Raw genomic sequence first — 144,179 nt, forward strand, 5'->3', positions numbered from 1 at the left:
AGTCACTGTCCTGTAAAAGCCACATGAAAAACTGGAAATAAAGTATGGCTCTGTTGCCAAAAATCATGGAGATCTCCTGGAGAGAAATGAGCGATCATCACTGTTGTGTTGAGCTGATACAGAGCCCAAGGACTATGAAGGAATGCCTGTTTCTAAGGCAGATGCTCTCCTGGGCAGCTCTGGCTAAAAAGGACCAAAGCAATTGCACTTTACCAGAAGAGTTGAGGAGACAAAAAAGTGCTGGGCTGAGAGGGTGGATATGAGAAAAAGGTTCCTCACCCAGAGGGTGAGCACTGGAACAGCCTCTGTAAGGAAGTGGTCACAGCACTCAGCCTGCCAGAGCTCAAGAGCAGTTTGGACAAGGCTCTCAGGCACATGATGTGATCCTTGGGGCTGTGCTGTGCAGGACCTGGAGCTGGACTTCAGTGTTTGTTGTGGATCTTTTCCAACTCAAGGTATATTCTCTGATTCTATGATGGAGAATTACTGCCTTTTTGGAGAGGTTTGTTTTTCACACCCCACGAAGATAACCTGGATTTGCTACCTGGCTGGCTGCTCTGTGGCTTTTTGCTTCAGGGAAATATTGGATGTGGATTGAAAACGCAGATGTAACTAGAGAGTCCAGCCTCTATAGAGCCAAGTGCTTACATATCCAGACATTTTGCTGTCATTTTTTCATATTATTATTATTATTGTTGTTGTTGTTATTATTATGCAATCAGTAAAGCACTTTGCATGGAGGTGTGGAAGTGTGGGAGCTTCCTGGCTCACCCCATGGTGGCAGGGCTGACACAGTTGTTTTTTGACACAGTTGTTTCCCTCCGAGGCTCTGGGAGGAGGGGCATTGAGGGAGGGCTCTTTGCTGGGAAGTGCTCCCTGCTGAAAGGGCCGTTGCCATTTCTGCTGGGCAGAGCACATGGAAGAGCTGTGAAACGTCAGTCAGACTTTATCTGACCTTTTATTTGTCTGACCTGCCCTCCCTTGAAGACCAAACACAAAATGTCACGGAGTTCCCTTCTATCAAGCCTGCAGGCGAGGGCTTATCTGAGCCACACGTGTCTGTGTGTCTTGAGCTGAGCAGCCAAGTTTCCATCAGGGCTCTCCAAGCGCTCCACCTCCCTCCATCCCCACGCTGTGTCTCCAGCCAGATTACAACGCATGCAGATCCAAAAGTGGCACTTGCCTGAAGCAATAAATAAACTATTTCCACACTACCTGGCTTGTTAGCAGCAAGGCTTGCTCAGCTCTGCTCCCATGGACTGCCTTGTTTCAACTTCCAAATCCCAGGATGAGCACATTGAAAGGATCCCCTAGCTTGCTGCATGTGGAAATTGTATTACCAGCAACTACACTGCCCAGCACAGAGCAATTAAAAGACCAGGTTAAATAACAACCAGCCTTGGAATCCAAGCCTGGAGCATGTGCTGAATAAATTTGTGCTTGTGCTCTACATGGCTGGTCAGGAGCTGTGGCCCCTTCCTGCCCTTTGGCTGTGGTTGGGACTGGGGGACTGCAGCTCTTCCTGTCCCAGGAGGACACAGACACGAGTCCAAGTCACAACTTCACAGTTCTTTGTTACTCTGCAGATAATCTCCCTGATACACAGGCGTATGACATTTGTTTGCAAATTTGTTTCAACTTGCATCCAAATATTTTATATGAACCAGTCACTGCCTAATAAGAGAATTTAAAAATGGAAAAAGCATGAAATGAAAGATGTGGGAGCTTATCCCATGAGCACCTTCACTTACCAAAATAATTAAAGATCACAACTACCTTTTATATTAATTTATTAGAAAAAAAGATACAGTTTAATGTACAAATATATACACCAAACATTACAATGAAACATGAGGAAGGTGAGCCCCTTCCCTCTAGCAATGACTTGTCCCTTCGTAACAGAGATGACTGTTTAATGCTTCCCCACAGATTTACAAATACAAAAAAAGTATAATGCTTCATTTGCACAAGAAAAAGTTTATTTTTAGTTTGAAAACAAAAAATATCCTGGCTTTGACATGGCAAATGTCTGCTATTTTGGTGGCTTTCATTTTTTTTAAACCTGAGCAAGTTTTGCAGAACGGGGGGACAAAGGGAAGGCATTGCCCTGTACTTCGTTCTCATCACAGCATCTGATGGTCTTTGAATTACTGAACTTCTGAATTACTGCAAGTGAATGCAACTCCAAAATCTACATCGAGGATGTAGTTAGTGACAATGAAGAAAGCAGGTGCTACCACTGGCAAAGTGAGCTGGCTGAAAACACCTTGCTCCAGTTACATGGCTGCTGGCATTTCTCAGGTTAAGTGTTCATTTCTGCCAGTAAGGAAATTAATGCTACCTCCTGTCATAAAGGAATTAGAAATGTGACATTTATATGGGAAATGTCCAAAAAGCAAATGAGTTGTGGACCTGCTATGCCTTGGTCAAATGTGCAGTCATTGAAGGAGAGAGTAAGGCCATATTAAACACCTCAGCGGGGGGAACCCAACAATAACCACAGGACTCAAACCATTGAGCTTGGTTGTTTTCCATGTAATTCTGCAACCAAGCTTCATCCAGCAACTCCACAAGGTGACATTTCCAATTAAACCAAAACAGTTCTGCTCATTTAGTGCTCTGCCTATTTTTAATGAGAGGCCCCAGCAGTGCTGGAGAAGGCACTACAATACCTGGGTGGGCAGTGCCAATTCCCTCAGCAGAGTTTGCTAAGGGACCACTGGCCACTCTGTGCTCATTCAGGTGCAGAGCATCTCTCTGCATCAGCTCTCACCACACTTTTGGAAAAAATACACACAAGTAACAGACCCGTGGCAAAAAGAGAACATCATCAGGAGTGTGCCTGGCTGGCCCCAGGGCCAGCACTAACCAAGGGCTCTGGCCTGGGCTATATTTTCAGTCATGACACTGTCAAAAGCTGACTCGGTTTTCATGTTTTCTTTCCTTCTTGGCCAAGGGATTAGGATTTAAGAACAGCCTTAACTGAACAGCAACTCCTTTTTGCTCTGTAACACTCCTCCACTGCCAGCAGTTTGCTCTATGGGCACTGGCCCACAGGTTTGTCAGTCGTGGCTGCTGCAGCTCCCCTCACACCCAAATCCTTAGTGGTGAGGTGGCCACAGCAGATTTGACTTTGCCATTCTCCCACCATCCTGCTCCTCTTTACCCTCTTCAAAGTATTGAGGAATTTGACCAAAAAAAAAAAAGGAAAAAAAGTCTTTGAGAAGGACTGCTCTGCTTTTAAATTTTTCCCCAGTATTTTTTAATTGCTCCTGTTTCATGTGTTGTACCTGCAAAGAAGGTCATGGGCCCTGCAGCAGCTGGTAAAAATGGACATCACATGAAAAATCAGAATAAACCCTCAAACTTAGCTCTAAGTTAAAAGTTAGAAACCGGTGAGCAGCATTTGATCAAGATAAGAGTGTTGTGAGGGCAAGCAGGGGACACAGGAAGTTGAAAGGGGCCATTCTCCTCTAAGGACAGTCCCTGCCAAGCTATATGCTTATGTCCTTTTAGGGGAGTAGAAATCCAGATACAGCTCTTTCTTCTCTAAACTTCTGAATGATCTGTTAGCCAGGTTTGTTGAAGTTTAAATATTTTTACAATAAACTAGAATAACAAGTGAGTCAGTTGTCTCCAATAACTTGGTGTTTTTCCACTTCAGAAGATTTTCTGACAGCATGAAAGGAAACACTCCAGTCAAACACGAGCTGATCTGTATGAGATTCTGATCTGCATTAGAGGCTGCTCCATCACTCCACAACCTGGGATCTGCAGTAGCAGAACATAACTTCACTCACTCCTTGTGGAGGTTGTCTGTCTGTAATTTAAAATGCCTTTTAGCTCATCTTTTAACCCTTTCAGTGACACGTGCTACCTGCACACTTTGAAAGAAAGGCAATTCTTTTGAACAGAAAGGCAAAGGTCTCAGTACCCGTGGCCCTCCCCTGCTTCCCTCTCTCTGACACCTCTGTGCAGGTGCAGATCTCCACTGCCTCTCCCCTGTCACAATACCACTCCCAGGGCACGGGTGCTCCCAGCTCTGCTAAGTCAGTTAGAGAAGAAAACAGCTGCGTTTAACAAACTAAATTTCACACCAGACAGACAAGATGCATGTGGAAAAGTAGGAATTACTTTCAAAATTTTTATGAACATCAACTTTAATTTGAGAGCTTTGGTGAGGGGGGAGGAGTGGGGCAGGAGGGAACAGCAGGTCAGCTACCTGCAGGACTCACCCCAATTTCCAAGCAGCTCTGGTCCAGGACACTTCACACTGCAGGCCTGGGTGCCCCGTTTGCCCCAGGCAGTGAAGGCGCTGGTGAACCTTGTTCTTGCAGGGTAACCCAGTGAGATCCTGGTCACCACAGATCCCCAGGGGCTGGGCTAAAGAAGCAGTGAGACCTGCAAGCCCTTCAGCTCTCTTGAGGTAGGAGGAAAACTGTGTTTCTGTTAGCTATGCTGCCTATGCCATGGGATGAGCGATGGCCTCCCAGAGTGCCTGAATGATTGGAGCACACAGGGGGTAAGGAACAAGCTGAGTAGGAGCCTTGACATGCCAGTGGTTTCTGAAATGGCATTTCTATGACCTCTGTTTGGAGATTAGAATTTTTAGGATGTCAGGTTACAGCAATGAATTGAGTGGTAACAACAGGCACATGAAGGGAGGCCAGGGAATTGGCACTGTCAGAGAAGAAATCTTTTGTAAGGGTCCTGTCTGTCTGTCCCTGTTGATAGGATCAGACCTCTTATGGCTACTGGGACTCACCTACAGGAGCAAAGCCTGTGAGACCAAACCCAGTGTGGGTCACTCAGCACCACTGCCCACTTCCATGAGTCAAGTGGCTGTGTGCCACTGTAAAATAAAGACCACAGCCAAGTGTTTAAAGTTAAATATCTTATAAACTACACACACATGTCATCCTGAGATAGTGCCTGTAACAAGTCCCAAGGTAGATAAACTTCCTGAGCCCAGAGGTCCTCATGCTGTGTGAGCACATTGTTGTCCTGTTTTGGCAGGTTCCTGGCCTCCCAGAGCACACTGCACTTCCTAATGCTCTTTTTTATTTTGGGGTGGGTCTAGTGAAACAATCAGATTGACGACTGCTACCAGCATTCCAATGGCATTCCTTCTGCTGTTCAGATGAAAGCAGTCTTGATCCTTTGCCAGTTCTCTCAAGGCTTGCAGAAACAGGCTCACAGCTTCCCTTTCTATTTTTTGGCCAGCCAAGAGCTGTGTGGCTGCAGCCTCCTACAAGAAGAGCAGCTGTGCTGTGCTGAAGACACTTCCCAAGACAGGGGAGGAAACATCAGTAGGAATCAGACAGAAAAGTGACAGGTATGAGCCACAATGGAGGGAAGAAGCTGAGTACAAGGACCACCATCCAGAGGGTCACAGACCATGCATTTCAGTCGCATGGGCACGTAGTTCTGCTTTGAGTTCTGACAGCTTCAGCTCACAGCCAGACCTTTTAAACCCAGGGGAAAAATATTTTTCAAAATTCTCTTTGCTTAAGCACTATATATTTAAAAAGTTATTATTATTGTTTCAGTATTTTAGCCCTTAGTTGATTAGTCACCAAAACCTGTCAGGTGCCTGTTGCCACAAAAGCACTCCGAGCACCTGCAGCATTTGTAGGAATATCAAAAAATAGCTTTAGCAACTAGGAATTAAGCAACAGAGGGAGAAGGCAGGACGAACTAGATTAATACAACTTGTAGTGGATTTGTTAACGTTAAGTGTATGACTCGTTGCAGAATCATGCCAGGAAATGGTACCATGGAGCACACTGGCAAGGGCAGTAAAAGGCTAATGCATTACTTGAGTCATCAGTGAACCACTCACTCAACTCAGCATACTTCTTCCAGCTGAAATCAAAGGTTTCCAGTAAAAATGCCTCTAGAGATTGTAAGCATCTTACAACTCTCTCTTCCTTTGAGCTCTCCTCTGATAGCTGCTTCATTAACATTGTGGTTCCAGTGCAAAAAAAAAACCCTCCAGATCCCAAATCTTCTTCCTTTATACTTTTGATTGTCGTTCATCTGTCCATTCCTGCTTAGTGTTCTGTAAAGCTTGAGTCTTCTGTTCATCTACCTGGACATAGTCCACTCTCTGTTCCTCAGACAGAAAAGGTTTCTATGGGACAGAGAGGAAAAAAAAACAATGTTTTAATTTTCAGGTTGAAAAGGGGTGCTAGTAAAACTTAGCTTGATTTTCTGTTTTCCCTTTCCCTCATTCCTTACTGCTTCCCTTCACCTTGAAGCTCACAGTGACATCAGCTGACAAAAGCATTGCTTTACAGCCTGCTTTAGCTACAATTATCCATCTGTCACCCTGTCACTCAGCCCAGCAAGTGAGGGAAACATGCTGTACTGGCTATTTCCATGCAGATAATCATTCTCTCCTCATCTGAGTGATGCTGCTGCAGGGATAACCTAACTGATTTTAGATACAGGGAGGGTTTAAATAAGAAAGCTTAAGAGTCTTGAGTCTTTTTCATCTGGGAGTATGGGGAAAATGATACACAGGACATAAAATGATCCAAACTGACAACTCTTCATTGCTTTGCAGTCATACCTACCCACCACTTGGGCAGCTTAGAAGTTCTTTGGAACAAGGAATGCATTTTCTCAGCATTACAAAAGAAATTGAAATGGTTTTGGTGATGCAAGAATAAAGATACACATTTTGCCAGATTATAAGAGATGGTACAGTTTTACCCCATGGATTTATCACAGGCTGCAAACTTGTTACTACAAAGAGATTTTTGGGAAAACTAGCAGGAAAGGCTTTGTGGAGACTTGATGACAATGAAGGAGCATGCAGCCATCCTGCAAGCATGAACCTGCTGGCCCACAAGCCCTCATGGCTGCACTTCCCAGAGCAGTCTCATACCCTGGGCTGAGCTCATGTTAGCAGCATCCCTGTGAGCCACACTAAGGACACCTCAGCACCCTCACCATGCTTTTGTCACGTTAATCTTGGGCCTGACACAAACACAGTCAGCTGGAAACAGGACTGGCTTCATCATGGCACTCAGGGCACCTAGCAGAATGCAACCCTGCGTCTGGATTTCTTCCCAGCAGACAAAAAGGCAGGAGGCTGTGGGGTTTTTCTGATGACTCCTACCTTCTGCACAGGGGATGGGGAAGCAGAGTTAAAATCCAGTGCTAAGTAATCAAGGTTAGATTTCCTTGTCCATGGAAAAGCACCACTGTATGGAGAGGTGGCCTGTCTGTGTTCCTGTCAGGAAAGAAGAAAAACATTTAATGCTCTAAAAACATGATCCTAGAAGGAAACAGGATCACAACTGGGAGATTCACCTGGCAGAATGTGAATGAGAACAGTCAGGGCCCTCTGTCTAAGCCAGGGGTGCATTTGGTTACTAACCACAGCATAGCACTGATAATTGTGGGATAAAGAAATTGTGAGAACATTTTTCTTCTGATAATTCTGGCAAAAAAGTCAAAACAGGCTGATTTACACTCAAGTTTATCAAGAAGGACTTGTGCCCAGCTTCTCGATCCAAGCTCTCAGAATGCTCAGATTTGCAGGGGTGCCCACTTGAACATCATCATTCAATGAATTTGAAGAAATGGTGAAAATTCAGTTAAAATCCAGAAACTGACAATTATTCTCCTAAAATCACAAATAACCACAAACATATGTCAGGTTTTTCTAGACTAGAAAAACCAAATAGGGAACGGTTACAACTGGAAGTGCCCTCTTGAGCAGATTTCAGTCTGGTAGAGATGTGGGTTAAAATTTGAAACTATGATTTATGGAGACTGTTGTCAGTTTTGCAATATATTTTTATAGCTATTGGTATTGGGCTTTGGCTATGAAGCAGATCTGTAGACATTGGTTCAGATGAATGGATTTGAGATCCATTTCCACCTAAAATTCAAAGTAAAACAAGATTCTGATCTTTTGCAAGATATGGCTAAAGACTAAATGAAAAAAAGGAAGCCACAAAGCCAGATGTTCTTCTTTCATGGGATGGGAAGTGGGGTTAGTGCCACCAGCCAAAGCAGAAGCAATGAGACTTTAATGGGAGTTCTGTTTCTGCACAATATTTGGTGTGTTTCTTTAGGAAGTGCACTAACGGCTTTCTGTTATTTCCTAGGAGATTTTGCAAGGCACACTTTAAAAAGGTGAAAAGATTTAATTTTCTTTTGTCTTAATGAGTTCTCATGTAAATATGGCTGATCCCTGTGATCTCTTGGAACTGTTCAGCAACATTCGTGGGCGAACAGCTGAGTTCTGCAGAGCAGGAAAAGGGCTTCCCTTATCTCTCTGTAAATTGGTCCCAGTGTCTTGGGTTTAAAACCATTTCATCATTTGAAAAAAAAAAGAAACAGACCAGAAGGCAAAGGACAAACCTCCTCAACGTTTTTTTCTTAGAAAACAAACTTCTGCATTCTCCATCAATGTGACAGAGCAGAATAAAGCAAAGGATGGCTGTGTGAAAATGACATTACCATATGAATGTAACTTTCTTCCTCTTCTCCGGAAACTGAATTGGCAAATATTCTTGCTGAATTAATACTGTCTCTTTCTGGTGAGATAAAGCTCATTCGATTGCTATGAAGAAAAACACAGGAGAGGTTAAGGAAGCATCTTACAGATGCACTGAAATGAAGCCAAAGCCTGACACAGTCCATATGGTGAATAAACTCACACTAAGGCTGCAGCCTTTGTGGAGAGGATGTCCAAAGCCACTCCTTAGTTCTAGAAATAGTGTACTATATTGCTGACTGATTTTGTTGATTTTTTTCCTCTGGGATTTATGAAAGTTTGCTATCTGGTACAACAAACCATAAAACATTGAAGCAATTCTCTACCAAGGGGCACAGAGCTATCATTCATTTGGGTAATGATGGGGGCAGCTACTTGGCTGTGCAGGTATCCACATTTTGGAGACTGATGTGAATTAATCAGCTGCTGGAGGTCCATGCAAAGGAACTCGGTCTGGCTTTGCACAGTGTCAACACCTGCCACCCGTGCTGTGGAGATGGCTGTGACTCAGCTCTTGCACAAGGCAGTCTCTCCCATGAACACAACTCTCAGAGGTGCATGGTGAATAAATTACCACAGGCAAGCACAATGGGCTTTGTTAATAGGAAATTAGATGGCCTCTCTGTGCATGAACAGCATAATTCCTTTTGCTGTATTAGTTTTGGGCATAACTTCTTTTTTATTTTTGTTAGTGTAAAACATGCAAACTCACTCTAAGCTCATTATCCTTCAGGACTCTGCACTGTGTCAGCACTGATTAACCTCAGTGCTCTGGCAGGGGTGCTGGGGAGGCAGGGTATTGGCTTTCCCTAACAGGCAGTGCCAAGGGGCTTAACCAGCCTTGGGCTGGATGTGAGAGAGGGCTCTGCAACTGAGAAACTGCTCATCTTGTGTCTCTTTTGCCCTTCATGTGACAACCTGAAATGGGGGAGTGGAAATGCCCTGTCTGGCACTCATGCCAGCAAAACCCCACATTTTCTGGAGTGCCCAGGGTGTGCAGAGGAGGTTGGTGGGAATTTCTGGCTTTTACATACACACACTTCAGTACAGCTGCTTTTTTTTTTTATGCCAAGACACCCCAGCCAGCAGGCTAAAGGCCTCTCCTGCTCACAAGTTCCCTGAAGATGAGTCTTCTGCTGCCCTTGGAGCCCAACAGTATCATCTGTTCATACTACCTGGGCTTTGGGATCAAAAGCATTTGTTTTACCAATAACTAATTTCTAGTGACAAAAGGTCATGCCAAAAGTTCAAGTCTGGACTGCTGTGTGGCAGTGCAGAATTCTACACCCAGTCTACATTTCAGGGAGCTCTTCATCTGATCTGGTTCTACTTTGCCATAATAATTTTAAGAAGCAAAAATGGCTCTATCATAGTTTAGGTATGCCAAGCTTTTAGACATCATAGCAGCCACACCAGAGTGCAGACCAGCTCCAGGTTAAAAGGAACCTTCAAATCACAACACTGAATTCTCTGGAGCTGCCCATTGTGAAAGGGAGCCCTGCTTTTCAGAGCAAAAGCCTGGGGGATACTGAAGGAACCTTGGGGAACTTCTCTTTGTTGACTTTGCCAGGAATCTTTCTTGTGGGATGGGATAAGTTATTTTTAACTCTATTCCATGCTGATGCTCAGAAGATTGGAATGGCAGGTTTCTTGTTGACTTACTAAGGCACAGTCCACATCCTGGTCACGGCAGCATGCTCCCGGATCGTGGAGAGGTTCCTCAAGTCCAGAGGAGGTGGTCGTGCTGTAAGAAAGAAGAAAATAACTGTGTTTTCAATGAAAAGTACAGACTGTTTAGAAAAATGCAGTTTTGTATTAACAGAAAGAAACTAACAGAGTATTTCACAGAACATAACCAAGAAGGAAATCAGTAACAAATGACCTCTTCGGTCAGTGCTGGAAAGCAAAGTCCTCCAATCCCCCTAAAATAAATATAGTGGGCATAAAGAGACCAAATGCCACACAAGATACATACACTTGCCCCAAATATGCTCTGTATACGCTGCCTTGGAGAGGCTGGTTCAGCCTACAGGTGAGAACAGGTTTTGGATTGTGTTCTAAACAAAAAGGGTCCTATCCATGGGGATCAGGGCCATCCCTGTCACCATTCAATGTACATGTGCCCACCATTCTCAAGGCCCTTTAAGGAAGGATATGAATTTGCTTTTCTTCATGGTAATTGTCTAAATGTCCATCCCCACTTTATAGTACCACTGCCTGAACCAATTTCTGAGTAACCCTGTAGTTCTGCAACCCCAAGAGCTTTATTGTAGGCTAGGTTTAGGCAATTTCTCCACTTCAAAGCTGAATTTTACCCAGCATATTCTCTAAAAGTGCAACCCAGATTTTGGACATGCCATGAAAACCAGGAGTGGAAAATTACCATCAGCAAAAGCATCTGCGGAAAATTCCTCATTAAACTAAGACAGCTGTGCCTGCCCAAGAGAGGTTTAACCACAGCCAACACACCAAGGTTGAGTACTTGAGTGCTTGGATGTCCCATTCCTGGCAGGTCAGAGAGCTGGTGAGACAGGAGTGCATGTTCCTCAGAGTGGTAGGATTCAGCCTGCTGTCTCTCCCAGGCTAGGTCCTCTTGGCTGTTTGCAGTCACAGTGAGAGCCAGGCACTGTTCTTACACAGCCCCCTGGGCTGGGACTGCAGAAGCAGCCGTGGAAGCTCTTCCTCACTCAAAAACCACCCTGCAAGCACATCCCAGGCTACAGTGCTCTAAGTCACCCGTGCAGCATTTCAACCCATCCTCTAGAGGGAGAATTGCTTTCAGACATGCCAAGGACACTATCCAAGGAGGTCACCCATGTCCCCACCAGCGGGACCCCCAGGCTCTGCACTTCAGGTCAGGGCTTACACTTCCTCCGAGGCTTGAGGTCCCGGTTCACCGGAGGGGGCTCCACGTCGGAGGGGAGCTCAGGCAAGGGGCTGGTGAGTTTTTCAGTGCTGACCACGGGGAAGGTGAAGGTGGCAGAGCCGGGGCTCATGGGGATGTAGCCGTCGGGGGAGCAGTCGGAGGCGGGCGCGGAGGGCGAGGCGCTGGGGCGCATGGGCACGTAGCTGTCCTCGGAGCTGTCCGCCGAGCACAGCGGCGAGAAGCGGCACGGCTGCGGGGACACACAGAAAGGGCTCCATTAGTGCACAGCCTGCCCCCACCTCCCAGCCGGGAGCTGCTGGGAACACAGGACACAGCAGGGACACACAGAAAGGGCTCCATTAATGCACAGCCAGCCCCCACCTCCCAGCCTGAGCTGAGCCCAGCACTGCTCTGATGGGACAAGACACAAACGTGTGCGTTCAGGTGAACCCTCCAGAGCTCTGGAGCAGTCCACGCTGAGCTTCACGAGTCACTGCTGGAAACAAGAACCAAACTGACTGGGGAGCTCATTGGTTAAATCATCCAACTTCAGCGAGGCTGCACTTGCCTCTCACAGCAGCAGTTCTATTCTGACCTATAGAATGAGGTCAGAATTACTGCTGTGAGAGGCAAGATCCTGAATATAAAAAAAAGTCTGAAAGGAGAACACCTGATGAACAAGACTTTGGCAAATGTGGAACTTGAGAGAGCAAACCCAGACCTACAACACACTTCTGATCACTGAGAATTAGCATTAGGAAATCACTTTGTGCAGGTTAGTGCTGGCTGACTGGTGAGAGGGAGCGATTACAATCCTTGCAAGCTTTCAAAAAGTAGAAAAATAAAAGTTGCCCAGCACCAGCAAAAGAGCTGCCACAGAAGACAACATCCAGCCCCAGGCTGAAGACTGGCTATGCGAGATGTGAGATGGGGCTGCTTAGAACTGTCTCTGTCACAGGCTGAGGCAGGAAGCTGTGGACTGATAGAGCCTTCAATCCCAGGCACTGTGAGAGCAGACCTTTTCCAATGTCCTAAAGAAGAGATATCCCTCAGGACCACAGAGTGATAGGCTTCTTTAGACCCCCTTTTCAAGGAATAAGCCATTTGCCCTGGTGCTCCTGGTCAACAGTTTAATTCTTGAGGCTACTGGGAACCCTTGTCATAACAGACCCAGCTTCATCTGCTTTAAAGTCGGGGCGCTCAGGGTTGAGGCGTCTCCCTCCCTCTTCTCTCAAAGGCCGACTGAAGCCACAAGCAGCCAGCACTGAAGTTGCCCAAAGCTAGGCACTTTTTCCATTTTTTTAAGTTCTTCTGCTGAACAGATGAGAGGAATGATTGAGTATCAGGATGTGAAATGATTCAGTGGGAAGTTTCTGTTTTAAAATTGTGCAAACAGAGTACTTACCAAATTCAAGCTAAGCCTCTTATCTCGACTTCTTAGGGAACTGCCTTCCATGTCTGCTGTGAGGAAAAAAAAAGTGATTAAAAATGGGATAAGGCAGTGCAACCTTACAGAGATAATTCTGGAGAAAAACATATGGCTCTAAAATAATTGGAGTTTTATAAAGATTCCATAACTCCTAAATGAGGAAATACAATGACACTTAAGACCAGATCCAACTCAGCAGCATTTCAAGAGTGATTACATCTATTTTAAGTATGAAACCAAGGAACCTGTTCATGTATAATCCAGCTGCAACTTATGCCTCCTGTATCACAAACAGTTGGGGAAAAAGGCTGGTGTGGGAGCAAGCAAGCAAGAATTTAAATGCAGCTCCTGCTCTATTTGTTCTCTGTTTTCCCATCTGTCAAACTGGGGAAATTATATGAAAAGGGGTTATTATAGATATTATTTCTTGGATATTTATTTCAGAGCCTTTTAAGGTGCCAGGGAAGCAATTGTTATTGTACAGAATGTGGTGTGTGGGGGAACTTAATGGTAGGAGAAAAAATCTTTGTTTTTTCATCCAGAAGGGCTGATGTGGTGCAAGGGGCTCAAGGTGATGGGGAATGAACAGCCAGATCATGGTGACAATCACCAGTCTCCTTGTGCAGGTGGGCCTTGGTCTTGGTCAGTTTTATTTTCCAAACAAAAGCCAAAAAAACCTAAAATCTAGCATTCAGCACATAGAAATTCAGCTGTGGGAGATGCTTACAACCACCATCCTTTTCTGAAAAGGGATTTTCTGTGCAGAAAATGGCTTTTCTGTGGGAATGCCTCAAATCCCTGCAACCATGTTAATCCATTCCCTGCTCTTATGGTAGAAATGTCAGTACTGCAACTGGGGGAATTTTTGTGGTACCAGCCAAAAGGGCTAAACAAGAACAAAGCAATTCTGTTAGTGCAGCTACATCTTCAGACAGACACAGTCACTGTCCTGGGACAGCTACATTTATTTATTTTGGCAAAAAGACATTGAGGCACAAGGCTGTGGCAGGTGCCAGGATACAGGTGCCTCACAGCTCATCCTCCTTTCATGGCACTTCCACTAGCTCATGCTGCTTTCTCCCTGGGCTAATTACATCTGTGCACCTTTTGCAGGTTAGCAGGGCAAAAAATTAAGTTAATAACTTGAGTGCACTCACTGGGGAAGCTGGTGAGGAGCTGCTGCTTTCTCCCTCTATTTTTCTGATCTTTCTTGTTAAACACATTTTAATTCAGAGTTTAACCTTCAAAACGGTTTCAGCTACACTTAGGGTAAGAAAAGGTGGCAGCACTTATTAATTCATTGCTGCCCCCATCAGGCAGAGACAACCCTGCAGCACAGCAGCACAACATGACATTTGGCCACTTAATCCTCTTAGAGACATTTTGGTGTAAATTGGGTTGGAGGATCATGAACCAGCTGTGTTGGAGCAGCACCTCTCAGGGAGCAACCAAATGTAGCTGATAATTAAGAATAGCAATTCCACTGATGGGTGTTTCTCCAGAAACCTTCCAAGAATTGTCTGTACACAGACTGAGCAGATATCTCCTTGCTTTAGTTTCTCAGCTTTAAGAGCAAGATCTAACAGCCCCACACATTGTCTGGTCATTCAAACTGCAGGAGTCTAAAGGATGCTTGCCTTTAAAAACCTACACTTCTTTCCTCATCAAAAATGAAGGTTTTCACATCACTACAATATACTTGATAATTTCCAGCCAGGTATTCCAGCTGCCTCCCTCTGTTCTGTGGCTCCATGTAATTAAGTTTTCTCATACTGCATATGCTGGTTTATGACACCATGATGTTCTGGCTTTTGACTGTTGTTCCTGTTTGTGATAAAGGTATTTCAGGAGCAAGTGGAAAAGCCAGCTCAGCTCAGAGTGGAATTTGCAGCCTTGCCTTGCTCTGTAGCAGCAGGTTTTCAGACTGCCCTGACCCAAGTGCAAGGACAGAGTGGGATTTGTTCAAGGACACGCAGAGTCTCTGGTTCAGCCAGGATTATATCCCATCCCCAGTGTCTCCCTGACTTCCTGGTCTTTAGTCTAAGCTGTGAAAAGACACACAGCTCTCACAGAACAGACTGGGTGTAGCAAAGCAGCACAGCTCTAGAGGCATTTCCCATATGCAAACCCACATTTTGACCTGTATTAACAGAGTCTGGCATTGCCCAACTCAGTGGCTGACTTCTCATTTTGGTTTTTCTACTGCTTTCTCTTCTGAGGAGGAAAGGGGAAAATTAGCAAGGCATGAGGCACCCTGAAGGGATCAGAGCCAAACTGCTGCCCATCTGCACACATACTGAGAGGCTTCTACGCAGCAGGAGCAAACCTAAGGGACTGAATCCTGCTTGCTAATTCATTTGAAAGAACACTTGGTGTTACATTGGGTGGTGTAAGATTTCACAGAGGGGAGGACAGCGAGGCACAACAGGAAGTCAAAACCACTCTGTGCAAGTGGGCAGCTCCATCACACTGGTGCTGCTTTGCTGGCTCTTGGAAGTGCACTCACCTTTCCAGTTCCTCATGTTGTCCAAGCTGGACAAGGAGATCCTTCTGGGCACCAGAGCGACCTGGCCCCGGCAGATCCCTGCGTGGCCGTTCTGCAGGGCCCCCAGCTCCTCTCCCCTCCGGTCTGAGAAGTGCGTGGGCTTGGGCGGCCGCGGCGGCGGCGTGTTGGACAGCACGTCCAGCTGCGTCACCCCGAAGGGCAGCGCCTTCTGGCTCTTGTCAGCCTGAAACTCAGGGCTCAGCGGCGTCCCCAGCAGCGGGGAAGAGGAGGAAAAGTCACTGCATGGGCCACTAATGTCTGTGTTCCTGGACACCATGCTGGGATTTGCCACTGGGGCTCCGACCTGCTGCACGGCGCTGGCTGGCTGTACAAGGTACAGGGAGGGCTGGGATTGCAAGGAGTCAACAAAAACATCGTCTGATGATGTTTGCTCCAGAGATCTGTCTGAATTTGACCAGCTGTCACACCTGCAAGGAGACAGAGGTCAGGACCTGACTTTCCTTTTCTCCTGGCTGTAAGAATACAGCAAACACAACACCCAACCACCCAGTTTGGGACAAGATCTGTCCCTCTCCTCTGAGCTGGACTGGAGGCTGGGGCACCTTGGGCAACAGCAGGTGTCTGGGGGGAGGCTGCATGTCAGATCCTCAGCCACCCACCTTGGAAAGGGACAAGACCAATGTATGATGCTCAACCACTAATCTGTGCTATGAAAAGCACCCTGTAAATTGGATTAGGCTGGTGGTCCCCTGTTGTGTTTGGGAGCCAGCTCTGAGTGGCAGGGCTCCCTGGGGCTGTGTTTCATGCCTGGACAGACAGAGGGGGGCTCCAGCCTGACACATGTGGCAGAGCCCAGACTCACCTGTTGTGGCTGAGCTTGCCCGACTCGCAGTTGGACAGGAAGAGGTAGTCAGGGAGGAAGACGGAGCCCGACTCGCTGGGGGTCTCCTCAGCAGCAGCGTCAGCAGCAGCAGCGGGCTCCACTGAGAAGGAGGGGTCGGCGATGCGGGACGCGTGGGTGGAGGCGGCCGGCGAGGGCTGTGGGGACGAGGTCGTGTGAGACAGGCTCTCCACAGAACCTGCAATGGACATGGATGGGCCGGCTGAGGCACAGCTCTGACTGTCCTGGCTTCCACCACCCTGCTTTTGCACCAGGGATGTTTTATGCCAGAGCAGCAGAGAGGCAAGGCAAACACTGGTTCTGGGTAGAGGGGAGCCTGATTTGGCTCCTCCTGCCCCAGGCTATCAAAGTCCTGCAGGCTGCTTGGTCTGAGGTCCCTCTCTCCCCTCCTGCAGCCAGCAATGAAGAACAGACTCTGCTGAAGAAAGAGCTGAGGCACAGCAGCCTGTTTTATCAAGTATTTTTTTAGTATCTAATGCAAATAATTAATTATCCATCTCCAACCCTTCAACTTAATGGTGACAAGGAAAGGGATTGGTTTCTTGCCACTTTCTAGATCTCAGTAGACAGAGCTGAGCTTTCCAGCTCATGCAGTAGCCATACAAACTCTGAACTTGTCTGCAAGCTTTTTGTGCCTCTCTCAGCTGGCCACCAAACCACAAGAGCAGTGCTGTGGCTGTAACTGCCCAGCTGGAGGCTTCTTGGCTCTGCTGGGAAAAGTGACACTACGTTTCTGGAGGTCACAAAGCATGGGAGCCTGAGCTCAGTGCCACCTTCTCTGGGCATAACACTCCAGTGTCCCCAGCACAGAGTGGGATAGCAGTGGGACAGGAGGGGGTCTGGGCTGCAGGCAGTGGGGCTGGCCCAGAGCTGGCTGCCTGTGGCTGAAACACTCATCTGGCCTGAGCACTGCCTGGCAGCAGAGAAGTCTGGTTCTGTTCCTCTCCCAACCTCTGTCCCTGCAATGGCTGAGCCACAGACTCAAAATAAACAAAGCTTTTGGGGCATTCCAACTCAAAAAATCAAGTGCAATCCAGACCTCCCACAAGGGGCAGCTGTGGAGTAGGAAGGGTGTCTTTACAGAGCAGCTGCTCCTGGCAGCAAGCTCAAACAGTGGCACCAAGAGCACAAGTCCTCAGTCAGGGAATATGATTTCTCTAATGAAGTTTCAGGTGGCTGCATGGCAGTTCCTTGGCCAGAGCTGTGTGGGGATGGGGCAGTGCTCACTGGGTCCCTGGCACCTGCAGGGCTTGGCAGTGGATGCCCATCTCTCTGGCTCACACACTGCCTGAGGCAAAGCTGCCAAACCCTTCTCCAAAATGAAAAACCCCACAGCAGAAACAAACACAAGAAACCAGGAACTGCTGATAAAACCACACTGAGAATTAACGTGCCTTCAACGTGCAGCAAGATGGCAGATTTCTGTAATGCTGATATCCAGAACTTGGTGGAAATGCTGGGAACCAGCCCCTGACCAGCCGCATGTGTCCTGGCCCCAGATCCTGCACTCTGTGATGAGGTCCTGAGACCTTCCAGCAGGTCCAATCTAGTCCCAGCCTCAACAGAGGCACAAGCCTTGGCACTGCACCAGGCTGCTGTAGTCACTTCTCAGCCTGGGAGGTGCTGGGTACACATGCAAGCAGACCAGGGGGATGGAGAGGACTGCCAAGGCTTGGGTGGTTAGACAGCACATGACTAAACACAAACTGAACCCTCTGAGGCACATGGTGCAACTCTTGGGGCCATCCTGTACAGGGCCAGGAGTTTGGCTTGGTGATCCTTGCAGGTCCCTTCCAACTGAGGATAGTCCATGATTCCAGTGATGCAGGATCCCACACCAACCACAGCAGGCTTCACCCCTCATCTTCCTGATAGCAGAAGAAGAATAAAACAGCTGATCTTCCCTCCCTGCACTATCCTACATCTCATCCCTTTCAACTTGGGAGGGAGCTGCCTCTTTCCTTCCCATCTCCCACTATGGACTCTCTGCTGCTTCCTCCAGTTAGCTTCAGAGATCTGGGCAGTGGTGGGCCTCAGGTCAGCAAAGCATGTAAGAACATGCTTAAATTCAAATGTAAGCAAAGGATTTGCTTTAATTTTGAGCAGGTGCTTATAGCAGCAGGGTTTCATCAGTGATCATCTGGCTTTTACAGGGTTTCACATTTGCAAAGCAGAGCTGAGGGCTGCAGCCTTCCCATCTGAAAAATAACTTTTGTTCATAGTGCTGGCTCAGACAGTAACTCTGCTTTTCAATCTAGGACTCAGAGCTGTCTTGCAAGCTGACAATGATCAAACACACACTGGGCTAACTCCCATGGGATCTCAGAAAAGCATGTTCACTTCACCATCTGACTACATTTAAAAAACTCCAACAAACCAACAACTAAAACTGCCACAACGCATAAGAAAGAAATTAATGACATTCTGAGTTATTAACACAGAGAACGAACAGGCCTGAACTCCATCTGGTACTCACAGGGTTTAGCCATGGATTATCCCATCAGGAAAGGCTGTGAGCTGCAGACCACATGGCAACGGTTGTGAGCAGGAGGGAGGGGTGGGGACAGCACAGACCTGCCCTTTCCTGACCTTCACGGGCTCAGGGACCTGCAGCCAGCTCCTCACAGACTGTTCCTGTCCCTGCCAGCTCTGCTGGTAACGGAATCGTGTGCTTTAAAACTACCACGACAGCAGCTGGGCAGAATAAATTATGCATGGCTACTTTCAACAGTGAGAAGGCAGAGAATAGGTTTGGTGCCTGCCATCCCTTTTGCCAGAGACAGCAAGCTCCAGCTGACAAAATAACTGCTTTGGTGGCTACTAACACCAAACATTTCTGCCCTGCAATTATGGAGGAAGACACCACAGAGGCTGCACAGCATCTTCCACAGTGACTTCTCCCATCAATGAAGGGCCATTGCTTGGAGAAACAGAGGGCTTTTCCCTTCTGCTATGGACCCCACCCCCCTCCCCAAGAATTGCTATGGTGCAACAGCCATGCAGGGACACGGTGGAATAGGGGTGTTCCTCTCACATCAGCCACCCCCAAGGCTGCACTGACACCAAGGTAGAAATCATAACAGTAAGGCTTCCTAATGAAACTGCTTAAACAACCTTCCCACTTGTTTCTCCAGTGAAAAGTTGGCACATTGGATTGGGTCAATTAGTCACAGCTTCAGCTTGCACATGGGATAAACTGTGCCCCTGGTGTCCCACAGCCGCTTCATTTCACCCCTCCCCTGCCCCAGACACTCGGGCCAAGCATCCTCCCAGTCCCCTGCCTGGCCATGGATCCCGTGGGGCTGGGGAATGATGGCTCTATTGGGAGGTTTCACCAAAGATGGAAGCAGGATTTTGCTGAGATAGGGTAGGAAAACCAGGAGCAAGGCCTCTTCCTCTCTCCTCCAGCTGACTCCCCAAAGGTGCCAGCTCCCTGTCATTTCCAGCACAGCCAGCAGCACTTTCTGGTGGCAGCAGTGTGTGAGTGCTGCTGGCAAGTCCTTCCTGACAGCCACCCTCCCAGGTGCTTCCTGACATCTGCCTGGAGCTGCCATGTCATCTCTGCCTCCCAGCTGTCCCCTCTCTTGTTGACTACAGAGCTGTGCTCACAGGAGCTTTTGTAACTTCACTCTGCATCTGGCTGCCAACACCTCTGGGCTGGGGGCCTGGCTGTCCATCTTTTGCTGCTGGAAGGGACTAACTGAGAACAACAGGACAGCCCTTAAAGCTGAGTCACTGCATAAACCTGTGGCTACACTTTGGGCATTAAGCAGAGAGAGCAGCAGATTGTGTTTTGGCCTCAGTCACAGCAAATTTTCAGCGATGCACAGATTAAGAGTGATATGACTCATAGCAGGGACTAGTATTTTTTAAAGCAGTAGCATTTAAGTTTAAAAAATCATGTGGCATTTAATAGGACTTTTCTTATGTTAATTTTAAAGGGTAATTTGTTTAAACCTACAGGCTTTTGGAGAACTTAGGAGATCCTGAAAAGCTGAAGCAATTAGCAACTGTTTGAAATGTGATGTGCAATTTTTGGAGCTGTGCAGATTTAAATCAGAGGATCTGGATGTGCTTGGCAGCCTGACCTGGATACACCCCAGACCTGAGCTCACTGGCAGGATAAATAGAAGCTCTTAGGAGCTATTTGGCATTAGAGACACAGTAAGTGCATGTCTGGGGGCTTAGCTCACACCATCCTTGATGAGGGCTGCAAGTTCAAGTGCCAGACTTTGTACTGAATCAAGGCAAATGCTCAGCAGTGCTAAACTTCTTGGGGGGTAATATCTGCCTTGGAAAGCTGGAGTGTCAGCTTTCCCAACTGCTGCTGCAAGAGCTGTCATTTCTCATCCATCAGTGCCCACACTGGCAATCTTTGCTCAGAGAGAAACACCAATGTGCAACACTCTGAGTGTTGTCCATGTGTAAGTCTTACAAGCAATAGTGCACTGCACCAGCAAAACAGAGAAGGCATTTCCCAGTGTAAATGCATCTGTCTGGGACAGCCACTGTCTCAGCTCCTCTGCCACAGATCACATCCCCCATGAACATCCTCACAAAGAGCCCAAGAGAAGGCTGCCTACACATTTAGAGACAAAAATTATTTTTCTCTTTTGCATAGAAGGGTTTACCTTAATTTCAGAGTAATTGGTAAAATTGTATCTCAAACCTGCACCAGAAATAACAATCCAAGAGCAACAACTGAGGTTTACTGAGGTAGTTACTGAATATCTCTAATTCCATCCAGCCTCCAAAGGGCAGTAAAATCCGATCCCTACCAGAGCTACTTTGAAATTTGTATTCATGGGCAGCTTGTACTGACACATAATCTGTCAGCAAGTTTTCATGGTGGTTTCTGAAGTGAATGGGAAAAGAACAGACATCACATTTGTAACAGGACCACTGCAGTGTTCTTGCCACTCCTATTTCCCTGAGAAGACACTACTCAAAAGGCAGCTAAGCAATGCCAGGAACCATGATAAATTAAAATAAAACTTTTCCCATAGCCTTTTGTTTCTTATCAAGTTGCTTGGTAATGGTGTGGCCATGCAGCACTTGCAGGCACCAGCAGCACTCTGAGTGCAGCAGCACAAAGATCATGGAAGGATAAACTGCCTGGCCACACATGATACCCCCAAACACATTACTGCCCTAGGGCTCCTGGCCCTCCATGGCCCCCTCTTCTACTCCTGCATTGCCTTTTATCACCGTTGAAGGCTTCATTCTGACTCACTTCCTCTGCAACTCTCAAATTGCTGCTCTATCTGCCCCTTGGAATTGTCAAGGGAAAAACAGATTGCTGTTATCTGAGCCTGATTGTCTCATTTAAAAGGTAAGTTAATGATGGTACAGGTTCCCACTTTAATTACTGGCTACATCCATCTTGGAGTGGTTAATTCTTGGCAGCTTTTCAAGAAATTCACTCTGCTGAGTATATACAGGTGTAGGGCCTGGCAAAAGAGCTGCCTTGATTCTTCATTGGCAGGACCATCTCTTAAGTCTATACACACACTTCTAACACTCCTATCCTCTGCCTTTTCTTTGTTTTCTCTTATTAACAGACTAAGGCAGCTTAGTATTTCTGTCATTGATTTATGTGCAGGCATATACACCCAAGTCTGTGCACATTCCACACCCAGCAAAGCCTGAGAAAATGGAAGTTGTGCAGGATGCTTTCCTGAAACAGGTGTCTTACATTATGCCTAACTAAATAAATACAGGACACGTAACGAAATAAATGGCCCCAGAAGATAACACTCAGGCAGCTTTTCACATAAACAGCACCTTTTCTTATATTAAGGAAGAATTACTTCATCAAAGTGAGGCCAGGCAGCCAGTGAGTATTTCCACCCAGCAGCAGTGAGAACTTTGAGATCAGGGTTAAGCAGCATCTCAGTCTGTGTGGGGCTACAGGAACCAGTCCTCTTGCACCAGCCCAGCCTAGCCTGACAGCAAGGTCCATGCCTGTCACCCCTGGGCATTGTCCCAGGCCTCCAAGATGAGCGTGACCCTACCTGTGCCATCTGCCAGATGTCCGAAGTTACAGATCTGGCTGATGTTGCGCACCCAGATCTGCATCTCCTCCTCAGTCTTGGCTACCAGGTAGAAGGTGCGGTAGGTGGTCCTCACGATGAAGACAAAGTTGTTCTGGAATTCCTTCCTGATGAAGTTGGGCCCCGAGTGCTTGAGCACTTGGCACTCGTTGAGGTCGATGGTGCGGATGGGCTTTCTGGAGTGGCTGTTCCTGTAGTACTCCAGCACGTCGGGGTTCCCGCTCATGCGGCCCCTGCGCAGCACGAACCAGCGCTTCCGCCAGGCCTGCAGGGGCACAAACAGCGTCAGTGCCAAACACCACTGCAGCAGCCACCCCACACAGCGACCTGCAGGGCTTCACAAGAGCCCTCAGCTCAGGGAACCAGGCACCAACCCAGCGCTGCCAAGCCCGTCACTAAACCATGCTCCTGAACACCACAGCTGCATGCGCTTTCCAGAATTCCAGGGATGGTGACTCCACCAATTCCCTGGGCAGCCTGTTCCAATGCTTAACCACCTTTTCAGTGAAGAAATTTTTCCTAATGTTCAACTAAACCTCCCCTGAAACAACCTGAGGCTGTTTTGTCTTGTCCTGCTCCTCATTACCTGGCCACAACCTTCTTTCAGGTAGTTCTAGAGCAATAAGGTCCTCCATCAGGCCTCTCTTCTCCAGGCCCAACAACCTGAGTTCCTTTAGCTGCTCCTCACAGGACTTGGGCTCCATGCTTACTTTCTTTCAGGCTTTATAGTTGTTTTGATAAGCTGGCCAAATTATGATTTTTATTTGATGCACTTGCTATCAGCTTGCATTGGAGATTGGAAAACAGGCAGAGGGTTGTCCCTGGAAGATCAAGATGAATATTTTCCCTTCTCCTCACCCCGCCAACACGATGCAATCAAGTGATCCAATACATCACCATCTCATCCATAGAAGAGAGAACACAATTTTTTTTTTGTAAAACGAAAATACCAAGAACTGCACACACCTGGAAACAAGTGCCTTTTGCCCAGCAATGCCCAGAGCTCCAGATACCCTGTGCAGCTTCCCTCCTATGGTTCTCAGTGCTATTACAAAGCTGTTTATGAGCTGCCAATTACTTCTGAAAGCTCAGAACAAACCCCTGAGTGAGTTGTAGTGCTAAAACCAGAAAACTTCATCTTACAAAAGGTCAATTATTTACACAGGCACTGTCAAGCTGAAGGAAACCTGGCAAGCAATGATGCCAGATTCTTCTAACCCTTGTGACTGAATGTATGGGTCACACACAGGCTTAAATGAAGTCCTGCAGCATCACTCTATAAAGCTACATGCCTGTTTCTAGCAAATTAATATACTTTCCTCCTTTTCCATCCAGCAGCTGCTTTTGTTCATCAACAGTGTAAGCACCTCTGTGTTGATTACAGCTGTCACCAGCACCTACTCTGGGCTAGAAGAAATCAATCCTGATCTCTGTCCTACAGGGAAAAGCCAAAATAAGACATCAGGACATTCACCCTTGCCAAACTCCATAAAAACTGCTGGATGTGTCATGCCCAAACCAGCCAGGCCAGGGAGTAGCCAAAGCTAAGGCTGCAGCTGCCTCAGCTCTGATGGAAACCTGGGGAAGGTGCAGGGACTGCCAGGGACCTCCAACAACTGCACAGACACTGGCTGCTCCACCTGCCTTCACTGGAGTTAAAAGTTCATTGAAAGGAACATCTGAACAACCACTACCACAACCTCCCTACCTGAAACTTAACCAAGAACCCTGAGAAAGGACTTTGTCACAATGATGTAAATCTGGCTGGTAGCTTGGGTTTGAGTTAAAAATCACACTCATTTTGCAAAGAGTGGATCTGTCAGGTTAAAGACAAGAAACCATTCAATTTTAAGACAAAATGCCTGAGTTCAGGCTGTTTGCAGTAAGATGTAAGAGTCCTTACTGGCCCAGTTTAAGATAATCTAGGCACTACAGATTTTGCTGATGCTGAGGTCCCATAGGCATGGTGATAGTAAAAACGAGCAACAAAAGAATATTAACAATTGTTATGTCAGGAAAAAGCATTTCTTTTTGTACCCTAAATAATTTTTTCGGGTTTTTTGCAGTGCAGCCAGCTTTTCACAGCTGTCAATATTCACCCAAAAATGTATCTTAGTAAGTCTGTTCAGCCTGGCAGTACCTCAATCTTTTTTGAAAGCAAATAATTCTTCAAATACAGAGAACAAAATATCATGGAAAAAGCTCTTGCAAGGCTTAACAAGCCTGTGTATGGGAGGAGCATACAGACTGGGGCATCATATCAGGAATAAACAGGAGAAAGAGATGAGGTGCAAAGTGTATTGCACAAAGAAAATTAAGTCTTGCCCCTACTGACCTATTAAAGTTTGAAAGTGATTTGTTCTCTGCTGGAAGTAGGTAGAGATAACAGGTAACTGACACGTCTTAGACAACCATAATTTTGTGGAAAACAGGGAAAAGGAGAAACATGAAACAGAAAGAAAAGAAAAATGTTTAATGGAGAAGGAACTTTCTAGACTAGCCAGATACCACACTGGAACATGGGCCAGCAGGTACATCATGTATGGTACCAAAAGGAGCCCACATCTGTCACCTGCAATCCAAGTCCTGCACAGGCTCAATGCACCCCCCACAGATGGCTCAGGACAGAAAGGTCACATCTCCTAACACACCTGACCCCTAAACAACCAAAGAGAAAGGTTTCAGAAGATGTGAGACAAACAAGAACTGCTCCTTTACCTCCCAGAGAAGCAGAGTACTAAGGCAGTAAGGTGAAAACCCCCACCAGCTTTACCACAAAACCACCTCCTATTTTTTTCCCCCTCCCAAAGCTGCCAGCCTTGCAGCTTAAATACACCTGGCTCCTGCTGATGGAAATGGGATAGAAATGCCCTGCATCTGAGCAAGCTGAGGAGGGAAGTGATACAGGAGCAGCTGCTGCCTGGCACCCAGCTGGGGAAAGGTGGGAGCTCAGGGCTCCCTGCTGCTGGCTGCTACAGCACCCCGAGGCAGGACAGCCAGTACCTGATTTCACTCCCAAGCACTTTGGTTTTCATGATTCCAAATAAGTGTGTAGGCTGCATTTAGCACCCAGCAGCTGGTGAGAGAACAGAGAACACTGCTGCTGTGCTTGGGGGGAGGAAGCCCAGGGTGCCTCCATGAGGCAGCAAGGCTGGCCAGGGTGTGTGTGAGGGCCATGGCTTGGCTCTGTCCCTCAGGAGACTCACCTGGGGACACACAGCCTGAGCAGCTTTGTCATGGGACTGGCCCTGGACATGGAGAGGTGAGGAGCTGCCTGCTAACCTGGGGACACACAGCCTGAGCAGCTTTGTCATGGGACTGGCCCTGCAGGGCTGGACGTGGAGAGGTGGCCCTGTCAGAGAACTCATGATGGGAAAGGAGAACAGGGCTGGGTCTTTGGGAGAAAACAGCAGCTATCACAGCTGAGCAGCCGTGAGAGCAGGGCTGAGGGGAAACAATGGCAGATGGCTGCCCCGATCTGCAGCCCTTGGGCAGGGCGGCCTCAGCACCTTCCCCAGGCCAGCAGTGGGTCCCAGGCCACCCTGGCCAGCTGAAAAACAAACAGATTATTCTTGGGGGGGTTACACAGAGACTACAGACACAGGCAGGAAAGGAGAGGTGCAGTGAGACAGAGGAACTGCCCTTTGGTGATACCACAAGCTCAGGCAAGCCAACAGCCCTTGGGTACCACCATGGAGTGTCCCAAACATTACTGTGCTCTCAGCCTCACGGAGCTGCAGGGACCTGTTGCCATCTTATCACAAAGGTTCCACACTGTTGTCTCCTTATCACAAAAGTTTCATACCTTCTTGGTGTTTCTCATGGGCAGCTCCTCAGAGCACTGCCTCTTTCTTCCCCACAGAGCAGCCAACTGGCTCTAGTTCCCCTCTCACCCAGCCACCCCACTCTTTTATAGCACTCTTCTTCTCACTGGTTACAGCTGTGGCCTGGTAAAGTCAGGCCTGCTCCTAATCTTTGACCATTGGCCCAGCTGCAACTCCTTAGGGGTGAGATTACTTTCTACACTATCTTTATTTTCTTATATTCTATCCCACTACAGGGACCAAAGCAAATATTGCCTGTGCTGCCAACCCCTGCTGAGCCTGGAGCACAGGGCAGGGAGAGGCACAGAGGGATGGCAGCCGGAGCCAGCAGCGCAGGTGAATCAACATTTGCACACTTTAAAGCACTCAAGCCCTCTTGAAATCAGGTGCCATGGCAGAGTGGCAGTGGCCTGGGACAATGGGGAGTCTGCTGGAACCACCTGGTGAGCTCACCTGCTGCCTTGTGCCAGGGATGTTCTATGACTGACACCAAAGAGCCGTCTGAGGGAGCAAAAGCAGCAGACACCGCTTCACCCAACACTGGGAAATGGGGAGTGCTGCCAGCCCACAGCCTTGGCTGGACACAGGCACCCAGCACCAGGGAGGGTGCAGAAGGGTGGGAGGAAATGAGAACACCTCTTCCCTGGGTGCTTGCTCTTAATATCAGCTTCATTGTACCATCAAACTGCATCAGCACACACCCCAGCTCTCTCGGCTCCTTTTTCTGTCCTCCACTTTCTAAGGAAAAAGTAGCATCAGCGGCTGGCATGACACAGTTACGTGCGTGGGTGGGGTTGAAGGACCATCTTTTGCACATCCTCTTACATTTCACCTATCCAGTCCCATCACTGCCTCCTCAGACTAATTTCCATTCTGAAACTTTCCCCAGTATGTGCCTTTACTCACAAAATGTTGGTTCCAAAACCCTTTTGCTTATTCTACAATGCTGAGTGACAGTGCACAGGGGTTTTGGACAGGAGCAGGTTTGCCATTGCCAATACACAGGACTTGCCCTGTTCTGTGGCACAGGCAAAGCAGGGGTTTTGGTTCTGGCACACCTTGCAGCAGGAGGCTCTTATCTCTGAGTCAAATATCCTCTCCTCATTTTCCTGGCATTTGCCTGCAATCTGCTGTACACCTCCCTCCCCCAGGGTAAGGGATGCAGCACACTGGGGTCACTGGGAGCCCAGCAGTGACAAGCCCTGGCCAGACAAGTTAGCAGCAGCAGCAGTTTTATCTCTCAGGGCCTCAGTAGCTCACACACCCTGGTGCAGAGGCTGCTTGGCCCCTCACAGTCCCTGTCCACGGGACAGGCACTTGTCCCTCTCTCCAGTCCCCAGCCCCAGGGTAGGGTGGGTTTTACACAGCTGTACATCCTTGATAGTTTCCTTTTTACCATTTTCCAGTCACAAGGCTGCCTCCTCCTTTCCCTGTTACAGGACTGTCCCTGTGTCTGCTGAGGGTGTTGGTACCAGGCTAAGAGAGACCCTGGGAGCCCCTGCAGTGGCTTGAGGCCAGTGGCGACACCCAAGGAGGCAGCAGGGCCAGGGTGGCTGGGCTGTGGTGAGGAGGGATTTATTTCAGCTGGTCAGAGCCAATAATATCTGCCAATATTTAGTCTAGAGCTGCACATGCTGCCAAATTTACAGGAGAATGTGGATCAATTTAAGGTGAAAGACTGCGCTCCCATGGCTGAGATGAAGCACATACTTCAATAGGTACTGATTCCTGGCACTCAGCTTAGGCTCTTCAGTCACACTATGGAAAGGTTCTATCTATCTAGGCTATTACATTTATTTTGGGGTCTCCTGAAGTTATTATTTTCTTGATGAAGGAGTGATAGGATGATTAGAAGTTTACACATCCTCAAAAGCCTTGTGGGCACTAGAGAGAAGGCTGTGTCAGAGAAACACAACTACCACAAGAGCCAACATCAATCTAGAACAATTTTCATCTGCCCTTCGTAAGTGAAACAGTTCAATGCCAAAAGAAAGAAAGAATTTGCAGCAGCATTGGTTGGCTGCCAGCACATTCCTTTGTGTAACACAAGCTATCAGTGTTTTCATCTTGCTCCTGAATTTTTGACTTTGGGAATTCCAGAGTCACATCTAAAAGAAAGAGGAACAGCTCTGTTTCCATTTCAGTAGGGTTTCCAAGAAAGAGATTGCTCCTTCCACAATCTGACATCTGCTTCTGCTGCATGAGTGGTGTGAGGTTTAGAGGGCTGCTCTTACATGTGAGCATTTGCTCTACCTCAGCACTGTCTGACAAAAGCCACGAGCAAACCTGTTCTGAGCTGAAAACCAGCTGGCTAGTGAACAGGGCAGAATGAAAGCTGAAAAGGTTTAGCCAAGGACCTTCATCACTTCCCTTCTGCCTGAGGACCATGTTCTCATTTGTTTGTACAACATATCCAGTATTTGAGATCTAAATAATTTATTAGAGGACATACAAGCTCAGTGAGGTAAATTGGCCTAATTTGCCAATTTGAAATCTAATTTGCCCTTTGAGTTTTGATTTTCTCTGGTTTTAAAAACAAAACACAGAACAAACAACAAATCAAACGTGAAATTCCTGACCAGCTATATTAATGCTTACAACTCCCCCATGAGGATAATCTTCATTTTACAGAATGCAGCAAAGGGGATGACAGGGTGAAGCAGAAAGAAAGGTGGCTGTGTGCTGGTTCCTTGCCTGCCTGGTGGCCTTGCAGCCAGGACAGCCTGCAAGGACGTGGCACAGGACATGTGCTGATCCCCACACCTGCTGCAGGGCCTCTGGCACTCAAAGAAGAGTTTGAGACTCACTGATAGGGATGACTGCAAAAGGCTTGAGTATTGGGAATTGCTGTCATCCTGCAACATCCCTCGGAGAGGGGAAAGCAGCAAATCCCAGCAGGGAAGGGCTTGGCATGGCTCCTCTCCCACAGCTGCGTGAGGGCTGGGAGCCTCAGTGCACAGTGCTCCTCCTGCCACTCCCAGTGGGCCCACAGCTTAAGCCACCACCCTTGGGGCAAGAGCACTAGCAGAGCTGCAGGATGATAGTCCCATGGGAGTGCCAGCACTTGAGACAAGTTTTCAAAGCTTGTCTTTTTTAAAGAACAGTTTTTAAACATATTCCTGTGGAAAAAAGAAGTTAAGCGGAACTTTATAGCATTTCCTATAAAAAGCCCAAAAGAGGAAGTTAAAATTCATATGTAGTCAGGTTTGTAAGTAGCTGATTCTAAGCCCACTGAGACCATGTATGTTAACAGAGGTTCCCTGCCTGCAGAGTGGGGCTGCAGAGCACGGTCCCTGCAAGAGGAATCTGTGCGCTGGCAAGGACTCAGGACCAGTTCCCAGCAAACATCCTCGTGTTCAAAGAGGACGTTGTTGGGAGCTCTTTGTGCCACCCTTCCCAGAGCAAAGGGCCAGTTCCATGCAGCTCCTCAGAATGTGAGACCCTTGCAGAAGGGCTCACACCCTGGCAGCCTGCAGTGCTTGGCTGTAACACTTGATTTACTCACTCTCAGAAATCAGATGAAAAAGACCGCCACTCTTAAACCACCCAGCCTGTCCCCCAGCTGGAGTTATGGTTTTGCTGTTTCAGTTGTGGCTCTTGGTCTGCAGCACCTATCAGCTCTGCATAGTTAATCTCTCGCTGATGAGGCTGCCTGCTTGTCCCTTCCAGGGTGTCCCTGTGGAGCACTCTGGGAGCAGACAAGCTCACTGCCCATCACTTACTGGTTTAATGCTTCTCTTGGATTTTGTCTCCTGTATTTTCCACTAAGCTCTCACAAATGTCTTCAGTAGTGAGAAGCTGAAACTCATGGTTTATGACTAGGAAAGAAAAATCAATAAATACTCCATTTCAGAGAGGGATACTTCTCCCTTAGACCCTTCCTCTGCCTCCACGGGCAGGTAATTCTATTTAATCTGGAGAATAAAATAAGATTTTTTTTGCAGTAGTTTTTCTCCCTTTGCTTGGGTGCCTGGAAGTTGAGGGGCATTCTCCATTGTGCTGGAAAGGCATTGGCTCTCCCTCTCCCTGCCTGTTCATGCCCACTGCACCTCTGCTTTCTCAAGGCTGGGGCTCAGCTCTGGTGGGAAAAGGCTCAGAGCTAACCAGTGTTTCCATATAAAACAACTTTCCACACAGACTGGCACAAATGCTCTGGCTCACCCTGTGCAAAGGGCTGTCACACAGTGAGTTCAGGACAGGCTACAGCCTCACAATGGATTTCCATCTGCCACGTTCTGACTGTGTAGTTTCAGAATGACTCTAAATGAACCCCATTTCAAGAAAGTCACCGTGAGCCCTCGGAGGAGATGTGATGGGTACGTAGTACAGGGGGAAATACCTTCTTCCTTTCAAGGTGATACAGCTATGTTAATTGACTAAAAACACCAGTCTGAAAATTTCCTGCACTTTAAGCGCAATGAGAGCTTTGTAATAAAGCACCTTAGAGGATATCCTGTAGAAGCAGAGATGTGTCCTTTGTTTCTGTTTCTTTACATAAAGGAATCTGTGGTTTGTGAAGAAAAGCTGACACACATTTAAAAAAAAGTAGAAAAGAATCCTGCATTCATATGTTGCCTGCTAACCTACACACATTCCCATTGCCTGCTCTACACCCTAATCCATAATATTTATGGTGCCTTACATAAACAAACATCTGCATCTGAGTGAGTCACTGCTATTTAATAAACATGAAGATTCTTTGTTACTCTAATGGGTTTTGGGCATGGAGGGTCAAAGTCATAGGGACCCGAAAACTTGAGAACTTTATGTTCTTAAAATATTTGCAGAAGATAAGAAAATTTCTGAAGGTAAAATCAATAATGAAACCACTTCATTTTGGGGAGGGAGAAAGGAGCCAGACATTTGGATGAAGAAATATCATTTTACTCATGTGCCCTGTCCTTTAGTAAGGGCAATAAAGAACTGTGCTCCTCACAGTCATTTTGATGAGAGGTTTCCCCTGAGGACACTGGCACGGTGGCACAGCATCCCTCTGCTCCTCATGCAGGTAGGAATTGCTCACAGGACGCTGTGGGCTGCAGGGGAGCAGCAGTGCTGTGCCCTCCTTGCTTTCCCCATGGCCCCTGGTGGGTGGATGTCAAGGGGCTCTCCCACAGAGAATAAATGTGGGTGCTGTGGTCGTGCTGCCCACATGGGTCCCTGGAGTTCACAGGGGAGGGTGCTGATGGAGCATCTTATCCCACAAGATCTTGCTGTGGGGAAGAGCTCACTGACTGATACCAGCTACAACAAACACGCCACAGCGGAAAACCACACAGCTCCACCTCGTTTGATATATGTCAAATGGCCTCACAGGGTCCTGTCCTGAGTCTGTAGGGCAGGCAGGACCTCACTGTCACCCCAGAGTGACAGAGCTCACTGCCCACCACTGTCCCAGGCTATGGAGATGGCTCTAGGCTGATAAAGCCTTGCCTGTGAAATACACAGCAGCAAAACACCCAAGGAGTGGTGGCAGGATGGCAATCCATTTTCAATGTATTTCTTCAACACTGACATCCTGCAACAGGCACGGAGCCAATGAGTGCCCTCCCCACTGCCAGCCCAGGGCATCACACCTCTATTCTTCCTCCTATTTTGGCAGCAGTGGTGCTGAAAGCTGGGAGCTCTCCTTGTGAACAGCTGCCCTGCAAATACATGCAGGCCTCTTTGAGCTCATGTGCAGAAGGCATAAGGATCAATCGATATGAAATTAGTGCTGCCTGCCACGCCAGGGCAGGAGCCCAGCTGTGCCCCAAGGGCTCCACCTCCCCTTGTGGCCAAGGGGGCTTTGTCAGGAGCACCAAGGGACCAGGGCCAGCCGACAAACCTGACAGCACCTGTGGGGCACCAGGAAGAGACACAGTTGGTATTAATAAAAAATGAAGTAACTCCCCAGCTGCACTTGGCTGTGGCTCATTGGGACTAACAAAATGGTAAAAACAATCTCACTCGCTTTCAGGAAACAACTGGAATTCTTGTGACTCAGCATCCCTGTAAAGCTGTGCCCAAAGTGATCTGCAGAACTGATGTAAAATCAGGCTAAGGAAAAGAAAGCCAGCTGTGTGTGATATCTGCACAGGTCTGGGGACAGCCTTGGCCCCAGGATGGCCACCTTCCATCTGGGCTGCCAGCACTTCTAGTGGACCACCAGCTCTCATCAAGAGGATGCAATGGATGAACAAAAGCCCTGGGTGGAGGGAAGTTGATTTTGGCCAGCAGACCTTGCCTGGGCAGGCAGGTGGAGCCTGTCCCACCTGTATCCCTGCATGCTGTGATGCCAGGCAGGGGGTACCAAAGCACTGGGCACCAGGGCTGGATTTGACTCACATCATGAGCAGCCTCATACCTTCTGTTTCATTTTATCTTCCTTTTTCACTTTTAGTGGGGATGTAAAATAGGTCACAGCTTAGAGCAGAGTTCCCAGCAGCAGAAGACAGCACTGCAGTGATTATTGCCATTCAAGGACCTCCTCCCACACAGAGCCCTCTGCTCCTCCAGGACAATTTTCCTTCCCAAGTACTGGCACTGTGACACACTAATTCCTTTAAGCTGCCCCTCAAATGACACCTTCTGACTGCTGCCACATTTTTGCAAGCATTTAAGCTCCCTGACAGTGAAGACTTACAGGCAGGACTCTTTACATGAGGATGTTTACAGCCTCGCCTGCTAGCCAAGAGTTTTAGTTCCATATTCCCTCACAGCATGTTTGTACGTAGCATTTAAAATGACATTGTTATCATCCTGAATGCAGTTTAAGTTTCTGGAGTGCTTTTTTTCACCTTTGAATCCTAAAGCACTTGACAACCAGTACATCATGGTTACAGCCTCCATATGTTGAGATTTGTTCACCTGTCACAGGATACACCTGCCTCTGAGGTGTGCTGTGTTCCTGACACTCGGACTGCTTCTCCACACACCCACAGGGATGCACTCCCATCTGTGTGTTCAGCCTCAGCCAATCTGCAGTGACACCTTTGCATCTGAAACCCTTCATTAGCTGCATAAGGTGGCAGAGGTTGGTGGACACAGAACTGCTGGTCTGGCCTCGCACCACCTCTCTGGTCAGTTAAAAACCAAAATTTGGATTTCTCAGGATGCAGGATTGGGTCTTTTACAGACACAAGTTGAAAACAGAGAGAAAGGAAAAAATACACTGACAGGCCTTCCTGGATTTAACCATTAACTTTGTTTGTTGTAAGTGGAAAAAATTCTGCTGAAGCTTTAAGTTGCCTGATAGGAATTCCTACTTTTACATAAAAAGTACTTGTGGAAAATGGTCTGGAAACTCTTAAGATCCCCCTGACTTGTTCACAATAAATTCTTAAATACTCACTTAAGGAATAAGATGAAATCTTGAATAGAAGTAAATTCTGATTTCTTAGAATGGCTTTAATCCAAAAGTCTTGCACAGTCTTATAGGATTTTTGGAAGACTCTGCACGGATCTTTGAGATCTTAATGAAAAATAGGTTGCTCCCAGGTTGTTTAAGAAACAACAGCTCTGAAATACAAATGCCGGATATAAGCATCTGCTGAATAACTGAATAATAACTAAGTCACAGGAGTCTTCAGTCAGTTTTGGAAACGAGTACAGGAAAATGTATATACCAAAGGGACTGAAGTTTGGACAAATTTTGAGCAAATTTGCTAAACTAATAGCTTTTATGGAAGGACTCCAAACCTGCTTTGCTAAGGAAAGGAGTAGGGGTTAATCCCCTTTCTTGTCACTCGCAGCACAGTGTGAATACAGATGTGCAAAGCAGTTAAAGAGCAGAAAAAACTGCCTGAAGACTGCGCCCTGCCTCAGGCTATCGGGAGTCCCTCTCCCTCTGTTTTACTTGGAACTGGCAGTTTTCTCAGTATTCTTTACACAAACAGAACAAATTTTGCTGTTTCACCTTGTTAACTGAACATGTGGTGTGAGGTCAGCAACAGTCGCCAGCCTATCTACAACTGTCCGTGCTCACATGATGCTGCAGCTCCAGCATAAACAGGAAATTGGGCAAAGTGACTCTTTTAGTAAGGGACCACAACACCAATTTTTTTTTATTTTTTTTTTTTTAAGTGTGCAGCAACACGCTGTCAGACCTAATGAAGAAAAGCAGAGTAGCCAGCAGGAGCAGAATAAAAGCTGCAAATGTTTAGGCTGTAGCACTTTTGCCTGATCATAACAATGAGGTTCAGGAAACGCCCCCACGTTCAGTGTCCTGCTCAGCTGATCTGGGTGCACATGGAGTAAAGAGCTGTATCCTCCACATCCCCTTCAGGACAAATCTGGGCTGCTCTTTTTTACATCCTTATTGACTTCACGGCTGCAAAGACTTTGACCTTTGCACTTCATTTCACTCCTAAAATTGCCTGGAGAAAGGAAGTGTGAGGGAGGCAGGCAGCAAAACAGGGAGGAGGCACACATGTGTGGGAGGACTTGCTGTGGAGAACAGGTCACTTCTGTTGAAAATAAGAATCAACCTTTCTGAACATATGGACAGAGATAGAAAGAAAAATAGGAATAGATCCAATCTCACAACAGCAGCTATATAGTATCCAGATGAGCTCTGGTTTTAAGCATGAGGAGCGGGCACTGATTGAATTGCAGGCTCCAAGGTACACTGACTCAGAGATCTCCTCTGGGATCTGTGTATTGGCCTGAAATCAGTCCCGTGGGAACCACCCGGCCTTTGCAGTGACATTTAAACTGCACTGATGCAAATGGCAAAGCTCCCGTTTGCTCTGAGGGGGCCAGGTCCTCCTCTTGACAGGAAGCTTTGAGAAATTCAGAGATTCCCAAAAATGGAAACATGATATGAAAAAATTATCTGAATAAAGGAAATCTGCCTCTGGACTTATGAGGAGCATTTCTAGCAACCACATCAGAGGATGAACTCTCCCTTCGTGGCTCTAGCCTGGGTTTTGCGGGTTGCACACAGGCTGCCTACAACTGATTTTTCTCCAGCCAAAGAGCAAATATCTGCTGGTGACTTCAGGCATGATAAAAGCCCTGTTAGGGGGAAGGCAGGCTGCCCCCATAGGTTTTACCCTGGCCATACCTGGTCAGGGCAGGGTTTGTGCAGCACAAACACCCAGCTCTTACTGCCACACGGGCAGAGTGGCAAGCCAGGCACCACGATGAGCTGCCAGGGCTCCTTCAGGAGCAGAGGGTGTCTGCTGCACTGGGAAAACTGCTGGAATGCAACCAGAAAACAAACGAATTATGGTGAAATAAAGTGAAGTTTGGAAGGGTCTGTATTTGTCCCAGAAATGTGGTTTGAGCAATCAGGTCTCTACAGCCTCCAACTGGAAGCAGTGCTGTGTGATTCAGATGCTCAGCCAAAGCCAGTCATCACTGGCCAGATTCCCTTGGTGAATATTTACAGAAAACAAACCAGATTATAAACTAAGAGTTATTTGTCAGACCTATTTAGTAAATATTATAATTATATTTAAGAGCACACCAAGTGTGTGGGCAAGGCACAAACCAAAACAGACGGTGGAATGTGCTGGATGAAGTCTCTACATTGCATATATGCAAGTACTGATTTTTTTAATGGGGGCATATTTAGGTGGCCCATGCTTCCTTTAAAGTGAGTAGAGTTGAACCTCAAAACACTGGAGGTGGCTGAAAGTGCTCAATAGCTGCTTTTTGCACCCATTTGTTCATTTCAAAGTACATTATTAGAAAACCAGCTACTCGATGGAATTTATAATTCTATTTTGATTGCACTTCTGCAGTTTTCACCTGTCTTCTCATCAACTAAATTGTGATGCTTAACCTTTAATTATTCTCTAAGCAATGTTACATCTCCAGACCTGGGTTTACTTCTTTAAAAGCTGTCTTAAAATAGTCTCTGCTTTATACTTGACAGGAGGCAGAGCTAGTTTTTAAATATTTTTAGACTTATTTTTTTGTTCTCCTTAGTTTGTGTAAAAGCGGTCATCACTCACATGGCTCATAATATACAGCATTCACTGGCTGTCATTTTTTATTTTAAAATACATAAATGTGAGGAAACATATAAACAATGCTCCTTTTGCCAGGTTTTCTTTTTTTTTGTTTAAGAATTCTCTCTGAGTTGTCAGTACTTTTTCTGTTGATGTTGGGCCCTGTGTGTCATCCAAGGAGAGAGGGTTTCAGGACGAAGGGTTTGAAGAAATAGCACCCTGTGAGCTTTGCTTTCCGTTATGTTTTAGGTGTGTTTCACAAAGTCAGCTGGTTAAAGTCAGCTCGAGCATGCACACACTGCTTGTGTAAACTTCCCATGCTCGGGGGATAGCTGCTCAGCTCTGGGAAGGCGCTGCTGCTGCCTGTGAAACCCTGCAGCCTGCGCCGCTTGCCTCAGGGCTCTGCCTTCTGCACAGCAGCCTGTGGAGCTGAGAAGGGGCAGCAGGGCACAAACCTGGCCTCTGGACCTGGGGCTCTGCTGCTCCCACACACCTGGTCCTGAGCTGTGCTGCTCCCAGAACCACAGAACACCCACAGGGTCAGCGAGTCCAGCTCCTGGCCCTGCACAGCACCATCCCCAAGAGCCGCCATGTGCCTGAGAGCATTGTCCCAACATTTCCTGAGCTCTGTCAGCCTTGGTGCTGTGACCACTTCCCTAGGGAGCCTGGTCCAGTGCCCAGCCACCCTCTGGGTGAAGAAGGTTTCCCTGATACCCAGCTTAAACCTACCCTGACACAGCTTCATGTTGTTCTTAGGTTCTCTTACTGGTCACCAAACAGGAGATCAGTGTCTGCATCTCTTTTTACCCTCACGAGGAAGCATACTCATCATCAGCCCTTTCTCTTCTCACCTCCTGAGACTAGTTCTTCCCATTTCGGATCACAGGTAGGTTAATTTCATCTTTCACCTTCTTCAGCCCCTTGTTACTGCTGCAGCTTTTGCCTGGATGTGGAGACATGAATGTGGCCAGGGCTGGCATATGCTATAGCTCTGTATACTGAAAAATCTCAGCATGGCAAATAGGGTCCTAAGAGTACATGTAAAGTTTATCTTCACTTCCATGACTTCTCAAACTTCCCTTGCTGAACCAAATGATGAAATCACAACATGTTCAGAAATATTAAATCATTTCCTCAACATCTGAATACAACAGGCTGCAGAAGGAAAACAATTACTTCTGGCATGCTGCACACTTTAACACTCTGGATTCTGGTATCCCAGCATATTTACAGGCTTGCACTCTGATCACAGCACCATTAAAACAACTGTGGACCATGATTTATTTCATAGGAAATGCCCCAGACTTGCTGAACCCAGCTTTGCCTGGACATTGAGGATTTCAGACCACACAGTGCACACGCAGGCAGAAACTTCAGGATGCCCCAAACCAGCTTCCTCCTGCTGGCCCGTGGGCAGCAGACTGGTGCCACTCAGGAATGTGCCTAAGCCAGCACTGGGTACTGCCCTGCTGTCCCTGTGGTGCAGAAGGCTCAAATTCTTTGTGGCACTGAAAGGATGAGGGGTAATGCAAGGACTGCCCTGCCTGGCTGGGCACCCACCTGTGCCTACCTGAGCTTCCCCACGCTGGCCATGGGCAAGGGGAAGGGCAGAGTGGGGCTGCTCCTCACGTCCTCCCTGTGCTGGGAAAGGCCAGGTCCCACATGGGGAATCCTGGGAGGGCTGCTGATGCCAGGGAGAGCAACACGCCCCAACAAAAGGGAGAGAAAGAATGAAAAATAAAAGTGCTAATTCTGCAGAACCCCATGGATTTCACACCCAGAAGGGTTCATTGCTGCAGGCTGATGAAGATGCAGCCTGCAAGAGGACAGGCCAGCTTTCCTGAGCAGGTGCCTTCTCTTTGGGGTTATGTTCAGTCAGTTGACAGGGATTTGTAATGCAGATTTTTTTTGTGAGTACAGCAGGAGTAAAACTCCCTGCCAAACTCCACAAATAGTGGAACAGTTTGGGAGTAAAGACAGATTTCAGAAATGAAAGTTCAGCTTGATGTATTGGGAACAACGTGCAATTAATGTGCTCAGCAATGTCTTAAATATGAGCAATGTGGGAGAAGGGTAATAGCTCCCTTTCTATCATTTTTCAACCTGTCAGCACACTAATCTATGAAAGACCAAAATCCAGATTCTTAGTAATGTAAACTGGTAAACGTGGTTGAAGGCAGTGATATTGTGCAGCCTATCTGGATCTATGTCTTTTTCAAACAGTAAAGCTATCAGAAGAGTATGTGCTTGTGGGATGGTGAAATAGGATCAATGTTACTGTTACAAAAGTGAGGACAATGAGCCAGCTGGGTTTTTCCACAGGCATTTTCAAAACTACAGCGTTTATTTCTGCTTTTCTGCAACTTCTTCTCTATCTCTTCTCCTCCCTTCCCTATCCTCTTTTTTTTTTTTTTTTTTTTTTTTTTTGTGGTTTATACACTCTGAGCTACACCCAGAAAATGAGGTCACCAGGGAGCAGTAAGGATGTGGATGCAGACTGTGACTGCATCATTTGCTCTCTGCATGCTGCTGGCTGCCTTCTCTCCCCAGGGCTCCCTGGAAGCAGCCAGAGAAGGGACCAGGAAGGAGGAGAAGGCATCAAGACTGGATTGCTTCTGTGTGATGCTGTGCACTGCCTCTGCTGCTGGTGCTGTTTGAACAGGCACTGGGGAAAAACACAGACAGATGGGATGTGCTTCAGGGAGAGCTTTCTTGTGCCCTCCTGGTGTCTGCAGCTAAACAATGAGGGATCCTTCACACCCAGGCTGCTGCATCCCATGAAGGGTGAGGGCTGTAAGGGTCTGTCATGCCTCACCCAGCCACCCTCTCCTATTACAAAGGTGCAGGCAAATGGGGAATATGAAGAACTGCACAAGCTCTTTGGCCATCCCCTTTCCTGCCCGTTCCCCTGCCTCACCTTCGTGTGACCTGTGCCCTCCCAGCCCCTCCCAGCCAGTCATGGCAGGACAGTGCCACCACCTTTGTGCAGGGTCACCTACACACCTTCTGCCCTGAGGGGAATGGCTGTACATTTGTTCCCCTGTGTCCTGATGTCTGGGGACACCCTGAAGCACATCCAGGGCATCTGAAGCACATGTGACTCCAGGCCCAGGAGGCTGCAGTGAGGGCTGCCCAGGATGATGCCATCCCAACCAGCTGCTCAGGCCAGGCTGCTGTGCTGGGATGAAAGGCCCATGTCCCCTTGGCCATGACCAAGGTGTGTTCTGCTTTCCTCTGATGGGAAGAGTTGGTCAATTGGCTTTAAAGCCATACCTCAGCCAGCCCAAATTCTATAGATCTTCAAAGCCAAAAGTGTACAGTCATCTGCCTAGTCTGCAGTGCTTGCACATGCTTCTGAAGGAAGCAAATGCAAGTGTGGCTGATGCTAATACTTGAACTGCTTGAATGCTGTCAACTTGAATTGCAAAACAGGAGTTGAAGTGAAATTCCAGCTGCCTTGGAGTTCCTCTGCTGAATTTTTAAATAACTTTCAGTTTTGAAGTGGGTTTTATTGCTTCTAATCCTATAGGAAAGATTAATGAAGACAGAGAAACCAGCAGCAGAAATGCCAAGACAGCATTACACACTAAGATCTGCTCCAACCAAAATGCAGACACATAAAAATTCAAAGCTCTCCACAGATATGACCATTTTCTGATCAGCTGAATGTGCAAGCAGAGTTGATCCACAGGGCTCTCTCTCCTCCTGTGTTGAGGACACTGCACTCCCCTCCCAGTCACTGCTGAGTTCTCCTCTTCCTCTCACCAATGATGCCCCAGCCACAGAATGGTTAAATACCTGAAGGTTTGTGCCCAGCAATGTGCTTCCAGCTCATTTCAAAGAGTGCAAATCCTGGACAGTCAGTGCCTTCACATTGGTCAGGAAAGCCCTGCTCAGAGCATTTATCTTAGGGAGGGTGTGGAGACAGACACATCACAACAAAGAAACCACGCGCAACATCCTCAGCTCTGCCCTGGAGCTGCAGTGCTCGGCCTGGTAGACAAAAGCAAAGCAGAATTTCCCTGTGGAAATTCAGCCTTCAGCTGAAATGTGGTGCTTGGGAGCCATGCAGATTAGTCTTTTTATAACAGGTCTCAAATCCACTTCTGTTTTAGCAGGCAATGTTTTGCTCCCTGGCTCTGCCATTTAGGCTCCTGCCTGATGTTATTTTAGGAGTGACAGCATGTGGGTATCAACAGGCCTGTTGGTGCTTGTAGGTAGTGATGGGAGAAGGGATGCAGGCTTTCTTTAGAGAGGTCACTTCAAGGGTGTTTATGTTCTAGGAGCAAAGCAAGACTACAGAATAATAAGTGTTTTCAAAGGCAGAGTTAAAGTACGAGCTAAAAAGAGACAGTAGGGGAGTCCCAAATGGGCAAGAATATTGGAAAGACAAGAATGGGAGGAGCAGGAAAGCTGAAGGAAGAAGGACAAGCTAAAAAAGAACTGTGGGGACCATACAGAGAACGGAAGGGAGGATGTCACAAAGGAGCAGCTTCATCCCCAGCAGCTCACGAACAGCACAACCTGCAGAAAGCTGACTGTAAACCCCTGATTCCAGCATGAGGAAGGCACAGCTCCTCCAGCAAGGACTTCTCAAAATTAGACCTAGTTTTTACTAGGGGTGGAGTAGCCCCATCACACTGTGAATCATCGGCCGTGGGCTGGCCATTGTATGCATTGTTATGAGGTGTCTCCTCAGCTAAAGCCAAGCAGAGAAGCCAAGCAGAGAAGCCAGCAAAGGAACAGGAGGGAAGAGGCTGTTACTGAAATCCTATGAGAACAGTGAGGAATGATGGCAGACAATGCCTCACATCCCTGCTGCCACTCAGGAGCTGCCAGTGCCGCAGCGCAGTGCCCAAAGCACGGCGTGACGGGCACGGCTGGCCTGGGCAGCTCACAGCTGGCACCCCTGGCTGCTGCTAAAGAACTGCAGAGAACCCTAGAAACCTCCTGTTTTGCTAGTGCACTGCAAGCAGAGGGCAAGAGCTAATCAGGAGTTGTGCTAATTAAGCTGTCTGCTGCTGGGAGAGGATGGGGACGTGGCTGGATGCCAACAGTAATATGGGGGCGGGACCAGAGGGCTTCGCTGACTCCCAGGGAAAGTCTGCTTTGGTCACCCGGTCCTTATGCATTTTCTTCCCTCTGCTGGGGTTGCTTGTGGAATGATACAGCCCGTGAAGCCTTTTCAGAGCCCTGGAGGGGCTCCTGGAGGCACATGGGCAGGAGCCCCTGGTCCTGGCAGGAGGGCAGAGCTTGGGTGGCAGCAGCCGCTGGGCTCGCGTCCCCTCTGCTCAGCCCCGCCGTGGGCTGGGGCTGCTGCTGCTGGCACAGCTACAGCCTCGTGTTTTTTGACCTTTTACTCTTCCAGAGATAGAAATGGGATTTGTCTGAGGCTTGGAATAACTTCCTGTGATTGTGCTGGAGAGGGCTAGTCTGGCTTGCTAGATAGCTGTGTCTGTCGGGCTGGCTCTGGAACGGAGAAAGCCTCTGCTCCTGACTGAGCTGGAGACAGATTTAAAGGAGCCCAAAGACACAGCTGTGCCTTAGAGAAAAATAAGCTGAGAGCATTATACATTGTCCCCAGTAGGACAACTGGGCTGGGGCTGTTTCTGGGTTTGGGCATTAGCCATTACTGCAGAACCACAAACAGCCCTGAAGCAAATGGTGTCTGTGTTTTGATAGTGATTCCTCAGATGGTAACTTATAAATCCTCTCTGCATCAGTGATGTGTGTGTGTCTGCGTGTGTGGGAAAGTAGGTAATGGTCTGAAAATTGATCCTTTGGGATGATGAGAGCAGGCAATGGTTGTGCAAGCCTCCCCCTCCTCCTCCTCCATTCCTCTGCCCCTGCTCCAGCACAGCCAGTGACACTGGGCAGCCACTGAGGCTGAGGTGCATCTTTTGATGCCCTTCTGCATCGCTTTTGTTCCATCTTAAATTGACTTGTAGCAGCCTTTAAAGGTGACATTGCCAGATTAGACATTTTCAGCACAATGTTCAACAGATCTGTTGGGATCTCCCAAAGTATTAAGGAAATGTACTTCAAACAAAGCCTTTCTAAGCAAGCTTTTAGTTGTTTCTTGTATTTTACTCATCAGTACTCAAAATCACTATGTACAACATGTGTGCTAGTGTATTCCTGTGTGACTCACTCACAGCCTGGCTACCTCTGACTCTCCTTCTTGAAGTCTGGAGTAGGAATGATCTTGGCCCTTTACTGATACTCCTTTGAACAACTGAACACAGAGCACCTTGTGGGCAGGATCCTTGACTGAAAATGGTAATTTTGTACTCTTCTGGCCACCAGCAGTGCCAGCTGGAGATCCCCTGGCACACACCAAGGAATACTCAGGCTATATCCAGCCCAGCCCAGCTATCAGCCCCTGACCCTCCGGGGCTGGGTCACCTTCCTGGAGGTGTCAGCCCTCCCTCCTTGGCACTGCTTGGACAGGACAGGGAAAACAGCTGTCCCAGGGCTGCAGCTGGAGCTGGAGCTGGGCTGTTCCCAGCACGAGTGAGTTTCATAACGAGTAAGAAATAAAAATATGGATCTTCTGCCCAGCAAAAGCAGAGCTGTCCCAAAGCCAAGTCACGTTTCTGTTGCAAACAAGTCCTAACACAAAAGTTCAACATAGTTAACACTTCTGTGCAAAGACACCATTCACAGGTTTTCAGCCTCAGGGGAATTCAGGGTTAGTGATATGTATCAGCAAATGTGATTTATAATGTAATTGTATAATACAGTAAGAGGGTAACACTTGAGCCTGTGAGCCTCAGTGCACAGCAGGCAGCAGAAGGAAGCAGTGCTGGACTGCACTGTTTATCTGTTTGCATCAAGTTCTGGCTCCAACATATATTTCACTTACTGCTTTCTACATAGGAAGTGTCAAACAAACTGGAATTGTGAATAAGGTTTTATAAAAAGAAATCTGCAACCCCAACAGTGAAAAATTAACAAAGAAAACCCACCTAGGTAATTTAATAGAATTCATTAATTTAAAATCCCTTTTAAAAGTGTTTAAATGCTTTTGTATATTTTTCCAATTCTATTAAATTGCAACGTGCTTCAAATCACACTAAATAATCCTTGCTTGGGGAAAACAAGCTTTTCACAGTGATACCTCTTTAACAAAAAAATTGTAGCATAAAGAACATGAGTAATTGTATATTAAACTACAGCAATACCTTGATATTTATGGATGGAGATAAAGTATGTCTGTTAGCAGAAATAAGCACTACATTTATCCTAAAAACTTCACTTAATGGTAAATCATTGCACATCAGCTAATGAAACTGTATTTCAAGGAAATAAAAGGAAAAGTACCTGTGGCAAAAAATGAGACTAAGAAATCCCAATTCATTTCAAAGATTTATACCTTCTCATTTAATATCATAAAAATCTGTGTTAACAGTACGTGAATTAATGCTCTTTATAGGGAAATTTCCTCAGGATGACTGGACTAGACTGGGGAAGTATCATGAGGGGGAGTTGTTGAAATTAAAAATAAAACTACTAGTGCTCTCAGACTGAACAGAACTTGCAGCCTGTGATCGATGGTGCTGCATGCAATGCTCTTTTTCTACCCTCAGTCATGGACTGTCACAACACAGGGCATCTGTTAACCCACAGATCAAAAGGTATCCAAGGGATAAATCATTAATCTTTCTCACCACACCTTATTTCCAACAGTTGAACTCAGGTATTTTACTTGTGGTACAGCAGGCAGCTACCAGATGTTTTCCCAAGGACTCTGAGAATAATGCACGTTAACAGAATCTCTGGAGCTTCTCATGCACGTGGGATTTCCCTGGGCTGTCAGTGTCCACAGACTCTGAGCTGGTGGCTACAGCCACAACTCAATCACAGCTAGAGTTTGATCTAAGAGCAAATATGCAGATATGGCTGATACCACTTAAAAAGACCAGGTCGTGCACACATGCAGTAGCTCACACTTTGGCGAGCACGTGTGAAGTAGGCAGCACTGAGGGACTCTTCCAGGCACAACTAATGGAGTGTGTAGGTGTGAGAGCTTACCATGACCAAAACAACACCAAAAAACCCCCAAATAAACACCACCACATACAGATGTCAAACACTGCAGCTCAGCTCCCTGTAAACTTAGGCTTTTCTCTACTACATCAGGAAAAGAAAGCCCAGAACAGAATACCTGTTACTCAGACTCCTTCAGACCGCAGATCTTTTTCCTTACAGTTTCATAACCCATCACAAAGCATGCCAGTGTTTTTCCATCCACTGCTCTTGGGCCAGTGACAGCGATCCTGATACAAACTGTGCCCTACAACACAAACCCAGGTAGGCACCCCAACCATGGCTCTTCTACACTGAGAGGCTCTCTCACAGCAACAAATTTCACATCAGCAAAGATGTTACATCATCCTGAAGGTCTGTGTGCATTCTCATAAAGTTTCTGAAATTCTCTGCAAAAGGCAAGTTGGCTACAGAGACAAGAACTTCCTGTCCCAGTCTTGAAGGTTGGTGAAGGTTCATTCTTCAGCAACCTCTTGCTGTCATTGTCTGACCCAGTTCCAGGAGCAGGAAGCTGTGGTGCTGTATTGTCACTTCTGACACCCCAGCTCCACCTGATCTGCCCTGCCTGCAGAGCAGGGATGGTGGCAGGAGCTGGAAGCAGAAGCATGAACTTCACAGTGGCTGGTTTTGCTAAGTGAATCCCATAAAAAGTGATGTGAGATAAAGGCTGTGTGAGCACAGAGCAAACACTCTACACAGATCCTGAGACTCCAGTGAGCTTAGCACAGTTAGAGGAGTCTCTGTCTCTCATGTCCAAAAGGAAATTTCTGAAATTCAGCCTGACAGAAATTTTTCTGTCAAAGGCTGTTTCCTGAGGGTATCAAAAAATGCCCAATCATTCATGACCGAATAATTTGCCTGTCAAGCTAAGGTCCCAGTTCCAGAAAGTTCTTAAGCACATGCTTCACAACAAGCTCAGGAACAGTTTTGACCTCATTTGAACTAAAATTTAAAGAATTGAGCCTGCTTATTTTTTTGCCAGTGTCCAAGTTTTCCCTGCCATTTTCACTGCCCAAAGTGTGAGCAGCATCTGGCAAGATTAAAGGAGAATTTTGACTCTGACTAAGTGAAGTGCTTCTATTTAACCATCTTCTTGCTTCAGAGACAGTGAAGATTTTCTTTCAGAAGAATGCTGTTGCACAGTGTGTATTTAACACATACACATTGGTATGGCACAAAACTGAAGGGACACTTCCTCTTCTAAAGCAAAAGCCATGCACCAAGAGGCCAGCAAGCACCATGAACATGTGCATGAGAGGGACATGGAAATCTTCTGGGATGTTGAATGGTTGACATCTAATAATTTTGATTTGCAAATATGCCGAATAAATCCAGCAGCACAATTAACCTCTTTCTGCATGGGAAGAAGCTCTTCCCCTGGTTCAGCAGAGAGAGTGAGGCAAGGTTTGCTTCTTCAAGTCTTGCAATGATTCCTTAATTATTTGGAAGTGGTGGAGTCATCATCCCAGGAGGTATTTAGAAGACATGTAGATGTGGTACTTGGAGCCATGGTTTAGTGGTGGGCTTGGCAGTGCTGGGTTAACTGGTTGGACTCCATGATTTTGAAGGTTTTTATCCAACCTAAATGATTCTGTGATTCTGTGATAAGGGATCTTGGCCTATGGGAGCTCAAACTGTGGAAATGGAAGAGCTGTTTGTGCTCTGAGTAAGGACGTTTAAATTTGACCTGCAGAGAGTGTGTAAGGCTGCAGAGAGGAAGGGCTTTCTCTACTGCTGCACTCAGAGCAATCTCTCTTTTGTCTAAAGGCCACTGTGGCTGTGACTCACACACAGCCATCAGACTATTAACACTTTTATTCCAACTAGTTATTTCTGGCTTTTGGCAGTTAAAATACCTGAATGCCCAGAGTGCTTCCAGGGTAACTATAGCAATTACAAAAACAAACAACAGCAGTTCGACCCATGGGTCCGCTGAAGCCAAACTCTGAATCACACACTTATTTTTTACCTATAGTTATGAAAAGGAATTTAAGCTGGACAGCAGGGCAGTTCATTTCCTAGCCACCCCAGAGGTGCTCAGCCAGACAAGCTCAGCAGAGATGCTGTGACTGCTCACCCCCTCCACGGGAGATGTAGAGAGGTGGGTGCTGCACAGAACTTCATCAGGCACACTTTGTAAATGCACTGGAGGCTGATGGACGGAATGCATGATCTTTCTTTTCCTGGGTATTCATGATCTGTATGTTTCAGAGAGCTCTGAAGATCAGAGCTCTGAAGTCAGGAGAAAGACTGCTCAAGCTCCAGACCTCCTTTACACTTTCAGTTCTTCCTACTCCTGCAACAGTGGTCAGCTCACTCTCAGCTGTGTCAGTAATTTGCAGCTTCATGTTGGAAGGGGTAGGGCCTTCTAGAAGAAGCCATTATGTAGTTAAATTAAGTACCTTGCATCTCAAAAATGTCACATTTTACTTTTAACCAAAATTTGCTGATGCAAGGCTGCACTGTGTTGCCTGCTTCACCACAATGGGTTCTTCAGCTCCTCTCCCTCTCTAAAACAAGTCAAAATTTACTATCTAATTTGATTATTTAGGATAATTTGATTATTTAGGGTATTGTAAAGACAGATGGCTCAGTAGCCAAACACTTTTCAAGTACATAATCCAAAAGCTGAAGTGTAATGTGAGAAACCAGATCAATCACAAATAATAAACAAATGTATTATAGCAGATAATACATATTTTAATGATAGACAATGGTCATTGATCCTTCAGCTGTGCTTCTATTTATTTTTTATAAAATCAATTTTGCTAAACTAGAGGGCTATGAGGTGTGTATTATCAGTAAATAAAAAAGATCAGAATAGAATGGAGCAAGACCTTTATGATTCACTAGTAAACCACGAGAAAGAAACCACCAGTCTGGAAGCATCACACCTTCCAGCAGAACAAGATGCAATAAAATGTGTAACAGGAACAGCCAAGCTAACTTGCAGACAGCTCCCAGTTCTCTAAAGCTGTGTGCCTCACCTTAACTGAACAAGATCTAAATTAAATTAAATCCAACATCTCAAGGTTTGAAAAAAAACCAACCAAACCCGAATACACTAAAGAGAAAAAGGGAAAATATAATGAATTTTTGTTTCTTCTTCTGGATTTCATTAAAATACACAAGTACAAAATACTGTCTACAAACGTGAAGCCAGAGTTGCACAGAGGAGAGAAATTCTGCGTAGGCTGAGATAATTCTTGCACATGATACCCCAAAAGGGTGGTTCTGAATGAGAAAAGAGGTTTTGTGTTTTTTTTTAAGGTGTTGCCCTTGTTGCCTGGGTGCTGTTCACAGCAACAGTGCAGGAACAGCACAGAAAGGAAATCATGGGTGCTGTCAGGAGCATTCAGGGATGGGCACTGTGCAGCCTTTACAGCTTTCTACTGGGGATTAACTGACATTTTGAATAACAAATCTTCTGAATTCTATAGGGAAAGACAAGGTTTACCCTTGTGCCATTCCCAATGTCATTCTTGGTTTCCAGGCAGGAATTCTGCAGGAGTTCCCTTCAAGGAGAAAACCAAGCTAGTAAAATCCCTTCCCCTGATCCCTCCTGCCCCAACAATGCACAATATTGTTGAGTAAAAATGGAGTCATACTCGCAGGCAGCAGATATAAAAGAGACTTCTGAAAGCAGTGGTTGTACAGAGAAAGCTGTAACTGCTTTCCTTTTTTTAGACCTCATGCTTATTTGTTTAAACCACTAAGAGACATTTGCATGTTACCTTTTTCTGGTCAGACATGAGAAAAAAAACCTTAGAAATAAATTCAAGAGCAAGTAACACCTCCTGCTAACTTTCAGTTTAATTTTAACTCATGAAACACTTCAGCTAAGATCCATCACTTGATTTTACGTTCTTAAAGAAGCAAAGAGTAGGATCAAAAATGACTTTACTAAGAGGTGGAAAGAAACAACAGAACCCCAACTATTACCTTTTCTTATTTTAAACCTCATCCCACACTTGACACAAATTTAGAACTGAATGCGGAATTACTCCTACTCTTCTCCTTCACTTATGACTCTTTCTTACCACGTTTTCCAGACTGTAAATGTTCCTTGTGAGGGTCCAGTGCAACAAGAACCATGCACGGTGTGTGCTGCACCAGGCTGCCTGCTGCTGATGTGCTGACTAACAGCTAAGGCTAATTGCTAGATTTACATTAGGCCGGCTGGGAGGTAAAATACCACCTAGTGAGGACAAAGATCTGTGTTCCACTAACAGAGATGCTAAACCAGCCAGCAGTGAGTGGATTCCAAACCCCATCTTTACAGAGGTTTTTCAGCCAGAGAGTTAAGAGTGGCTGTAGCACAGATGTGCCCATTCAGAGGGCACTGGCCCAGAACTGGTGGTTCTATGATTGATCTAGTCCTTCTGCAGATAGAAATGCCTTTTCTCAGCAGAAAATACATTTTTTTATTACTTTAAAATGCCCAGAAAGAATCAGATAGTGATGCTGTCTTGATGTTTGTGTTGAAAGCCATTGCAGAATCCCAGGGAGCTGTTGTCCAGGGACATACCAAGGAAAATGCCTCTGCCATTTGTGAAGATTCTGATTTAGAGGGGAGACCATAGAGAGAGAAAACAGTATCACACAGGAAAATTAAGAATGGCATCCTGGTCTTAGGGAAACAAGGAGAAAAATTTATTTTCTGACTTCAGCAGGTTACAAGAATAATCAGACACACACACAAAGCCATGCGTCCCGTGCATGGTAAAGATAAGCAATACAATGTGATGTCTCAAACCAGGGAAATTTGCTGAAAAGCAATCTAACCCCAGAGGGCTGATGGGTTGACTGTAAGATGTAGAGGAATACTGAAAAAGCTTCCAAAGAAGGCAAGGAAGATTTTGATGACATTACTCCTTGCCCAGCAAACTGTATTTTCTTGGGCAAATTTCAAGGATTGCAACAGACAGAAAAATTTCAGACAGTGGCCACTTTCTGATTTCACACTCAACACTGTCTGAAATTGGTGGTTTCTGATGGGTATGGTCTGTGCTAAGTACAACCCAAAGAATTTTGCTCTGACTTTGGCCCTCCCTGTGGTGCTGCCATAGCTATTTTTGTGTGCAATCAGAGGAGAAGTTGGACAGATGAAGACTTGAGGAGAAACACAAAGCATTACTTTTGCCAGGCAGCTCCAAACTTACAGTGTTTGCTCAGCTGGGTTCCAGGAGATTTTCAAGAAAAATCAACCCTGCTGACTTTTATGGAATTCCAATGTGCTTCTTGTTTCAGATGAAACAGTGCCAGTGCCATTATTTAATGTTCATATCAATGAAAGACTGTGTGATGCTGATTTTCTTTCACCCTCTCAGCATGGATACTCAGACTATCTTTGATACTCCTACTACCTTTTTACTGTGAATCAAGCCACCATCAAAGAACCCACATAGGAAACAAAATGGATTTAGATGCTTAAATGACTTATACAGTCTAGCCTGGGAGCAATGGGATGTTTGTGCCTGTATTACTCAAAAGGGCCCCTCTAAACCAATAATGCAGCAGACTCGTGATGCTATGCTCTTTTGCACCCTTCACCCTGCTTTGCAAAAGTAAGAACTCACATTATCCTTTTCTCTTCTGAAAAAAGTTTGAACTGTCTTCCAATGATTTATTCATGTGGTGTAATTAAGCACAGAATCTGACCCAGCTTAGCAGAGGCACAATTTCCAGCTCTGTGGTTTCTCACCTCTGAGACTATTTACTATTTGCTTGCCAGTAATTACCACAACCATCTCCTGCTTTGAATTCTGGTACAGAAGAGAGTTTCCAATCAGCTTCCTTAACATTAAAGGGAACTTAATTTTAAAACTCAGCTGAATGGAGAACTTCCATGAATCAGGAAATAAAATAATTTGCAAGTTTTTCTTCTTGCTTGTTCACCAGGTTAGTTGTTATTGGTTTCAAAATGCCCTGGCCAGCATTTCTTGTCAGTCCCTGAAGTATTTTTTGTTGTTGTTTTTTAATACACCCTGTGCCTAAAGGGACAAATGCTTGGAAGTGTTTACATTTTTCACTTGTTTCTTGGAAATGATGACCCATAGATAAAAAGAATACTTCTGCAACGATAACTGGCACTTAAAGAGCTTCTAGTCTTACTGACTGTTTGAATTAATTTTTAAACCCATCATAGATGTCCATATTTTATTCTGTCAGTTCCTTATAACTTAAAATAAGTTGAGAATTATGGTGCTCACTAATATTATTGCTATCGTCATGAGATTATAATATACATAATTTAAACAATGATTTATTGGAAAAAATAAAGAAAATGGAATTTTAAGCCTATCTAGGAATTTGGGGTATTTGAGTAGTCATCTTTCAATAAATCCAAAATCAATATATTAAATATGCCATAGGACATTCCTGTCTATCTCTTTGAATACTAATATTGAACCTCAGTCTCCTCTCCACAATGGTTTATTTCAATTTTTACAAAAATTAGGCAGAATAATCCAATTGCCTTGAATCCAGCTGGATTAGGACTTTGTGTTTGTTTAATCCAAGGCTCCTTCTCCATGTCTGATTTTGTATTTGTTCCTATTTGACAATTAAAAGGAAAATGAAAGCTTTTCTTGGGTACAAAATCCTATGTAAAATCAGGCCCATAATATACAACTAAAGCTGAAGATGAAGGAAGCACTGAAATCATCCCAAATGCATCCCTGTTCCTTGCACCACTTCTTGTGTCCAGTTTGAAAAATTGGTATTTTTGCAGGCCATAGCACTCTTTAGTGTTTTTCAGGATATTTTCACTTTCATTCTTTTGCTGCAAAGAACCAATGTCTCTAGAGACAGACTGTTGCTTGCATGCTTTCTAATCCACATTTAAATCAGAGCCCATGACATACACCTATGATTAATTTCACACATTGCTTCAGCTCTGAGGTAGAAACACTTTTCTCACAGCATTATGTGACTGATGTCACGTGCTCTGTGTGTCACAAAAACCCTCTGAGAGAGACAGCTCAGCCCCTCCAGAGCTCCAGGACCACAGCTCTGCTCACAGCAATGCAAACATGTTCCAAGAGCCCCTTAACAGCCCCTGATTAAAGAAGCTGCCATTCAGGGGACAGAAGCAGCAAGGAGAGATCTTTTTATTGGTTTGCCATCTTCTAAACCTGTGGCTACTTCACTTTTATGTGGGCTAGCATGGGCCTCAGCCACCCAAGGGGGCCAGGGAAGCATCTGCAGGGATGCTGAGGATTAACCAAAGCAGGAATGTGGGAGAGGTGGAGGTGGAGGTGGCTGTAGAGAGTCAAAAGCAGGAGAGCCAAGGGCCTCTGAAGAGACACTCCAGTCCTGGGCTGCAGCGAGTGCCAGACTCTTTTGGGGTTGTTTTTATTTGCACACAAAGCTGCTGCCTCCATCCTGACAGCTCCAGAGCTCTGTGCCAGACACAGCTGAGCATGGATTGTGCCTCAGCATGGATTGGTGGCTCTGCCTTGCCTCTGCACAGGCAAAAAGCACCAGCTCTGCATTTACTGCCATGGGAGGCTGTAACTGGAAGGGAAGTCCCCCAGCTGATGCTGGGCACTGTTTCCACAGAGATTTACTGCCAGAGACTTCCCATTCCTAACAATCTTCTCTAGAGTTCTCTGCTTCTGGCTTGGTCCTTGATTCATTAAGGGCTTGACACTGTGAAACTGAGCATTTTTCCCAGCAGCATTATATACAGGAAAGAGCAATTACAGGCTCAGGACTGAAATCACTAAATGCACTACACACACACTGTTGCACTCATTCCACTGAACTAAACTAGTAATTAATGGTATTTTCAGCAAAAAGCTGATCAAACACAGTAATAATAGCGAGTCAAATGTAAAACATTGTGAGACACGGGTTTCAAAAGAACAGGGACCAAAGCTGCCAAGGCCTCCTGTATTTAGGTAACTACCTGAGCTCCTCTTTCCACTCAGCTGAGTGAGGTCTCCCCAGCCTTTTCCACAGTTATACCCTGACCTTAGAAGCTGAGTGTTATTATCATCATGTCAGAGTTCCCTTCTGACATAACAGGTGTTTGTTAGAAGTTTGTCAAGTCAGTGTTTATTTTTAACACCTGGATTACCAACAGCCATTGGATGTGTCCCTGTTTCCCTGTCCCCTGATGTGGAGTCCCTGCCCTGGGGCTCTGGTATTTGCTGACTAACAGAGAGCCCTGTAGCCTGTTCCAGAGGCTCAGACTCACACTGGGAACAGAAGAGGCAAGCTCTGCACCAGCACAGTGATAATTGGTGGCTTGAGACAGAGTTTTTCAGGTAAGTTGCTGCAGGCAGAAAGGGTATTGCACTGGCAGAGCCCTTGCCACCAGCAGTTTGTGCTTCCTACAAGATCCTTCCACAAAAGGCTGAGATGTTTTCCAGCACTTTGGCATTTCCCTTTGCTGCTCTGGAGGCTGCTCCAAGGTCTTTAGCAGAAACAGGCCAGGCCTGCTTCCACCATTCCTATTTGAACACAGCCCCTGGACAAGGGAGTCAGCTCTGGGCTGGATCTGAGGGAATATGAGGAACACACAGTTTTCCAGACAGCCAGTGATGTTCAAGCATGGAAGAAACACAGTTTGATTATTGCATTCTGATTACTCTATTGCACAAGCATGTTATGAACAAAAAAGTTATGCAAAACTCATAGTGGATTTTACTTTTTCTTATTTAACTGTTTTATTGTAAGCATGTACAATGTCCCCAAAAATAATTTTTGTTGGAAAAAAATAAAAGAGCCAGCATAGCAAAGTTTTAAACATCCTTCTGCTTCTTTACAATAAGACAGATGATCATGACGTTTCGTTTTTCCCTTTACTAGTTTAAAACTTTCCACTTTATCTCAGAGTCCTTATCCTGAGAGATACTTCAGAGAGTTTGATTGTACAAGCAGTGAATGGAGACCTGGGTTTTTTGTTGTTGGTTGGCTTCTATATATACTGAATTTAATTATGGAAAATCAGAACATTCTCCCACTTTCTACAGGTCCAGTAGTGAAATATCCTCAACCATGCTACCTAGTCCATGATCTGGTCCAAAGAATTTTCACTGGGGACTCACACAATTACTGTCCCAGTGATGGGGCAACAGAACCCTTGGATGAGCTCAGTAAATTGAGATGTTTTAGTGCAGACTCCAGGGGACCATAGTAAAAATAGGAGGGATTAATTTTATTTGCAATTTGAGTAAATACATCAAGGGCAAAGGAGACACAAAATCTGAACTATGCTCTTAAGACTTGGAGATAGCAAAAGGAATCTGACAGGGCAGAGTGTGGGAAAGCAGGGATTACCCCTGCTTGTGTTGCTGCTGCTGGAATCAAAGGGCTGTCTGCATTTTTACTGGCATAGCTGAGCTGCCATGAATCTGCTGGCATGAGGAAGCCATGGGAACACTCTGATATTGATAAAAAGAACATTGTTCCCAGTTTAGTTTATATTGCTCCAGAAATAGTTAAAGGAAAAAGATGTCGCTCACCCCAAGAATATCCGAGATGTTTATCAGCCTAATTATAGTGATTGAATTCACTCATCCCCATACATCTATGTGGGTTTCCTGCAGATTTCATTGGAAATGGAGGTTCTTGGAACAAGCCAGTGGCAATCATTTCATCAATGTTACACATAAACTGGTTACTGAAGCAGATTTTTGCTGAATCACTAAACATGGATTACTGGAATTTCCCACAGGAATATATTGCTCTGAATTAACAGCCTGGAAAAAAAGAAGCTTCTAACACTGGTGTGCTGAGTGGCATCACAATGTGACTGTGAGGTGTCAATGGCCATTCTAAGCTATTAAGGGTAAAGATGCTTTTTCCTGGATCTAGCCATAAGTGCTTGGGTGATTTGCAAACGGAGCCCTAAGGACTCACAAACAGCAAACAGCAAAACAGATACTCTGGAGAAAGTCAGTTGCAAATCTGCAAATTGTCCAGTTCTTAAACAAAGAGATGTAGAGTTTTTTCAAGATTTTCTGTAGTTTTTTTCCTAAAACTCCCCAAGAGTTGAAGTTGTTAGGGAAGGTGCAAGCCACATAGGAAGCACATGAAATATCTAAATATCTCTGGCCACTAGACTTCACTGCTGGAAGAACAGGAATTGTAGGAAATAACCCCAAAACATGCCAACAAGGCTGTTCTGTGGCCCAAAGCACGAGGTTTTCCTCCCCCAGACGTGCCAGCTCAGCCAGAGAGCTGCTGCCTCAGGCAGGAGCAGTCAGTAATGTCACTCTGGTGTCACCGTGACTGGCAAGGACTTCCACTGCTGGAGGTGGGCTCTGCTCCCTTTGGAGAGGGAAGACAAAGCCCGGTGGAGGAAATGGCTGTAATGCAGAACAGCAGAATGAAATACAGCGTGCAAGCCAGGAAAGCACCCTGGTGGGGATGCAGGGCCCAGCTGGGGTAAGGAATGTGGCATCTGATGGCACCTGTACAGACACAGGGCAGGGCTCTGTGCCTGCTGCTGCATCACCACCACTCTCCTGTTGTCATCAGATGTTAGGAAGAAGTGCTTCACTCAGAGGGTGTGAGGTGCTGGAACAGAGAGCTCAGAGAGCTGTGGCTGCCTCTTCTCTGGAAGGGCTCAAGGCCAGGATGGATGGAGCCCTGAGCAAGCTGATCTAGTGGGTGGCATCCTGGCAGGGGGCTGGAATGATCTTTAAGGTCCCTCCAACCCAAGCCACTCTGTGATTCTGTGTTCTCACACATGCTGTGGTGCATAGCAACTCGTCTGCTGGGCCATCTGCTGAGCTGCCTGCACTCAAATTAGGACTGCAACTCCTCCTTCCTATGTGCAGCCTTTCAAATCTTCCACCCTCCTCACTGCAAACCTTCTCCTGCTTGATCCATTACATCATCCATGCTCATCAGCTGGACTGGCTGCAAGGACAGGAGGTGTTTGGCAGCCTTTGCATTGTCTCTCACCCTCAGATCAATCCCCTCACCTGGGGAGAAGCATTACAGGCACTTGCCTGCACTCTGTGTGCTGCCCCATCCACCAGGGCCATCAGTTCAGCAGTCAGCATCTGCTTTTGCATTCTGTATTTCTAGGTCCCCAGCTGGGGATGGTGCCATGGTCTACTGTTGGCCATAAGTCATGCAAATCTTATGCCAGGCAAAGCAAAAATGGCTGCACCATGCATAGATTTAATCTCTCAAATAGAAAGTGAGATTTTTCAGTGAGTTCACTCTTTTTAAGAAGTTACCAATTTCTCTGCAGCTCTGCTTTTATTTCTCACCATAACTCTATCTGGCTGAAATATCTTTTTGTGGAAAATGGTGTGAGTGAGATGTTACACAAAATGAACTGAAACTGTGCATTTGAACATATTCATATCCATTCACTGCCTCCTGTTTCCCATCACCAGCTGGTAAATGCTGCAGTTCCCATACCCCACACCATCTCTCCCAGTGTCACTGCAGCTACCAGGAGCTCTGATAATAATGGCAGATCTGGGGGTTTCCACTGGGATGCAAAATCCTCCTACCTGCTTTTCTCTTCCCACTCCCTTGCTGCTGAGGACCATGGCTCTGTGCTTGATCTGCATTCAGCCAATTCACAGAAAAGCTAAAGAGAAAAACCTTGAGCTCAACCTGACATTCAAGTTCAGTGTTTAAAGGTGATGAGACATCACCAGTCACAAGGTACTGTTGTTACTAGTAAGGAATATGTAGGAAAACAGTTCCAATCACTTAAATGTTCCCCATAAATATAGTCATAATGGGTTAGAATTTGAGACTACATTTTCTAGCTTCTGTTTTCTCTCTAAGCTCCTGTTTTGCTAAAGAACATGAGGTACCATTTCTATTTCAAGGGTTTTTTTCTGATGAGTCTCAGTACTTTGCACATGAAACCTTTTCAGAGAGGACAAAGAGGTATTCCAAGCTGATTCATGCAAACTCATAAAGGCAAATGAAAGCTTCACATCCAACCCTCCAGTCTGACTCTGCACCTGCCTGATTCCAGCAGTTATTAATGCCAGTATTTACTTGGCCTTTCTGTTCTTTATGGGTGCACTTGACTCTGGAAGGGAAAAGTTCTGTGCTAGATGGTACAGACTCAGTTGTGCTACAACACTACATTTCCTTGCTGCTGTTCTGTGCAGGCTCATGTGCCTTTTCTTGTTATCCCAGCAAGGAGCCATGAAGATTGTGCACCTTGAACTAAACCTGGAGTGATTCTGCACAACCATATTGCTCCATGTTTCCACTCCAAACTGACTCTGACTGCAGCAACTCGAGCTGGAAGTCAGAAGTGACCAGCTGCCCTACAACAAACTGCCCTTAGGATTCATGTCCATTAATGGTATAAGGTCTTACATCTGAGTGCTTTCCTCTGCTCCTTATCTTTTATTCATATGCATAGATGACACATAAAATACCTGCTTTCTTTAAAAAACCCCAATCTCTGAACTAAAACCTCTAACAATATGCTCATACAGAGATCCCAGCTCCATTTCAAAATCCAGTGAACCCCAGAAACAAGTCAAACAGAAACCTGTCTGTGGGTGCACAGTGAGTTCTGAGCATATCAGAATTAGAGCCAGCACTGCTGATGTGCTCACAGAGCTGAGGCTGCTGAACTGCATCATTCCTCAGACCTGTCACTGTGGAGCATCTCCAGGACTGCCCCTCTCCATCCCTGTGTTCTGGGAGGGACTGCACAGCTACAGCTTCACTCAAACTCCCCTTGACTCTTCACCTCCAGACTTGTGCTGCTGTTCTCTAATGGCAGCTTCCACTGGAACATCTCTGAGCCCATGGCAAGGTAAGTGCCACAGGGAGGGGAGTTTGTACTGACTGAGAGCAGCCATGCAAATATGCTTAATCTTCATCCAGCTAACTACAGCTTATCTGAAAGCTGCCCATGTCTGCCAGCTTCTGCCTTGGCACAATTTCATCCAGTTCAACAAAGAGCACAGGCAAACACCCCTGCAGCCCATCTGGACTGCTCCAATGGGTAACTGCTTTAATCTACCAACCAGAAAGACAACTTTTCTTACAAGTTTTAGAAAATAATTTCAAGGACCTGGAAACATCATGAAAACAAAGAGATCCCTTAGGAGGACAACATAACAGAACTGCAGAGGGCATAATTCATCCTTCATTCCACTTATCCGTGCTGCTGTTGCTGGTTAAAACTGGGCAGTTTACTGAGCATATGCAACACAGCCCTGGAAAGGACAGGCTGTAGGCTGCTCTTCTCCCAGCTGCAGACTGCTGTGGAGAAAATGCCTGGTAAAATCTTATTCACTCCAAAGAGAGATAAATCATAGTAATTGCACTTTAGGGTTTGAGATAAATGCAGTCTCTGGCAAGGGTAAAGGATTTGACAGAGTCCAAATGAGGGTTTGAACTCCACAGGGGACAAGAAAGCTTCTAACACCCTCTCAGAGTGAGGCTGAATACTGGTTGTGGTAGAAAACAACCAATTGCAGCAGCAAACTTGTGATGAAAGTAAATAAACAACCCTGATGGATCCTAAACTCTTGTTGTTTTCTGACAGGGAAAGTCAGACACACCCCAAGGTCTAAAGCACTAGGGGTTGGTGTGGGGCTGAAAATAGGAAAATATCCTATTAAACCAGCCATTCACATCCATCATATCAGGAAATGCTCCTAGTCATTCAAGTTCCATCCCTTCATTCAAGGAGCATTAACAAAGAAAATTTTAAACCTTGTGCTATTTAGGATCAAGACTTGTTGCATCTTTGGCTCTCGTTGTACCTCTAATTTAATCCTCTTCCATTTTATGCTAAATGTGGGATTTTCTTGAATGCTTCAAATCCAAAGGTCTCTTCCATAGGGGGAACTTGTTTGTTTGCAGAAAAGTAACAGATTTGTGGAATTACAAAAATAACACCACAAAATCTCTAACAGGACTGCATGGACTGAACTGGTTAAGGTTGTTGCTGTGGATTTCTTCCCTAACACACAAAGAAATCAGAGGCCTCATATTGTGTCAGGTGAATAACTTGTTTATAAGTAAACATATATATTTAAAGAGAAGATCTTCCAGATTAATTACAAATCTGCTAAATTAACTGATTGCTCAGCGCTGTTCCATGTCCCACCCCCTGCCAGGGGAAGCTCTGGCAGCTTCCAGCTGCTCTGCCATGGGCTCAGAGCTCCTGATGCTCCCAGAGCAGCGGGGCCAAGGGTTTGGTGCTCAAGGAACACAGCCCTGAGCTTCCACACCTGCCTCAACATCTTGCAAATAAAGCCAGAGGCCTCTCTCTGCAATTAGGGAGGCTGCTGGGCTAATTCCTGGGCTAAGGGTGCCTCTGCTTCAGCCCCCTGTGGAGGGAGGGCTGGGCTCTGCAGAGCCCCATTCACTGAGTCAGCCCTGGGGCTGGAACAGAGCTCCTGGTGCCCAGGGGCACACAGGGAAGCAGAGCAGGATGAAATGCAGAGCCCCATTCACTGAGTCAGCCTATGGAGCTGGAACCAGAGCTCCTGGTGCCCAGGGACACACAGGGGCAGCAGAGCAGGATGAAATGCAGTGCCCCATTCACTGAGTCAGCCCTGGGGCTGGAACAGAGCTCCTGGTGCCCAGGGACAGCAGGGACACACAGAGAAAGCAGAGCAGGATGAAATGCAGTGCCCCATTCACTGAGTCAGCCCTGGGGCTGGAACAGAGCTCCTGGTGCCCAGGGGCACACAGAGAAGCAGAGCAGGATGAAATGCCCCTGCTCTTGTGCAGGTTCACAAGCCAGGCTCACAAAGAGGTTCAGGCACCTGGAGCTGCTCACAAGGAGCCCGAGCACATTTTGTGTATCTGGGCTTTGGGAACCTGCCAGACTACCCAGAAAGGACAATGGACTCGCATTTCCTGGGGTTTTTTTCCCTCAAAGCTTGCTCCCTCTGACAGGTTTTCCCTTCTGTGTGCACCTTTGCAGAGTGAATTTTCAGCAGTCCCTGGCTCCTTTGATACCTCCAAGTACCTGCCCAATTCACAGGGGTGTGAGGTGCCACTGTTTTACTGTGCAAATTTGATCTTGCAAAGAACAAAGCCAAAATACTTACAACTCCCAAGCTGTCGTTTTTTATACTCTGACATGCTCAGAAATTTTGTTGTAATTTCCTTCTAAGTAGTCTAGGGTTAATGAGACTGAAGAGAATAATAGGAAGGAAATAAATAATTATATATTCTCTTTTTTTTTTTTTTCCAACATGTCCCAAATGTCACCTTTGACCTGGCTTTCTATTTCTGGCGTGGACTAAACTCCCTCTATTTATTTAGCAGCCTACACACCATTACAGTAACATAGCAACAGTACTTTCAGTTGTGAATTTGAAGAAAAAGCAAAGCAAAAAAAAGAACTTATGAACATATTAAAACTGTTAAAGCATTGCAGTCTAGTAACACTTTCAATAAATGCATTTTTTTTTACTTTAAATACCAGAGTTATTAAGCTTCCAGTCTACAAACCCAAAGGAAAGGGATGCACAGGGGAACCACAGCAGTGTCACCACCACAAAGCCTGTTCTTCCTATGCCAATCTGATTGTCCCCTAACCTTTCTGTTTGTTTGTCTTAATGATGTTCCAACTTGACTATTTATTGGGCTCAGAGTAGATAAAAGCAGGAGTCTGGGGAGGATTCTGAAATAATGATGGGGTTTAGCTGGTGGTTTTCCATCACTTTTCAGAAGCAGCTCACCATTATTTTATAATCCATAGCTCAAGGCTGGTGTGACACTCAGTTATCTGTCAAAAAGGAATATTTGAAAAAGTATAAAGTGTAACAGTAACAGGAGTAATGGGAGTACCAGTCCCATTTTCAGCTGACAGTCCAAATCTCACTGTTTTACCAGGAAAGTTAACCAGTGAAGACCTATAAAAGCAGCCCTGGAGTCAGGGGAGGACCCAGGGAAAACATGTTGAAAACCTTTTTACAGTGGGAGCAAAGCACTTGAAAATCTCAAAAACCCCAATTCCCTGAGCTACTTGAGTACTTCTTATTTTTAAACCTAAAGCCTCAGTGAGAATGCAATTATTTTCTTAGGATGGGTTCAAAATGTTGAACTTATTAAAAATAAAACTTCTTAAGCTTGCAAAGCTTCCACTATAAATATTAGTAAACAATCCAGATGATGTAGCTGGAACAGCAGTGAACACTTGGCGAGGGAGCATTATCACTTCTGAAACTGCTTCCTCACTGCTACTGTAAACTCAGCTGGCATCTCTTGGGATGTTTCCTCTCCTCCCTCGGTGATCTGATCAGCTCAGTCACCTCCGAGGGCTGGGGGCTTTTCTGTGGGACAGCGACAGCCCCTGGAAGTGCAGCTTTACTTTGCTACTTGGCTACTTTACTTTACTTTACTTTACTTTACTTTACTTTACTTTACTTTTGGGTGCCTTTGGGAAGGCACCCAAAGCTGCTTCCCCAGCGCTCCCAAACCCAGGAAGAACTTTGGTAAAGCTCATGGCTTTACTGCTCTGTTTGTCAATTCTGCAAGCAAAACACAGCTCATGCTTGTTCTGAACTATTGGCTTCTCCTTGGCACGACCAGTTCGTGTCAGCTTGAAAAAAATGGTTCCACAACTGTAAAATCCTTGAACTTCTACAAACAGTTTGCAATCTGGTATGTAAAAACAGACTGCTCACAAACTATGTGCTCTGCTGACATTACAGCAGTTGCAAAGTTAGAAAGGGTCCCCTCATGGCCATTATTCTGTCCAACAGAAATATGAATACATAACCCACGGTCTCAAGACTTGGGAGTCACAGGATGAATATTTATCACTAACAGGCCACACAGAAAGCATTGTCTTTTAAAAAAAGTGTTGTCAAAAATGAGCCAAAAACTTTCATATGACAATCTAAGTTCAGTTTAAATTAACACTCTCATTTAAGTAATTTCAAATTCATACTAATAACAACATTTTACTGCCCTTCTGTAAAATGCTCTATGAAAAGGGATCCTGGATAGCTGAAATGTGCTGTTCAGGGCTTTTGTGGAAAGCTACAATGCAGTTTTGACTGCAGGGGTCAGGTGGGGTTTTTGGCATCAGGAGGGAAGGGAATAACAAAATCTCCAAGAACAGTTGTCTCATTCTAACAATTACAAAGCTATGAATGAATTAGCCTCAGAAAGGGAGTGTTCTTCTGGCACAAGGACTAGGCATCAGTTTTGGTCTATTTTGAACAAATACCAAGCTGCAGCAGATTCTAGAATTGAGTTTTGCATGGCTATGTGTTTGTTTGTTTATTTTCCTGATGCAACACAAACTGAAGCAAGTCAAGGATATTATTGTAAAAGCAGAAAAAAGAAGTCAAAGTATTGCATTTTATTTAACGATTAAATGAGAGAGGAGAAAATGTATTTTATCTGGCTGCATGTAATGTTTTGACATGCAAATTTTATTTCAAGACCAGCATTTTTTCCTTGCCTTATCACATTGCTAATTCATTTCCACATCAAATGAGAAGGACAAAAAAGCAAATAAAATTACTGTTTTTCCAACAAGTAACATAACAGGAATAAACTTGTCCCTTTCCCTTAAAACCTATCAAATTTTCATAACAAATATTCATAGCATTTTAATGCATCATTGGTAGAAGTAATGTGTTTACCCATATTTCCATAGATTACATGCTACAACAAAGACTTCACCAAAGTATGACTTGTGATGCATTTTCCTCTGAGCCATGTTTGACTGCATCACTCATTTAATTACCACTGGAGTTAACATTTCCTTCTCTATTTCAAACTAGCATGTTTTTTTAAGGCACCATTTTTGAATGCAAAGACCTGATAACTTGTGGGTTTCTGTTTTGAATAGAAACCAATAGCTGGACATTCCTGTGCACTGAAAACATGTAGTCAAAGATTAAACTGGGGCTTCAGGACTATTATGGCTCCACCCAAATAAATAGTTCAAGGGAAATTATTCTGATACACAGGTTGCCAAAAACAGCAGTGTTTTTTAGAAATTACTTCTTTCTTAGAAGTCAACCTATCTCATTAAGCATTGCACTTAAACTATCAAAACATCGTTAAAAGGGAAGAAAACAGTGTAAAATAAACACCACATTTAACCTACCAAAACAAGGTCTGATTTGCACATAATTACAAATGTTTAATTCCAGTGATGGAAACTCCTCCCTAAAATAAATATTCTGCTGTTGTTTTACCAGTGAGATCAATTTGTCCAGGATTTCACAGAGAAGGGAACGTGTAGACTGCCACACAGGAGCTTCTGTTTGAAAGCCTTCATGTTCTCAAAATTCAGCTCTTTTTTAATAGACAAACCAGACAGATAGAATATTCACTGGATTTTAAAATGAAGTAACAACAGAAAAAAATTTACAACTGGAATGAGCTGAAAGGCTCTGACAACTTTCTGCACCCATGTGACTCCTACTTCCACCCAGCCTGTGAACCACAGTTACAAAACCCGCGCAAATTGGTTAAAGCAACTCAGGGAGCTCGGGATATTTATTCAGGAAAGTATGAAAGGAGGTCAGAATTCTCTGTTCAAAAGGGACAGGACTCAAGAGGTGAGGCTTTGTAAGGAGCATCTGGAAATAAAAAGACTTAAGGATAAAAATTAAATTTGGGTTTCTTCTTGAGAATATTTTTCAGAAACTTCCCCCAAACCCCAAAGCAGCAGAAGTACTTGACCTCACAAAGCACTTGGGGATTTCTTTCAGGGGAGGGTGGCAGTGTCCTCTGGTGACAGCAGCCCAGTGCTGGATCAGAGAGCAGATGCTCTCCATCCCACCCGCCCTTCACTGTGCTCTGTGACTCCTGTTCCTATTACACGAGCAAACTCTTCCATAATTCTACTTTACTTTTTCTTCTTAGTAACTTCCTGTTTGTTCTCCTGATAAATACCAGAACTTCAGCTAAAAATGGAGAAGTTGCCTAGATTCTCTTATCTTCTAAAGCCCCAGCCCTGCTGTGCTGCGGTTGGGCCCTGGCAGATCCCCCAACGGTCAGAGGTGCTGGGCTGGGCTCTGCTCTGTCCTTCTGGCAGCACTACTGCCCCACACACAGGCACAGCAGCAAAGAACTCTGCCCCAGCAGCTTTTGCCATAGGGTACATTAATTTACACCTCTCTTTGTCTTCTCAGACCAGACACTCCAAGAAGAAGCGTGGTGGGAAGTGCAAGGCTACATTTTCCAATGTGAGCTCCATTTGGGACCCTTGTTCTAGAGATGCTGACAAGGAATTTTGATTGTCAACAATCTCTGAAGAAATCAGTCACTCAAGTAAAGTGGGAAACTTGCCCTTTTTTGAGCAAGTGGTCTTCCCTCATCAATGTGTATAGTACTGAAGATTAAAAATAGCTCATCAGCTGGGGTACAGCTGCACAGCGTTAACTCAAATGGAGCTGCAGTGACTCACAACAAGCAAGCATCTGGATATGGCCCTCTACTACTGCAAACCACTCAACACTAACAGCAGTTAAACACTGGCAGGGCATTCAGAGGGGCTACTGCTGCTGTTCCACACTGTCAGTGTGACAAACAATGGGACAGCAATTTGAGGAGAGGTTGCAATTAGCTGTGTGTTAAAATTCCCATCTCCTTCTTCTTGTCAGCACCTGAGCAATGTGTCTTCTCAATAGCACTGGTCTCTTATTTCATTAGACATTCTCTGGGCCTTCTTCTATGTTGTTTTTCCTTTCATTGTGACTTTTTGCACTGGCTGTGTTAAGCCCTTCGTTTCCAAGGCCATGAAACCATTCCTTCCTTCCACCTCCTCCAATAAATAAACAACAAATAAAACAGTCAGTGATCAGATAAATTTCCACATGAGAACTGTCAAGGAGCCAGCTATTCAATGTTGACAATACAGAATTGGGATGGATGTGCTCAGCACCAATATAAGGAGCTGTGAAACCCATCAAATTTGAAGCAGATTCCCCCATTACATCGAATTTCCTGCAGAGGCTGGTATTCACTGATCCATTAACATCAACAGCAAAAATTTTCAGTGGCTTTTCCTCCTGTGGGACTGAATGTCAAACTATGACTGATATTTAACATTTTTGGTCTAGAGCAGGATGGACTTCACCTCCATCACCACCACTTCTTAGTTTTTGTTAGCAGCTTCTTCCTCTGTCTCCTGCCCCATACCCAGCTTCCCCCAGCTCTGGCTGTTCCCTGGCACCTCTCAGGCCCACGCAGACCTGGTGGGTGAGAAAACCTGGAACCAAGTGGGGAAATGAAAGCAGCACAGCCTTCGGGTCACACTCAGAGGACAAAGGACTGCAGCACACAGCAAGTACTCTCCTGGGAGACTCCTTGCACAACAGCCTCTATAGAGAGGCTGACATGGTGGTTTCATGGTTCAAGTATCAGATTGAGAGAAAAGCATTGCCCATGCCATTAATTCACTATTAGAGTGAATTATTTGCCTGATGTAGCAAAGCTCCCTGTGCTTTCTAACGAATTCTTTGTGTTTAGCATTAAGCCCTCTGTTTTTACAGAAAGTTACACTAGGGTAATTAATCTCATGTTCGTTTCCTGCACATGCAGGAGAGCAGCCTTTGTTAGGGAATGATAAGACACTTCTAAGAATAGTGTTACTAAGAGCATCGGCTTTGTAAGACATTGCAGGAAAAATATAGACTCTTTAACACCTGCTTTTCACTTTCAAAGTTTTGAAAATAATGTTCTGCTTTCCCAGAGGCAAATGCTGACTTGTTTATGCGTAGAAAACCTAATTGCTTTCATCAGGGAACAAATATAAATGAAGGTATACTTTGGTTTTTAGGCTCCAGTCTTGGAAAGAATAATTTAATTTTATAAACACTGCAGATATTCCCAGTGGCTTCAGTGGGACTCTTGCAGTTCCCAATCTCCCAACCTGAATCATTGCTTTTCCTGATCTTTTAACCACATATTCCATTGAAATGAAATGGATTTTCATAATGATAGATGTAATAGATGTAGGATTAAGAATTTTTCTGTGTGTAAAACACTGGACCCTCAGGTCAGACCTTACAAAGGCCGGATGCTGAACTCAGGAAAATGTAAACTGGGAGACAACCCCGTGAGAGCAAATGAGGCTGGGAGCGTGTGGAGGTGCCATGAGCAGGAGGCCAGGCTGGCGCTTGAAGCTCCCTGGAAGCCTCGCTCAGACCTTGGGCTTTTCCAGCAGAGCACAAAGGGTGTTGAGCTCGGGGCTTTATGTATGTTGTCAGTTCAGAACCAGAGCCAACACCATTCTCCTGTAAGCGGCTGACACTTGACACCTACTGAAGTCAGTTTAAACAGGCATTGTTTTAAAGCTCTGTTGTTTTTAAGCAGTCTCCGTGGCTCAGCCCGAGCTATCTGCTGCCCCAGTGCAAGATGCATGAGCTGCCGTGCTGGTGAAATTCTACGAAAAACAGAGGAGAAGTAGTTTACAGCAGGTGAGAGACAATTTCCATTTGGTTTGCAGCATCCACTGTGTAACCAGTCATGTGAGAAAGGACATTTAAGCTTTGCTGTACTTGCACCAGATTTCTTTCTGCTTTATTATGGACAAAGGACTACCTTATCCTCCTAACCAGAAAACAAAGCTTAATCTGCAGAGATCTGGCTAATCTAATGGTGTTTGGAGAATAATATAGACCAAAATTCCCCTGGTTTTGTAGTGCAAAATCTGAGCAGAGCAGACTGCAAGTAGCCTTGTGAGCTGATCAGAGCCCCTGTTGTGACTATTATCTTCACTGTATAATGGGCGCTTTCAAATCCCAGCTTTATCACATTCTGTTTTCTCTACTTTGCCCTTTTATGAATATTGAGTCATCAAAAATAGCTTCACTGACAGAGTTACTAATGATACCAGCTGGGTGAATCAGTGGCTCTTACACTGTGCCTGCCATACAGTGCTATTAGTACACTCGTTACAAAATATAGCAAAAATGAGATGCCCATAATTTATTTGCAGCTCCCGTGAGACACATCATAGTGGTTATTTTAGAATTGGAAAATGCTAACTGAACAAAGCAAATATTCAGCCACTTCAATGCAATACTGTGGTCTACAGGAAGAAACTCTGGCTAAGCATAAGTTAAAAATAATTCCAACATCAGTAAATTATCCTTTCTGCTAGTTTTTAGCCAAAGGAAAAAACACACTACCCAATGATATCCACCATATTCTTCCACAAGACAGTTATGCCTCACATTACCAGGAAAAGCTAAGATCAGCACTCCAGAGAAAACGCTGATAAACAGAAGTGAATACGACAAATGATGTAAGCTGTGCCCAGGGCTGGAGCGCCAGAGCCACGGCCAGGGGCATCCTTCGAGTACGGAGCAGAGCTCCGGGGGAAGTCAGGTTAGAAGGGCATGACTCAAACGGGTATCACCGACTCCAGAAGTGTCACAGCAGAACATAACAACGTGCCTGATGAAGAACCACCACAAATGAGTATGCAAAATGGCCCATGAGGCGTTTATATTGTTAATGCTGTCCCAAGCAAATTTTTAAGGGTCGTTTATTCCTACACGGAGTGCTTTCCATGCACCCCTGCAATGAGACAGTTTCCCATGTTTGAAACACACATCCTTTTTTTTTTTTTTTTTTTTTTTTCCAGACAAACAGGCAAGCAGATAGAGAATGAAACAAGGGGCCCATAGTGCAGTTGCAGATCTCCATGCAGGGCTCGCTTCTTCTCCCCAGCCCCTTCACCTTTCAGCTATCAGGAACTTTACAGCACAGCATCTTCCAGCACCTCTTTATCACAGACCAAAAAGCTTTCTGAAGCTTTCTGCTAACAACTGCATCTGGCATTGGTAAATAAAATTATTGCATATGTTGCCTTTAGCAAGTGCCATAGAAATTACAGAGCATCTTAACAAAACCAAGCCTGAGAATTTAAATTACTAGAATTTTGGCTGTTTGGGTTTGGGGTTTTTTTTCCTCTTTCCTTTTAGGATGTTCTTGTCCGTCTCTGGAAAAGTGACATCTGCAATTCTATTACAACAATTCTGTTAGTTACGGCAACGTTAACTGAAACCGAAATGTGGTTTTTAACCTAAAATATGTTGCATAACAGCTGAAGTACTGTAATCTTACGAGCCGGGAAAGGTTAATTCCAGAGGGCACAAGAATGTCGGTGGAAACTAAAATACTCCATAAGCGCATGGACTTGGAATTCTTTTTGTTTTGGTCCAAGGCGAAGCCGAAACGGGCGAGAGATTTCAAAGGAAGAGTCAGCGAGCACATGCCGAAATCCCTTTAGCGAGAAAAAATATCAGCAAAGCCTCTACACTTACGTATCTCTTGAGTTTCTTCTCGGGGGGTGATTTGATGAGCCAGCCAGTGCAAACCACGTCCCCCGAGCTCATCTTCCCCCCGGGCGCGGAGCGGCGGAGCGGGAGCCAGGGTGCGGGCTGCCAGTGCGTGTGTGCTTGTTATGGGCGGGTGTGTGTCCGTCCGTCCGTCCGTCCGTCCGTGCGTGTGTGTGTGTGCTGGGATGCGAGTGCGTGTGCGCTGGGATGCGAGTGCGTGTGCGCTGGGATGCGAGTGTGTCTGTGTGTGTGCTGGGATGTGAGTGTGTATGTGTGCTGGGATGTGTGTGTGTGTGTTTGCTGGGATGTGTGTGTGTGTGTGTGTGTGTGTGCTGGGATATGTGAGTGTGTGTTTGCTGGGATGTGTGTTGTGTGTGAGTGTGTGTGTGCGCGGACGCGTGTGCCCGGCGGTGCCCCGTGTGCGTGCCGTGTCCGTCCGTGCGGCTGTGTGTGTGTGTCTGTGTGTATTGTTCCCAGCCAGCTCGCACCGCAGCAATCAGCTTCCTTCAGCTGCGCTCTGCTGCGGCTCCAGCCCGCGGAAGAAGTCATGACATTGATCACTGACACGGCCAGCCCTCCCTCCGCCGCCAGCACAATGCAACACACCGAGCACGTGATGGGCGCCCGGGGCTCGCCGCCGCCGCCTGCGACACCCCCGGCAGCGGCAGCGGCAGCAGCAGCGGCAGCGGCAGCGGGCGGCTCCCGCGCCCGGCCGCGCATCGCCCCGGCCAGCCCGGCCCGGAGCCCCGCCGATGCCGGCGGTCCCTGCTCGTAGCCCTGCGGGTACCGGCGGTGCCTGCCCGGAGCCCTGCGGGTACCGGCGGTCCCTGCCCGGAGCCCTGCGGGTACCGGCGGTCCCTGCCCGAAGCCCTGCGGGTACCGGCGGCCCTGCCCGGAGCCCCGGGGATGCCCCTGTCCCTGCCCGGAGCCCCGGGGATGCCCCTGTCCCTGCCCGGAGCCCTGCGGATGCCGGCAGCCCCGGCCCGGCGGAGCGCGGTGGGCGAGCCCCGCGGCTGAGCCGTGGGAGCGCCGGAGGCAGCGGTGACCGCGGAGGTGCCCGTGGGGACCCGGCACGAGAAGGGCTCTGGGCAAAACCAGGGCCGGTGGGGCCAGTCCCCACTGAAACCTCCACTACAGCTTCCGACATGTAACAAGCTTCGTTAGTCGGTGGATTTAGTGCTTTAGCATTTAGCCCCCTGTACGAATTTAATAGGAATAAACTTGGTTTTTCTGCTCACAGATTTTTTTAGAAACATACTGTTTCAGAAAGTGACTTCAAGGAGACTGCCACTCCACTGTCATGACTAAAAAATAGGCCCACAGAGTGCATAATTTGCTGATATCCTTGTAGTTTGTGCCTCTTTCCAGGGTGGGAAACTCTTGCCTTTTCAAGGACAGGGCAATCTGTGCTCATTTTTCAGAAGGCTTTTTAAACTCTGACTGATTTAAAGAGGACGCAGTGGTTCTTCACGAGTCTGTTACTTAGAGGAGTCTCTCGTGTCCCTGGCCAGGCACAGCACTCATGGAGCAGCCTGGCTCTGCAAGGTGTGATCAGCTCCAGCACACCCATGGCAGAGTTTAATCTTTTCACAGAATTTTTCAGGTCTCTGCTGGGGCTCTTTGGCAGGGCAGGCTGACAACAGCTTGCAGTGTCACTTCTCGAATCTCACAAACTAGAAACGTGTTTTTCAAGTTTTTAAGCAAAAAGGTGATTGCAATATGTATTTATTATATTTAATATAATATGTACTATAAATTACATAACTGTATAAATATAGGCCCTATGTAAATTCAGATAAAATATAAATATTCTGGAAAAACTCATAGATTCCTGTTGCTAGTGCTTTACATTATCACTGGTCTCAAAAGAATCCTACAGTAAATGAAAGCTGTCATGAATAAACTACAAACATATTTCAAATGTGCTCTTTTATAGATATGTTTTTGAGAATGGCTTTCATGCAGTCTTACAGTATTATTTGATTCCCAACCTTCAATTCTACCACCACCTTCACTCAGCTCCATTTATCCATTATCCATGGTGAGGTTTTAACAACTTCACATGTTTAATAGCAGGTTTGTGAACAAGGCTTTGCAACACTTCTTCTTGGAGAGATATATCCAGCCATGGAACTTATTTAGGGAAAGAAAGTCACACTTTCCTTCCATATGTGACTTGCCTGTGTCACCCTGACAGATACAGTAGCTTAGAACTAAAGGCTTTAAAATGTCCAAATGTCAAAATAAAATGAGTTGGGATACACTTCATGTGTTATCCCTGCACTGTCCTAGCAATATCCATTTTTTACTGGATCATGCTCAGACAGATGGCTTCCTTGTGCAGCTGCATAACCACTTGCAGAAAGGCAGCAGAGGGAATGGGGAGGGGACAGGACAGGGGAAAAAGGAGCCTGGGCTACCAAATGAGTTTAAACATTGAATAGCAGACCACAGCCTTGAGGAGAGCTCTGGCTCTGTCTTTGCTGTGGTCAGTGACAACGCTGCTTAGATCACCAGCAGTCCTTGTCCCTGCACTTCTGCCATCAGCTGCACTGCACAGACATGGTGTATTTCTGTGTCTGCATAAGGAACTGAATCACAAACCTGACTGTTTGGAAAAGAATGAGTCAAAAAAGGGAGAGAGATTATTTTCCAGCTGTATCAGGACTAGTTTCCTGATCTGATAAATGCTGTGGCCTGCAATAGCACGTACCTTATCAAGGGAGGGGGTGATGCAGGGGCAATAAGAAGAAATCAGCAGTTGCTTAAATTGGCACTTGTGCCCAAAACCTGCCCGCTGAGTGGTAGCCATGGTGACAGGGAGGGGTGCAGTGATTCTGTTCCCTGCTCGATGTGTCACTCCTCTGTCACAGGCTCCTGTCCTCTGAACTGCTGGAATGGCTCAGCTGCCTGTGAAGCACCTGCCTGGCCACTTGCACTCAGCACATTCAGAATAAATAAAATCTGTGCCAGCTTACTTATGATGCCAGCAGCCTGAGGAGAAATACAGGAAGCCATAATTAAGCAGAGCATGTGGGGGTTAACGTGTTTGTTATGAAAGCTGCTGTTGCCTTCTTGGAATTTGAGCTCCAAACATTAAAAGAGCAAATAAAGTTATTTTCTTACACTGACAACTTTCATTGTGCTGATAATGTATCATCACACACGTGTTTGACAATAACAGGCTTAAAAATTAATGGTTTCTCATCCTGATGGAAGAAGTGGGATTTCACTTTCACTCCTGATCCATGCACAAATTTTTCAGCCACATTTAAATAATTAAATAGTTTTCTTAAGTCCATCATCATGATGGTGAATAACGGGGTCTTTGTTTTAAAAATCTTACAGTTGAAGACATATGTAGAGGGTGAACTGATGTTGGAAATAGAATGGAAAGTTCTCAATCCTCTCTTCTACTGCTGAACAGGTTGTTTTCCCCTCCCAAGGACTTTATCCAGAGGTGCTACCACTGTCTCGGATCAGCTTGGCCTTGGCCAGTGGCATGTCTGTCTTGGAGCCAGCTGGTCATGGCTCTGTTGGACATGGAGGAAGCATCTGCCAGCTTCTCACAGGTGCCAGCCCTGCAGCCCCTCTGCTGTCAGAACCTTGCCACACAAACCAACGCTGCCCTCCCAAGACTAACCTCTATGTGCCACTAGCAAAGACCAGAGCAACCCTGGATGCGTGTGCAATTCACATCAGCCAGATCCCCAAGAGAATTCTCTGCTTGCCATGGCAGTACTGGTGTACTCCTTTCATTTCCTAACTTAGGCTACTGATGTTTCAGAGGAAAACAACACTAATAAAGCAGAAGAGAACAAAATGGCTACTTGCATTGATGGGAAACTCCTTCATGACTTGACAGAAAGAAGTTAAGTCTGCTATTTAAGCTTATCCATTTCTATGTTGCACAGCAACTGGTGCTGTTATCATTAATTTTGAGAGTAGTGATAGCTCTTATTTCCTTGTGCACAAATGGATAATCAGGATGGAGAGGATGGAAAAAATCAGAAGGATTTATTTAATTCACAAATTTATAGGTATAAAAGGAGAAAGAGATGCCAGAGTTATCTCAACTGACATTTCCACAAGCAGATGATTTTCTGAGAATGTAGCCTCACATTTAATTTGCAGGACCATACAGGCATTGAGAAGGTTGAGGTGCATGCAAGAGACAGCCACAGCCCTGGGAGAACAGCCTTTTCCTCTCAGCTAGCAACTGATCCCTGTTTACATATGGAACTCGCACCACACTTACTCAGCAGAATGCTAACATGCCTCTGCAGCGTTCTCTCAGCAAGCAGAGAAGCCCAGTGCCACAAAAAGACATGACACAGAACATATGTTCCAGCTGTTCCTGACAGTTACCACTCCGCTCCCCCCTGCAGACAAGCATTTCACTCTCTCTCTCCATTCACAAGGACAAATTTAGCAAAGTCACGGGATAATTCAGCCCCTGCTCTTCCTTTCAACAGCCTGTCCTCACCATACAAATCAGGTCTAAATGAGGAATGCACTCAGATCCTCAGAGTTACAATGTATTGCTGTTGTTTAAACAATTAACTAGCAGAACTGGAGCCTGACCACAGGCCCAGGGTGATGCTGGCCTCTCTGCACTGTGCTGTTTGATTGATGAATACATTCTGCCTGGTTTGTGCTCTGTCACCCCCAGGACCTTGGTGGCAGTGGCACCCCATGGGCAGACACCTGATTTGGGAGCAGGAGCCATTGTGAAAAGCAAAAAGACAGCGGACAAACGTTGCTGTGGTTTTGCTCCAGGAAGCTCTGAACTGTGTAAGCTGCGTGTGGGGACGGCCTTTATTGTTGTGGACAGGGCAGAATCTAATTTTACCAAAAGCTCTCATGACACATAGGCAGAACTCTGTCAGTCTCTTTCAGAAAACAGACCAACGCCCTCTGGCACTAATCTCCTCTGTGGAACAGCAGCAGACATCCAGCATCTCATAGCAAAGTCCCCTGTTTAGGAAAGTAGCTGGTGGAAGAATGGAGTTCTGCTGAATAGTGAATTTATTTACAAATGTTAAACTGTCTTTTTCTGAAGTGGGAGTGGCAACAAACAGGTTCACTTTGGTTCAAACCTCTGCCCTGGCTCTTTTGCCAGATGAGAGGTTTCTCTCTTCTTTGTGATCCACAAAAGCATGCACTAAGAATTGTGGATTTGCTAATTTTCAGCTTCTCTTTGCAGACTAGACAATTTTTTGATGTCTACACAGGTGATGAAGTAAGTCATGGCTGTTCTTTTCCACATGTGAATCAGTAGGAAACATTTTGTGAGGATTTCCTCATGGGGTAATGATATTACTGGCCTCCCAAGGTCAGCAAATAATCCTTGCAGTTGAGGGAGGAGATACAAAGGCTTTTTTAATGATCCAAAATTTCTATTATAATTGTACTAATAACTTTTATGAGTTAAGGAAAATATAATTTATTTTTCATACACAACAATGATCAGTACTCCACTCACATGAGGTCTACTTTATATGGCAATTTCAAGGAGGTTACTTTCTTTACTTTATTAAAGGAATCCAAAATATTCTATTTGACATCAAGATTATGATATGCCTCTTCCAGATCAGAAAGAGCAAATAATTATTTGAATTTTAATACCCTGAAAGTGAGAATTTGCTGAGACCAGTTTACTCCAGACTATCTAGAGCAGCCTGAAGTTAGGATGGGAAGCTTAAAGAAGGGTCCCAGGTAGGCCTGAAGAAACAGATGGAAGAAGAAGTCTGTAGTTTTACGTTTAGATGAAAAAATATCTGTTTAGCTATTTTCAGACTCATAAATGTGGAAGACTCACCATGAGCTGGAGGATGGGTCTCAGCTTCCCCCAAACAGTCCTGCTGAGACCAGAGAACACTCTGGAGCGATGAGAAAATGAAGCCAGGAGAATTAACAGAGGACACCGCCTGCCTCTGTTCTCTAGAGTGCCCAAAAATGCCTGAGAATAAATAGGAACCCTGCCTGTTACACTTGGGAGAAGTTTTCATGCTGATGGCAGAACTGTGGGTGAGAGACTTTCCCTCTCCAGGCAATTAACTATGTTTAATTACGATTGAATAGAGCAAAATACAGCAAATTGAGCATAGAACAATGCACCAAAATACAGCAAACAGACCAGATTTCTGAACTCCATGTGTAAAAGGTTGCTCACTATGAAGAATGCAAATGCAGGAAAGGAGGGATTGTTTTGATGGCAGCTGTGTGTTTGAGACTGTTACAAAAAAGGAAGAATCGGTACAGGATGAGGAAGAAAGCAGGCCCAGGCAGTCAGGGAAGCAAAATAGCAGCAAAAAAAAAAAAAAAAAAAAAAGGACAGCAAGGGGAAAAGCAGACACATATCCTATGTGGACTAGGATAAAATACATTTGTCTAACAGACCCCTCAGCAGAAATGGAGGATAGTACTCTGGAAAACAGAATAGATTCAGTCTAGTTTTTCACAGTGTGTAGATGTTTACAAGTAAAAATAGATATAAAGGACAAGATTACAAGTATTTTCACAGCAGGGTAAAGTCTGTGGTAACTGAATGATGGCTTTTGGCTTATGGAATGGATCTGCCATGTTTGCAAGACTTAGGCAGGCAGTATTTTGCAGCATCCTTTTGTGCATTTCCTGTATTCAAAGGAAATCCTGGTGCATGCTAAAACCTTTAAACAAGAACTGTTAAGTTTACAAATAATCTGTGTGAAATCAAACCCACAGACTTTTGGTTAAGAGAGAGATAATTTGGTTTGGGCAAAGAAGTAAGAGAATTCTTTGTGAAGAAAGAATCTTAAGCAACATTTAAGAGAGTTAAAGGCTGTACTGCACCAGCCTGCTCACTGGATTCTCACAAATATTCCAAATTTTATAATGCTCTGTCTTTGTTATCAGCAGTTTGTTTTTATAGGTTTTCAATATTGCAAAATGACTTCATAGGTTAGGGAGAAAAAGATGCCATTGCAGGGAGTAGCAAATTATGCTTCAGCTTCATTGCAGTTGGAGGAAACTTTTGACAGCTTTTGCTTTGATCTAAAATCTCTTTAAAGTGCTCTTCTGGTCAGGGACTGTCTTCTTGAGACAGTGCTCAGATTTTGGCAAAGTAGTAGCTTATTACAGCAGGAAATATTTTATGACCTCCAAAGGAATCACCAATCATTGTTATATCTGGATGACATCATTGTTTGTAAGTGGGCAAAATCTGGCATTCAGGACAGAATACACAGTTGTAAAGCTGTTTATTAAAGCCTGCTTATGGTAGCTTAAACTGATACAAATTAGTGTGGCTGCAATCCCACCCTTCATCTCGCTGTAGATCTGTTTTGCTGCTGTATTGGCACTGGCCCCTGTGTGCGTGGGCAGTGGAGTTGTTTTGCTGGGCTGATCTGAGGAAAAAATAGTAACTCTCTTTGTTAGGATCAATTTTGTTTTTCAGAATCTTGAACTAACCCACTGCTCACCTGCAGAAACACCAGTAACAGTGCAAGGGGTCAGGAACACAAACTGTGAGAGCTCCTGGCTCTCCCAGTGCGACAATGAACACACAGCCAAAAAAAAAAAATTAAGTAAAATACTGTGTAGTTGGGAAATGCAGGGATATTAGAAGTACCACAATAAAGCTCTGGCTACTAAAGCTTGGATTAAAAATGCAATATTGGGATAAAGTTGTAAAAACAAAGAGTATTTCTACAGCTATCAACACTTTGAACCAGATACAAAGGACACATTAGCTGTTTTGTTATAGTTCCCAATGCTGAATGTGGTCTTGCATTTGCAAACCCTATTGGCAATGCCAGAGACTCTCTGTTGGGTGAAATGAAAGCTTGATACAGAAAATTGATGTGTTGATACGAAGCCTGCACCACAAAAAAACCCAACAAACAAACAAGAGAAGAAAAAAAAAAAAGCAAAAAAAAAAACCCCTCACAAAACCTCCAAGCAACTACAACAAAAACATGCAAACCCTTTTCTACAAGAATACTCAATGTCAAGTCTATGAGGGCACATTGTTGCCTGTTACTGATGCAGAATCAGGGAGCATTTGCTTGTAGCCATGAACTGGGCTGCTCTCACCTCTCGGCTGCTGCAAAGCCCTGCAGCCATGGACACCCTGGAAATGGCATCTTCAGCAAAACCTGGCTTACAAAGGAGTGGCACATAAACCAAGAGCACATTGGAGAAGAACCTTCTTTATTGTAAGCTCTAGAGGAGGAATCCTCGGCTTCTTTCTAATCCTATGAACAAGAAAATAATCTGGAACCCTGAAGGGGTAAACTTGGAAGGGAAGCTGTGAAATAAGGAACTGAATGAAACAGGTGAGTGCAAGAATGCATAGAACTTTGCTACTGGACATAGCCAAGGTTACTTGTAGAGAAATAACCTGTTACTAGCAGCAATATTAAAAGAGCAACACTTGATATAAGCATTTTGAGCAAGTCGGTAGCACTGCTGCAGTCAGGGTAATGTGTGGTTACTGTGGTTGATCACACTTGGAGGCTGATGTAGGCATGGAGATAAAGGTGGCAACTATTCAAGTCAACTTGCAAATACCCCAGAGATAGCTGTGTTACTTCCAGGTCCTGCTGGTTATATATAAAGCTGAATTATAAAGCTGTTTATTGCTTACAGTAACATGCATTGCACAGTTGTGGTAAAGTTGATTGCTGGTAGGATTAAGCCAGAAACAACCAGTGTCCTAGAAGTGAATTTTGGACCGTGGCATTCAATGGAGAACCTCCTGAATGTGCATGTGGGAGTGAACAGATCCCAGAGTAACAGGATACAACCTTCCCAAGTTCCTTCTTTACAAAACCCTCTTGCCATTCTACAGGAAAGTGCTATATGTATGTGATATAGTTATAGAGGTAATTAAACAACAGCAAGTAAAATTAATTTTTATTATTTAAATTTTAAAATTATTATTTATTATTACAAAGTAATTTTTGTTATTTTTTTCCTATTCTTGATCAGAATAGTTTCAAGACTGAGCAGCATTCACACCAAACAGTCCCCAGGCTGCCGGATGCCCTTTCCAGGACTGCCGCAGCTGAGCACAGGTCGGTGTTGCCACCTGGTGGCACACGACAGCGGCGCTGCCACTCGGAAATCGGGCTGTCGAGCCAGCAAAGACACACATCGCAACTGATATCTAAGACACGTTTAATTATTTAAGCTGTTGCTTTCTACAGAATCAAGGTTTTACTGCTCACCATCCCCACGGTGCGTTCTCATGGTTCCATTTCACCAACACTGAGTTTCTTGGTTGGTGCGACAGCCCCACCTGCTTACCAAGGGGCTCAGAAGGTCCTTGAAGACCACTCCTCTTTTTTCAACAGGTGCCTGCATAATCGTCTCACTCCCTTTCTAGTTAGCAGCCGTAGCCACTGCTCTTCAGCTGTGGTCTGACTTACAAACCTGTTGCTAGCCTTGGCCTTGCATGGATTTGGCAGATTCTTGGCGTGTTGAGTTTATTTGTTCTCGTGAATTCAGCAGCCTGCTGGGTTACAGGTCCAGCGTTTGTCAGCTCACACAAAGGGGCTTGTACAGCAACTTGGCCTAGAAAGTAATTCCACAGAATATTAAGATTTATTTAAGAAGTTACCCAAACCCAGTTATTTCTGTGCTAGAAAAATGAAAACTGCTACAGTTTAGAAAATGCTGAGTAATCACTGTCCAAAATTTTAAAATCTTATGGAATTACCTGGATAGTATATAAATGTCACTGGATCTGTATCTTATCAGCTCTTTAGATATTTCATCAGTGTTTAAAACATACAAGTGGGTAACAGTGAGCTTGCAATTTCTCTTTTTAAATCTGACAAGGAAACACAATTCTCATCATACAGTATGTTAAGTGCATCTTTCTGAGATGGGCAGAGGGGTGTTGGACACCACACATTCAGCTCTGGTGATTATATCTAACAGACTGTAAAATAAAGAGTAAGAAACCTGGGAAAACAAGGAGCTAACAGCTAATCTACAATGTTAACAGGACAACTAGCCCCTTCCCTCCCAACATATGAAAAAAAATATATTTGGTAGAATTTTTCAAATATGCCTACAAAATCTAGTATACAAAGTAAGTACAAAAAAAGCACTTCCTACCTTTTAAAAACAATTGATTAGATTATCACATGATAACACTGTTGTGTGACTAAGTGATTTTTTTCAGCCACTGCTGTAGATCCGCAAGGAGTACACAGCATAGTCTAAGAGAAGCAGCTAAGAACATCTCTGCAAAGTGTCAAATGTAAATGTGAAGCCACAAGCAAAAAATAGCCAAAGGAGATCTTTCATAAAAGCAGCAGCTCGATTGTTTTGTACAGCATGCAATGTTCCTGTGAATTCCAAGGAAAAAACAAGCTGTGACAAACACTTGAGAGTGTTCTGCATAAACAGAAGCTTCAAGCATTTGAAAGTGGAGAAGGAAAGGCAGATATTAAAAGTGCGCTATTTGCTCTGAGGGTTAAGAACAACCACATTATGGACTGGAATTTTCCCACCTTAGAGACTTTGTCATAGCTAACAGTAAACTTCATTTTCTACAGAGTGCTGCTTGGAAAAGCTATTTGGAGCACTCTTTCAAAACCAGTCACATCACTCTTCTCGATTGCTCTATGAAAAATGTGCTTCCCAAAGCTTTTAAAAATAAGTCATGTGCAAGGGCTACTGCAGATGCTGTGGGCCTTGCTTTTTTGTGGACGATGTAGCACACACAGAAGGTGCTAAATAATTTGGAACAGCACTGTTACTGCTTTGCAGCTGTTTCAGAACATGAGAAAGGAGAGTTTGGAGCTTAGATCGTCTATGATGGGCCATAAAGCAGATACTGAATTTCAGAGTAATCAGGCAGTCGTGGAAACATTTCAGACATATGTTACTGGCACTTCATTGGAACCAGTGTATAGATGGAATAGAGGTCTCAGAAGTTTTTCTGAATGCAGTGTATGAGATCTGCAATAACCCATTTGCTCAGCTTAGTTGTTGAGTTATACAAAAAGATTTTGATGATAGTTACTGAGCTTTTCACTGGACTGAAGTAGCATTTTTTGCTCATTCTGCCCACTGGGCTAAGGTTTCATTGCTGCCACTGGACAAAATGCTCATGCTACTGCCTTTGTAAGTAACCACCAGGGAACATGGCTGATTTGGGGCTATGTTTTTTAAGTCTACCAGCTCAAGGACTGTTTTGGGATTCTTTAGCAGTATGAGCAAAATTACAGCTCAGCAGCTGAAAATCTGAATGTCTTGCCTGGACAGTCAGAAATATGTGCATTGCCAGTAACTAAACTGAGTGGCTTCATTATTGCAATTTTCAAAAGAAATATGCAAACTGTGGTGAATTTAAAATCGCTCAGGAAAAAAAAATATCCTGTAAGCTATTTTTGCTTTGTGAGGTCCACTGGTACCTCTTAGACCTGCAGAGGTTAAGAGATGACTTTCTCTCTGGGGCAGTTTAGGAAAGCACACTTGCCATTTGCAGCAGGGTTTGGAGCTGCTGGGATGAACCCAAAGCACCGAGGGTAGCAGGCCAAGGGACAGGATCTCAGGCTCTGCCAGGCTCTGGTGACATCCCCACCCAGCTCTGGGGTCCCAGCATGGCAGGACGTGTTGGAGCCATTCCAGAGGAGAAGGGCGGGGGGCTGGAGCACCTCTGCTCACTGTGGGGACAGGCTGGGATGGCGCTGCTCCTGAGCAGCAGCTCTGGGGAGATCTCACTGAAGCCTTTCAGTTCTGCACGGGGCTCATGATGCAGGGAGAGCAACTTTTACATGGACAGATAGGACAAGGGGGAACTGTTTTAAACTACGAGGAGAGATTTGGATTGATTATTAGTAAGAAATTCTTTAATGTGAGGGTGGTGTGACACTGGGCACAGGTTTCCCAGAGAATCTGTGGCTGCCCCCGGATCCCGGTGTGAAAAATGCATGTATTTTATGATTGGCTTTTCGCAAATATTAAAATGAATATTATATGCGTTGTGTTAGAAAGTAATGCTGTATTAATTCTCTTAAGTAGTGTGTTAAATATAGTTTTAGGTTATAAAAAAATGTTAAAAAAGAAACGATGCTGTGTAGGATACATTTTTAAAGAAAGGACTCGCAGTGAGATAACAGCCACAGGACACTTAAATCTTTCAGAGAAAAAGAATTTATTGCTCTCTTATCAGAAGAAATGAACTTCTTGCCGCCTCAAAGGTGCTGTTAGGATTCAGAGGAAGAAGTTGACGATGACCAGACAGAATTCTGTATTTGAATGGAATTTATGCATCGTGTATGAGGTGTATGAATATGCCACAGGTTATTGTTTTTAAGGGTTAATCGTTTGTCAACGGGTGTCCTTTTTCGGGCTCGTGATGCCCAGAAAAAGGTACCCGAACGTCCGTAACTCTTTGTCTTTATTGTCTCATATTGTCCTAATTCAATTTGTCCAAATTATTATTACTCTAATTGTATTACTATTTTTATAATCATTTTATTACTATTACACTTTTAAAATTTTAAAAACGAGTGATTGGCGTTTTTCACACCGGGAAGCGTCCAAGGCCAGGTTGAATGGAGCTTGGAGCGACCTGGGATAGTGCAAAATGTCCCTGCCCATGGCCGGTGGGTGGAACAAGATGATCTTTAAGGTCCATCGGACCCCAATGCGGGCTGAGGCTCGGTGCAGCTCTGAGGGAGCCGCGGTGTCCCTGGGGCGGGCCGGCCCAGCAGCTCCAGACCCGCGTATCTACGGCGAGACCCGGGCACCTATGGCGAGACCCGCGCAGTTATCGCGAGAGCCGCGCGGCGCGGGCCGGCCGGAGGGGCGGGGCCGCCCGGCGCGAGGGGCGGTGGGGCCGCCCCCGCCCCCCCGGCGCCCGCCGAGCTCAACATGGAGCCGGGCCCGGGCGAGGAGCCCCGCGCCTCCACGTCCTCCGCCACGGCCGCCGCGCCGGAGCCCGGCCCCGAGGAGGTACCGCTCCGCTCCGGGGGGCCCTGCGGGTGGTGGAGCCTGCCCCGGTCGCCCCCTCCTGCAGCCCCTGCTCGGCCCGCGCCGCCCCGGCCCTGAGGCCGCCCGGGCCCCTCCGCCGCGGCCCGCGGGCGCCCTGCGGGCCGGGCACACCCCCGGCCCCGAGCCTGCCCTGCGGCATCGCCGCGGCCGCCGTTCCCGCCGCCCTGCCGTACCCGCGGCCCGGCCCTGCAGCCCGGGGCTGGGGCCCTGGGGCCCGTGCGGAGCCCCTCCAGCCCCGCGGCCTGCGGGGTCCGGCTGCCGGAGCCCCCGCCCTGTTGTTTCCTTTCCCGCGCCCCGGGGAACGCTGTCCCGGAGCTCCGAGGGCTCGGGGAGGGAATGGCGGGAGGGCGGCCCGGAGAGTTGGCAGGGGTCAGGGCTTCTCGCTGCCCCTGCACAGCTCGAATGGTGCCCTGGTGCAGAATACAGCCCTCGAGAGAGCACGTATGGCCGCCAGCCGCCTCTCCTTAGCTTTTCGGAAAAAAGACACAAGGCATGTAGAAAGTGACGTATTCAGGTATCCTTGGAAACAGAACAAGGTTTAACCCGACGAATGAATCTTAGAAAAAACTTAGTGATGAGGACCGTACATCATATATGTTACTGGGAAAAATTGTGGAAGTAATGATAAGAGTACGTTCAGGTGTTTTATCTCAGTTACTGACAGTCCATTTTGCTGTAAAGAATGTTTGAAGCTTTATTTTATTATTATGTATACAAACACTTATGGGACACTTTGCTTGGTTGCTCAAGAGCAAATGTTTAAAGGCTGTTTCTTTATTGTATGCAACTTACTCTGCAAAATTTATGCAAGTGTACAGTCACAGCGTCTGCATAACAGCGGCAGTCGTGCAACCTGTTGTGCTCTGCTCCCCTGTCAGTGTTTTACTTCATAAATAGTCTTTGTTGTAATACCAAAACTGCCTTACTGGCTATTTGGAAATGTATTTCCACCTTGTATATGTGAGTTGAACACAGAAGGAATCTTAATTATTCTTAGTGCATCTGTTCAGAGTTTTCAGTAGCACAAGTTGCAAGGGTAAAGTCAGCTGAAGCAGCAGCAGTTCTTGTTCCCAGTTGTTTATTTAGGTGTTCATGGGGCCTCCTCACTTTGGGACTGTTAAACTTTCTGGATAGAAATCTCTCAGCCTGAATTTGGGAACTCTGTTTAGGGTAGTTTAATATTGGAGATTTTAAGGGGAGTATTTTGTATCTTTGGAATACTCAGGATCCTTTGAAAGTGCTGTGTGGATGTTGTAAGGTGTTTAAATGACAGCAGTTTTCAGGGGACTGTCAAATCTATAATGGAAATAGATCCTAGAGTAGAGATAAATTGTTACTGATGAGTTTCCTGAGCTAAAAATGAAACTACTTTTGTTGTGGTAAATTGCACTGAGGCTTCTGCTGTCCTGGTTCCTGACAGGTCAGCCCTCTATGTGATGAAGATGTGTCGTGTAAAGTTTCTAGGAAAAACTCAGACTTTGTGAAATATTTTATGTTTCTGTGTTGTATAAAGCTACGTGGTCCAGTTGTTAGGGGGGTGTGTTGTTACTCATACCAAAATTTAGTAATTGTCAAAGTGGAGAGTTTTGTAATTCAGAGCGTTATGCAGAAGCAAGTCTGGCTATGATGCCTGTCCATCAATATTCAACAGAAACACTGCAATAAGAAGGTGGGGGGACGCAGGGACAGTGTTTTCTCTTTAAGGGCAAGGTGTACACTGGGATTTTATTGTGCTGTGGCTGCAGCAATAGGTCAGCTCATTTACTGTTTTAACTCAGAGTGAGTTATTCAGAATAAATCAGAATGTATTCAGAATATATCTTTCAGAATAAATTGGATTTGTATGCCACCGTAAGTTTTATCCTTCTGGGATAATCTGAGTAAGAACGGAACTGATATTGCAGCTGTCTGCCTTGGGGCTTAGAAAAATAATATTGCACTGCAATTTACTTGGAAAACTTTGTTTTAAGGGATTTTCATAATATTGAGTTATTCTGCTTGAAGAAACTTCATTCTTACATGAGGTAGACAGGCTTTTTTCCAGTAACACAAAATCTATCTAATTTATTTCTAGGGCAGGTGGGGGAGATGCCTGAAATGGCCTCTTGTCAATTTGTTTTCATTTAAGGAATAATTTAACACTTCACTTGAAGGACTGGACCTGATATTAGCAATGTCAGCCTCTCTTTTTGGAGTGTGTGTTGTTTAGTGATGTAATGGAGATGTGAATATCCACATCTGTATCACCTCTCTTTGGCATGTTGGAGTAACTTTGCTTTCTGAGATGAGCTGATTATCTGTGTGATTGAAGAATATTTAAGTGAATAGAATATTTCTAATATTTCTAAATTATCTATTTGCAACATTTGGCCTTGCACAGGTGAGCTGGAGCATTTATAAAATCATTAAGCTGTCAAGCAGCTTCATTATACACTAAGAACTGTTCACCTCTGTAGAGAATTATGGCTTTGGGCCAAACTTGAAACAGGAATCTCTGACTTCAGAAAATATTCCTCCCTTTTGCATGGTTGTGCTTAAAGAAGAAGCTGGCATGTGTATTTATCAGTGACACTTCTGAAATTTAAATGCAATGTTGCTTGACAGATTTTTAAATATTTGGTACCATTTTGGCCTGGTTTTGCTACTGGACCCTGAATAGTTTAGAGTAATTATTATTTTAATGTATTTAATAGTAGTCTGATAGTTAAAGCAGATTTATGCTCTGCACTGTTATATTTTATGCAGACATGCACTCCTGCAGCTCCTTCCAGTTTATTCAGAGCTTCTCAAAAACATTTTTAGAATTTAAAGCATGTCAAAACAGGTTTATTTTTTATTGGCATATTTCAAAGACCAATTAGGAAAGTTTTCCTTAATTAGGAGGGGAAAAAATCTACCACTTCATCATTTTACCAATATAGTTGTGGAAAAGCTGCTTTGAGCTTCAGTTGAAGACAGGCATGAATCTCATAAACTACAAAAGTTACATTTTAGTTACAATTTCATAGATTTCTTTCATGTATAGTAAATCAAGTGGTTCTTCTGCTGTCTGAGAGTGTACCATGGAGTTGTTGCTGCCTGGATTGAATTGGTTGGTTGTGTATCTTCCTAGGTTTATGGTTTAGTGTAGTTAAGCTGTGTTTCCAATTGAACTTGTGACAATTCATCTAGAAGTGGAAACAGACAAAACTCAACCAAAATGCAAGTGTCAGCAACTTACAATTAGGAATCTGACACTTAGAAACCAAAACTTTTAAGTTTTTTAAAATATCTTTTCAAGATATTAAACTTTATGCATTTACAGTGAGATCCCTGTGAAAGATTAAACTGCATGCTGTTTCAGTAATTTCTTTCAATTTGGATCCTGTGTGTAGGGATAAATATGGGCTCTTTAGTTTCATTCTGGACATGAAGTTTTGCTTTAGGTGAAATGATATGATTAATGCACTCATTTCATTTTGAAATAATTATTTTTAAAAAGTAGCATGCTTGCCTTGCAGATTGTAGGTTTGTTCAGTTTGATACATTTTGCTAAAAAAGTAAATAAACTGGTATTTATAAAATGTTTAACTTTTGAATTCCAGAAAAATGATCCCCCATTCCAACTCAAACTTCCTCCAAAGGCAGCTAGACCTGAAAAAGAAGTTGACCCAGAATATGAAGAGAAGATGGTGAGTGCTTTCATGAGAAAATGTACTGCAGCTTTTTATGGCACTTGGTTGTCAGATCAGCACAGTTACAGGGAGTTACTGCAGCCTGGATGTGTCAGAAAATAACCAAATCAAGATTAATTTAGATGTCCATGTTGTGTCTCTCACAGTGAGGGACACATGTCAGGTAGTGGTGGTTCTGTTAAATACTGCCCCATTCTTCCAAGTGTTTTTGTCTGCATGGTTTTTGGAGTTGTACCCTGTGGTTTTTATACTCAGTAGTTGTCAGTGGATTTTTGGTTTTGTGGTTTCTTTTTTAGTTATCCACACCCATCTGTGGTAAGGGGTTACTGTTCAGTGACATTTTATATTTACAGCTCTCCCCATTTAGTTTTGAATTGTCTCTGCCAGTTTTATTTGGTGACTCCTTGGGTCATGTCAGAGGCATCCTTAAGCTACTTCTTACTTAATTGAAATACTGAAGCTGCCAGTTTGTCTCATATAAAAACAAGGCTTTAAGTATTTCAATGCCCCATAATATGTGTGCCATAACAATGCAAAAGAGGATTTGTCCATGACACCAATGCTGGGAGCTTGTAACGCTGGAGAGGGGATGTAACAGGGTAACTTCTGTGGTGCAAAGAGGCAAAAACCTGCAGGACACCCTGGATGACATTTGTAGTAAGTTCCTGGTTTAAGCTGGTACCTCTGTCTTGCATTGTTTTTAAAGGCTTTAATGTTAAATGGATGCAAAATAATTGCAGTAGAGTCTGAAAGGACTGGGTATTTCAGAAGTCAGGGAAGAATACAACTGTTAGACATAGAAAAATTGATACCTACATGTATGAACACCTAACTGATAGCTGAAGAGCCACAGTGAATCTGTTCCTTGAGAATGAATTGAGTAAACAGCTAAACTTGTTTCACAGTAATCCATGACTTTACAACTTCCCTAAATTACAGTGTTAGTTCAGTTGTCCTAAGGCAAAGGGATTAGATACCAAAAAAATCTACCTTGTATCAATTATGCAGTTGTGAGCTAGACCTTTACTGTTTTATCAAGACATACTGTTTATACTAAGCCTATGATATTGCAGGCAGAAAATTATCTTGTTTCATTCAACATAGGTTCTTACCAACAGTGATTATTTTGCCAAAACCATCGTGTGTTATTTGTTAACTACGAATCCTCTGAATGGATTTGTTTCTATACTGATGATCATAAACATCAATGCCTCTACTTCCCCCTTCTGTAATTTCTTTTTCATAAAGGTTTTACTTGATATTTACATTGTATTCGGTTCTCAAGTTATTTGCAGCAACGATCCGATAATAAAAAGCAGTAATTTTCCCCCGGAGATCTCGGTAAAGCTGTTCCTGTGGTGCTGTTAAAGAAGCGCGGTGCCCTCGTGTGGCACCATCGTGCATTGCACGCCCGGAGCGTTCTGCTGCCCTCTGGGCGGCGATCCTGCTGCTGTTGATTCTTGCTTGTTGTAAGCCACCTGCAGAAAGGCGTTCCGGGGGTCGGGTGTTCCTTGGAAACGATGCAGAACTACGGATTCACTTCTGTCTTTGTCTGATATCATGGGATGTGAATGAGATCACAGGGACGTGAAGAGGCACAGGCACACTGCAGCTGCAAAAGGCATCCCAAGGGCAACACAAAACTGCCACAATGTAGCTTCCTCCACAGCTTTTTCCTTGGAACCTGCATTCTCTCAGATAGAATTTGCATTTTTTTTCATACTTTTCTTTAAAATGATGTAACATGTTATCTTCTAAGTAAAAGGAAGACCATGTTTTTGCTGCATGGCATAGTAAAGTGTGTGTGCCCCATTGAGATGGCAAAACTGAAATGCTCAAAATTTGAAATCTGACAGCAAAATTCACAAACTTGAGTGAAAGCAGTTCAACCATTAGTTGAGTAATAGTTCTAAAAGCAGAGCTACTACATTGTTGTTTTTGATCAAATCCTGTTAGCCTTGAAGCTGATGAAAGTTCTGCCACTGATGAGCAAGGTTAGGATTTCATCCCTTACTGCAAGTCATAACTTTAGTTTTGTCTTTATCTTTTGTAGACAAAGATTAAAGCATCCCTTCACCACTGCTGGTGTGCCATGAAGCAGCTCCAGCTCTGTTTCACAATGCTTGTAGCCCTCTGAGCTGTCTAACAGATGGTCTTGTCAGTCTTTCCTCATACAAGTTGTTCTCATGAGTGTCTGAATTCTGTTTTGTAACAAAAATACACTTTTATGAAGAAAAGTTATTTATTTTTCTTTTTTTCTTTTTTTATTCTCTTCTCCACTTTGGAAACTAGAAAGCAGATCGAGCAAAAAGGTTTGAATTCCTCCTGAAGCAGACAGAACTTTTTGCACATTTTATTCAACCTGCAGCACAAAAATCACCAACGTCTCCACTGAAAGTCAAGCTGGGTCGGCCACGAATGAAGAAAGATGAAAAACAGAGCTTGATTTCAGCTGGGGAGTATGTTTTAGTTTTATTTCTGGCTTCTTACTTGTTCAAACAACTTAGACTTTTAATGTAATTTGTGTAGAGATTGTACATAGAAATTGTACTTTCAGTAAATCCAGACAATTTCCTATTAGTGGGGTATCAATTTCTTTAAAAGCTGGTTGTTTTGAAAGCATCATCTGCTCCATCAACATAAGTGTGACCTTGGATCAGAAAGGCACTTTTAAAGCAAGTTTCCTGATTCTTGCCATGTAAAACGCTTTGGTCTGTATTGTGGGGTGACTTTGGAAAACACAAATTGAATTTCTTTTGCATGATGCTGAAGGGGCATCAGAAATCCACCTGATGTGACCCAGCTGGTAGTGCACCAGTCAGTGGGAGCAGGGTGGGGCTAGACCAGGTTGTGACAAGGCAGTGCCCATGTAGTGGGGATGTTGGATCCTCAGCCCCAACTGGCTCTCCCCACTGGTCTGTCTGTGTTAGTGTGTTAGTATTGCAGCAGAGCCTGCCTGTAGTGCCTCTGACAGGTCTTGAAATAACAAGCAACTGGTTTTTTTTAATGTTTCAAAATTACATTCTATTTTAGAAATTTTGATTTTTTAAAAATGCGAATATGTGATTTTTCTGAACTTTGTCATTATCAGATAATGAGTCTAAGGCCACCACTGATGTATCTTGTATGTCCATGTTGCTCATTAAAAAATGCCTCAGAGAACTCACAATATTGTCAGATTATAGCTGTGGCTCTGAAAGAGAGGGCTTCATATCAGCCTTTCTGATTAAAGCTGGAATGACTCCTGAGGAGTAACATTTTAACAGGATGAGAGTTGGGTCAGGATGCCAGAACACTGCCAGTGTGGGTCAGTGATTGATTGTTTCTGTTGTGAGTTGGAGTTTGTAGCAGTGTTTTGAAGCGGTTTGTTCACACATCAGTGTTGGGCTCTTTGTTCAGGTACCGCCACAGGCGCACGGAGCAGGAGGAGGATGAGGAGCTCTTGTCCGAGAGCCGGAAAAGCTCCAACGTGTGCATTCGGTTTGAGGAGTCCCCTTCATGTAAGCATGGCTAACACTTCTCTGATTTGGTGTAATCAAACTCTCAGCAGATTGCAATTGAAATGTTCTACTTTGAATTAGTATTTTTCTACTTAGAGGAATCTTGCATTTACAGATGTGAAAGGAGGAACACTAAGAGATTATCAGGTTAGAGGTTTGAACTGGATGATCTCATTGTATGAAAATGGAGTTAATGGCATTCTGGCAGACGAAATGGTAAGCAGTAATCTGGATTTTTTGGTAGTAATTATTGAACAAAATACAACATTGAGTGCTTAAAGTATTTCATTTGCATGCAGTAGTATGTTTCATTCTACAGCAGTCTGGTTTTTCAAATCTGAAATTGTAATGAAAGAAATTCCATTGCAAACATTTTTTGTGTAGTTTGCTTTAAACAAATGGCAGAATTATATAGTAAAAAATGGTTTGAAAGTATTTCTTTATTTCACTTCAGCAAGTTTCTTTCCCCCCTCTTTGTCCATGCAGGGGCTTGGTAAGACTCTACAGACAATAGCTTTATTAGGCTATCTGAAGCATTACAGGAACATTCCTGGGCCACACATGGTTCTAGTTCCAAAATCAACTTTGCATAACTGGATGAATGAATTCAAGCGCTGGGTTCCATCCTTACGTGCTGTTTGCCTTATTGGAGATAAAGATGCCAGAGTAAGTGCTTCACATTTTAGAAATTTATGCATTATTTGGCAAAAAATATCAGTTGGGTACTTGGAATTCTCCCTAAGCTATTTCCTTAATTACAGTATATTTTAGTAATCTTTACTGCATTAATGTTGAAAATGCAAAATGTTATGCTTGTGACTAGGAGGGAAAACTGAAAATCAGTAGATTAAATAATAGACTAGGATCTGAGTACAGCCCTTTGAGTTGTCTGTTTTTCTGTTGTCTTTCTCTTTGACTTTTGCACCTATTTTTTATCTCTCTTCCATATTTGTAATGTGACAGTGTGTACTCATTTTTCTTTATTGCACTCACTTTGTTACTTCTCCCTTCACCTTTTTTCAGGTGACTTTTCCCACTCTTGTATTTTGTAAGCCTGCCTGGCCTTGTAACTAGGATTGTGCTGTAGACCTTTTCATCTTTCATTGTGAAGGCCTTAAAATAGATATAGAATGTTTTTCTAACTGAAGGGGATGAACAAGCTGGATGTTTCTGTGAATTCTGTAGCTGCTCATATGGATTGCATGGCTGCCTGTTACTGCTTGAGGCTGGAACGGTTCTAGGAAGGGAATAGGAGCTGGCAGTGTGGCCAGGAAGGCCAGTGGCATCCTGGCTTGTACCAGCCATGGTGTGGCCAGCAGGACCAGGGCAGTGACTGTCCCCTTGTACTGAGGTGCTGGAGTGTGTTCAGAGGAGGGAACAGAGCTTAGGAGGAGCAGCTGAGGGAACTTGTTTTTGTAGGTGATAGGACAAGAGGAAATGGCCTCACTCAGGTGCACCAGGCCTATGGGATGGTGTTTTTTGATGTGAAAGGACCTTGCACAACAGAGATGGGACAGAGGGGGGAGCTATCTGGGGAAGAGAGGAGATAGTTGGGAATGGACTATGTAAGTTGGTTTGATACACTTCTGTGGATTGTATCTTTGGACAAGTTAATTCAGAAGGGTTTTTTCCCCTTTTGGTTGTATATACTCTATTTGAATTACAGAGAAATGATGCTGAAGAGCTAATAGCTAATTTTGAGTAGGAACTAATTTGTGTTTTGCTTAACTCCGGCTTTCTCTGTGCTTGAAGTACAAAGGATTGAAGGCTTTTTTACAGTAACTTTCAGTTACTGAGACGATGTTTCAGATGAATTTTGTGTGCTAGTTTAGAGCATCGGTGATGATGATGGAGACAGCTTTCCCTGAATGCCATAAAATTTGTTCATATTTATAAATGCTTACTAATCCAGTTCTTCTGCTCTAGGCTGCATTTATCCGTGATGTTATGATGCCTGGTGAATGGGATGTTTGTGTTACATCATATGAAATGGTAATTAAAGAGAAATCAGTCTTCAAGAAATTTAACTGGAGGTACCTGGTAATTGATGAAGCCCACAGAATAAAGAATGAGAAGTCTAAGGTAAATTTGAAATTGTTTCATACTTGGGAGTTAGTTTGCAAAAAAAAGATGCATTTGATTTGAGCAGATTTGAAGTGTTAGCTGTGGTGTTTTTTTAAAATAAAAGCAATAAGCTATTGGGTGGTAAATGTGAATTTCATAGGTAGCTCACTGTCTCTAAGTTTAATTGACATTGGTTTGGGTTTCAAAAACTGATTGCCTGTGCTGTAGTGTAGATGGTGTTGATAACTGCGTTGTGTTTCCAGCTGTCAGAGATTGTGCGTGAGTTCAAGACAACAAATCGATTGCTGCTTACAGGAACTCCTTTACAGAATAACCTCCATGAGCTGTGGGCATTACTCAATTTCCTTTTACCTGATGTCTTCAATTCTGCAGATGTAAGTTGATGTTTGGAAGTACAGTGTTATTATTTTGATTTCCAGGCTGCTGTCAGTAGAAGAATGACCAGCCTGGTAGGAGATGGACATTGTGCATGACCCAGGTTCAGAGAAAGCTCTGTGGCTTACTGTAGACTGTTTTTCTTACTCTACCTAGTTGAAACAGTGCATTCTGCTGGTGTGGATGAGGCCTCAGACCATTAACAGCAAATGCAATATCTTAAATAGATCAAGAATTATGCAGAATTTGAGAAAGCAATGAAGTAGCAAGAATATGAAGCATCGAAATAGACATAAGCCTTTTTTTAAAATTTAGAACTTGAATAATCTTTCTTCTCTTTTACTGTTAATGTTTCTATGTGCTTGTATTACTTGATTATGTTATTTTTGCTCTGCTGTCCATCTCATTTTCTTAAGGATTTAAGTTGGTGTTTTTTTAACTTTTTGGCCCATCATCACATAAGCACTGAAGGGAAGCACTTATACACTGCAGTGATGAGCATGGAAAGTTGTTGTATATTCAGCAGAGTATAATGGTGTGTTGTCTGCAGTGTGATGCACTTGACTCAAATGTTACTACGTAGTAGGGAGATGGCACAGAATTGCAGACTGGTTTTTCTTTCACAGACGTAATTTGTCTCAAGATTTATGCCACTCTTCGCTGGAATAAAGAGAGTCAATATGTGTCTGTTAAAAGTGCAAATGATAAACTGTTCTTACCAATTGTGCTGTTTCTCATCACAGGATTTTGACTCGTGGTTTGACACTAAAAATTGCCTCGGTGATCAGAAACTTGTAGAAAGACTTCATGCTGTAAGTAATTAAAGCTGTAATCACGTGTCATCATTAGCATGCACACTGTAAAGAAGAAAACCAGATTAGTTTCCCCTTCATCTCAAAGTTGAAAAAATGAACATGAAGGTTTTTAGTTACAGGAATGCCTATCAGAATTTTCATTAATTAAGCTTCCTGTCATAGGTACTACTTTTTGTGTGTTACTGTTTGAAGCAGACAAAATCTGAACATAAGATGTGGAAATGAAGAATTTTGAGATCTTTTTGAAACCATATATTATTGTGAATAGTACACTGATACATGTCATGCTAATCTGAATAAAGGCATGCCTTTACCTTTGTTTTACTGTGTGTGAGATAAGACATTTTTTGCAGTAGCAAAAGAGGTCAGAGAGCCTACAACATGCATTGCTTATACTTGAAATGTTGGTGTGTTTTGTCCCTGCTAGTGGAAATGAAGCAGGGCTTATATTAAAAAGGATTAAATTTTATAAACTTAAGAGTTTTGCCCCTTCTTAAGATAACAACTGGGATGATTCTGGCAATCCTTATATAGGGATACACATATTTATGTGTGAGTTTAGTCATTGCTGGACAACGTTTTGCAGAATTTTTCATGGAGTCACCATGACAGCAATAGATCCTGATTAGTTCTGGATAAATATCAGATAATTGAATCTGTTAGTGTATTTGTAGCAGTCAGTTTTATACATTTATCTATGTAAAACATCTTAATTTGTGTAGGTTTTGAAGCCATTTCTCTACGTCGCATAAAAGGTGAAGTAGAAAAGAGTTTGCCTCCAAAGAAAGAAGTGAAAATTTATCTTGGGCTCAGCAAAATGCAGAGAGAATGGTGAGTTATTTACATCAAAGTAAGATTCTTTTCTGATAAACACTATAGCTCTTCACACTGATACTTTTTTCCTTACATTTGCATGTTGAGACAGTCAGAGAAACTTATTTATAGCTGTCTTAGGGCTTTTGTAAAAAATGCACAAGTTTCAGAGAGCTCAGGAAGGGTAATGAAAAGAACTGGGAGGAAAAAAGGAGAAAATTTTTTCCTTCCTTAAGTTTATGTGAAAGAACAAATGCCTCCTAAGTTCCCTCTTTTGATCCAAGTATTTATGCACCAAAATGTCTTAACCTGAAATTAGAAAACCTTGAGGAGCTACATACCCAGAAGAGATATGAGACAAGGAGCCAGGGTCAGTGTAGCAGTTTCTGTCAAATAAGTGATATTTTTAATCCACTATGTACTACTAAAATGGAAGTGTAAAATAATCCAGGGCAGATCATTGTCACTCGCAGAGAGATTCCCTTTCATATTTAGGTATGAATTTGGAAATCCTTCTTATCAGTCAGATGTTTCTTAGTGATGTAGCTCATTGTTACATAAACAAAGCCAACTCCCACATAAATAAGAATGGTGATATTACAGGGTTTAATTCATTCATTGAATTAAAAACCAGAAAGTTGTTTAAAACTGCCCTTAAAACCTCAGGTACACCAGGATCCTGATGAAAGACATTGATATCCTGAATTCAGCTGGCAAGATGGATAAGATGCGCCTGCTGAATATTCTGATGCAGCTGCGGAAGTGCTGTAACCATCCTTACCTGTTTGATGGTGCTGAGCCCGGCCCTCCTTACACCACTGACACTCATCTCATCACCAACAGTGGGAAAATGTTAGTTCTGGATAAGCTGCTGGCAAAACTCAGAGAGCAGGGTGAGTACTGTTTGTGGACAGCAGTGATCGGAATGCTCCTTCTAAGTTAAAGTATCTTTCAAAACCAGCACAGGTTTGGCCTCTCCTGCAGTGAATGTGTTCATCACTTTCTCTGAGGTTTTTCTTGAAAATTAGTTTTCTGTAGATCTTAACACATGAAGGGAAAGAAATCTTATGGGAATGATGAGTAAGACTAAAAATATGGAGAAGCAGAAGGAAAGGAAGAGTAGAGCCTCCCTTCTCCTTTCTGTAAGAAAATTTCTGATGATAGGATTATTTCATCTATGTGCATCAGTCAGCACCAGATTTCTTACAATGGATTTAAGTGTTCTGCTTCTTTGGTTGTATATTTCTCCTCTATAATTTATCAAGTAATATTCTTGAGTGGTTTAATCACTACCAGAAAAATAACTTGAGAAGAAAGACTTATTTAATTTAGGCATAGTACAGAATATTTCACATAAATTCTCAGTCATGCTCTCTAGTAGCTCTGTGATAAGATCAATGTGAAAACATGAAATGAATGTCAAAACCCTCTGTGTTCTGTCAGGTTCCAGAGTTCTGCTGTTCAGTCAGATGACTCGTTTGCTGGATATTTTGGAAGACTATTGCATGTGGCGTGGTTATGAGTACTGCAGGCTTGATGGGCAGACACCACATGAGGAAAGAGAGGTGGGAAAGTTGTATGCAAACAAGAAAAACCTTTGTCTTAGGTTAATAAGTTATTATTTACATATATCTATGTAGCCACATCATTGTTTAAAGTAAAGCAGAAATGCTACAGTTTTTAAAAGGCTGCTAAGGGAATGTTTTTCCTAGCCTAAGTCCACAGTATGTTTCATTTCATCCTCAGCTAGGTGAAAAATACAGTATATTGTGGAGTCAGTACAGATTTTCTCACCTGTCCAGACATACATTTCTTACTTTGATAAAATTCTTCTTTATATGAGAATGGTGTAAATTTAAAATAAATTTATTTGGAAAGCCACCAACTTACTGGAAACTTGTTTGAAAGATCTGATACTTTAGTGACACCTTTTTTTTTTCTCTCAGGAAGCAATTGACACATTTAATGCTCCTAACAGCAGTAAATTCATTTTCATGCTGAGTACCAGAGCTGGAGGTCTTGGAATTAATTTGGCAACTGCTGATGTGGTTATTCTTTATGATTCAGATTGGAACCCTCAAGTAGATCTGCAAGCCATGGTGAGTTAACTCCCTAATACACATTTGTTTGTTTAAGCTGTCAATGTTCTATTTTGTATAACTATTTTCAGAACTTGCACTTTTGTTATTTTTCTTTACTTTTTGTTCGCACAAGACAATACCAAAAACCAAAGGAGTTGAATAAAAGGGCATGAATGGAAATTGTAGATTTTTGTCTGTAAATATTTGTCTTAATTATTTTCATAATGAGAGGTTACTTCTATCAAAATACTGTGTCAATATTGTTAATAGAAGTATAGAATTATTCTTAATTCTGTCTTTTCAGAAGAGAACAGTCAATAATAGAGGACTGTTTCCAAAATAATAACAGATAACTAAAAGCATGGAGCCTTATATTTCTGTCGTTTTGGAAGTTTAAGGTTTTACTTTTTGTTTCTGCATAAGCCTAAAGGCATTTGGTGGTGATGCTGGGAGGGGGAAGTTACCTTTGGGTTAAACCTACTCCAATCTTCTCTTTCTCAGTGCTGAATGTGAAAAAAAATAGAGTCTGTAATTTGTTTAATGTGGAATAAAACTCATGTGAGCCTTCTTGCATGATTAGTAGGGCAGGTATTTGTTCAGTGGTTTGTAATTTTTAATTTTCTTTTAATGCACTTCAGCACATCAAATATTTAATATCAATAGCTCATCCTTTAGATATGCATGTTGGCTGCCAGTAGTTGACCAACTTCCTGGAGACTGTGTGATTTGTGAACTTCAGTAGGGTTTTCAGGAAGAAATGAATATTATGAAGGAGAGTAGAAGATTTAACACCTCATGTTTAAAGAGAAAATCCTGGTACCCACAGCTTGAAGGACAGCTGTTTAACTTTTTTTGATTTAAAAGGACATGTTTTCTAGAGAGGATAAACACAAGTTTTGTTACAAATGAGTGTAGTGTGTGAGTCATAAACCTTGTTTGCTTGGCTTACAAGCACAGTGTTGGAGCTGTGGCTGCAGGAACTCTGCACATGGAATTAATGTGCTCAGGCCAGCGATGCAGAATGTCAATACCTGTGTCAAGTGACAGAATTCATTGAAAGCAATACAAGTGTATGCATGTATGTACTGTTGTGTGTCCACTTCCCAGCTGCAGTCTGGACAGACATTCAGTTGTCTTCATTTACAATGAGGGAGATGCATTTATTGCTATGGAATGACTCAAAAATGTAATAGCCAGGTGTAAGTAAGTAGCAGAATACTGGTTTTACAGTGATCTGTGCTTTTGAATAGGCAAGGGACCAAGAAGTACAATGCTGGTTTGAGGCTGCTGTTTCTGCAAGCTAACTGTCTATTGCCTGTGAGTTCTTGTTGCTGAACACTCATTGATTTATGTTTGTTAGGATCGTGCGCATCGTATTGGTCAAAAGAAACCAGTACGGGTGTTCCGACTTATCACTGATAATACTGTTGAAGAGAGGATTGTAGAAAGAGCTGAAATAAAACTGAGACTGGACTCTATAGTTATACAACAAGGTATCAACTGCTATATATGTTTGTCTGCAACAGAATTGTTCAGTCCCTTAAAATATGGTTAAATAACTGTACAAATGTACAGTGTTAGAGAAAGCAGGCCTTGTGTATAATAGCAGTGTACTAAATCAACCTGATGTGCAAGGTATTCACCTGTTCAGCTGAATTATTTTTAAATTCTGTTTTCTGATTAATGTAGACATAGACTTACAGTGAGTCTAAATGAGGAAAGTAAACTACAGCTGAATAGATGTTACTTAGTTTTGTGATATGAGAGAAAGAAAAAAATCAGGTATGTTCCATGGCAGTTGAAATAATGATATGATTCTTACCACAGAAGAGTTAACTGAAAAATAAAACACCTTTGTGTAGTTTTGTTTGGAAGCACTTAGAGGAATAGTTTGTCAAAACTAAGGTACTCAAGCTAAGTTTTTAGGGTTGTTTGTATTTACTACAGGGTGGGCTACTGAAAGGATGATGGTCAAAATTTGGATAGCATGAGAAGAGATAGGATAAGAGAAGTTTTGGGACAGCAATTAAATTTTGGGAAGAATAATTAGAAAGTTGGGTTGAAATCAGTGATGTGAATGTTGAAAATGTCAAACACTTATTAGTGGTTATTATAGAATACTTCTTAATTTTTCATCTTGAGATAAGATTGTGACCTTAAAAGTTCAGCTGACTTTGTAAGAATAAGATCTTACATGTAAAATTCAGATTATATGAATGTGAAATGTTTTTTGTTATGGCTTGAGTCAAAGTTGTTTTTTTTTAGTTTTCCCCAAAGTTCCTGACTTCTGTTAATTCTCATCTTGAGCGAAATGTATTTTTTCTGTATGGTTGTTCTGTTTTTCCTTTCTTGTTCTGTCAGTGAAGTAAAAAAATGCACTGCTTGCATGGTCCTACTAGAACTCCCACATTGTAACTTGCAACATATTCCTTGTGATTGTAGGAAGGCTCATAGACCAGCAGTCCAACAAACTGGCAAAAGATGAAATGCTGCAGATGATCCGGCACGGAGCCACGCACGTGTTTGCTTCCAAAGACAGTGAGCTGACAGAAGAAGATATAACCACTATCTTAGAAAGAGGTGAAAAGAAGGTTAGAGAACCTTTAAAATGGAATTCAAAATATCTATGCACAAAATGGAATGACATCTGTTTATGTAAATTATTGTTACTTTACTATTTGTGCAGATTTTAAATATTATGAAAGTTTTGAAGTAGAATTAGTGATTGTAATTATTTTCAAGGTTCATGCTGTGTGCATCCTGTCTTAAGCACTGCTTATTTTGTGGTCTTTTAGTAAAATGTAAATTTAATGCCAATAATTCTGACAGACACAAAGTCTTTATGGAACTTCATTAGGTAATAGATAGCTCTATGAAAAAATGAACTGCCATTTCAGCTCCAAGGAGATGGGCATAAATTTAATTTGAATTTTAAAGTTAAATTGTACAGTTGTAGGAATACATCCCAGCATAATAAATTTAGTTTAATGGAGAGTCTTGAAGTCAAATTGCTCTAAATTGAAAAGGACAATGGGTATCTCTCTTTAGAAGAAAGTGTAAGTAAAAGTTAAAATCGAAAAAGATATTGAGGATGTTGTAGTAATGATGAAAGCTGTTTTTTTCAGAGAAGATTAAATAGCTTGAGTGAGCATAAAAATATCTTCCTTTCATTTTAGACAGCTGAAATGAATGAACGATTGCAGAAAATGGGAGAGAGCTCCCTACGAAATTTCACTATGGACACAGAGATGAGCTTATACAACTTTGAAGGTGAAGATTACAGAGAAAAACAGAAGGTAATTTTTTGTAGTATTTAAGACTTCAGTTTAAAGGTGCAAACATAAAAGCCATACTATAAATGTTATGACTGTGAAGGTTCCTAGATTCTAGAGTAGTAAGGAACTATTGAAAAATTCACCTGGCTCTGCCCAAGCATCAATATTCTGAATTTTTGTTAAACTACTTTCAGCCCCACTGTTTTTTTCATGGCAAAATCTGATACCATTGCTCAGATGTTATCCCTTCTGCAAAAAAACCACTGAGTTGCATGCTGCTATACTGCTGCAGTCAGTATTATTTTGCTGTCACATAACTAAGGGGAAAAAACAGGCCTGATAATTTTTTATGTGGCTCTTGGACTAGAGTCTGTTTTTGCAGTGAAGGTTTGTCTTAGTTTGCAAGACAAGTGTCTGCTGAGGAAGGCAGGAGCCTCCCTTGGAATGGAAAATGTAAACCCCCTCCCTCTGAATTACTATGATTTGAAATTAAGGGGCTCTCAGGCAAACATCTGACAATAGGACTAACAGTTCTTTACTGGTATGTACAACAAGGCAAACAAACCACAGCATTAAAAGGGAACAAAAGGAAAGAAACCTAGCCCCCAGCAAGGTTTTAGTTTGTACATTGATTTTACCTAGTAATAGAAGGATCATCCATACAAAGAGGTGTTACTCAATCCCACAGTGTTCCCTTCGCATCTCTGTTTTGTACAAGGTGTATAGTGAAGATATCCTTAAGGTCTTACCTGGAATCAGATGTGTGAATTCTTACTTGTTAACTACAAAATGCCCTTCTAACTCAGGTTTTTATTGATTTTGAAAAAACATTTAGAAAAATAAATCGTTTGATGAGAATACAGTGCAGTGTGTGGATATACACATAAAAATCTTTGTGTTAATAACTCCATTACAAGAAGTGAGTTAAATACTGCATAGTATGGAATAACATTAAGGATTTAGTTAAGATTAATTGATTGCTAATGGATTTTTTTGACTGTGTTGTAGCCTTTATAGAGGTTATTCATTGTGATATTTAGAGGAGAAGCAATTTATTCATATCTCAAGAAATTAGAGAATTCAGAGCCCAAGTCCTCAGCCCTTCCATTGTGTTTTGGTAGATGGAATCATAACCCTACTCAGGTGTCTGAATTACTTAAACTACTGTAAAAGAATCTCTTCTTGCCACTGCACTGCCTTACTTGTGTATTATCTTTTAAGTGCTTAAATATTTGTTATAATCAGCTATAATTTCTAGCTGAATTTTGAGCTCTATTGTAGTATCCAAATTATTGAGCACAATCATTAGATTTGCTGTGCAGAAATACATTCCTGTTTTGCAGTGCCATATTAGTCATTATTCTTGTGACTTTAGGGAAGCAAACAGTTACTTGAGTAGTTTTTTGTTCTGTTCTGTTCTGTGTGTAGCTGAGCATGATGGAATGGATTGAGCCTCCAAAAAGAGAACGCAAAGCCAATTATGCAGTGGATGCTTATTTCAGAGAAGCCCTACGTGTCAGTGAACCAAAAGTCCCCAAGGTAAGGAGGTGGAAAGTGTGGAAGGGTTTTATGTGGTTCTTTTGCTCCTCCTCTCCCATGCTGCATCCCTGGCTCTACCCCTGTGTATTTACAAGGTCATAGGTTGCCACTGCTGTTGAATTATGGTAGTTTACTTGCAGGAAAGTTAAGCTTCTGTAATGTTGATTTATCTGTGTATTTTTGAAGGCTCCACGACCTCCAAAACAACCAAATATTCAAGATTTTCAGTTTTTCCCACCACGGTTATTTGAACTTCTGGAAAAAGAAATTCTGTATTACCGTAAAACTATAGGATATAAGGTAATGCATTTTTTTCTTTTCAGATCAGTGAAATGTATTTGCATTCCATTTTGTAAATTTGTTGCAGTCTTGACTTGTCAAGTTATTGTGAAAGAAATGGCTTAAAGCCTCTATTCTTCTGTTTCTGTTCTACTGAGGAGCAAAAAATATAATCTGCCATTCATTCCTTCACTAAAAATTCTGTATCTGTGTAGCTTTGTGTTTGTGGTGGATTCCTAATGTTAACATAGAGTAGAAAAAGGAAAGATAGTTCTGATGCTTCTTATTCTCAAAACCAAAGGTGTGACATGTGGTCTAAGGTGAGAATAATTTGGCTAATACAAAGTCACCTTCCAGAGTATGCTATTTTTTGTATATCTTTGTGTTGATATGAAGGTAATTAAAATGACATCAGTTTTCCTTGGATTTGGGTGGGATATAAAAGGTTTAAAGGTGTGGAGAAGTCTGAATGTATTACTTCTACAAAAAGGAAACCAGACAACCGATTTCTGGAATTTCCTTTTTTTTTTTTTCTTCCTACTGTGCCTTAGCTGAATTCATCCCTTTTCCCTGCTGACATTACTGGACAAGCAGTGAACAAATTGTGTTATCCTTACTTGGACCAGTATTGATTGAGTCAACCAAATGGATTCTCTACTTCCAGCCAGACATGTCTGTAACTTGCTTTAAAAAGCCTCAGGTTTTGTGACAGGTTGCAGCAAGAAAAACAAAAGTCACCTAAAAATGTGTTGGAGAACATAAAATTGTCATACAAAGCAACAGATAGAAAATTGGTGAGAGTAGAATTAATATTAGTAAAATGGGTTTTTTTTTAAGAAAAAGCAGAAAGTTTTTTTAGAATCTTATTTGCAGCCAAAAGAATTTCATGAGGATGTGAGGATAGAATTAAGATGAGTTTGCTGTTAGTTTAGGGAAAGAATTTATTCAATTAATGCTCCAACAAAGAAGGATGAGAGAATTGCTAATATTGACAATATGCATGTGAAAAGAGGTGTTTCAGACCAGTTAGTGAAACCTGCCAGCCTGGAAAGTTTGAACATGAATAGTTATCTTAAAAGGTTAGTAGTATGACTGTTTACTGGTGGGGAAAGTGATAAATATAATTAAATTTGTTTTACTTTGAAATGGAAGTATAACTTCCAATCTGAAGAGAGTTTATTATAAATACTGAAAATGGCCATAAACAATATCAGAAGATAACCAATAGGCAGAATCCAAGCTTTGTGTCAGTCTTAATTTAAACCAGTAAAGTCAAGAAGATTCCTCATATATTAAAAGCAGCTTAACTGTTCTTATCTTCCACTGCCTTTTGCTACAGGAATAAGTAAAGTATACTAAACCTTTACTGGAGACTGGTTTCTGGCTTGTTTGCTGTGGAATTGGAGCACAGTTCAAAGGTCACAAATACTAAATTGGTCACTGTGGAAGGGACAGATAAAATGTTTCTTGTTCTTGTTTACATCGTGTTGTGTCTCATCCTTGCTTGGGCAGTGTGCATGGCTTTACAGTAAACCTGGCAGAGCTTAGTGTTTCACTATAGTTACAAAACATTGTAAACCGATGAATGTAGGAAAGCAGATCCTTTGCTGGTGAAAAGTACCACTGGAATCAGTGAGCTGTGACAGCTCAGCCTCTCACAGTATCCTGAGGTCATTGTGTGCAGGAGTGGTGGGTTCAGGCATAACCAACTTAGAACTTCAAGCCAGTCCTATTTTTGAGAGGAGGGGTTTAAGCAATAAGATCTGAATCTAGGTAGAACACATTTTGTACAGATTACTGCTTTTAAAATGCAGTCTTTGAAATAACATTGCTGCACTACTGCTTTTTGATACCCTTGATTTTAGGTCCCCAGGAATCCTGACCTTCCAAATGCAGCTCAGGTACAAAAGGAGGAACAAAAGAAGATAGATGAGTCTATGCCTCTGAATACTGAGGAAAGTGAAGAGAAAGAAAAGCTTCTAACACAGGTAAAATAAAATGAGCTGAAGTATTTCATCCTATGTTTTTGCTGGTGTGGAATATAAGTAATAGTAAATACACACAGGAAAGCTATGCTGATGTTATTGAAAGAAGAAAGCATAGAACACATCATGATTTTGATTGGTTTTGCTTTGAGGGACCTTTCCTGTCCTTGAGCAAGTTTACATTTTAGTCATCTACTGTTTCCTTGAACATTTCTGAGGCAACAGCTTGTATAGTAGATGTACAACCCAACAATACATGCAGAAATCCAATCAGTGGGTTCCTTGTACATGCATAAAGCTTCTGTGTTGATTTTAAATCAAAAAGGGTTTGAATCAGGAGAAGCCTGTGTCAACATACATGGTGTTTATGCAGGTGTCTAAGGCATGTCACATCCATTAATTTTTGTCCCAGTCGAGTTGTTAGGCATGTTCTTTTTATACTGGGGCTGAATTTCTGTCACTGGGGCTGAATTTCTGTCACTGGGACTGAATTTCTGTCACGGACTAGTTTCTTGACCTTTTGGCTGATTATCCTGCTGAGTGGACTTATTAAAATCTGATTGTTAAAGAGAAAGGTGTGTTCAAAGTAACGGGACTTTTTGATTCAGAAAGTTTTCTATAGAAGAATTGGGGATTAGTGTACCTGGGAAGAAAATTCCAAGGTCACAATTTCACTATTAATTTCACTTATGTATAGCAGAGGAAATATTTCAGCTAGTGCTGATATGCATATCAGTACTGCTGTTAATGATTAAAAAGAAATAGTTTTATTGTCTATGTTAGACTCATTCTGAGCATGCCAATTGTGGATTGAGCTTATTTAGCCGAACTGACAAAGTTCCTTGTAGATACATTTCTGTGATGTAAGAAACTCAGTGCACTATAGATTATTGCCCTGGCATGTGATTGTCTTGTTTGTTCTTGTCCTTTTCTGCTTTCCCTGTCTTTAAATTGTAATGTCACTTTCTTGGATAATATTTTTGTGCATTGCATCTCGCTTGTTCAGTTTTGGATTGATTTCTTTGGTACATAACAAATTCTCTCTTTGACAGTGCTTTAGAGTTTCCATTTGATTGCATCTTTTTGGACTAGAGATCTTTTCTTGACATACTTATGCTTTCATCCAGCTGTTTGTCTGGTTCCAGGTTTGTAAATGTCTGAAGTATGAGCTCTTGCTTTAGATACTTGCACTGCTCTAAGAACTTGTGATGACACAGGCATTGCTGCACTTTGTACTGCTCTGAAGTGTGGTGCTTGTATCTGCAGGAGTGCAGCTGTCACTGAGCTTGTTTTTTTGGAGAAGTATCACAAAAACTTTAAAAAGAAAGGGTAAAAAGCTGGTACTAATGCACGTGGAGTCATGCCCAAAAATAACTGTTTAGTTATAGGTTCAGTAATAAGCCCTGGATAACACAAGTTGATGGAAATCCTGAAAGACCATTAGCCACTGTAATTATGTGATGTTGCAGAGGAGCAAATAGTACATATATAAATCAGAATCTTGGAAAATGCTTCCCTTTGACCTGATAATGCCTTCTTGATCTCTTGTTGCTTACAGGGTTTTACAAACTGGAATAAAAGAGATTTTAACCAGTTTATTAAAGCTAATGAGAAATATGGTCGTGATGATATAGACAATATTGCCCGTGAGGTGGAAGGAAAGTCACCTGAGGAGGTCATTGAGTACTCAGGTTTGTAATATTCTGAAATGTATTTATTTCCTAATACCAGAGTATTACCATGATTTTTGCCACATGTTCTTTTAAAATTACAAGGTAGAGAATTTGGGTGCATTTAAGAATTTTTTTTTTTGGTGAAAGCATGCAACTTGGGGTTTTTTTTCAGAAGACTAAATCCTATAAAAGGTTGGTTTTGTAGCATATAACTAACACCTGCAGCTGCCTTTAGCCCTCCTTAGTCAAGATTTAGAATTTGACATAGTTAATTCTCGCTGACAACATGGAATTGTGAAACTGTGCATTTGCCTTATAGTGCCAACGTGATTCTTTATGCTGTATCTCTGCTATTTTACCTCTTACACTGTATCTTGTCTTTTGTATTTACACAGTGCTTTTGAGATTTCTTCCTCTTTCAGCTTTGGATGTAATTTTACTAAACACTTTCATAAAATCAACTTTGCAATGTTGTTTCCTGTAGTTAAAAAGGAAGAGCTCCACAAGAGTTCCCTTTAGTGTTGAATTTATTTTACAATTAATTATGTTGCATGTAAATTCTGTTAGAATTTTTACTAAGCCTTTACTTACAGTTAACTTTTAAAGATTCTGAGTAAAGAGTCAGTGCAAGCTTAATTTTTGGCTAGCACAGTAAGCTGGAGTGCATTAGCTCATTTAAGATTAATGGAACCACAAGCTAAATTCTTTTTTTTTTTGCCAGAGTGTCTTAACAGTAAAGTCATAAGAGCAGAGGAAAATATTATATTGAACAATTTTGTTTTGTGTTTTTAGCTGTTTTCTGGGAACGTTGTAATGAACTACAGGACATTGAGAGGATTATGGCTCAGATTGAACGAGGAGAGGCCAGAATTCAACGCAGGATCAGCATCAAGAAAGCCCTTGATGCCAAAGTAATTATTCCAGGTTTTTTGTTTTCTGCAGCTGACTTCTTCCAAAAATTCCTTCAGAAAAGGAATAATTGGGGATGAGAGTTCTGTCTTTTTATGCAGCATAGGTAGTATACCATCTCTACAGTATCATGTAATGATTCCTTGATGTAGCATTGTACGTTTATTAATCCTTATTTTTGTTTTGCATTCAGATTGCAAGGTACAAAGCACCTTTTCATCAGCTGCGTATTCAGTATGGAACAAACAAAGGGAAGAATTACACAGAAGAAGAAGACAGGTTTTTGATCTGCATGTTACACAAGATGGGCTTTGACAAGGAGAACGTGTACGAGGAGCTGCGGCAGTGCGTGCGCAACGCTCCTCAGTTCAGGTTCGACTGGTTCATCAAATCCAGAACTGCCATGGTAGGTACCACTTACAGGGACTAGGCATCACATGAGCCATCTTGTTCTTTTTTTTTAAGCACCACCACATAAAATTTGTTTTAAATTTGTTTTAAACAAGTGCTGAAAGAATAACTTGGGGTTTATTTTCATTGCTGTTTTTTTAATAGTAACCTTTTGTCTTAGTACAGAAAAAAATGCAATACAACTGAAACATAGATTAGAAAACCTGCCAGGCTGAAGTCCCATGTTACCCAAAGGCATTAAGGCAGAGGTAGACTAGACTTACAAATATCCTTGTTATATTTATTGCAAACTGAGTGTTTTACCAAACAATGTCTCTTAAAATATGACTCTTTTAGAGTTGTTGCATAACATTAAAGACTGAAGAAATCTGAATAATATACTTGGAGAAGGGAGCAGCTTTCCTAATGCAGTATTTAATTTCTAACAGCATGAGGAAAGTTAGTGATTCACATAGAAATTAATCATTGAAGCAATAGGTTTAAAATGCACTTTGTAGTTTGTGAGTGTGGATTATCCCATGGAAGTGCTTACATTTCTTGAGGTATACTTTACTGAAAATTTTGTTTGAATTTAGACAATATTATACAAGGTTAATGGCAAGTAGACTAGTACTCAGAATTTTAGAGCAGAGCCATTCATTTTTAATTGAGTTATTAAGCAGGAATTGATAACACTAACAGAAGCTTTGGTGGTTGCAAATATTAAGGTATGTAGGTAGCAACATCAGAATATGGGACTCTTTCAATGATAAAAAGCTGTTGGATCTGCCCCAAAATTTTTGCTCAATTCTGTCTACTTGTTGTTTGTCTTCCTTTGCTGACCTCAGGATTTGTTTGTCTGAAAGAATGTTCTTTCAGAGTTCTGGGTACTGTACTAAGAATAAATAAAACCTAAAATAAAATATTTAAAATATGTATTTGAACAGGTGGCTATATTTGCTTTTCCCAGTACTACTTATAATTATGCAATACACTTTTTACTTGATATTTCAGCAATTGAAGTGTTTCTGGATAGTGCAGCAGTTAGCCCTTAACTAAAAAGAATTTTAAGTCTTTCTTTCTAAAATGTCTGTTTGAAGAAGTACTGCATTTTAAAATGATGTCTATAAAGAGAGAAGCCTGCAGTATTTAGCACATTAAGAAGTTTCTTTAAGTTGTCAATGCAGGAATCCATTTAAATAAATCACAGAAATGGGTACTAGAAATTAAAAATGTAGCTCAGCGTTTAATATTAGTTGATATATAGTTGTCAGGGGTAGAGTTAAATGTTCAGTTTAAGTCTTGCAGATCCTTGTGTTCAGTATACATTTTTTTTAAAGGGGATAGAAATCATTTGCTCAAGTGTAGAAATATGTTCTGTGGTGCCTTAATGTTGAAACTGAGACACTGGGAATATAGTGAATCTTTTGGCTTAGGTTTTCTTTTAAAATTCTATCCCTTAATAATCTTAGTTTTTCTGCTACTATATGGTTGAAAAAGATTATGGAAATACAAACTTAAAACCATCTTTCACTTTCAGTGTGCATTTAATTTTCTGAAATGTTCTGAATTATCATGCTCTGTATGGTGTAGTAATATAGCTGATATAATCTATTGTCCTGAGATTTGTGGAGGTCTTAATTTCTATGGGTCCATTTTGCACTGGTTTGGTGATTTTTTTTTTTTTGGTGAAGAAATGTGCTGGAAAATCACATGATAGTAACAATGAATGGAGTATAAATACAAATATTTATAGAGGAGTAAATAAGTGAAAGTGGAGAAGGCTTCCTGAAACGCTGAAATTCACATGTGGTCATTTAAACTCATATGAAACAAGATAAAAAGGGCAGCATAATTCAGAAAAGGGTTTAACAGGCTCTTTGAGAAAGCTTTGTGTTCTAACCACTAGATGTCTCTTGAATTCCACATAAATAGCTAATTTATCTTCCATCTTACTATTTCTGTTTGTTCTCCTGAAGATTTTGAAAAGCAAATCCTGCTTCATTAAATTATTTCAAAATCAAATGGTTTACCCAAAATGTAAATTCTTAAAGATACCATGAGTACCTAAGATTGTAATTTTTTTTGCTTTCTGTATTGAGCACAGATTTGTTTGGTTGGTTTTTTAAAAAATTTCTGTCCATGCAGGAAGAATGCAAAATATCATGGCAGTAGTGAAGCATGTATCTGTTCTCTGAAGTCATAAATTATGGATATTCTCTTTTAGCTTTCTGCAAACACTCCCCAGCATAAGAGAAATGACTTCTTAGTAAATACAGGAATGCCCAGGCCTGTGGACAGAGCTGAGGGAGCCCTTGCTCCAAGTCAGCATCTCTGCCTCCAGCCATGCAGAAGGCAATGGTTCAGTGCTCCCATCTTATTTATTGCAATCCAGGTCCTTAGAGCTGTGAGGGGGTGAACAAAGTGTATCTTCTCTCTTTCCATCCAAAAGAGAAAAGTATCAAGCTACACAGAATAAAAAGTCATCTCTGAAAGTGCAAGGCATTTTAAATAAGTGTACTAGAATGGAATGCAGCAGTCCATATTGAAATTTCAATAGCTTAGTGCAGGATTTTTCACTCCGATTATTTTTCATGGTAGATGTACAAGAAACCTGTGTGCATGTCACATCTTGCTGTCAACTGATACTGTGATTCTCCAGAGAAAATTGTTTTTGAGTCCATCCTCTGTCCACAGCAGGTGCTTTGGAGCAGTAGTCCATCTGGAAAGTCTAACCATGAACCTGAAACACTTTATAAATGTATATATTTATGCAAGCATTTGTCCCCAGGAAAGAGGAGGATCTGTGAGTGCTTTAGGCATGTGGATCAAGGTTATTTCTTAGTCCTTTCAGATTAGTTGCTTGTTTTGAGTTTAACACAATCCCATTTCTCATATGCTAGAAAAAAATCCAAATTATGATGTCACCACTCTTTACCTCAGCTCCTAAGTCTGAGTGCAATATTCACAAATTTAAATGATGTAAAATACTTCTGCCATGTTGACAGTCATTGTTCTGTTTTGGTCTTTTTTCATCTCTGTTCATCTGTAGAGGGTAGCTTTTAGGGACAGAGGCTCTCTTTTGTTCTGTTTGAGGTTGCAGTGTATATTGGGATGGCTTGAACTCAAGTTTGCTCAGAGTTGTTGCTTTTTTATCTAAACATTGTTGTTTGGGTGGAATTTGAGGGAGTTTAATGATTGAAGTGAGAGTATTTTAGCTCCAGAAGGACTGCCACAGAGCAGGGCACAAGCATGGCACCCTAATTCATGGTTTCACCTTTACTGGAGGGAGTGGGGTTATTGCTCCAGGGATGTGATAAAAATCACTTATTACAGTACTCTGTGGTGAAGCTACAAGCATGACACTGGAACATTTCTGGAGGGGACTTGTAAAGAAAAATGTCCTGAGGATTTTTATGTGTGTGTGTCTGATAAAAAGCATTCAAGTGGTGGTAGGATTCTCTGTGTCCATTCTGAACTACATGGCTTTTGCCCAAGGCCATGGAGCGTCCTTTGTAGAGGAATCTGTGGAAACTGTAGAACTTTAAGACTGCTTAAGCTTGAGGGTTTGAATGTCTCAAAGATGAGTCCCATGCCTGCCTGTTTGGGAAGGTTCAGATCAGGAAAGCACCAAGGCTGTCTTATCCATGATGGCTGAAGGAATATCCAGCTTACAGATGCTGAGAAAATAGAGACTAATTTCTGGACAAAAAGGTCACCTGTTCCCTTCACTGCAAATGGACCCATTGTAGGTTAAGATACGTGCTACTAGGTAATTCTAGGGTAGCCTATGTTTCAAGAATGCTTCACTGAGCATTCTTAGCAGAGATTAGACATATTTTTGGGCTTTTTTTTTCCTCAGAAGAGAGCTTCCTGCTTTGAGTTGGAAAGAAAAGCCCATGCAATCCTGTTCTCAATAATACATAGAATATACTGAATAATTATAATAAAAATAGGTACTGTTAGGTGTTTTGTAAGAGATCTTTTAAATGGGGTACAATAAACTGTCCAAGTCAAGTGAGTTCTATTAAGCAAGCCAGCCATTAGTAACTGCAATGCAGATATTTTGAGTTGTATTGGAAATACTTCTTAATGTGTAAACAACCTGATGGCATTTAGTCCTGATGGCTTGCCAGTGTTGATGCTAAAAGCATTTAGAGCATTTAGGACCTGTTTGAATAAAAACAAAACAGTGAGTTTACAATTTAAGACTGAGTAGATTTTTGGCCAATTTGCAGCTCTACTTTTTGCGTCTCTTCACAAAAAAACCTCCCTAGTCTGTGTGCCACAGAAAAGTGTTGCTTAAGATAGCTTTGCTCCCTTTTTTCTCTGCTTTAAAGATATATTTGAAGACCTCTTTCCTAAAATCTGGCATACTCTGCTGGTAGGCTGTAATTTGCTTCATTAACCAAGATGAAAGATCACATCAGTCTTTGGAATGTCAGTTTGGAAGACAGAATCCTGAAAACTCCTTGTCAGGAGGACAGTAAATCCTTTCCTGTTTCTAAAGGTTACACTGAGGGAAAGACAGATAATAGTAACCAAGCTAATGATCAGTATTATTGAATACTTGGGGAAAATGTAAGTGCTTTGAAGTTAAAGGATTATGAACATAGTTATGTAAGCAAGAGAAGTTGTATAATTTGCTTAAAAATTTGATGTGTTCTCTTTCCTTAGGAGTTTCAGAGACGCTGCAATACTCTCATATCATTAATAGAAAAAGAAAATATGGAAATTGAGGAAAAAGAAAGAGCTGAAAAGAAGAAAAGAGGAGCAAAAGTTACAGCGGTATGTTTAGCAGCACTTACTTTACTTCCAGTGGGGTAGAATTCAATTACATATTTTTTAAAAATGTAAAAGATAATTGTAGGCACTGATTGTGTTAGTAGAAACCATGAGGTGAGAGATTAAACTGAAATATTTGTCTATTCACAGCTCTCCTAGATTTGCTTAGGTAGGTATTCCCAATGCATAGGATTTGAGGGCTTTTTTTTTTTTTGAGAAGTCTTTTGTTTAAGTAGCAGTGGAAGACTTTTTTTAGAAAGTTGCACTGCCTACTTTCTGCCTACTTACGTACATCATATGTGGCTTCAGTTTCTTCTCAGAGATTTTTTCCTCCCCTACATAGCAGTTGCTGGAAGAAGAAATGAAAGTGCTTCTTTTATTTTGAAGGGTTGTCATCTTTAGAACAGAATTGTGTATAAGTCAAGGTCCTGATCTTTTTATCCAATTCAGGGTATGTATGGTGCCTGCACCACTGAGACCATGTAATGATTTTAAGGATATAAAAAGTGTAGGAGAATTAAGTGTCTATGTCAGGGATTAATGTTTGCCTTTCCATTATATCCTACAAAAGTGAACTGAAATCCAGAATGCATTGGGGTTGTACATTCCCTCCTGAATAATCAGTTACGCATTTAAGTTTTTTGTTTGTAATGCCACTATCTTGTAAAATTTATATTTATTTTTTTCTTTAGTCACAGAAGAGAAAAGCAGATTTGGCTGCTGAGAACTCTGGAAAAAAAGATGCTAAGAAAGTGAAGTCGTGAACCTGAAAACTGAATGCTAAATATGAAACTGCCACTTTCTTCACTCCATCTATGTGTATTAATTGCCAACTTCTTTGTATTCATGGTACTCTTCCCCAAGTCCCATGCTTTAATTTTGCAAATTTTGTATCCTTTACAACGCCTTTCTTTACCTAAAATGTGTAGCTTTATATCTTACGCATTCCAGTATTTTTGTGTACTGTATTTTGTGAGTTCCATGTCTTTGGCAAAATTCACTCAGTCCTTGGTTTTTTGAAGCTTGTGCTGAGGTTTTAGCTTTTATATGTTTTATATGCTGCTGCTTTGAAAAAAACCCTAGATTCTATAGCTGTATTATTGTTGTTTCATATTTTAAATTTATATGGCTGTTGGAAAATAAACTGACTTAATTATTTGAAGAGAAATATACTTCACCTTTGTTTTCCCTGTCCTCTCTCCCTTTTTTGCATAGCTGCATTTAGAGAGAATGTTAAGGTTTGTATAATTGTGCCTTCATCATCAATCAGATTTTTTTCAGAGGAGTACTAGACAGGATCAGGAGCATGACAGAACAAAATCTAATTAGACTGACATCCTTGTTTGCTCTCTGCATTAAATGGACATTTTCTGTGAAATGTTCAGAAGGAAACCCAGCAAATACACACTTTTTGTTTTTCTTTATCAGTGATTTCTGCTGGGCTACATGCTTAAACACAGGGTGAGGTGTTTCTCACAATGGCCTCTAGATGAAAACTTTTCTATGCCTCATAAAAGGAAGTAGTCAGCTCACAGCTTCTGGTTGTTCAAGTAGCAAACAAAATAGTTCACTCTCTGGTTGTAGGCTCCTCAGCTCTGCTGCCCTGTGCTGAAAGATCTTCGTTGCTCTAATTATCTCTGCTAAAGTTCTTTTACCTTTTATTCAACATGTCAGTCAGAAGCAATGGGGATATGTTATGGAGTGCTCCTTTTTAGTATTTCTATTTTAATGAAGGGATGAAAGTGTTGGATGTATGATTTTTTGACTTTGCAAGAATGGCCTTTATTAAGCAGGTTCACAGTTCCTGCTCACTTTGGAGTCTGCCTTTCCCAGATCAGTAGAACAGTGGCTGTGACATCTGATGTTTTACTTTAATGTTCTGTCTCTGATCTGGTGTTTAGTACAGACCTTGCTACAGTGAGACATGCCCTCATAATGTCAGGTCTAGATTAATGCAGTGTGCTTTACATGGTACTTCCCTTGAAGACTACTTGTAAACTTCTTCTAGTGCAGTTTGCTTCCTTCAGTGGTTTGAGGTGTTTTTAGATAAAGAAACCTCTTTACTCTTTGTATTTTGTGCTTTGCATTGGCTACCTTCTTCTGTGTTTGTAAAACGTAGGACTTTATAAAATAAAGTTCTCGAGCTCTGCCCACATTCTTCTATGTCATTTAAAATATATTGGTATGTCTTTGAAGTTTTCTGGGATTTGTATCTCTAAGTTTGATGAGGTATTTCCAGCTTTTTTTGTAATGTCTGTTAAAGGTTTGGGGCAAAATGGGTGTGATGATTGGTTGAGCATTTCAAAAGATAATTCAAAATATTAGATTCTGTATTTTGGAATGTAGCCTTTGTCCAGGGACCACATTAATTATTTCACTGGGCTTATATTTGTAAGACTTGGTATTTGTCTGTTGAACTTCATCTGATGAGCTGAGAGGTACATCTGATAATGATGGGGCACAACTTCCAGGCAGGAGATTGGTCGTAGGAGTCAGAGCCTGCTCTTAAATGAGTGTGCAGCCCAGGTGGGATAGGTGTGCTCAGGAAGAGGCATGTGTCCTCAGAATGTGCAATTGGAGCAGTTAACATCCTGCTTTATCCTTGGGAGGAGGATGTCCCATGTCATTATGGAAAGACTGTGCAGCTACATGCATATGTAACCACAAATCCTGGGAGATTGCTATGAATAGAGAGGAAGATGCCTTACTTGCATTTGAATTTTGGCTCATGTGCCACTCACTAAGTTTATGGCCTGAAATGATAAAAACAAGTTAAAAGACATGGGGAATAAAGGCTGAAAGAGCCAATTGAAATGTTTATGGAATTACATGGCTAGGTCTAGAGCTTATTCTATTGGTCCTATTTAGCATTGGATGAATATTTTAATGTTTTAAGTCTTGAAATAAGTGTATTCTGGTTTTGTTTATTGTAGATTAGCTTTGTTTGACTTGCACGTTTTTTGTGTATCCAGTTTCTCTGTGTTGCAAAGTGTATGGAAAGTCTTAAAATGTGGTAATATCTCAACATGTTGTTTTATGCAGATTTTTTGGTTTGAGTTACCACTTGAGTTAATGTTCTTTCTTCTCAATGACTTGATACACAAACCATATAGCAAAAGATCATGCAATGGTTCTTTGAGGTTCTTTCACCCCTTGATCAGACAGCTGCTCTGAAGAATGATAGATTCTCCCAGAAGCTATCTGTTACCTCTTGCAGTCTGTAGTCCCCAGTTAAACTGAATGTGCTGTTGAACAACAGTCCTTGAGAGCATTTGGACACTGTACACCAGTTCCTAGCAGATTGAGCCTTCCCATCCATCATGTCCTACAGTGATAACTAAAGAAAATTGCTAACAGCTGCTGGTTGGGATTAAAGGAAAATTGATCTTTCTTTTCCCTTTTTCATTCTTCCAGTTGCCAATACCCACACGGTGTGTGCCTAGCAGTATCTTAAATTATATGCTGCTGTGACTCAAAATTAGGTGACAGAAATGAAAGAATCTTTCTACTTTTAACTGCTATTTTCTTAGACGAGGAATACTGTTTGTAAGAAATTAGTAAGTGCTGAATGTAATGTGACAGAAAACTTCTGAAAAGTTTGAGCCTTTAGGCAATTTTAGAGTTGCCAAAAATGCTGCAAGATAAAACATTTTGAAAGCTAAATTAGTTCCTTTTCAGTGGACAGGAGTAAAGTTTGTGTAAACATCAGGCCTGAAGAAAGTCACCTAGCACCTTTGACTCCCCAGCAGTGCACATAACATCCTGGGAGAGGTCACAGCAATTGTGGTGGTTTCCTTTTCACATATTCATAATTTCCAACTTATTAGTCCTTGTATTTTTGATTTATGTTAGTGATGACACCAAAAAGCTAATGCTGCTAGCCACCTTCGTTGTATTTAATTTCAGTTTCTTACAATAACACAGAGAAGAAACGAACTGTCTTCTTGCTGGTAATATTAGACCATCTTTAGATGCTGGTTTGCACAAGTGGTGTTACTATAGTAAAATATTACATAATTTTTTTTTTCTTGTAGATTAGCATTGCTGTTTGATTTAGTGCTAATGTTGGTTAGGGTTTAAAAAAAAAGCAGCTATCACTCTTTGAGATGATGAGCAAGGAGTATACAGAAATTAATCAGAATCTTTCTAAGTGCCTGATGGTGTTGTCAAGCTGATTTTAGCTTTTATATATGCATATATATTTGTGGCTTTGTAGCTATATGGAGGATATATAAAAGCAAAAGTTATTTTGGCATCAATGGAAGTAACTTTGTTGTGCAGTGCCTGCTGTGTGCTGCTGTGTTACAGGCACTCTGTACATGCCTCCTGCCCATGTTCACTAGGGGGATTAAGTACTTTCAGTGATGAGGAATAAATGCCAAAGCACAGGTTGAAAAAAGGTGGAGTTTTGCAGTCAGTACCAGTTTATGTAAATGCAAAATTACGAGGTTGGTGCACACATGGGCACTTGTGATGCTGGAAGGGATTGATCACCAACTGTAGTTCTGATCTGACTAAAGAGAGGTTGACAATTGTTACATTTTACTTAATTTTATCTGGTTCACACATACTCCAAGCATGTATGTAAATATGTTTGTGGCTCATAGTTCTAATGTTTGATATGTTCTTTTTCTGAAAGACTTAAAGTTGAACTTAGTTTGCATATTTTGAAATGTACTCTTTAATTGTATTTGCATGGTATCCATCCTTTCATGAGAGCCTTAATAGGAGTAATATTTGCTGCCTCAAAGGTATGTCAGTGTCGTGTTGTTCAAGATGACTTCTGAACTTTTTCAATCTGGGATTTGTTTCTTAAGTTGTACATACATGGAAATAAAAGTTAATATGAACCTGATGTCTTCTGGTCGTTCTGGTACACAGGCTCTGGTCCTTAGATACTTTCAAGATCGTTTGATTTGGTTTTGTTGCTCTTGTGCCTCCCATACCCTTCAGGCCATGGTGGCTAAGGGGGTGTGTGGCTGTTCCACATCTGCTTTCAAATTATATTTTTTTGTAATCTAAAACTATACTAGTAGTGCCTATGTTTTTGTGACAGCCTTGCTGTGTTGTCTCTTAGTACAGTGTTACACCATGTATGTTGATCCTATATTAAAGTGTATTGCTGGTTCCCTTTTCTTTCATCCCTCTGGTGTGTTCATAAAATGAAATACTCTGGAGTTTAAGTCCAGCTGACACAATGGTAGGAACCATGAATTTTCTTGCAGTTGTTGATCACAAGCAAGTTGTAGCCTTGGTAGATACTGTGCTTGGGGAGGTGCATGCCCTAAATGAGTGCTCAGTTCTTTTCCTCAGGATAACCTAAAAAAAAAAAGGACAGACTGGAGGACCAGTTTCTTTGGTTTTGGCTGGTAGCAGTTCTGTCTGCTCCACAGTGAACTTTGGATAGACCTCAGTCTTTTTCAGGTGAGGTACCTAGACCAGGATGGAGGAGCTGGGAAAAGATGTGTGGTTCCACCTTACCTGGTCCTCAGTAACAGCCTAAACAATTTTTGGGTTCACTCAAGAGCTATAGTTGTTTCAGATGGCTTTGCTCTCTGCAGATAGCAAGACAAGAGGTTGCCAGTTGTTGTTATAACCTGCTTTAAGTCCTGACTGGTGTTGAGATGGAAGGGGGTGAAGTCAGGAGCAGGAAGATGCACAGGTATGTGATGTGCTCTTAGCTGGGACTAAGCCTTTGCTTCTAGGCCTTATTTCAAGTCTTGCTGTGTCAGTTAACATCATGGGTATTTTCATGCTGTCATGGCTCCTTGGAAAGCTGTCCAGACTAACAGATGGGGTGCTTTGGCACAGTGGCCCATCCCTGTGCAAGCTCTGCTCTCACAGCAGGCTCCCCATCCAACATTTGAAATGGGGAGCAAAAAGGCTGAATCCTGGAAAAAATTGGCTGTGCTGGGCAGGGGTGAGAGCTGGGCTGGGAAAATCTGTGCGTAATTAACTGTAGATTGATGGCTAAATCTGTCTATTTTTATTGCTAGTAAATGGAATGAAGGTACAGCCACTGTAACTTGCTGCTGAGTGAGGGGAGGCACTGGAGCTGTCCCTGTGTCTCACAGCTGCCTGGGCTTTGCTCCTCCCTGCCTTTCGCTCCCCTGTTGTTACCCGTTCAGACCCCAGGTGGTGGTGTTGGATCTGAAAGGAGGGAATGTGGAGCTGGAGAAGCTCCATGCGCTGTGAGCAAGGCCAGTGGCGTGGCAGTTCTGAGGGGCTCAGTGCAATTCCTTCCTTGCTGTGTTGACAGGGCTGCAGTGCAGCTGTCTCCTCAGAGCTGCCATTCCTTTCCAAACACACACACACAAACTGCCTGGCTGGCTGGTTAGTTGACATCTAAGAGGTGATTTGAGGAGGTTTTCCCATCCAGAAGTTGCATCATGTTCAACTTACAAGGCCTCTCTCAAAGTTTAAACTGAGCTATAACCAATGTGGCACTCGGTGTGGTGCTCAGAGCCAGCCTGCACGGTCTGTGTTGGCTTTGTATTAGAGCCCATTCAGTGGCTGCTTGAAGGCAGGCATGTCTGTACCACAAAAAGCAGGACTTTTCTTCAGGGACTTGAAATTATGCCACTGTAATTAAAAAAAAAAACAAACCAAAAACCCCTACTCTTTCAAAGTGTGTCAGCCTTAATTTATGGCTCCTATACATACATATCTCTGAAATAATTTACTTATTTATGTTACAAAGGGTTGATTAATGTTACGTGACTGAACATGTGGAAGAGGTACAAGAAATTTCTTTTTCTTAAGTGTCAGCCTTGGAGACTCAGCATTTTCTTTCAATATTCAAAAAGAAATTTAATTTTAGCTTTTTGTGATACTGGTAATTAACTGCTCCATGTACTGCATCTTATTATGCTATGGGCCTGAAGATTTTCTGTTGGAAACGAAAATCGATTTCAACAAATTCAGTTGTTGCCATCTTATTAGGTTATGGTGCTCAATGTAAATTAAAGTTTTGAATTTGTCATCGATCAATAGATGCAATTATTGATTTGGGATGTATGAGGTAAAAAGTGAATAAATAAGTTTTTGTCTTTGTTTTTATAACATGAAAACATGTCAAAATTTATTGAGCTGCAAGTTACTTTGTAGTGAACCTGAGGCAGAATCAGAATCACAAGAGTAATGGAAGCCTATTTATTTCTTGGGTGCTGCAGGATTTTCTTAAAATGCTGGCTGTCAGCCACTGGTTTAAAAGTTTGTTTAGAAGCCTGGGGTGCAAGGATTGGTTGGCTGTCTGATGCCAGGTGCCAGTGCCATCCATGAATGTTGTACACAGGCAGAAATGGATGTCTCTGCACAGAAGGCTCCTTGCAGTGTTCAGTGTGGAACTGAGTGGGGCAGAAGGAAAGTCTTCCTCACTGGAGGAAACTGAAAATAATATGGAGCCAATAACACCCTATTGATACACCCCATGCAATTCAGTACAATCTTCTGGATGTGAATGAAACTATTGATTGCCATTCCTGACCTGTCCCCAGAGTTTGGGGTGGCTGTGCCATTCCTGACCTGTCCCCAGAGTTTGGGGTGGCTGTGCCATTCCTGACCTGTCCCCAGAGTTTGGGGTGGCTGTGCCATTCCTTGCTCAGGCCTGGCTGTTGTGCTGTGGGCCAGATGAAGTGATGTGTGTCACTCCCAGCCTGCCTGTGTGTGTGAGAGCTGAGGGGTTCCTCTGTGATTAGTAAAGCAGGATGAGTGTGAGTTTCTTTGGGCAAATTCAGCAGATGAGTGAGCCTTGCTCAGACTCTGGTCCTGGGTTATGCACCTTGGTTTTCTGACTTGCTCTTGGTTAAACAAAGGTGCCTACAACCTGAGATCTGGCAACAACTGGCAGCAATGACAGTTTCTCTGCATTAATAAATTATTTTTAATTTAAAGGGCTTTGAGGGCTTTGTCTAAGAGTTGCTATAGAAATGTTTTTCTCATCAGGAATTAGCTACAAGTTGAGAAAATGCAATATTTTTTACTACTTTCATGGTCTTGGGCCATTGCTTTTAAAAATAGAGAGGGAAAAATCAGGAAGGGTTGATTGAGGACATAGTTCACTTGATCAGATGGATACAGACCCCAGCTGGCAGGAAACCGATTAAAATAAAAGACAAAATAGATGGTTTTGTCAGAAGGGGACCACATTCCTGTGGGACATGAGAGGATTTATATCATTCACAGCAGCAGTAACTGCAGGTTGTAGCAGGGCCTGTAGTTTGTATCTCTATCTTATATAGGTGGAAATAGATACAGAGATCATGTCAGAGTCAGTGGAATCAGAAGGAAAAGTGTGTATGAACTGATGTGCTGGAGCTTGGTAGATGTTTAAGCTGTTGAGGCAGATTTGTGGAGTTATCTCTAAGGTTTGCTGTATTTTCCAAATAGAATAATGAAGACAACACTCTCTTCCAGTTCCCTAGTCACCTAGTAGCCATTCATCTCATTAGAATGACATAAAAATCAGTGTTTTGGAATAGAAGTGACTCTTAAAACCCAAGACCCCTGGGGAAAGTCCTTGGCTGCTGTGTCAAGTCTTCATTATCCTGCTGCTGTCAGAGGTGTTGTGTGCAGTTTCCTGACACTGGAGAGACTCTTTACTGGTGTGAGTGTTGAGCAGAACTTCACAGTTGACCCAGGATTTTACTTTTAAGTGTGGTGACACAGTCCAGCCCATTTTGTCTGTGCTCACTGCTGGTGGGCTGGTGCCCAGCTTCCCTGGAGCTGTGCATACAGACAGATACCAAGACTGGCTTGGATTTCCTGTTCTTTCCAATCATTTCTTTGGTCCAATTCAGCAGGATTTCTCTGGTGTGGCTGTAGAGAGTTGAGCTTCTGGTGTCTAGATGTTATATCAACATTGATGTAGGACTGACATGGTGTCTAGATGTTATATCAACATTGATGTAGGACTGACAGTTCCTTTTCCAAGTGTGAGGTATCCTGTTCCCCTGAGCTGGGTAAAAGCACCGAGAAGCAGCAGAGAGCCTCTGTACTCACACACACAATGGGCTCAAGTAAGGATGGACCTGGCTAAGAATGCAATGGTGTCACTGCAGCTTGTTGGGGTCCCTGGCTGAGCCTGCAGGATTTGTGTCAGGCCATGCAGGAGAGCAGAGCCTGGGCTCTGGGCTGGGACACTGCCAGGCTGTTCTGTCGCCTCGGGGACTGCAGCAAGCTCCTTCCTCTGCAGACTCTGTTCTTTCCTCTGCTAAGGTCTGTTAATGTGTATTTCCTTTAGGGGTGGGATGGAGATTTATCTCTGGGTGATGGCAGCACTAAGTGAGGTGGGCTGTGATGTTGGGTGGGGTCTCAAGGTGCTGCTGTAATATTAATAAGAACCTTGTAATAAGATTCAGTGCCTACAGTTCTTTCCAATTCATGGCTGTTCTGAGTAGTTCACTGCATCAGGGCCTTAGCTATATATAAAAATAAGTAATTTATTTGCTTTCTATTGAATAAATGACATGCTAGTGGAATGATTAATGAATAAGAAATCACGAGTGTCACTGGCACACAAATGGAAATCATCATTCCCTTAACAAATTTTTTTCTAGTTGGGTTTTAAGTTTCCGTTGGGAATTACAGTTTCACTAATTCAACAAAACCACCTGATAAATAACTCATAATTTTTTATAGATGTCCATTAAATAAATCTATATTGAAGTACCAAGAAATGACACTTGTAGAAGAAACATTGCTGCAAATAATGAGAAAATTGCAGACGTATTTTATACCTCTTCTGAAAATCAAAAGGTCTCATAAATACAGTCTGTAAAAATGTCTGTGGAAGAGTTAACATAACTGTACAAGCAATAAGCCTGACCTTTCAGTGTAATTTATTTTAGATTTGCTCAATCCTTTTTTATTAAAACTAGCACATCTGAAGCAGAATTAAATCCTATTATAGCAGCTCTGTGATTGTATCAATTTTTCTCTGCCATGGCACACTTTATTAAAAATTACTTTGTTTCATATTGGTTAACACAATCAGGGGAGTAAATGAAGTTTTGTTGTCTTTGGTAAAGAAAGAAGAGTGTGGTTTCCATCCTTGAGAGCAGTGTAAATTGCTGTGAGGATCAGCTGAGTTCCAGCCCTGCAAAAATCAGCTCAGGTATTTCCTCTGTGGTGCTAAGATCCAGGTCCCCATCCTGTGCCAGGGACCAGGTTACACAGGACCAGCTCCATCAGCTGTTTCTGTCTTAGCAAAGATATTCCTGTCAGCTAGAGCCACATCTTGTTTCTGCCTCCTCCACAGTTCTGTGTTTGAGTGCAAAATCACCATTACCACCAGTGCAGCCTGTCCTGCTCCTGTTGGCTGAGATGCTCAGGTGCCCCTTTGATCTCAACAAGGCTGTGAGCTCACAGGCATGCCCTGCCCGTGCTTTCCCCCTCTCTTGCAGAGGAGTGTTTGTCATGCTGCTGTTGGGGTTTGCTCCAGCACCAGCAGCTGTGAAAGTGCTCCTGTATTTCCTGTCCTTGTGTGGGCTTTATCTGCTTGCTTTGTTCCCCTCAATTTCCTGCAGTGCAGTGTTGGATTGGATTGCAAGAAGGGGATTTAGATGGAGCCAAGTATTTTTTTGTGGTTTAAAGTCTGTCTAGTGCTTTTTTTAACTGACCAAGATCTACAGCACTTTGGAGTATTTACTGCTCCTATTTAATGGGCTGTTTACAATTTCAGGACCAGCCTCAGTAGCCTTGTGGAGCATATTTCCATGCTGATGACACGTTTACAGTGAATAATAAGAACTGACACATTTTGTGTGCACAGGTTAATGCCCCCAAATCAGGTGCTATCAATTGTTGTGGGTGGGTAGCTGGTGCAAGAACCTGTTTTTCTTTTATAGAGCATCACAGCAAGATCTGGAAAACACATTAGTTGATTTCTTGCTTCCTCTACTCATTGCAGGAAAAGTGCAAGGCTGCCTTTTCCTTCCCCTCTCCAATCTCATGTGTACAGAGCAGGGGAGATGTGTGGCTAGAGCTATTCTGGAAGGATGCTCTTTGTGGGAGAAGGTGACCAGAACAGCCTTGGATCACGGCATCAGAGAATCACAGGGGTGTCTGCAGTGTGGTTTTAGGAGGCTCTGAGGCTGGCAGGGTCCCTGGTCCCCTCTCCCTGTGTCCCTGCCCCTCTCAGCTGCTGTCCCCAGCGCCTGCAGTGCTGTCACTGCTGCAGGGGCTGGCACAGCAGCAATGCTGGAGCAGCAGTGCTCTCCCTGCCACAAAGTGTCTGTCTCCAGTTCTGGCCTCTAAAACCGGTGTTTCAGCTTGGGAAATCTCAAGTAGCTTTTTGCTTTTAAGAGACATTAAGTGTGTTATGTCACAGGAGAAAAAGTACCTCAAAATGCAGATCAGGCAGGGAATGAGGCCTCTGGGCAGTGTTATTGGTGCTGTGGGATTGCCTAAAGGAAAAATGGCTTATTGCTCATTTCCATCTGCCCACAGCAGACCTTTCCAGGTGCAATGTGTTTCATGTGGTGTTTCTGGAAATGCTCCAAAACTGCAGGCTCCTAGGCTTTGGGACTGTATGCATTCCTTTTAGAGAAAGCCATATATCTGCAAATAGGAAGAAAAGAAGAAACTTCTAGAGGAGAGCAGCCTATCATCTCTGCATCAGATCTGAGTTTTCACTGGGTCTTTTGGGTTATAAATGCTGCCTTCAGCATTCACTTGGAACAATTTTACTTCTGGTGACAAGCAATGAGTTAATAAGCCCCAATGTCAAGAAATCCTTTTTTTTGTTCCTGAAGAACTGCATCACAGCCAGCTCAGGAGCAGACTTTGCTCCATGGCAAGGGAAACTTGTAGTGGGATAGAATATAAGAAAATAAAGATGGTGTAGAAAGTAACCTCACCCCTAAGGAGTTGCAGCTGGGCCAATTATCAAAGATTAGGAACAGGCCTGACTTTACCAGGCCACAGCTGTGACCAATGAGAAGAAGATGCTATAAAAGAGTGGGGTGGCTGGGTGAGAGGGGAACTGGAGTCAGTGGCTGCTTTGTGAAGAAGAAAGAGTCAGTGCTCTGAGAGCTGCCCACAAGAAACACCAAGAAGGTATAGAACTTTTGTGATAGGAGACAGCAGTGTGGAACCCCTGTGATAAGATGGCAACAGAAACTCAGGGTGCAGGAGGGTTTGCTGCTCACTGCTCTTGCCTCAGCACTGAGACTGTCAGTGGTGTTAACCTGAAGGCACAACAACAAAACTCATTTCACGTGGACCATCGAGCATCAGGCATTAAAAATTCTTCTGTCCCTACCTCCAGATGGAACCTGAAGCAGTGACCTGGAGGTGAAATGCTCTCCTGCAGTCCTCTGGAGCCTGCAGTGTTTGCATTCACCCCACAGAGCACTTTTTCTGTGTCAAAAAAGCAAATTAATCTGTCACTGAGACTAATCCTACTTGTCTCAAGAGTAAACACAATTTTCAGATGTAGAGGGGCTCTTTGAGATGATTTTTACATTCTGGGTCAGAATGTCACAAAAAATATTTGCATCTATTTTGTTATGGTTTTTTCTGTGAAAGTCAAGTGACTACTTTTTACCTAGGTGATTTTTTTTATATGAGGAAAAAAGGTGGACATCATAATAATAATGTAAATAATAATGTAGAAGCCTTTCACTTCCAGTGGGCAACTTTTTTCCCATTTTCTGATTTTGAAGTGGAGTAGACAGAAAATGTGGCTTTTATGCCAGCAGGTGGATCCATCTGTCATCCCAATCACTGTGGGCTTTGCTTCTCTTTCAGAGTTGAGTAATCCCTTCCAGGCCAGGGAAGACTTGGAGAAGTGGACAACTGGAGAGGCAGCTGCAAAACTGTGTAAGTCTTTATGCTATGCAAAAAAAAACCCCACAGTTTTCAGCTTTCTTGAACTCTTGACTCTCCAGTAATTTAAATGAAGAGGCTCTGGTCTGGTACATCAGTTAACCTGGTCTTGTACTGATAAAGCTCCACAAATGACCTGCTGGGACACCTTGTCTGGTACAGGGTCTGTGACTGAGGGAGGTTTTGTGAGCACAGCTCAGTTTCAGGGCAGTTTCTGAGCAGACTGTTGGACAGTGGCTCACTGCTGAGGGAGCCCAAATTCTGATGCCTGGACACAGGAGGGGGAAGCCATTTATATTGTTTCTATCAAATTCCAGTGATGGGCAAAAGAATAATGAGTGAAATAAATACTCAGGTGTCAGTGCTCTGGCAGGAGGTAGCCAAGGGAATCATCTGTGTGCAATGGGATGATTTAAGTTGAGAGCATCTACAGGGATAATTGATGCCAAATCTAGCATTACCATTGATTTGGGCATAATTAGTTTGGATGAAAACAAAATATTGTCATCAAAAATAATAAATTGAAGCATAGGAGGTAATTCAAGAGTCAGAAGCCTTCATCAAAGATGTTTGAGGAAGGTGCTTTGATCCTTCTGTGCTGATTATGTGGCTTGATGCACTTGCTGTCTGGTTTGCACTACAGTTGGGCACAGACTCTGTACTACAAGAAAATGATCCCGACTCTCTCAGCATTAGCAAGCTTGTTTGTTGTGTTGTATTTGGAGATCTCTACCGTGAAAGGACCTTTCTGACCTGTTACAATGTTGGGGATTTCATGTATCTCCCTTACAACTCACTTTAAGATTGACTTTTATTTCTGGATCTGCTAGTTGTTTTTAAAGGCTCATGTAGCCACTCTTTGTTCTGAGCTTTTGTAACTGGCTCTGAACTAACCTCAATTTCTTGGCATTGCCCTTCCATTGGCAGTATTTTGAACCTCTTTCCCTTTACCCAATGGACCAGGCTTTTCTCTGACTCTGTTCCCTGCTTGCCCTGCAGGTTTTCTGTCTTCCATAAAGGGAAGCCCAGTGTAGTCGTGGGGTCCCCTAATCCCCTGGAGAACATGAGGTTCACAGAGGGTGTGTGTTACAGGCTCAGCTACGGTGAAATCAGACTGCATTCTTTCTCATGTGTTTAGTTTTAGAGATCTCCAGTTCATATTTCCTGCCTCAGCCAGTGCTGGTTACCCCTGGTTACCCCACCAATGTTTTGGTTGTCTGGTGAGCATCCTGGGAAGGTACTCCATGGCAGCTGGCTCTGGAGGATGCAAAGCCACCTCACAGCTGCTAAATTAACACCTACTCTTTTATTTTGCAGGCTGGAGGGGGATAAAATGACCGTGGTTAAAGTGTAGGAGAGTTGACAGTGATGTGGTGGGGAGGGTGCAGCCTTCCCAGCTCACTGCAGGAATGGCTGAGGTGAATCGATGTCAGCACCATGGCATCCTCATCCATCTCCTGATGGCCACACTGGGCAGTCCAGGGAAGCAATGGAAAGGACTTGCACCTATATGAAACTTGTGTGCAAGATGCTTGTTCACAGGGGAGTAAGAAACTAACAATATACTGCAAAAATGAATGGGACAAAAAAGAATTTGAGAATTGGAAGGTAGAAGCAATTGAAAACAAATCTGTTCCAAGATAAGTGTGATCTTCACTCTAACCATCTTCACTCTACTTGAGGCTGTGTTTTCACCTCAGTTTACCAGCATTTTCTCTGTTTTTCTGCAATGAATTGCTGACCTTTGATTTGATAGCAAACACACTGAGCAAATGGCCCAATGCCTTCTGCTGAGCTGTGCCAGCCTGTCCTGGTCCAGGCCTGCCTGTGTGCTGGGTTCAGGGGCCAGGCTGACTCCCTGCCAGCTTTGGGAGGCTCAGGGGTCCTGTGCCAGGTGTAGATCCAGCACTTCAGCAACAAAATGGGAATGAGATGCCCTGTGTGGGTGATCCTCACTTTTACTATCAGCTGATGAATGTATCAGGTGAGTCACAAAGTGTGTGCTTGAATACACTGGCAGGATGACTTTCTGCTGGTGTCCTCCAGGAACAGGCTGAAAACACTGTGGGAAATGGTAAATGGGGATGGAAAGTGGCCAAAGGAGAGAGAACACTGGACAGCCTCAGCTCTGTGCATGAATGGAAGCAAGTGGTGTCCACCCCTTCCACTGAGGTTTCTTCTCATATTAGAAGGTCACCAATTATTTCTGACTGATCAGTAGAATTTCTTCCAGGCTGCATAAATTTAATGTGGCTTTTTGTTCTATTGTGTGGCCACTTCTTCCAAGGTGCATCTCTTTATTGCTGGAGCAGGGCATGGAGGCAGCGCTGCTCCCAGGAAAGGGGAGGAGGATTTGCACAGAGTCTGCCTGGGATTTAGGTAGTGAGAGGCCAAAAGAGATTGTTTAAAGTCTGGCCTAGTAAATGAATTTAATCTATGTAAACTTTGATTAGGAGCTGGTTCCTCAGACTCTAAGTGTTAGAGTGATTCGCTGGTACCAGGTTCAATTTATGCTGATAGAGGAGCTGGCTCATATATATTTCCTTTTTAATTTACATTTTGCTGTTTTCTGTTTCTGGGAAATGAATTAAGCAGAACTAAGGCCACTTAGGGAAAGTGTCTGTGTGAGTCTGGAGGAAAATCAAGCTGGACAAATCTGCTAGTTCAAATTCGTAGCTGTACTGAATTTGAATTAGCCTTTCAAATATCTTGGCTTAAGCAAGCTGAAAAGGTAGGCTGGAGGAGCAGGGGGAAACTGGCTTTGTCTCTTGGCTGAAATCCCCTTTTGTTCTGTGCACATGGTCAGACACTGCATGACAGACCTGGATTTACTGAGAAATCATCAACCCTGAGAGAAAAGGAAATTTGGGTTTAATGCTGTCCTCACTCACATGTGGCTCAAACATTTTTATATCAGTATTAAAAGAAGAGCAGGGGTGGCTGTGAGGGGAAGAGACAACCCATGAGTGTGAATTTTCTTCCCAAGGCCTGGAAGGCTTTTTTCTTCCTGTAGAGAAAGAACCTGGGGAGGGCTGTGCACAATCCCTATGCTCTGCAGCAGGACCCACACTCCCACAAAGCCATTGCTTCCCAGGGGTACCAGGAGGTGGAGATTTAAAATTAAAATATTCTCTGAAATGCAAACAATGTGCTTTATAATAAGAAAGTATAAATTAACTAAGGAGAAGAAAATAGCATCTGTTGAAAACAGATTAGTGAGGAGTGCCTGTGGATGCCTGGGTGGCTTTACCAAGTAGTTAATTAGAGTCAATTATCATCCTCAAACTCCTCACCCCGTGTTTAGTATGCTTGCAGTGAGTCCAATTTAGCTTGTGCTCTTTCATAGGTTCACAATTTTCTCTGTGTCTGAAATGATCTAGCTGGAGACACCAGGGAAGTGCCAAGCTTTAAGCATACGACAATGGTAATTCTTTTGACTGAAACCTGATTTGATTCAGTTGAAAATGACTTTAGTGTATTGGATTTACGGTTCATTTAACAAGTGCTGTAGATGTCAATACATTAGTGTAAACCTGATGCAGGTAGTAATTTGGTTTCTAATGAGGTTCCCCAGCAGTATCCAACTATGAAAAATGGGGCATTCTTCACTGGAGCACAAAGTGCACCTGCCTGATGGCAGATGTTTTCTGAGGCCCTGCTACTTCACTTTCTGGGAGGAGTGTGGTGTTATATCTTGCTGTGTGCTTTAAAAGTGCTTTAAACTGATAAAATGTTAAAAGAACAGATTGGAAAGAATAAAAGATGGCTCTTTTCAAGTTTTGTTTTAATTATAGGTTTAAATTCCAACTTTATCTCTTGCGGTCTTAATTGTGCAGTTGTTGCAGATGCAAAATTTCACCCAGATTTAATGGAACTTTAAAGAGAAACCTTTTATTTTTATGGGTCTGTGTGATCAGGTGCTCTCCTTACCTCCCCACTGCCTTCAAACCATTTCACTGAATGATTCTCCTGGTGTAGTGTGGAAATAGGTATAGGACAGAGAGGCCAGCAGAGAGAAGGCAGTGATGTCTCCCAGGCTCTCAACCCCCCTCTTCCCTCTGGACATGACATAAGTTTCAGAAAAGCAGCTGTAAAAAATCTCGTGTCCTTTCAAGGCAAAGTGTGTGGCCAAAAGGTCTCACAGGAGCTCCAAGTGGCCTTTTCCCTTTGGGAGAGACCCTCCTATGCTGGGCAGCCCCCAGGCACACCTTCCTTCAGCACCTCTGCTCAAAAAATGTTTTACAATTTTTTATGTGCTGCCAGGTAGTTTTTGTTTCAGCATTGAGAGGATTTCTACAGATTGAGACATTACTGATCAATATGAGGGTGTTTGAGAGCCTGACCCCAGCAGGCTGTGTTGATGTAAGGGTACAGAAGTTATGTGCAGTCCTACACAAAGCAGCCTTTCACCCTCTCTCAATTCTCTCCATGTCTCAGCTGGAAATACAACTCCTTTTGCTCCTCTATACTTCTTAATTTCCTTCCTTTGCTGTTATTTAGCTGCTAAGTGCTACATGCTGCAGTAGATAATGGAGGAAGCTATTCAGAATGAAATGGTGTGGCATTTTCTGCCCTTTTGTAAACTATATGAAACAAAGATGAACTTTTCTACTCATTTCAGCTTGCTGTAGGGTGTTGGCTCTTTATTTTCCCCTGGACCATGGCTGACTCCAGCCAGCAGGGTGTAAGGGGCACTGTTCACTGTTCTGTGTCAGGACAGGGTCTGGGGGACTGCTTGCCCATGGCCACAATTAAAAGTGACCATTTGGGGTGTGTCATCTCCAGGAGAAGGAAAAACCATCAACTGAATTGATGAGCTGCAGAGAGGTGGCTCTGGGGTGGTGTGAGTGCTCAGTGTCTGCAGTCTGCAAATGCTGCTCTGGATGGGAGCCCTTAGGAAAATTATTCCAAAGTACCTTTCAAACCAAATGATCAGATTCTCAGTAGGCTTGTTACTTCAGAATTTAAGTGACAAAAAATCATAATAAGCTTTGTTTTCCCTTGGGAATTAATAAGCCTCACTTGAATCAGGGGTATTTTTTAGTTCTGAGTGAGAGTGTCCATACAAATACTTAATGCAGTTTAACTGAGGCTTTCAATCTGTGTTTTTCAGATCTGCTTCATTTCCTCAACAGTGCACTGCTCTAGGCAAATCTCAAGTTTTGTGTTCCTCTGCTCCAGAGAGAATTTCCCTTCTGGGGCACTGACTTGGAGGGTGGCAGACAAAGCTGCCAAGCAGAATTTACAGGCAGGTTGTGTGTGTCAGGTTCATTGTCTCATTTTGTATATTCACGTTTCATGAATCCAGATAGGATTAGTAGTATGGGCATACCCAAGTGCTAATCTGAAATCAGAAAGCCTTACCTGCTGGAGACTCAGAAGGTGGAGCTCACACCTTCCTCAGCTCACCTGCCCTGCCTGGGGTGGAGGAGCCACAGCCCTGGGGCAGAGCTCAGTGCCTGCCTGGGTCAGGTTTCCTGCAGGGTCTGCAGCCAGCAGCATCTTTGTGCCACCACTGTGAGATATTTCTGTGGCCACCAGGGAGCTGCAGTAACACCTGCACAACATTTTACAGCAGCCAGGACCTCAGCCTTTGGTTATTTTGTGTCCTCATACCTTTGTTCCTAGGTCTGATCTTGTGGCACTGCGAAGATGTGACAGGGCAGAAGTACCAGCACTGCCATCTCCTAATGGTCTAAAATCAAAATCAAGGTCAAAACAGTCACAGAATTACAATACATGAATTCATTCAAAAGGTATTTTTCTTGTCTTCCACTTTCTGCTTTCAGAATTCCTGTTTTCTAGGCTTTTAGGAAGCCACAATTGAGTTAGTGGCTTTTTGGTTGGGCAGCTTTAATAATGGTGTGAGTCTGACACAAACTCAGGTTTCCAAGCTCTGGAAAATTAAAATAAAGAGCCTTGTTGTTCATGTCTGAGATCTGGCAACACTGCTTATTCCCTTCTGGTCCCTTTTATCATGCAGCTTGACAGAAATATTTTGTTTGTTATTTAAAAAAAATATGTTTGTTAAAAGTTAATTTTTTTTCTCATCCATCCTGGTATTACATTAGCAATTCTACTTTGTTCTTCTGTGAAGCAAGTTTCAGTCTACAGGTACATCTCCTTTCCCTTCCACAGCTTAAAGAAAGTCGTCAAAAAAATCTTAAAACCTCCTTAATGAAGCCTTTTAAATGCTCATCCTGCACTTTTGAGTGAAGAGCAATTTATATTTCATAAAAGTAGAAGCTGAGCTGCAAGCTGTAAGTAATTATCATATAATTAAATGTCTACTATGAAAGAAATGAAAACTCAGGCTTCTTGGGAGGCTTCCGTGACTGGTTTATGCAATCACAAATTAAATTACATTTCTTTACCTTATGAATGTTCTGGAGGTACATTAATCTAGTTTGGAGGTGCACCTTGGAGACTGCTAAGTTGTGTTAAAAAGGGAAGGGAGTTTATCAAACCAGTAAATTCCATGGGCCAAGAAGAACACATAAATATCTGCAAATGTGATTGTGCTTTTCTTGTCTGGAAATGTTTGCAGCTGATAATGAAGAAAACCCCTCTGTGAGCAGCAGTTTAAGTGAGCTGCTGTGGTGTTAGGTTGCTGGGCTCAGTGGGCACGGCCTTTCTCTGCAGGAGAGAAACATCATGTCCATTTGCTCAAAGTGAGGGGGGGTGTTGGCTATCAGGAAATTTGGAAGTTTTTAAACTCTTCATGTGTTTAAACTTCCTGCATGCTTAGCCAGGAATCCCCTTCCAGCCCCCAAAGGGCAGTGAATCTGTGGGAGGCACATCTGCTGGAATGCTGGAGGAGGGACCCTCAGGTCTGTCTGTGAACGTTTCCTGTCATTGCACAGGGACCAGCTCTGTCACTGCTGATGGCAATCACAGACTCCCTGGAGAACATCTCCTGGTGGGAAAAGTGACCAAGTAGTAGCACATCAACAGGTGCACTTCGTATTCTTGTATGTGGTAGGCATTTTAGATGATACATGGTTCACTTTCACCTGAATGTGGGAAAAGCTGAACTATTTAAAGACAAGAAGCCCGGAGTTGGAGCTGGTCTAATTTAAGGAGCTGCTGCCAAAAGAGTCTGTTGTGGCTTTATGCAAAAATGAGGGAAGAGTTTTCCTAAACGGATGGAATTAAATAGCAGTTTCAGTATGACTTGTCTTAAAGAACTGCAAAAGTGAATGTTGCATCATATTTTTGCAATGTGTTTGGCTTGCACAAAACCCTTTACAACAAAAAGGACTGCTCTAGTCATGGCTGTGTGAGAAGCTCTGGCACTGTGCTGCTAAAGGGGCTTCTCTTAAGTCAAGTGTCCCTAGACCACAAGAATATTATTTTTATCTCCTTGAATGAAGATAAATTTCATGGTGCCTTCAGTGTAGAGTACAGTGATGGTTAATAATCTCAATTCACAACTCTATGCTGTAGGGTGATGACAATGTAATGGTATTCTTTATGGGGTGTCAAGGGGACGTATAATTGCTGTTGGCTTTTCTTTTAACTCTTTTTCCTAAGGTTAACTACTTTAACCTTGATTTCAGGCTGTATTTTTTTCTCCCTGCATCTCTCCATTATACATTATTTGGTTTGGTTACAGTCACTAGACTTTAACTGCTCTGACATATTAATTTTTAAGGGCACAAATGACTTCATTAAAATAATGTCCTTCAGATAAGTGCACTTGGCATTGTGATTGCAAGTGGACTAAAGGAAATATGAAGCATCAACTGCTCTACACTAAGAATTTATTATGGGAACCAAACCCAGCAGAATATGTATTTGAAATGTTTCTTCATTAACTTTCAGGAGCTCAGTGTGTAGCCTACATCCATTAATTGGTTAGGAGTTTCTCTACTAATATGCATTTAGTCAAAGATTTGTTTAATGTTTACAGTCTCCATTATATGGAACACTGCTTTCTTAATGTCACAGAATCATAGAATGGTTTGGGTTGGAAGGGACCTTGAAGATCCCCAAGTCCCACCCCTGCCATGGGCAGGGACCCCTTCCACCATTCCAGGCTGCTCAGAGCCCCATCCAGGCTGGCCTTGGACACTTCCAGGGCTGGGGTGACCACAGCTTCTCTGGGTCTCACCTCCCCCACAGTCCAGAACATCTTCCTAGTTTCTAATTTAGATTCACTCTCTTTCTGGTTTCCTTTCTGGCAGATGTTTTTCTCTCTGTGCTGTCAGTGAGTGCTCCCAGATCCCTGGTGTCAGCTCACCTGGGGCTCCCACGGCCTCCTGCATGTCCCAGGGGCTGCAGCTCACCTGGGGCTCCCACAGCCTCCTCCCAGCTCATTCTGAAGTGCCCTCAACTGAACAGCTTATCCCAGATGTCTACTAATGCAACTGAAAGCTTTTAGCTGAGTGATAATTTCTGCTTACCCTTCTCCAGGGCTGTCCTCAGCTCTTGGAAGGGCTTTTAGAGCTTTTCATTAATCAGCAAGTTTGTAGGAGTGCAATGCTTTGAGATGGTCCAATGGGGCCATGAGCACAGAGCAGGTCCTGACTTCCAGCACCACCCAGCAGGGATTTCACCTCCTGCTGGAGGCCAGGGAGGGCTGAGCCAGAATTACAGCCCATTTTTCCTGTCTCTCCAGTGCCTCACAGCACATTTGATGAACACAGTGCACTGCTTTGGGGTGATGAGGGCCTGGCCACTTCCTTCATTTCTTCCAGGGCAGCACTGCAAAATGAGGTATATAAATGCTGAGCTGCTGCAGATTAAAAAACATTTCCTAAAAAATAAAGTTAAAATTGAAGCTGACCCAAGTTAAAAAGCAATTTTCTGAGAATGCAAAGGCATAAAGGAAAGTGCCTTAGCATGATTTTAAGTGGGCTCTGAATGTGGAAGATAGACAGCAGGAATAAAAGGACACTCGCCTTGGTGGGGTGCTGCAGATGGAGAGAGCCCTGGAGTAACACGCTAGGAGCAAATTTCAATTAAATGAGCATACTTCTTGCAACTATTAAATTCTGCCTAGATAAATGGATTTTAGAAGAATATATGTATTTTTTGAAGCCATGAAGTCACTTGATAAGGTAGTAATAAATGTGTCTGAATTTCTGCTTTGACCAAAGCTTAGCTGTAATACAGGATTCATTTCAATACCTAAAGCCATTTTGGGGTGGGAAGAGACTTTCCCAGCTTTGGAATTAGATTTATCTGCAATGGGTATTATGTTCTTGACCCCATCTCACTGCCTTTGAGGAGCAGCAGTGTTTAAAATCCTCTGTAATGCAATAAGCTGAGCAGCTCCATGTGTGCTGTGCTGCTTGAAGGCAGCACTGATGGTGGCCCTTGTTAAGGCACTGAACATGTTTGAGGTAAACACAGGCCTTTCTCCAGGATAATTAATAATTTAATCTCTGTGAAGGGGAGGCTTTTCTTCATTTATGCCAACTAGTCTTTGATTTTTCTCTTCAGCCCATTTTAGCTGGCTTTCTCCCCACCTCACCCACACAGGCTGCCTTTTGTTATAAGCTCTTTCAGCAAAGACCAGATTTTGTTTCTTTCAGATTGCAGTAAGCTTTTATTTCTTGTAAAAAACTAAAATGAATATCTGTAAAAGACATGCTCTGATTGAACAGACCACCTTTTAAGAAAAGGGCATAAGGGCATGACAAAAGGCTGCCTGGGCTGGTGTGAAGTGGCTCCTGCTCTGCTCTGAGCGTCGTGGCCAGGGCAGCTCTGACTGAGGAGTCAGTCCTGGTGTGAGTGTGCAAAGCTGCAGGAATCCTGTGACAGAAACTCTGCACAGCCTGGGGAGTCAGGGCAGGGAGATATTGCCCCAGTTTATGTTTATCCTGTAACAGTTCTAGCAGGTGCTGATTGCAAAGTGACTGACAAATATTTTGAATATATATTTTCAAAGTATTTCCCTTGACAAATTTGAATTGAGCTAACAATTCTTTTAGCACACCAAACTTAATTGGCTATGGCACTGTTAGTTGGCTTTAAGTATTGCCTTTACTGCTCCTGGTAGCTGGAACAGTTGTGCTTTTGTTTTACAATTAATATTTCAATAAAAAACTTGTAAGGTACTGAAAGCATAAATATTTAATATCTTCTCTCCATGTTTCTTTATTGCTGAGCTAGATGATAAGTTAGTGATTCAGACTGAAATGCAGATAAAACAGTAATGTGAACAGTTTAAATCTGCATTTTTCCAAAGCTCCTGTGGTCAAGATGACTGCATTCTAGCAAGAATATTGCTATTTAAGATTGTTTACCTCTACACTTCAGCTGAATGCTGCTGTATATGATAAATGAGGTAAATAAAGGTGCCTTTCGGGCCCCAATAACTGCACAAGAAACCTAATCATTCTCACTAACATAAAAATAATTTAACAAATGGAACAGTGGCACAGCAGCCTAGAAAGAAATTTCTGAATATGGCACCACATATGGCCAGGGTCTCTTCGGGCATAATTCAAACTTTTTTTTAACTTCTCTGTTCTTAGTAGGTTTGTTTCATATTTAATGTGAATTAAAACTTTGTGTTTCCAGGGTTTACTGTTGCTTTTCCAGAGTTTACCTAATTTCTGGTCTGGACATGAAACATTGTGATTTTTCTCCCATGATAACTAGTACCACTTCACCAGATGAAGATGTTGAAATCTCTGTTGTTCCTCAGGAAAAGGCAGACTGTTGATATGAGGCTCAGAGTTTAATCTCTAGAAACACAGCTGGGTCACTTTTACCAAATGGAACAAATTCTTTAAGGGCAGGGGTTGGCACCTCTGTCCCACTCTCATTTCCACCTCCTCCTTTCCTTCCTTCTCTGTCTCCCCCAGATGATGGAAATTCTGAGCAGAAGGAGATATTGTTACTCAATAAGAGTCATCTTTGCACAAAACTGATGGGCTTTTTCCAGCCAGAACACTGTCACTTGGCTTTGTGTTTTTAACAGCATTGCCATCTGAGAGGGAAGAAGTGAATCCATTGCTTTGTTAGCATCATCTGAGTTATCTGCTGTGGAAATGTGCTTGGGTCTGAGAGAATTGCTGTGGAATTTAACTACCTGTACTGCTTGCTTAAGCAGGATACAAGTCTTGGGTGTCTGCCTTGAGTACACAGTCAGAGAGCACCAAACAGATTTAATAAAATTTAAAGTTCCTCTTCAAAGCACAGTTTAGTTGCAGGTTTTGTCTATTTATCTAAAGAGTCAACTTGTGCCCTAATCCACACTGTGATCCACTTTGTGAGCCTTGTCATGCAGATGCCAAGGTACCTCCTGTAGCAGTGCAAATAAAAATAGAGCTGATGGCAAATGCAACTTTATTAGAGCCTTGGGATCCTGAAGACACAGTTATCCCAAAGTCTACTGGCTCAACCACAACAAAAGCAAATGTCAGAACCATCTGTGAGAGTCTGCCTTCATTCCAGCTGTTTGAATCCCATCATTACTTGAGAGATGCTGCTGCTAAACTGTCCTTGGCCTCATTTTGTCTGAATTGTGAAGGAGGCTGGATGTTGGTGGTGGCTTTTTCACAACCTTCTTCAGACATCTCCTGGCAGCTGTGGGGATGAGTTTTCCAGGTGGAAAGGTGGATGTGCCATTACCACAGCTACTGACAGTCACAGCTGCAGCTTCTGGTTCAGGCTCCAGCCCACCGGGGCACTTAAAATCACTTTTGTGCCCTAAAAGAGCCAGGTTTCATTAACACATCCTGGTGCAAGCACAGATGGTGCATTTCAAACACAAACCAGGAAACGCTTTCAAACAAATGAGGAGCTGTTAATCTCTCCTTTGGCGGCTCTTGTAAGCACACGTTAATGGGGTTGGGCAGAGGCTGTGCATGGGCCAGGTATTTCTGTCTTTGCTGTGATGGGAGCAAATGAAGACAAAGTGGGGGTTAATAACTGCATCTATCCATCCAAGAGCAACATTCCTGCGTTTGAACAGCGGGACTCAGCTTCCCTGGTGAGCACCTCTGCTAGGAGGGCAGAGTGAGGCAGCAGCTAAAAATCCTGATGAGGCTGTGGGAAAAACGGTCTGGGAATGGTGGGGCACTGAGATGTTTCAGATGGCCACATTAGGAGTATCCTCTCATCAGGGGCCACACAGCTCAGAATGGAGCTGTGGCTATGTTTTATGCTGACATTTTTCTGTCAAAGCCAAGCCTGTTTATGGGAAAATGGTTAGTTGTAGTGAATAACCTATTTTGAAAAGGTTTTTTAAAAATGTGTTTTCAGTTCAAAGTGTGTTTATAATTTGACTTTTAAGGTAAAATACAAAACAAACCTCCAGATTTACTGAAAGTGATAAGGCCAAAGTCCCTCTTAGGTAGTTCTAAAGCTTCTGAAGCATTTTTTATCAACAAGACCATTTTGTTTTAACCTTTATTGCTTCAGTCTTTTTTTTTTAACTCAGTAACATTTTCTAGGCTTTGGCCTTCTTCTCTAATTGATCTGTATTTATTTTTATTTAATTTTTGATTCTCAGAATTTCTTTTAGGATGCCAGAGCAGTTCCATTGAGCGCAGGTGCTCTCAACCTGTCAGGGCCTGAAGGATGTCATTCCAGCCCACTGGCACTGGGGGGATCAGGGACACTGCTGAGTTCTGGACTGGTGGCACTGGGCAGGAGGGGGACAGCACTGAAACCTGGCCTGGTCACTCTGCTCCTTAAAATGACCTTCAGGTGGGCACTGTGCAGGGGAGCACAGCGAAGCTTTGCTGCACTGAGAAATCCCATCTGCATCTTGAGATCCTGCCAATACTACCTCACAGGAAACCTTGGGTGCTTAACTGGGCAGCTCATGGCAAAAGCAACCAGTGTGCCTGTGGGAAGTTTTGGGTTTGTATATTTTCCAATTAGCAGGTGAAATGCTGCCTGGAAGCAGCGTGAGCCTGAGTCTGGCTCTGTGTGCAGCTGTGGAGATGTGCTGTGTGAGTGTGGAACCAGGAGAGGTCCTGGTGTCTCAAAATGCAGTGATTGGACATCCAGGATGAGCCTGTGCCCTTCAAAGGGCTCGGGGAACAGGTCTGAGTCCAGGTGTCAGTGGAAGAGAGAAGCTGGGGAGCTTGGTTTGGGTGGTGGCCCCTGAGCTGTGACCGTATGAGAGCGTCCCCATCACAGTGAGAGTGTCCCAACAAACCTGGCAGCACGGCTGGAGATGAGACATCATTTGCTCATGGCTGCTTTCATTGCTGTACTGGTTTTCTGTCCTACACAGGATCTTGACTTAGAGGTGTTTGCTTTATGTAGGGGGATAGAAGATAAGAAAATAAAGATAGTGGAGAAAGTAATCTCACCCCTAAGGAGTTGCAGCTGGGCCAATGATCAAAGATTAGGAGCAGGCCTGACTTCACCAGGCCACAGCTGTAACCAATGAGAAGAAGATGCTGTAAAAGAGTGGGGTGGCTGGGTGAGAGGGGAACTGTAGTCAGTGGCTGCTCTGTGAGGAAGAAAGAGTCAGTGCTCTGAGGAGCTGCCCATGAGAAACACCAAGGAGGTATGAAACTTTTGTGATAAGGAGACAACAGCATGGAACCCCTGCAGTAAGATGGCAACAGCTTTACATGTGGGTTTTTTGCTGTTTGTCAGTGCCTTGGCATCATGCCTTCTGTGTGCCTTCCCCTAGAAACCCCATCCAAGCAGCTCATGGGATTTCCCCTGGACTGTAAACAGTTTCTTTTGCTCCTATTAGTTTGTTTGGAAACTTGGAAAGCTTGGAGTAATAATCATTGGTGTCAAACTATTATGGATTATTAAAAGGAGCACAGCAATGGGAGCTACAGATAATTCCTCATTCTGAAAATGAGCACGTCTTATGTTATTGCTGCAGTAATTACCTAAAAATACTGAATACTTAATTACTTCCAAGGTGTCAATCTTCATAACAGTTTATTAAAAGATTCTAATGGTGTAGCAGCTGCTTCCACAGGCAAATCTATTTGTGGCTGAACCTGACATTCTGCTCTAAATATTATTCCACCTTGGTCAACACTATTTCTCCATGTGTATCTTGTTACAGCTGTAACAGATTGGGAAGGGAGGGTTTATCCAACTGCAGTGGGAATTGCTCTGCTCACTCATGACTCCCAACCTCGTTCTGTTAGAACTAGTAGAAATGTTTGCAAACAATATCACAAAAAAGAACTTGGATGGTTGTTTATGACCCTGGTATTGACTTATTGCTATTTCAGCTGTGCAAATGGCTGGTTGATTATTCAGATGCTCCTCTTTTGGGATTGTCAGCTGGATGAGAGAGTTGGTGGGAGGGAGCAATATTCACTGGTGTGATGCAGAGAGGGAGATTTAGGAAAGGGCTGTGGACAGGGGCTGTGCTGTGGCACCACCCATGGCAGGGCTGTTCCCTGGGGCTCCTGGGCAGCAGGATCCAAGTTAGAATCACATCATGGCTATGAGTTACCAAGGCATAATTCCTGCTTGTGCATTTTTATTGCTCTTCATTGCCAAAATGCCTGCTTGGCATTTTAATCAGACGGAGCTTCACTCCGGAGCTCTGTGGAAATTGTGAAGTAGGACAGAGCATAGTTCAGAAATCTAAAATCAATTTCTCTCTCTGTTTTTTCCTGTACAGAAAATGTGTAAAAATACCTAAATTATTAAATACATGAACAGAAGCAACTTTAAGGGAAGTCTCTAATAACAACTCTGCCTTAACTTGATTAATATTGAAATCTGTTAATCTGTGTCTTCAAACCCTGTTGTGTTCCTGCATTGCTATTTTCTTTGCTTTTCTGTTTGAAAAATTTGCTACATCAGGTATTAGTAAGAGCTGCAGGACTGCCCTGTCTCCATTTCAGCAGCAGGAGTTTCTTGCCTTTGAAGCACAAGGGTGGGAGTGCAATCTTCCTACTTCTGCAATTTTTTAGAGGCCAAGACTGGATTACAATTTACTCCTTTAGACCTTGCACTGTCCTTCGTGTCACATCAGTGACTGGGACACTCAATGTCCTTTATCACCTTCTGGGCTGTCCCTCAAACATCCCTACACCTTGAGCAAGTTAAGATTGGTTCCAGGTTTTGCTGTCTGCTTGCCTTTCTCCCACTGGCTGAATTTGGGACAGCAACAGTTTTGGCCCAGCCAGAGAGACCTGCTTGGCTGACAGTGCAGAATAGAGTAAGAAATGATGAACAGCCTAATGAGAACACCTATTCTGATTTTTGGTAGTTTTCCATTTATCCTCTGAGCAAGTAACAGGTGTCTTGAGACATCAATTTTGTGTTTTGAAAACCTGTATTTTTCATTTATCACTGTGGGTTCTTCTCTGTGCAGCCGCACTAAATCTTCAGAGCTGCCACACTGCATTATGCATGTGTGGCACTGTAGTTTGCAGATACTAATTTAACCAAATGTTCTTGTAAAAAATGCACTGCAAATCTTGTTAGAGGAGGTGCCTGCTATGAGCAACACCTGAGTGGTGTCAGCAAACTGAGCTGACTTTGCACAGGTTTTCCCCTCTGTGTTGGCCCTTGTCCTTGCAGGGTGTGGCTGACACAGCACAGGGGGGTCTCACTGGAGGGGAGCTGGGGTTTTGTGAAATATGGATATTGAGGTCAAAGTGGGTCACCTGAGGAGAGAAGCTGATATCAGTAGGCAGTGAGATTAATTCAGCTGTAGTGGGTGAGCATTAGGAGTTCTGCTGACTTCAGGAGGTGAGTGGTATCACTCATAATTGCAAATACTCAGGCTATGGATAGATGTGTAAGGAAAATAAGAATAGTCATCAACACTGATGTCCTGGTAACACAGAGGTGGGCTAAAATTCTCCTTACCTATAGACCACTAAGATGTTTTGGTTTTTTCTCCTTTGAATGACTTTGGCTGAATTAAAAATGGTGTCAGAATTACATTTCTGACCTTCTTGTGGATTTTTCAGCACTTCAGATGTTACACAGACTTTGGCTCTAGGCAGGAGGAAAAATACCTCACCAGGAAATGCTCTCTCTTAGACTGTAAAAATGATTAAAAATGGAGATATGACTTTTAAAATGTGTTTCTGTTCTCAGGGATAAATCTGCTACTGAATTATTTCTTGGCATCCTCATCTGCATGAAAAAGGTTTGACTTTGTTGAGGCTTTTTTTTTTAAATTTAGAAAATATTAAAATAAGGTAGAGAATGAATTCAAAGCCAAGGAATAGAAACAGAGAAGCTTACAGCTTAGTTACAGCTTCCTAAAAGCTAAATAAAGCAAATGTGTTGTGATGGTTCACTGGCTTGTATCTTATCATGCAAAGAGTAGCTACCATGAGCAGGGCAGTATATTCTGCAGTTTATTCTCTCTGTTACCCTGAATAATGAATATTCTTCAGAAGAGAATGCAAATGTTTTTTCTCATTCCTGTCTCTAAAATTGGGACAGAGAGTTTGTTTAAAAGCTAACAAAAAGATTAAAATGGGTTGGAAAGCCTGAAATTATCTGTGATAAACAATGCATTATGTTTTGATTTGTGGGCTGCAAGGCTGTCACTGAAATGTTCCTCATCTCATGTAATATTTTGTGCTACTGCATTGCTTTTCAATTATACAGCTCAAAAGAAAATTTCCACTGACAAAAGCAGTGAAAGCACATTGCTTTTAGTATTGGGTTTGGGTTCTTTCCCCTTCTTCTATAGGTCTCAAGTGTCTCTTCAAATATAAGTCCAAATGACAGGAGTCCAGGAGATTGAAAGTTATTAGAGAGATATGGATATATGCAGCTAACAAAATATGCTGCTTACAATATATCAAGACATGCAGAACATTGAGGAAAACTCAGGGATCCCAATATTTAATATAAGCTGGAGTTAAAGTGGTTTTTTTGCGAATGCAGCGTATGTTAATCTATTGCTGAGCATTTGTCTAGCAGATTCAATTTCCACAAATAATTTTTCATTTATTAGTTTCTCTTTCTCATAAACACAGCTGTGTATTCTGATCTATGCTGTTGAGATCTGATGTGCTGCAGTATATGGGGAGCCCAAGTGATTTATTGTGGAGAGCTGGGAGTAGATGAAATGGACTGAGGAACAATCTTGGAATAAATATTGGTTCTGACTTAAATTCACCTTTGCAGAGTTTTTACCCCAAACTTTTCACGAGTTGCTCATATTGGAGATGGACCAATAAACAGAGGAATGGTGAATGGATAGAGGGATGGTTTGGAGCCATGTTACAGCTCAGGAATAGTGAGCAGTTGTGCTTTATTTGGCCCCAGGGATCTCTGGTATGCAAATTCATTGTAGTGTGGCTGTATTGCTGAGGATCATACAAAGCTGGTAACAATCCTGCCTGCCAGCACCACACCTCTTAATCTGAGGTTTTCTGAGAAAGGTGTTTGCAATCCAGAGGCTTATGATTTTGAAGGCACAGTAAGAAACAAATGAGTGTTTTATTTAAGATGTAATATTGACTCTGCCACTTCATATATGGCAGTTTGTTTTGAAGTGGTGTTATTGCAAAATTGTTTCAAAACAAAACCAAAAGCCAAAAAACAAGCAAGACTCTCCATCATCCCCAGTGGTTTGCTTGCTGTAACATGTGTCTGATAACCATTGTGTATTTTATTTAGGATTTCACACAAGGCTGCTTTCTTCAGGTGCAACAGCTGACTTGCACACAGCTACTGCCCAGCTGAGTTGGAGGGGCTTTTGGAGCTTACACCAAAACCTGGCTGAAGTTATTCAATATCTTTTCTTTGACTTGTGCACCCTGCAGTTCATCCCCCTGTGGATGGCTGTGCCACCAGGCATGTGAAGCACAGAATAAGTGTCTGTGTAGGTCTGAGGGAAATGGGTTCAGCCATACCCCTTTGGTTTTTTTCCTGTCTCCCCAGTGCTCAATTCTCATCTTGCTGGTGATTCCACCTAATGTCATCACTCTGCTGTTTCCACTCTATTTTCTGAAGAGTGCTGAGAAACAGAGTCATTTAATAGATTCTACTGTAACCTGACCTCTCCTTCTCCTGCCAAGGGAATATTTTTCCCATTGCTGATAAATGAACTTTAATTCCCAGGTCTTGCTTGGCGTGTGAGGCCCATCCTGTGTGTGTGTGCTGCAGGGTGGGGAGCAGGGCAGTGTCACTGGGCTGACCTCTGCTCCCTGCTGCTCCTGCACCCAGCACTGCTCAGTCAGGCACATCCCTGGGACAGAGGATACAGTTTAATAGGAGAGCTGATAGGACTGAGAAGAGGACTTGTGTCTTGATAAGCTTGTCTTGTCTTCATTTTTAATCTCTGCTGGTTGGTTTTAATGAAATCTAATGCTTATCTACAGACCTTCTCCTGATTGCACCCTCTGGTTATCATGGCCAGATGCTGCAGTGACAGTAAATTTTACAGCTATGGGAAATCATTAGACTATAGTAGATGCATTACCTGCTGTTGTCTCACTTGTGAGCCCTTTCCTCAGCAAAGTTACACTCAGCACTTGGCTAAAGGAGTGCTCTAGTCCTGTGATAGCTCCTGCAGTGATGTGAGAGAATTGTGTCTCCAATAAGTAAAGAAACAGTGCTGCATGCAGAAACTGCCTGTACCCTCTGGGGCTTGGCCTTTGAGGCACAGGCAGAGATGTTCTGCAGAGCACAAGGAGTTTGTGGGTGCTGCTGGGTGCCAGCTGCTCAGCCCTGGCAGGCTTTGGCTCAGGAAGTTTCTCAGCTGTGAGCCATTGGAGGTTGGAAGGATGTTCAGGGAAAGCTTTGCTCGACGCCTGCCTTGCCCTTGCAAATGTATTTCCAGCATTTGCTGCTGACAGCTGCTGGAAACGGGACAGTGGCTCAGTTAAATCTTTGGGCTGATCCCATGCATCGCTTCTGTATTCGTAAATATGGCATGCTAACCACTGCTGTTAATTACAATGGAACTCGCAATGATTAATTCAAATTACTATTAATTATTTCTCTAGCGTGTCAAATGCACTAGAAACAAAATCTGGTAGGTGCTGAGCATTAAGATCTGGCTGCAGTAAGAGAGAACTCCTGGTGTTTGTCTGTTCTCTGCTGGGCTGGACAGCCTGGCCTGTGTGTGCTGGGCTGTTTGCCTGTGGTGCAAAACTTGCTGGGGGCAGAGGTTGGGTCCCCAGCTGCTTGTAAATCACTGTATTTTCTGACTGGTGGAGTTTTGCTGGTTTAATATCAGTTTAAGTCTGACCTCTGGGTTTGGGGTGGCTGCTCACAGCACTGTTATTACCAGGCTTGATGACAAGTTACCTTTGTTTTGTAGCAGCAGGTGAGGTGGGGATCTCGGGGAGATGGTTAGTACTTGGAAGAAATTCTGCAGTTACCTCTGAAGCTCAGAGGTGTGGTTTTGGCTAAATGGACAGACTCTTCATTCTTTTTCAATTCTCCTGCAATCATTTGCTGGGGAAACACAGGAATTCTGCATTGAGGTGCTTGGTGAACGTTGCCTATTGCAGGAACACTTATTTCACCTTTTTTACAGCTATGAGAGCTGGAAGGATGAGATGTGGGGTTTTGAACAAGCCATGGCAGGCAAAGCATGGCTGTATCAGCTGCTTACAGTAAACATGAGCTAAATTACTGTTTCATTGCTTGGAATTACTTGCAGTTTACTCCAGGATTAGCATATGCATGACAACTCCTGCAGAGAAGCTGATGTGCTTGAAGCATGTGGTTTTTTTTTTGTTGCAGTGAACACTTAGTTGTGTACCCGTTCTTGATTGCTTTCTTTTGTAAAGATCATTTTTAATGATCTCTGACGAGCCAGGCAGGGGGTCCCGAGTTGCTCAGAGGTGTGCAGGAGTTGGAGAATGAAGTTTCTGGGCCATTGCAGGGGTTTCTGGGACAGCACCTGTATTTAGCCACAGGCTGAGGGGGGGTTCTTGCAGCAGAATAAACAGCAAAGCAGTTGATTAGGCAGAAGCAACTTTCAGGCAGCTTATTTCAGCTGATGATTTTAAGACCTTTAACAGGCAATCCATAAGCAAAATTTTAGTCGTCACAGAGATTTTTCTGTGATGACTTCTTTATTTCTCTTTTTGCTTCCTCTGGCAATCTTGTCTGAATTAATATATAGCTGAGTAGCTACTGATTGTGGCCACATAGACATTGCTTACAATGTAATACTTGGCCTTTGGTTAGACCTGCAGCAAGTTTTAAAGATTAATTTGGTGATGGGGTAGTGATACACACTAGCTACATTTACAGGAAACATCTGATCTAAGCAGAATTAAACGGGTGGATGGGGTAAGGAATGTTTTCCAATCCAGTCTTGCTGAACAGACAATTAGCAAGATCATTAAACTGCCTCATTATAACCATGATAATTACTGGATTAACACACTTCACTTCAATATCTCTAATTTGTTTTGTAATACAAGCAAGATGGGGAGATGATTCCTCTACATGTGAGACTTTGGACAGCTAGTAGCAGGAATTAGGGATTCTTGGTAGTTAAAAGAGCAAGCAAGGGTGAGACAGCTGGAGGAGGAGGGTGTGGGAGGCAGCAAGGGCTGCCAACCCCCAGGTTATGCCATGGGAAGTTCTTGGGTTTTGGATTAAATCCAGCTGCTGTGCTCGGTGCTGGTTTGGGTGTGGGAGAAAATTTCAGATGGGTTCCCTGTGGGTAAATAATTGCATCAAGGGAAAATGCTGTGCTGCAGGTTCTGATGGCTCCAGTGACAAAGCTGAGGAAATGCAGATCCTGGAGTAACTTGGTGAAGCCTTGTCTAGGTCAGGTCACTGAATGCACCAGAAAATGAGTGCTCAGAGCTCTTCCAGTGCCAGGGGAGCAGGCAGCAGTGGGAGCAGTAACCTTCTCCAGTGCCCCTGGGCTGCTGCAGGGCTGGTGCCTGTGACACCGTGCCCATTAAATAAACCAGGCCGCCTTTCCTTACATCTGCAGCAGAAATAATGGGAGATTGACAACCAAACTTCTCTTTTATGTTCTGCACAACAGATAGAAAGTCTGTTTATAGTGTGCAGTGGGATGCACAGCAGCTTGTCAGGGTGAGGGGAGCATCCTGGAGAGGGAAGGAAGGTGGTTACACCTGGGGCTGCCTGTGGCACCTCTGGAATTGCTCACACCCGTGGGACAGGGTTTGCTCTCAGTGTTTTTGGGGAAGAACTCCCTTCATGTGCCCCATCAGAAAGCTGCTGCAGGCTGGTGCAGGCAGGTTCCCAGCCAGATGTTTGCAGCTGGGGCAGTGCATGCTGCAGTCTCTGCACTGCTGCATTCAGTGAGACTGAGGGGCCAGACAGGTGTAATTCCAAACTGCAGGGGTGTTCTTGTGCTTCACAGGGAGTCTGGGGTAAAAATCTCAAAGGTAGGAAGGAACCTTCTGGGGCCTTTCAGGAGCCTGGTACTTCTCATGCTGCCCTGGGGATAAAACACAGGGAGGAGCTGTGTGCAGGAGGAGGTTGTACAGCACCATAACCATGTTGGTGTCCACCAGGAAACCATTTTGAAGAGACAGAAGTCAGCCTGAAGCTTATGAGAGAAAGGTATCCAAATATAACAGCTTGCTGTAGTGTGTGGAGGAACTGTTAATGAATTTAAAGGAAAATTTCCTTGTTATATGTTCAATAATTTATCTGTCAGAGGGGGAAAGAGAAAACAGTCAGTCTGTGTGGCTGGCTAGCAGGAGTCACCTATTTCTTTGATAGAATGATGAGCTGTTCAGAGTAATTGCTGTGACCCTGTGCAGTTCAGAAAGTAAAATCCTTGAGGCCAGCCTGGTGGGAATTTGCCTGAGAATCCCTTTGGATGTCAGAATAGGCCAAAGAATAGGTAGCTGTGTATCCATATGCAGCTAAACAGAATAATACATATCAAACAGATAGAAAAAAGCTACATATGCTAATACATGACGTGTACATGAGCTCCAAAGATCATTTACTCCAGACATAAAATAGGTGCCAGGTTTGATCAGGGTGTCAAAGGTACTCTAGGACCTGTCAAGTGTGGCTCCTCCATGTTCTGAAAATTTTAACATGAAAAGACAAGGCAGGAAAGGGTCTGACATTATTAATGATGACAAGATCCTTCCCCAGCACTCCTTGCTTGTTTCCCCCTAATGAGCTTTGGTGGGACAGGTGCTCTGACAGGGAGCTCTTGCTGCAGCAGCAGCAGCTCAGGGAGATGCTGAGATGTGAGGCTGGTCCCTGCCTGCTCCACTCCCACTCTGGGTGGTGGGACAGAGCCTGGGCAGCTGTTTGCTGGGGAAAGGGAAACCCCAGGGCAAGTTTGTCAGCAAACAAACAATGGGAGTGCATTGCCTGGCAGTGGGGAGAGGAATTGAAACCTTAAAGGGAGCTCAGACAGCCTGGCAGAACTGGAAATGCTGGGAGAAATGTTAAGTGTTGGGAAGGAGGTGAAAATTAAATATGGTCTCTCTCTAGCTGGAACTGCTCACCAGGAGAGATGCCCAATGGTCCTACTGGACATATCCCTGCCTTTGTTTGGGGGGAAAGGGCTCTGCTCTGTGCCATGTGCTGATTGCCACATTGCAGCTCTCACTCATTTCAGCCATGATCAGAGCTGGCTTGAGCATGGGGAGTCAGAAACCTCTCACAAAAGCTGTGTGCAAGCACAGCAGCAGGAGGATGGTCTGCTGGGGCTGAGTGTGACAGAAAGAGCCTGATGAGGAAAACCACTGTTATCAGCTGTGAAGGTTGATTTATTGTATCTGTGGAATGAAAAGGAGGCTGAAAGGCTGGGGTGATTCTCAGGGCAGTTTGCAAGGATCACTGCTCTTTGGGAAACATCTCTTGCACAGAGCATTATTCCTCTCACTAGGCAGATGAGGTGGTGGCTGCCCCTTCCTGGCAGCCTCCCTCTCTGGTGCTGTTTGGTTTCCCTGCAGGCTGTACCAGCAGCGATGCTGTCATTGTAACTCAGGCCTGACAGCAGTGACAGCAAGCAATGTGTC

At 43.3% G+C, this 144,179-nt stretch overlaps 2 protein-coding genes across 3 annotated transcripts; one reads left to right on the forward strand and one right to left on the reverse strand.

Annotated features, from left to right (window-relative positions):
• Window positions 1-1,773: 1,773 nt before the first annotated feature.
• GAB3 (GRB2 associated binding protein 3) lies at window positions 1,774-67,475 on the reverse strand. Of its 2 annotated transcripts, none has more exons than XM_036402230.2 (10): window positions 67,301-67,475; window positions 22,232-22,535; window positions 16,179-16,395; window positions 15,317-15,783; window positions 12,787-12,839; window positions 11,382-11,631; window positions 10,178-10,259; window positions 8,479-8,581; window positions 7,127-7,240; window positions 1,774-6,133 (listed from the first exon to the last, which is right to left on the reverse strand). In XM_036402230.2, exons 1-10 carry the CDS (start codon window positions 67,370-67,372, stop codon window positions 6,017-6,019), a joined length of 1,779 nt encoding a protein of 592 aa, XP_036258123.1. In that variant the 5' UTR covers window positions 67,373-67,475; the 3' UTR covers window positions 1,774-6,016. The 2 variants fall into 2 exon arrangements, with proteins under 2 accessions (XP_036258123.1, XP_036258122.1); XM_036402229.2 differs by having other exon boundaries at window positions 12,787-12,842.
• Window positions 67,476-80,138: 12,663 nt separating this feature from the next.
• LOC118698519 (probable global transcription activator SNF2L1) lies at window positions 80,139-113,630 on the forward strand. Its single transcript, XM_036401860.2, is given in 25 exon segments — window positions 80,139-80,272; window positions 83,896-83,982; window positions 86,278-86,444; window positions 87,385-87,485; window positions 87,601-87,701; window positions 87,972-88,151; window positions 89,412-89,567; window positions 89,813-89,944; window positions 90,689-90,757; window positions 91,483-91,495; window positions 91,498-91,591; window positions 92,240-92,466; window positions 93,017-93,138; window positions 93,520-93,672; window positions 95,015-95,147; window positions 96,097-96,245; window positions 96,831-96,950; window positions 98,358-98,468; window positions 98,655-98,768; window positions 100,613-100,735; window positions 102,291-102,423; window positions 103,198-103,316; window positions 103,508-103,720; window positions 108,382-108,492; window positions 109,182-113,630. Coding segments are annotated over 25 exon segments (3,081 nt in total). The 5' UTR covers window positions 80,139-80,191; the 3' UTR covers window positions 109,254-113,630.
• Window positions 113,631-144,179: the final 30,549 nt, after the last annotated feature.

Source organism: Molothrus ater, chromosome 14 (genome assembly GCF_012460135.2).
Source record: "Molothrus ater isolate BHLD 08-10-18 breed brown headed cowbird chromosome 14, BPBGC_Mater_1.1, whole genome shotgun sequence".
Classification (NCBI taxonomy): domain Eukaryota; kingdom Metazoa; phylum Chordata; class Aves; order Passeriformes; family Icteridae; genus Molothrus; species Molothrus ater.

Excerpts from the sequence above, each read along its gene's own strand:
- GAB3 (XM_036402229.2), bottom strand. The coding sequence starts at position 67,372 with ATGAGCTCGGGGGACGTGGTTTGCACTGGCTGGCTCATCAAATCACCC. Across the intron at positions 22,536-67,300 it reads AGAAGAAACTCAAGAGATAC|GCCTGGCGGAAGCGCTGGTT; the intron begins GTAAGTGTAGAG and ends GTGCCCCTGCAG. Across the intron at positions 8,582-10,177 it reads AGGATGTGGACTGTGCCTTA|CAATCGAATGAGCTTTATCT; the intron begins GTAAGTCAACAA and ends TTTTCTTCATAG.